Source organism: Akebia trifoliata, chromosome 3 (genome assembly GCF_017979445.1).
Source record: "Akebia trifoliata isolate Shusen 1 chromosome 3, ASM1797944v1, whole genome shotgun sequence".
Classification (NCBI taxonomy): Eukaryota; Viridiplantae; Streptophyta; class Magnoliopsida; order Ranunculales; family Lardizabalaceae; genus Akebia; species Akebia trifoliata.
In genome coordinates this window covers 12,376,578-12,520,756 of record NC_141377.1, presented here as the reverse complement: position 1 = coordinate 12,520,756, position 144,179 = coordinate 12,376,578, and the positions used below count along the sequence as shown (strand labels likewise).

At 35.2% G+C, this 144,179-nt stretch overlaps 1 protein-coding gene across 3 annotated transcripts; it reads right to left on the bottom strand.

The window, feature by feature from the left end:
- Positions 1-27,063: 27,063 nt before the first annotated feature.
- Positions 27,064-77,468, bottom strand: TGH (SWAP (Suppressor-of-White-APricot)/surp domain-containing protein). Of its 3 annotated transcripts, none has more exons than XM_086433930.1 (16): positions 77,227-77,468; positions 77,016-77,106; positions 76,839-76,933; positions 75,715-75,818; positions 67,896-67,957; positions 67,735-67,809; positions 59,418-59,569; positions 44,456-44,531; positions 44,308-44,391; positions 44,131-44,205; positions 33,413-33,557; positions 32,757-33,267; positions 32,343-32,630; positions 32,114-32,242; positions 30,352-30,570; positions 27,064-28,274 (listed from the first exon to the last, which is right to left on the bottom strand). In XM_086433930.1, the coding sequence occupies exons 1-16, from the start codon at positions 77,359-77,361 to the stop codon at positions 27,492-27,494; spliced, it is 3,024 nt and encodes a 1,007-aa protein (XP_086290056.1). In that variant the 5' UTR covers positions 77,362-77,468; the 3' UTR covers positions 27,064-27,491. The 3 variants fall into 3 exon arrangements, with proteins under 3 accessions (XP_086290056.1, XP_086290055.1, XP_086290057.1); XM_086433929.1 differs by having other exon boundaries at positions 44,131-44,208; positions 77,227-77,467; XM_086433931.1 differs by lacking the exons at positions 76,839-76,933; positions 77,016-77,106; positions 77,227-77,468 and having other exon boundaries at positions 44,131-44,208; positions 67,740-67,809; positions 75,715-75,790.
- Positions 77,469-144,179: the final 66,711 nt, after the last annotated feature.

Sequence of the window (144,179 nt, the reverse complement as noted above, 5' to 3'; positions counted from 1 at the left end):
TTTTTTTTTGTTTAACTCCTAACCCTTTCGAGAGTTCTTTTGTGAATTTGGATTTCGATGGAAGACAAATCATCGGACCCAATGTGCTTATCCCCATAATATTACAATAATCTTCATGAGTTTGACAAAGTATGATTGAACCAAAACGGAATACGTGGTAATTCGGGTCCTAGAAATTGGCCGCGGCACATAAAATGTTCCAATTGACAGTTACTGACTTGAGAGAGAATACGCTTTGAAGTTCATATACACAAAAATTGTACTTTTCGACAGTGGTGAACATATCTAAAGCTCTTTCCATCAACACTTGTACATCATCATGAGCCATCTAACCAAAAGAAACTAACTTTCATTATTGACACATTAATCCACATCTATATTTTGGTACGATCTTTAATGTGATTCAACCATTTTAATTTAAAGAAAGATCTGATCCATTGAATAGAATTGGTCAGAAAAAAAAATTCAGTTACCACATTCGGATCGATTCTATCCAATGGATTAAAAAAATATATCACCTCATTGACATTTAATTAAATCAATTAACTCAATCGGCTCGTATATTGATCCGAAAGATCAACTTACTAATTGGGCTAATGGGTTGGAAAATGATTTGGCCAACACAACTTTTCAATTACAATTATTGGGTTGAACCGATATTGCGGGTTCCATTTGAGCGGTGTGGATCGGTCCACCCACTTACCTTTTGGTTAGTTTTGAGAAAAGCAACCCGGGAGCACTTATGGTCGATTCGAGTCGTGGCCTAATAGGACCGCACCTAAGTTCTAGGCTTTCTATATGATTGAGGCTAGGTTAGGACAAAGCTTAAGTCACTTCAGCCCGAAATACCTATATATTATTCCAATTTTACTTAGTTAAGCAATACGTGGTGCTCTAGTTTGATATACCCGAAAGTACTGTACTGAAGTTGTAGCGTTTATAGGCGTCCCCTGTGTCTCGAAGGACCAGGTTAGCTTAAATCCGGCTACTGGATTTATAAGGACATGACATGATGCAAATATGCGTATGCATCTCGTGAATGCGTGCAAAACGACAAGTGCGCCCGGGACATTTTTCACAAATATCCAATCATTCAAATTAAATATATCCAATCATCAAACCAATCAACAGAGATAAATAATTGAATACATCTAATCACATGCCAATGAAAGAAAGGACCAAATCTAGCCGAATATAAGAGTATCATTGAGTCAACTGGGTTGACTCGAGGAAAAAGTCAACCTAAGGATAGTCTTGGATCGGGTCAAGTTTGATCCTAAATTCCCCAGTGGAGTCGCCACTAAAATCGCCTCGACCTCCGGTTATCCGCTAAATAGCGGATTAGGGGTCCGTTCTACGTATATAGAGAATTTTTAAAAGAATAGGGAGTCGCCACCTAGTTTAAGTCTAAGAACCAAAATTAACTCCAAATGTATATTAGTCAGTCCGTGGATCAGAGAGATAGGTAAGGGATCAAGTTACGGATTTCGGAAGGTGTTAGGCACCGAACCCGCCTGATCAAGATGATCAGTCTCTACTGCGATCCAAAAATATCCTACGGTCAACATTCAAAGACTAAAAGTCAAACTAAGGTCCAATCATCATCAAATTGCATCGGATTTACTAAACAAATCTTACGGTTAAAATAATTACATGATTTAATGAGGCATACATGACACTAAAAATTAATGGATCAATTCGATCATATTTTGAACAATACGAAATCGATTTCAATGTTGCGTAAATAAGATTAGTGAATTGGCTCATTGACAATATTTTATCAAAGAGATTCGATTTTTGAACCATTACGTGCATTAAATTCAGTGGGTTAACTCACAAATTTTGAGTTGCCACGTGTATTAAATCGGTGAGTTAACCACGTGCTTAATTTTAAAATAAAATTGATTCAAATTTTTAATGTCCTAAAAATCAGCGAGTCGACTCGTAATTTGTTAATCAAAAGAATCCTAATTTTTTGAATCGCTACGTGTATTAAATTGGTGATTTAATCCACGTGCCTAATTTTTAAAAAATTTGATTCGCATTCTCAATGTCTCCAAAATCAGCGAGTCGACTCGCAATTTGTTAACCAAAAGAATCCTAATTTTTTGGAATTGCCACGTGTATTAAATCGGTGATTTAACCCACGTGCCTAATTTTTAAAAAAATTCTATTCGAATTCTCAATGTCCCCAAAATCAGCGAGTCGACTGGCAATTTGTTAATCAAAAGAATCCTAATTTTTTGAATTGCCACGTATATTAAATCGATGATTTAACACAAGTGCCTAATTTTTTTAAAAATTCGATTCGAATTCTCAATGTCCCCAAAATCAGCGAGTCGACTCACGATTTGTTAACCAAAAGAATCCTAATTTTTTGGAATCGCCACGTGTATTAAATCGGTGATTTAACCCGCTTGCTTAATTTAAAAATAAAATCGATTCAAATCTTCAATGTCCCTAAAATCAATGAGTCGACTCGCAATTTGTTAATCAAAAGGATCTTGATTTTTTTTGGAAATCGTCACATACATTAAAATCAAAGAGTTGACTCATAATTTTTATCAAAGAAACTCGATTTTTTAAATGTCACGTGTATTAAAACCAACGAGTTGACTCAAATGCCCAATTTCATAGAATATTTCGATTTGGAATTTCCAATGCACACAAAAAATCAACGAGTCAACTTGTTGATTTTTATTGGAAAATTCGATTTAATTTTACATGTACACACAAAAAAAAAATTGAGTTGATTAATATCAACATTGATGAGTTGACCCAATAACCTCAAAAATCGACAAATCGACCGGATAAATATCAACAATGAGTCGGTCCACCATCTTGATATGAACAAGTTAACCAATCAATTTATCAACAAAATGTGCGAATCGATCCACTAATAATTCGAAATTGTAAAGATTGCCATAGTGCCATGCCTACCCTAAAAATCGGTGAATTGATTCAAAAAATTAAAAATTAAAAATTAAGAAAAAAAAAATTTTAATTTAAAAAAAAACATAAAATATATATAACCTCTATCCTACCAATAAGCAACATAAACAAAATAGAAAAATTACACAGACACTACATCCTTAATCCTACCCATATATGAAAAATAAATCGAGGAGAACATGAAAAGAGAGAAAAAATAAAAATAAAAATAAATGAAAATAAATAAGAACTAAAAAAAATAAACTTGCCTACGTGGGGATGACTCAGGTATGATCTCCAAAATTTGTGACTATTCGCTGTGGAAGATGAAGGTAGTGAAGAGGCTGCAACGGACCTTGAACTGACGAGGAGTGAGGCAATATCGTTATAGGAAGTAAAGAACGTGAAAAAGAAATGATAAGGGGCTGTTATAGGGCTATAGCAATGGCTGAACGTTGTTGTGTTGCAGGTTTAACGGAGGTGATGGAATGGATAGGGAGAGGCTGCATTGCAAGGGGCTGGGCAGTGAGTTAAAAAGATGACGTAAAACGTTTTAAGGGGCTGTATTAGGACATGTAATGAAGCTTCATAGAAGAGTTGAGGCGTTACAACAAGGTTAGGTGCGTTTGGGAATCAGCAATGTTGCAGGTTATGTAAAGAATAAGAAGTTGATGTTTTTTTTTTTTTTTTTTTTTTTTTTAAGAGATGAAGATGATAAGGAAAGGTAGAGATGCAAGGCTAAAAGATGATGGAATATTAGAGAAGGAAACGTGGAAATCAAAGACGTGAGAGAGAGAGATGAGTTGCTGATTTTTTTTTTCTAATGGCTCTAGTCAAAAAGAGCACCTTTAAATGGTAGAGTTGGATATTGAGGGGTATTTTGCTCTTTTGGCGATTTTTACAGATTTTTCTTGAACTTCTCTTTTTTCATCAATTTGGGTCTCGTTAGACTCGAAATCACATTCTGAGTGCAATGGAGGTACCTTCGAGATTTTTCGGAGGTCCGAGATATATGAGGGGTATTTTCGTCATTTTGATGATTTTTTAGAAATTTTTATAAATTTCTCTGTTTTCATCAATTTGGGTCCCGTTAGACTCAAAATCACGTTCTAGTGCAATGGAGGTACTGTCGAGACTTTTCGGACATCCAAAATTTATGAAAGGTATTTTCATCATTTTTGTGATTTTTACAGTTTTTTAGGGATTTCAACGTGAGGTTACTTTCAGTCACTGTGTGAGTATTTCTAAGTTCTAAAGTTAGATTTTTCTAGCGTAGCGAGGTCTCTAAATTATCGAATTGTGTAATGAACCTATGCATACGTGCTTGCTAAGTCAGGTGTAAGATGTAGCGATCCTAAGCGTGCGTAAATTTCTAGGTCGAGTAGTGACGAGCAGGGGGAATGAAAAGACTAGAAACGGAACGAATCAAGCAGCACTCACAAGCTTTCGAGTTCTTTTATATTCATCATTAGGAATCCACCACAATCGGGTGACGAATTGTCGAATTAGGCATATGCAATAATGGGGTGTCTACAGAATCCTGTATCATAATGGTAACTTCGGATTTTTTCGATTCATCTTGAAACTTCACGAATATTTCTTGTTACACGTAAATAACAATAATTAGTTCTGAAATACATAATTAAATTAAAAATAATATTATTATGGATAAACAATGAATTATATGCAATTAGAAGGTTTAATGTATGATTTATTGATAAAGTCTATGTAATCAGGGCTCTAGAAATGACTTTCTATACCTTGATCACACCCACAAACGTAGATTTTGCTAGTCCCGAGTAAAAATAAAATAAAAATTAAAGTACAGACCACTTTCATAGATTGCACGACTGTATTTAACGAATGCAGCAAGCCTTTAAACCTCTAGGTTACTTCTACTGGACGAGTTTGACTCGTGAGGGTTTGTAGTGAATAAACCCACAAAATTCTAACACTTTAAAAATATTAAAATCAAAGTCAAAGTATGTAAAGCGAACATAACGATATTTCATAAATCTGCCAAAGGTTCATACGTTTAAGGAAAGTTCTAGTTTTCATTCCTCGCTTTAGAAATTTTGAAGAGTAATTTGAGTGCTCGTACAATTTTTCTAATTTTTTTAAAGCAACCTTTTTTCAAAAACAAGATTTTACCTCTTAACTGCTAATGATGGTCGGTTTTACCTAAGTTCTAACTTGAAACTAAGCATATTGTCTACGATTGCGAGAGGTGTAGATGTTCACTTTAATATCTCTAAGGAGTTTTATCTGTGATATTCCAATTTACTCACGTTTTTACCATTGACGGCTTTCACCTTACTAAAAATACTTTATTTGGTCACATTAGACTCTTTTCTTTTTATACTTTTTCAGCTCAAGTATTTTTACTTTGATTTTATCTTTTTCAATCTTTCTGATTTTCTCTTTTCTCAACTTTTTCATACTTCAACATTTTTCTGATTTTATTTTTCAACTTTTGCACATATCACCATATTTTTATATTCTTTTTACAAAAAGCAAGTAGCCATTTTTAAGGAATCCAATCTAATCCTATGGTTGTTGTCTAAGTCATATTATCTCTAGTTTTGTTTTTCTTATAACCAACCAACCAAAGGACAAAGAAATCATAGTTCACTATTTGGTTTCCCCTGACACTCTAGATAAAGAATAAGGTCAACATTTGTTCCATAAAATCTTATTTTTGACCGATCAGAAGTGTCATGAATTTTTAAAATATTCTTTTGATTTTCTTGATAAGGAATACCAATAAGAACTTTTGATCAAAAATTAGGATATAAGCCTAAAATTTGAAACTCATATGTAAATAGTATATAAAAAGAGTTTGAAAAAAATATTTTGCAAGTGTTAAATATTTTTTATTTATTTTTTATTTTTTCTGAAAATATGAAACTAAACTAGCAATGAAATAAACATGAAACTAAATTACCAATGAAATACAATGCAATTGTGAGCTAACCTAAGACCCCTAAACCTAAATGACATATTGACTTCAATATGCAAGCAATAAGGAAAGAGAAAAAGATTAGATCACACCTGAAACGGAATGAGCATTAATGTGCAAGGTCTTGTTACAACTAATCTAAAAAGAGTGAAAGTTATAATAATGATAATTTTCGAAGTAGTTTTTGCCTAATAGAAATTCTACTTAAAATAGAAAAATAACCTAATTAAGAAATTAAAAATATCTAATCTAAAATTTGAACTCATCCTAATCTAAATATGAACTCTTAACGGTCATACACTTGCACATGTGATCTTCTTCTCAATATAGGTCAATATCTGTCTTTGTGGCTCAATCAACAATTGCTTACTAGTCTGTAGTCCTAGTAGTTCTAGTTGATTGATTTGGTTGAAAGTTGGCTTGAAAAAAATAATGAGAAATAAATTAGGGTTTGAAGGTTTTTAAGTAGAATTTTTCAGAAAAATAAATTTTCTTCCTTGGAAAATCTCTTGAAGTTTTCTACTCTTGTACTCCTTTTTGGTGAGTTCAAATTGAGAGAAAGAAAAAAGACTAAGGTCCTATGTGGAAATCTAAAATTAAAAAAAAATATCATAACTACATTATTCAAAAATAAGAACACATAGGTTGCCTCCAAGCAACGCTAAGTTTAACGTCTTCAGCCGGATCTATCAAAAGGTATGATTTCTAAGAATTTTTCTAACACCCAATTTTAAGGATACAACGACCAACTTCTCACCCCAGATGATAAGCAGGCAGATTTTGAGCATCGTTATGACAGAAGAAATTTTACATCCCTCATTTGTCCTCAATTTTAAGTGTCATCACATTTTTTAAACAGTTTTCGTCCATCAAATTTCCAAAAAGAATGGAAGTTGTAAGACATTGAGGGTCTTTACAATCTTACAAAATGATAAGTTGGATAGGATATGAAGTTGGATCGGTAGTGGTTGGAATTGGTGTGACTAATAAATTAGAGTTCATCATTGGTTCTTCCTGAATAATAGTTTCCTCTGATGGTGATTCAATTTTCTTAAACAAATGTGTACAATTAACTTACTCATTGGGAATTTGGAACACAACTTGACTCTGAGGGATTCTCTCATTGAAAACTGATCATTTTTTCTTTCTTCTAACGGCACAGTGAACGGACCTAGTTGGACTTCTATTATTTCTTCTATTTGAACTGTAAACACCCAAATTTGACCGGGCCCTCGACGCAAAATGCCCAAAAAGATAATAAAAAATTAATTAAGCCCTCAAAACCCATACCTCCAAAAGCCCCTATATTTTTTTCAATTAATGGCCTAAGGTTTCCCACATAGCCCATGGACCCCAATTCCTCACCACCTTTCTAAATTCTTCAACTCAATCCAACATAAGTCCAAACCCATTTTTATTCTACCCATTACCTAAGCCCATTCAACTTAACCCAAATCCATTCTTATTCAACCCCTCACCTAAGCCCACTCAACATAAGTCCAAACCCATTCTTATTCTACTCATTACCCAAGCCCATTCAACTCAAATCCATTCATATTCAACCCACAACCTCAGCCCAATCCAACACTATAACTACCCAACACTCTACCTAAGCCCAACTCATTACCCAAGTCGAGTTCTCAATCCAACCAAGCATCACAACCAATCACCACAATCATCAAAGTGGGACACGTGCCACCACCCCAACTCACCTCCCTCATCTCCAACCTATCCCATCACCTTTTCTCTAAACATCATCTACCCACACCCCTAACATATACCTTCCTCTAATCTACCCACATCAACCCATCACCTTTTCTCTAAAAAAATCTAATCTACCCACACCCCTAACCTATACCTCCCCCTAATATACCTTCATCATTCCTTACAAAACTCACATCTACAATTAAAGCCACACTCCTCCTCTCAAATCAAATACTAATACTCTCCCATCAATTCATTTCAACCATTCATTTTCACCCATTTTAACACATGGCATCATCTTTCACACCCTCCAAAAATATCATCAACCACCCTCTTACACCCCCCATTCTTTCAAATCCAAACACTACTCCCCAAACACTCAACCCATCCATCACTCTCTTACACCCAATCCTCACCATTTATTATCCTTCACCTAACACTCAACCCAAATGGGTTGAAAGATCCAATCCATTTGGATTGTAAAACAACCCATTTCACCTTCTTACACAAATACCCTCCAAACACTTCTAATTTACCCCTACCTTTCTCTTAAACCCCACACCATTCTATCATTCCTCCTTATTTCACCCTATCTTACCCTAAAAATAACTCTCAAACTCTATAAAATCCCATCATTCTCAACTCTCATTACCTAATGAAAATTTGAGAAAAATACTCTCTAAAAAAAACTATTTACTCACCTCACTACTCTCAACTCTCAAACTCTCAACTCTCAACTCTCAACTCACCTCCATTACCCTCAACTCTCAAATTCTCAACTCTCAACTCACTTGTATTACCCTCAACTCGCAACTCTCAACTCTCAACTTTATTTCAAGCAAATCCAAGAAGGTTAAAGAAATTCACCAAGAAAAATCAAAAAAAGTCAACAAAAGAACAAGGTGGGTTTGGACAAAAGAACACCCCCTCCAACTTCCTTCTTCTACTTATCCCTTTCTTCACACCTTCACACACTCCACCATGGTTTGAACCATCAAAGGGCCCCTTTTTCAATAAGGGTGCCCTTAATGGGTTGAACAACCATCAAAGCCCCTCATACTTGAGGGTACACATCGGATTTTTCGATTCCTTTTCTTATTTTACTTTTATTTTCAAGATAGAACGAGTTCGAGGATATCACCAATGGTGGATGGAGTATGGTGCTTAACACCTTCCCTACTCCATAAAATGGACCCCCTTACCTTGAATCAAAAGTTGGACTAAATGAGCCATATCCGTACGAGAGTCATCAAATGCCGAAAAACATGATTTTAAAAAAAAATACAATCCAGGTGACCATTCACACCCATTTCAAATATGAATGGTGGTGACTCTTAAATCCCCCAACGTGGATGATATGTTCAAAATTGAATAAATCACGTGTCCACATGAACTATACCTCATTGATTTGTGTTTCAACTTCCATTGAGATGGGGTTATCAATTATTAATGGACAATCATCAAAATTCTCAAACGAATGGAACTGGTCACTAAGGTTATTTTGAAAGAATAATGATTTTTTTTAAAAATTATTTGATCAATTGTCTCCAGGTAGATTATGGATTGATGTTGGATGGACTGTAATAGTTGGCTGATTTGTTATTGTTGATTTAGGAACTCAGTCATCATGGAATTTAATGAAGAATTTGGAAGAGAGGACAAATATGAATGAGTAGATGTTGACTCAGGCTTTGTAGCTCTATTATCGAAGAATTGTTCAGAATCATAGGATTGTTGGGAAATTATGGTTTGATTCATCCTCGAGGTGTCATAAATATAAAAATTCTCATGGTTACCTAAGTGATTACCCTGAGTGCACTTGTTCTGACTAGATAAGGTATCCGAGGAAAACCAATTATCTACATGGTATGGTTAGTCGAACAAACTAGGTGTAGGCAACCGATAAGAATTTTGAGAATTACAGACCATGGGTAGACTTGGAAAACACTTGATAGAATTACCATAATTGTTACATAGAACTCACAGGGTCCACAATTCTCTCCTAAACTCCATGATAATGTAAATCTACTTAAGGTTCTATATCTACTTTAATATACACTACATACTTGCACAAAAAATATGAAGAAATTCACACATGCTTTATGAGTTCCTATTAGACTAGACAGCTCATAACTGTTTCAAATGAATAGTTTAAGCCTCCAATTCAGCTATCTGAAATTGAAATCAGCCAATTTAATCCTTAGATAAGAGGTAGTGCACGATGCTGAAGAAAGGTACTCTTAAATCACCTCTTAATCTAGAATAGATGTAGTCTATCCCCCTAGTACAATAGGATATAGTAAGACAGGATTGCGCTTAGACACTAACTTCGATTAAGAAGTACAATTGCTGCAACTCAGGCTAGCTTTGCCTATTGAACTCGATAGGGCCTATGGTCAAGTCTAATCAGATTTTAATTAAATTGCGCTTGTGTGAATTAATTTCCTGATAGAACAAGAGATCGGTAATGAAATCTGATTCTTATCTTATTTGTGTCATCCTTATAAAGGTGCCCTTTTTACTAATGTGCAATTGGAACTGTGTAGTTAACTCACTTAAGTTCAATATAGAAATCCATTTGCGAGGGACGTGGGGGGGGGTCTTGAGTTTTACTTCTCATTCTAGATGGGCGTTGATCAAGTTGAGTCAACTTGGGCCACCAGACTCGATGTACAAACTCAAGGAGTCGAGACAGTTACGTCCCATTGTCGTCCTCCCTTAATTATATTACAATCTGAACCTTCTCGGAACAATTAAAATTAAATTCTAAAAATAAATTAAAATTTTCTAAAAAGAAAATCCTATTATAATTCTACTTTAAACAAAAATAAATTCATGTTTCTTTATCAAAGAATTAGATCCGGGTGATAGAATAAAATTTTCCAACCACATTACTCCTCTACGAATCCTTCGACTGGAAAAAAAAAGATAAATCAAAGTTAGTATTCTAGAAAAATTATATGTTTATTGAAATCCAAAAGTCTAAAAAAAAATTATGCAAAAATTTAAAGTTCTAATCTCGAGGTTTGATCGTAGTTCTATAGTTGACCCAGGCATCACGAATTTTTTTTGATGAAATTGGCCCAAGTTTTAGGGTTTTGTTCATTCTGACTCCAGTAATCTAGCAATATTTTTTTAGAATTTTTCTTTGATCGACAGAAAACCAAATCAGATTTTCGGATAAAAAAATATTTGATTATACCGAAGTCCCCGACAGTGGAGCCAATTTGTTTGAACTGTAGATAATGATAAAAATAAAGAAGAAAACAAAACATTGGCAAACAAGGGTCGAACCATAGAGACAACGTTAATCAAAAGTATTTTACTTTTAATCCAATTAAATTTTAACAAACGATTTAAAGATAGTTTGCAAGAGATGATTTATCTAAAATAAACTACTGAAATTAAAACTTAAAAATACAAGAGAGGGGAGTAGATCAATTGGATCCACCTTCACAAGTTTTATTAGTGAATTCTAGTTCTTTATTTATCTCGATCCATTAAACAAAGATAATGTTTGTGGATAAAAAAAATAAACAGTTAAAATCTAAACGATATCAAAATTATGCTATAATTTAGACCGAGATTATTAGGTAAACATTAACTGTTCTCGGTAAAACATGGTTCTTCTTGAACTTATCAAAGAAAGAATCATCAGAACTTTGAGAAACATTTAATGGTTAACCTAATAATAAAAAACTAACACTATCGCAATAAAGCTATGAAACAATTACAAGAACAATCAAAACACTGACAAATCTTGCTCCAACTTCCTCAATCGATCTAACGAAGATTTAGCCAACAAACATCGTAAGAACAATAAATAATAAAATAAAATAAAGTAAAAGAGAAGAAAGTGAAAGAAAGAAATATTTTTATTACTTCTTAACTTGAAACCGACAAAGCTTCCTTATAATTTTCGTAAAACTAAGAAAGAAAAATATAAAAATCTAAACTAAAAGAAGAAAAGTTGATCTCCAATGACATGAGAGATTCTTCCGGGGGATTGGAGATTTTTTACCCTTTAGTCTGGTCTCATATTTATAGAGAGACTAGATTAGGATTTCTTAGGTAATTAGGATTTCGAAAATATTTCGTGATGACAAAAATACCAAAGACCTACTTCAATACGAATGTCTTTCATTCGTCAAACTTCAGTACAAATTTTGAGGCTTGACTTTCTTCGTTAATCGCGTCGTCGCGGTTGACCATGGCACTGCGGTATAATCTCGGTCAATTGACTTGAATTTTGATCCATGGTCTTTTTTTGAATCCTAGATCATAATGGTAACTTTGGATTTTTTCGATTCATCTTGAAACTTCATGAATATTTTCTGCTACATGTAAATAACAATAATTAGTTCTGAAATACATAATTAAATTGAAAACAATAATAATTATGGATAAACAATGAATTATATGCAATTAGAAGGTTTAGTGTATGATTTACTAATAAAATCTATGTAATTAGGACTTTAGAAATGACTTTCTAGACCTTGAACATTCTTTTTGGACTATCCATATTATTTAAATATTACCTAGATCAAATAATTCGTCAGTGTATTTATGACCATGATCAGAAATATATTCTCGAGTTTTACCACAACCACGCATGTGGTGGTCACTTTAAAGGTAAGAAAACAGTAGCAAAAGTATTACAATGCGGTTTCTACTATCAACCATTATTTCATGGCGCCCACACCTTCGCTAAATCATGTGATCGATGCCAATGTTTAGGTAAGATTAATCGAAGGAATGAAATGCCCCAACAACTCATTTTAATCATCGAAATCTTCAATGTTTGGGGCATTGACTTCATAGGACCCTTCCTCATTTCTCACGAATTCCAATATATCCTAATCGTAGTCAACTACATGTCCAAATGGGTAGAAGCAACAGTATGTCGAACCAATGACCACAGAATCATCGTGAACTTTCTTAAAAATATCATATTTGCTTTTTTTAGTATTCTGAGGGCTATCATTAATAACAGTGGTTAACATTTCTACAATCAAGTTTTTGAAAATTTCATGTGTAAATACACCATTACTCACAAGGTCGACACTCTGTATCACCCTCAAATGAATGGATAAGTCAAAATATCCAATTACAAAGTTAAAATCATTCTTGAAAAAATAATAAATTCTTCACGAAAGGACTGGTCTTTGCGATTAACTGACGTTTTGTGGGCCTATCGTACAGTTTTCAAAACTTCAATCGGCATGTCTCCCTATTGTCTCATCTTTGGGAAATCCTGTCACCTTTCGATAGAACTCAAACACCATGCCTATTGTGCTATAAAACATCTCAATTTCGATCTTGCCAGTGTAGGAGAACACAGAAACTTCAACTCTCTGAGTTAGAAAATTTACGTAACGACGCATGTGATAGTGTTAAATTGTATAAGGATCGTACAAAAGCCTAGCATGACAAATACATTTAATGAAGTACTTCCAGTTAGGTCAGCGAATGTTGCTCTATAATTCTTGCCTCCACTTATTTCCTGAAAAATTAAAATCTAGATGGATAGGACCCTTTGTGGTCTATAAAATTCATCTACTTGGCAACATTGAGATTCTCAACCCTAAGGATGGCAGTATATTCCAAGTCAACGATCAACGGCTCAAGTTGTTTCTCTATCTCTCACCACAAGAAAGAGACGTTTTTTGTAAGGATCCTATGTACCAGGATTTGCCTTATGTCGTTGTCTAGCTGAAGATAATAAACTTAGCACTTTTCGGGAGGCAACCCTTGATTAGAAGGCATGCAATGTATTTTTACAGTCACGAAAAACCCATTCTTTCTCATTTTTTTTCTCAATTTGAACTCACCAATAAAGGTTAAAAAGGGTATAAATCTTGCAAAATTCCAGAAGAAAATTTTCTTAGAAATTTATTTTCTAACTTGAAATTTTTCGAGAAAAATTATTTTCTACGAATTTTCCAAAGTGAAAATTTTATTTCCTGGAAAATTGAGCACCCTCTTTTAAAAGAACAACCCTAATCCTTATCTCCTTTCATCTTCTTCTGCTAGCTTCCACCTTCATTTTTCTTCAATTTTCAAATGATCTCACTGACGAAAATCCAATCGTTAAAATCTCAATCCGATTGGCCCATTGGATTCCTCCAAGCAACACGACCCACCCATTTTCCCTACACCACCACTCCACTGCGTCACCTTACCCATTCCAGGCACCGCGATGCCTATGGGGCCCACATGCTCAACTTTTTGATAACTTCGTCCCCTCATCCTCTTCTTTTGATCCATGGCACCCAAAAGTCGATCCATCTTTCTTGAGGAGGTGTATTACGATATATTTGATACCCCTCAAGGATCGTGATTCTGTGACGAGTTGTTTGTCCATGGGTGGAGTCGCTTATTGTATAAAGGAGATAAGCAACTTAGCAATGAGTTAGTTCAAGAATTTTATGACTCATATGTCTCCGATGATTCATCCATTCCATTGATCATTGTCAACTTTAGAGGCATTACATGCATGATTAATGCCTCTGATCTCCATGCGATCTTGGGAATTATCCGATGAAAAATGGCATATGCAAGCCCAATTTTGGGTTCGACTCGGCCTATCCAATCAAGATATTTCCATCAAAGATGGTCGGTGTAGACATGAGAGATTCATATTCGAATCTCAATGCTACGTTATTTGGAGTTGCCACTATTCTTTTTTGAAAATAGGTGTGAATGGGCACCCAAATCAATTCTTTAGAAAAATCATTTTTATATCATTGTAGTGATTCTTATTAATGAAAAAGGTATGATCTACCTAAGATCTAGGTAATAAGATTCAATTAGAGAATGGGGAAGGTGTTAAGCACCCCATTCTCTCCACCTAAGGTGGTTGGTTACCTTTTAAGTTCGACCATATTTTGAAAAGACAACATAACAATAAGACGCATGAGATGCATGAAGTGGGTGTGTGCACATGGTGAATATGTTCCTCTTTGAAAGAGAGTTTAATGTTAGAGTTGACATGAGAAATATCCTATGGAGGAAGACATTCCATAGAGTCATCACATTTTACATGAGTTGAAAGGTTGGTGTAGACATGAGAAGTTCATATTTAAACATCCTTGCTATATTGTTTGGAGTCGACACTATTCTTTTTTGGAAATGGGTGTAAATGGACACCCGAAAGGATTTTAAAATTAGGTTTTGCCACTGTAGTGACTCTCATTTGCTGGAAAAGGCAAGGTCTACTTAAAATCTAGGTAAAGAGGTCCGGTTAGAGGATGGGAAAAGTGCTAGGCACCCCATCCTCTCCACCAAAAGTAGTTACCTTGCATGGCCATTCTTTTGAAAAGCTAAAAAAAATACATAGAAAATGCATGAAATGTATGCTAAGGTGGTGTGTGCATTGAGTGAAAATATCCCCTTAGAGAAGGGTTTTGATGTTAATGTGACATCGAAAACATCCTATGGAGAAAGATGACCCATGTAGTCCACATTATTTTTCATGAATATGAATGTTAGTTTAAACTTTTAGAGAGGCTCCATGATGGAGTTCCCTTGAGGCCACAATCTTTATGCATCTATGCATGGTTAGAAACTTAGTGTTTCACCCCATTAAGAGGGTGACACATATTTTATCATTGCCATGCATATGTGGGTGTGTGCATTGTGTACAACATGAAGTATGAAATTTAAGGTAAAGAGGGCTTCAACCCCCACCATTTCGATCAAACCTTAGTTCAATCTACCGGTGATGGGAGAGGGTGTGCATTACATCCTAAGACTTCTAAAAAGAATGAAAGTAGAGGGATAGAAGAAGAAAATGCAAATTTTAAAACAAATAAATTACATCTTAACCCCACATTGACCTTTGGTATTCTTAAATAAACTTGATCCTTAAGAAGTGAACTTGAGAGGTGAGTAAGATGGTTAAGAGTTGAATAAATTAAAATTTAGAAAATGAGAAAATGATTAGAGATTTTGGTAGAGTTTTAGGTTGAGAGAATGAATTATTCATAGAAAATGAGGGTATTTATAGGATTTTTTGAAAACTTTTGGGGATAAAGTGGTCCAACCCTAAAAGTAAAGAGAATTGATATGAGGTTTAAGTTATTTATTTTTGAATTTTTTATTTGTATGAGGGTAAAGGTGAGATTTGTGAAGAAACCTTAAAATCATTCTTTGATCTTTGATTTTTTAGTAAATAGAGATGAAAGACCAAAAAGTATTTTTGGGAGGGTGAGTAAGGGAGTGACATATATAAAGGTGAAGCGGTAAGTGAAAAAGTAGACCTTGGTTCATTTGTAAATAACTCATAAAACAAGGTTAGATGTATATTTTTTAAATGGATTAATGAAAGAGTTAGTAAGAGAATGACATGTGTAAATGTGAAGTAGTAGGTAAAAAGTAGACCTTGGTTCATTTGCAAATAACTCATAAAGCAATGGTGGAAATATATTTTTGAAATTGACTAATAATAAAGTTTCATGTATGTACTTGAAGATTCCCTCCTTTTAAATGTATGATTGAAAATTCTTTCAATTTTATGGATTATTACCAAAGACCAAATAACCTTTTTGATTTGATCATCTTTTTAGGAAAATGTATTCTTGGATTTTCACAATGGGGAGTTGACTTTCTAATTAGATTAAAACATTGGGTATTAGGAACTTATGAGAGGTCAAGAGGTGTCATCCTTAGAGGGGGCGTGAGAGAATGAGTTTGGTATTGAGCTTAGGGATAGACTTGGCTTATGGATAATGAGTTAGGAGAGATGGACTTGGTTTATGGATAATGAGTATTAAGGCTATGGACTTTGGTTAGGGTATAGACTTTATTTTAGACTTGAGTTAGGGTATGGGTAATGGATCGATTAATGGAGAATAGATATGGATTCGGATTGGATCATGTAAGTGGTAAGTAATTAGATTGGATTAGGGACAAGGTTGAGCATGCAAACTATATGACATGATACATGTATGAATGAAAATGATGTCAAACGGCAATGTGGGCCTGTTGAAGGGCTTAAGTTCTAAATTGAAATCAATTCGAGAAAGTTTGGTTTTCTTTAATGGGTTCGTGCAAATTGGTGTGTCTACCTTTATGAAAATCAATATCTTTGTTGGCGTTAGATTACGACCAATGTGTTCAAGACTCAACACTCCACAGAGATGTACACCAAACATTTCTACTTCATGCACGCCATCCAAAAACGTGACTAGACCTTTTGTGCATTTAATCTCCTTTTATAAATATTGGTCATCGTGATGACCAATTCCTGTCAATCGTTTGCACTACCCCACCTCGTTTGTCGAATTTTCCTACGACGAATGGATGTCATAATGGCTAGATTAATCACATGAGGTTCACTTGAACGTCTCCTACTCTTTAAGGGTAAAAGGGCTTTCAAGACCTCTGTGTAAGGTTTTTGGTCCCCGGACATCAATGAGGAGGAGCATAATGGCCCACAAAGGTATGGACCCCCATGAGAAAATTTTGACAAAAAGCAACTGAAAGAAGATTGTATTCTGAATCTAGATTTCGAGGACATTTCCTAACTTGATCAGATACCCTAAAAAAGGCACCACACTGCATTCGACAAAGTCTTCAAAGGACTGAAGAAGGTCAACCAACAATACCAAGATCTATAAGCTAGTCAACAACAGATATTGGCCTATATTAAGGAGCAGAAGGCTCGTACTAACGCATAAGCGGTTGAGAGTTCCGATTCTACGTAGAATGTAGTTTCATAGTTTAAGTTGTTTTTAAATTCAAGTTAGGATGCTTTTCCTTTCATAGGTAGTATTTCATTTTTCACAAATCCTTGTCGATTACATGTATGTTCATTCTATGCAAATCAATGTAACATCAATGTTTTTAATGCCAAAATCGATTCAGGTATGATCTAACCCTTATCTTTATTTCCTTACTACTTTCTTATTGAGGACAATACTTCGTTTAGGTTTAGGGATAGGGTTAGGTCACAATTACATTTTATTTCTAGTTTGTTTTCAGTTTATTACTAATTTACTTTCATGTTTTCAAAAAAAATCAAAAAAAAAATCAAAAATACTTAATACTTGCAAAATATTTTCTTCAAACTCCTTGTATGTAGAGTTTACATATGAATTTCAAATTTCAAGCTCATGTCTGAATTTTTTATCATAAGTTCTTTTTTGTTATTCCTCGCCTAGAAAATCAAAGGATTATTTTGAAAATTTATGACACTTTTGATTGATCAATAATAAGATTTTATGAAACAAGAGTTGACCATTTTCTCTGTCTAGAATGTTAGGGGACATCAAATCTAGTGAACTATTACTTCTTCGTCCTTTGGTTGGTTGGTTAGAAGAAAAATATAACTGGATTAGTGTGACTTGGTTATCAATCATAGGATTAGACTGGGTACCTTGAAAGGGTTACCTGCTTTATGAAAAAGAATATATAAAAAATGGTGAATTGTGAAAAAAATTGAAAAAAAATAAAAAAATAAAAATATGCGAAAAATACCAAAGTAAAACAAAAAAGGCTAAAATTAAAAAAAGTGCAAAAAAAAAAAATAGTCAAATGAGACCAAATAGTTCAGTAGGGTGAAAGTCGTCAAAGGTAAAAATGTGAGTAAGCTGGAATATCACAGACAAAGCCCTTTAGAGGTATTAAAGTGAACATCAACACCTCTCACAATCCCAGACAAGATACTAAGTTTCAAGTTAGATCTGAGGTAGAACCGACCATTCTTAGCAGTTAAAAAGTGACATCTTGTTCTTGAAAAGATATTTCTTTTAAAAGAAAAATAAAAAAATTTGCATAAGCACTCAAGTTACTCTTGAAGTATTTCAAAGTAAAGAATGAAAATTAGAACTTTGTTTAAACGTAAAGGACATGTGATTGATTTGTGAAATGTCGTCATGTTTACCTTACATCCATTTCGTATGATTTAGATATTTTTGTAAAGTATTGAAATTTTATGGGTATATTCACTACAAACCCTCACAAGCCAAACTCGTCCACTAGGAGTTAAAGGTTTAAAAGCTTGTTGTATCCGCTAATTGCAATCGTGTCACCTACAAAAGTAATTTGCAACTTACTTTTTATTTTTAATTTTGCTTAAGACTAGAAAAATTTAAGTTTCGGGGTGTGATCAGAGTCTAGAAAGAGATTTCTAGAGCCCTTATTGCATGAGTTTTACAAAAAAAATTGCATACTAAATCTCTTCATTAAACATAATGAATTGTTAGTCCATATTTCTCATAGATTTCCATTTGATAATGTATTTTGGAATTAATTACTTTTATTTTCATGTAACAAGAAAGATTGTTATTTTCCAAGAATCATTTAGAAGATTTGAAGTAGTCATTACGATCAAGGAATCGGGATTAGTTAACTGACTGGGCCTAGGTTGACCGAGTCGCTCAAATTGACTAGGGCAGCGCCATTAAAGTAGAGAATCTTACCTCGAAATGTGTGCTAAAAGCTGACGACTGAAAAAAATTCTTAATAGATTAGGGTTTATGACTTTTTGTAATCACTAAATGATTTTGAAATCCTAATCTTCATAGAAACCCTAATCTAGTCTCTCTATAAATAGGAGACTCGACCAAGAGTTAAAAGAATCTAGAGAATTAGAAGAATAGTAGCTAATTATTTTCTATTTTTGTTTTAGTTTTATTAAAAGATGAAGTTGTAATCGAAGAACCTTAACTGATTTTTGAAGCTCAAGAAGTAATAAAAATCTTTTTTTCTTCATCATTCTCTTCTCTTTTATATTATGTCTAGTTTATTTTCTTTTAATGTTCTTACAATAATCATCAACTAACTTCTCCATTAGATTAGTTGAAAAAGCCAGAGCAAGATTTTATCAGTGTTTTTAGTGTTTTCATAAATAAGTAGTGGAACGAACAGCTGGTAAACTAACACAAATCAGAGTATAGCGAAAACTAAACATCATCAATTAGGTACATCAAACCCAAAATCAATAAACAACCACCCAATAATAATTTTCCAAACTAACTTCTCAAAAATACATCATGTCCCACAATTTGAAATTTCAACACACCTACTAAACTATTAAGATAATCCTCAAGTTGATAAAGGCTTCAAATCAACAACATAACCTTTTACAAGGACCTCCTCGAATGACTCCTCATAGGTAGGTTCTTCAAAAGCTAAATGATTTGAAATAGGAAGGATAGGGTGAGTAACAGGAGAATGTTACTCAGCATGCTGAACGTTGTTCTAATAGCGAGTCATACATGCACGAATAAATATCTAAAGTTAAATAATGCAAGTTTTCACAATGTAACATACAATAAATGTCTAAACATACTCAGTAAACAGTTGTAATTGATTTCAATCTATCATTTAAAGTAACATATACAACTTTCAAATAGAAAACATCTATCAATATTACAAAATAAAAGAAAATACATAATACAAACACGACGGTGTAGTCGATAAGAGTGTAGAGGAACACATCGATATAACCTCCTCAACATGGTAATTTGATATTTCAAACTTCTAATCCAATGTGGAATCCCATTGTTAAAATCTACTTTTGTGACCGGTTGACATAATACAATTTTGGAACCATTTATCCGACTCAGACTGATCGTTGGCCAAAAGTCCAATACTAAGCTCACCTAACGATGAGGCCTACCATTTGACGACTACAGACTAACAATAATCACTAACTAGCACAGGAGACAACTCACATCGAAGTCTTTTAAGAGGCAATGCATGTGAATCCCGCCTACCTCTACACTATACATAGACCGCTTTTACACACAACATTTTCCAAAAATGAAGTAGGAGAAATTTCCAGATCTTATAAGTTGTAATATACTTTAATGCATCTCATACTACCGAAGAACATATGACATCTAGTGCTATCCTATATTGACTCGTCGATTTCGAAAATATAGCAACACATCACTCTTTCTAAGTTTCCTACAACTCTTGTCTCATAAACAAAATAATTTTCATTTTATAGTACATATTAATTTCCTTTTAGATCGAAAGTACAAGCAAGGTTCTGTAGTGTCCTCCAGTAACATCCATCCATCTTTCCATCAATTTATCAATTTATCAATCCATCAATATATCTACCTATCATTTCTTATGTGGCATGGCCACTGCGTAAGATTGGAGGCACTGTCCCATCAATCAATCGAGAACAATGGATGACGGTGGCACCGTCAGCAAACGGAATGCTCAGAATAGTTTCATCACTTTTCTAATTTTTTACTGAAAATTGACCAAAATCGAAACATAAACTATCAATTTGGTTCTCAAACATTATACAACTCATAAAAACTTAGGGCCCGTATGGGTACATGAGCCAAAAGTACTTAGAACATAAGTACTCTCAGAAGTATTTTTTGAAGTGCTGTATGGAGTAGGTGGATAATTGTTATGTGTTTGGACATAGGCTCTGAGAAATACTGTTAAAAGTACTTTTGATAGAGTTTTGTGTTTAAGAATTATTTCGGATTCTATTAAAATGATTAGAATGCCCTTATAAGCATCATTTACTATTTTTAACATTATAACTCAACAAATTATGCTCCAAAAGAAATAAAAGTAGTTACTATTTTTTATCCATAAAAATTTATATAAATACCCAAAAATTATAAAAAAGAGGAAGATATTGTAAGCAAATATATACAACCACTAAAAATATGAAAAAGCTTTCACCGCATCAATGGATAGTAAATTTGTGTGTAATTGTTCACATCATTCTCCCAAGAAGAAACTTTCAATCATGGTTGAAACCCTCATGGATAAATCATTGAGTGAACAATTAGGAGATTTAGAAATCTAAATCCAAATTCAAATGCTACACTAAAAGGCTACCACCATATCAATGATAGTAATATAATATTATTGCAATTACGTTTTTAAGGTATGCTTGTAATTTTCAAAATTTTATGTTTGTCCCAGATGCTACACTAAAAGGCTACCATCACGATGTGAAAAAAACACAAATTTGACAGTCTTGACGTCATAAAATTCAATGGACCAAGAGGTCGAATTGACGTCAAATTTTTCATTATCAAATTTTTTTTTTCAACAGGCCGACACTATCAAGTTAATGAGGATGGGAGATATTTGATAGCTCTAAGCCATCAAATCTGGGAACATCAAGAATTTCGATGATCTTAGACCATCAAAATTCAGTTTTTAAATTTTGTGAGCCTTGGCCCGTCAATTTTTTCTGTCGAATTTTCAAATTTTAAGAGGGTTATACTTGTCCTAATCACTTCATTTTTTACGATGTTTTGATGTTCCCTGCAAGAACAATTTTGAGAAGTATCTGTAGAGGTACTTCTTTGAAAAATATGATTTTAACTCCCCATAAAAGTTGTTTATCAAAGTACTTCTTAATCCAAACATATGCATAAGTGCTTCTGGCTCTTGCAGGAAGCCAAAAGCACTTGGAGAAGTCAATCCAAACAGGCCCTTAAATAACATTCAATGAATCAAAATTTATCGAGAAAAATATTATAAACACGATTCAATTCATTCAAACATGCATGAGTTTAATGAAACAATCAAATACATGGAAGAACAATCGAGATTTCTACGATCAAATGTATTTTTCTAAGAAAATCTTGTATAACTAGAGGATAGAAGGGAAGGCATCCTACTTGGATAGTTTTCAACGGTTGCTTAGAGGTGAAGAACAGTAAGGATGTCGAGGTTGGATAGTCTTGGATGCGAAATGATCAGTGGTTGCGAAGACCTTGATGATGGCACTATTTTTTCCTTCTACGATAGAGTACGAAGCTTACTCTAACTAGATGAAACCCCGAGTGGGGTGTGTTGAAATCCACTCACTAGTTCTTGATGGAGAATGGGGAAGAAAAATGAAAAACTATGATAAAAAACCTTAGAGATGTAGAGCTTGTCGACGTCGATAACTTACTTTTCTTTGTTGAGGCTCAACAATGACTCGTTCATCAAAGATCTTGAGGTGAAGAGGGTTGAAAACCTTGGTGGCTTGCTTAACTAGGTTTAGGTTTGTTTGGAGAGAAGAAATAAAATAAAAGAAACTTCAAGTTTCTTTTATAAAAACTAGAAGGGCAAAGTTGGTATTTCTCGTTTGTTTTTATTTTCAACGATAACTTGACTTCTCAGACTCAGAAATAGACGAATAAATACTTTATTCTTTATAATTTTTCAATGCTGACCTAATGGTGTGATCAGATTTGACTAATTCTTGCTTTAACAAAAATTGACATTTTTTATCCCACTCGACACGAAATTCAAGAATTTTTACATTTTTCCATCTAAACTCGAATTTGAACGTGCTTACAGTCTAAAGTATGTTTTTCAACCATTTTGAATCTAATGGAAAAGTTATATTTTGTTAAAAATGAACCTAAAAAAATCCGAGTATTTTACCTTAAGTCCATTAGAATTTTTCTCAAAATTTCAATATTTGGTTTCCTCAATATACGAATTAGAAACTCACGGTATTACAGTTTTTAAATCGTTTGTTAAAATTGAATTGGATTTAAAGTAGAAAGATTTCTAGATTAACGATTATCTCTATGGTTCAACCCTTGCTTGCCAAGGTTTTCTTTTGTTCTTATTTTATCATAATCTATAACTCAAACAAAAACTAATGGTGGAAAATCAAAATTGATGGTTGAAAGTTAAGATTAATGGTGAAAACCAAAAGTTGATGGTAGAAAATCAAGATTAATGATGAAAAACCAGAATTGATGATTGAAAATCAAGATTAATGGTATAAAAAAAAACTAGAATTGATGAATCTACTAAAGATCCAAATAAAAAAATATGTAAATTTTTTCTTATCTCTTCGATTCAATACAAATTCGACAAATCTGAAAGAAGTTCTTCCTTCATTTATTTCCCAAAAATCTTTGCAATCACAATTCTTACAAGTCTTTTGAGAGTTTTCCAAAGAAAATCTCTCTTCAATCTTGGATCTCCTATTTCCTTGTTCTCCAAGTTTCTCACTAATCTCTCTAAGTCTCTAATCTAACTTTTCTCTTTAATTTCCTCTCTTATTTCATCTCTTACCCCCCTTAAATGGAGACATCCCCTTATTTATTGAGTCATGGAAGGGGGGTGTTGCAAAGAAAAACAAGAAAATGCATAACCAAATTAAGTGACATGGGAAGTCTGACCTCTGATCTCTAAATAGCAATCAAAGATCGTTATTTTTTGTTTTGATCACTATATTGCGATCATGGGTCATTTTAACTCTCAACCTTGAAATTTCTTCAATTTTCTTCCCACTGTCATTTTTCAATTCTTCTAACCTTCAAATCTTCAATTCTTTGACTCTGCTCATAAGACTTTGATCATCTAAAACAGTATATGATTCTTAGACAAAAGACTTGAACTGTGGCCTGGGTTGTGAGCCCAATTTGATATATAACACAAACTTATTTTTATAAATTAGAAGCCATTGGCTTCATTTGGGTTTGATCAAACCTCCAACACCCTTGGAGCATTCTATACCCAAAGAAGACCCTAACCGTAGTTGAACTTACCTTCAGCCCTACCTACCTTCGTTTTTTTTATCCCTCTTCATCCTTCCATCTTCACCTTGCACACATTTTTTAAGCACACTCTTGGAGTAAGGAGAAAAAGAAGTGAAATCCAAGGACCTCAAGAGCTCAATAACATTATTGGAAGAACAATGGTTTGAGTGAGTCCTTGTATTTTATTTTTTAGTTCAAAACCTTCTTTGGAGTTTCTTGGTTTTACTTTTGTCAAAAATCAAGCAAGTACTAGAGTTTAAGACTCTTACTAAGTACCAAGGTTCTAAATTTCCTAAGCACAAAACTCAAATTTTGAATGACAAGTTGTCTCTCTCAAAAAGAAGTTTTGGGTTTAACCTAAGGAAAAATCTCGTGTAAGGTCAGAGGTGAACCAAAAACTTCATTCTTAGTGGAATACCAAGACCCTTGCAGAGGTGCTTTGGCAGTGCATGTAGGCAATTTGTCAAACCACTATAAATCTCATGCCTCTCCTTTTGATTTATGCTTCTACTCCAATTTGCACTTGAATGCCATGAATGGCATGCCTTAAATTTCACGTTCTAAATGTATTCAAATTCAGCATAGTTGTGAGACCTTATTGAATCAGGATTAGGTGAATAACTCTAGCTGAGTAGAACATCACACTTACCCACCTAGAGAACTTAGGATTTAAAAGAAAATTTTAAATAGTCATATACACCCTCCTCTATGACTAGACATGATACAAAGTATGCAATTTCAGATCCCCGAACCATAAGCGAAGACATGGTTACCACTTGTTCTTAAAAAAAAAGTAAGGTACTTACTCTATTAAAGAAGTGTCTTTCAACGATTTATCTCCTTCACTCTATCTGTCTTTAGGCAAGATGTTGAACGGAAGCACATAGCAACTAGGGCTGGCAAGGGGTCGGATGAAGCTATTTCCATATCCTTATCAAACTCTATATCTGGTTATCCATATCCGATTGTTTATCCACTTATTCTAAGAATATCCATATCCAATTATTTATCCACTTTCTTAAAGAATATCTATATCCAAATTTTACCCAAAGTTCTAGCAGATATCCAAGTCAGATATATATACCTTATTGTGAAGAGAATGGAAAAACCTTAATTTTAGGTCATACATATATTTTATTATGAATTTATCTTACCAAACTCAGATAAATGGATATTCGGTTAGATATGATGTATATCCATATCTAACCCTAAAAATGTTTAGATAAAAATAATTGTCGAATAAAAATTTTGTACCCATACCCAAATATCTCGGATAAGATGAGTCAGGTAAGTGGATAATATCCGACCCATTCGTAGAACGAGTGTATCATGTAGCGGATAGTAATAAAGCTTTCTAGAAGGAAAAATTCTTATCAAATTACCACACCGTATCGGTACCTTACGGCTTGTGTCTTTCGCTGCGCACTTAGGATTGAATTGATTTTTTTTTTTTTTTTTATAACCGAGGGAGTATCCCATCAACACTCTCAAGTAAGCGTGACAGACTAATCTCCCTTGGGGGCCCCGCATGACCAACCCCATACGAGTTTTAAGGGGACGAACCCAAACCCATTAAGTGCCACACATGGTGGTGGGAAGGGGATTCGAAGACAAGACCTGGGGAGCACACCCAGTCTTACCATCAAGCCCAACCCCGGTTGGTAACCAACTGAACGTTGGTTACCACAACAGGCCAATTCCTGTGAATGTGAAGCGTTACCACTTGAGGAGGAAGATCTTAATAAAAACAAGAACCATTGGGAATCAGTTTGCCAGGCAAGCTCAAGCAAGCTAGTGAACAAGCAGTCATCCTAGTTGCCGTGACAATATTTTTCGTGACCACAATGATCGATCATGAAAGAAACTATGAATTTGCTTGGTGGTTGATATATTTTTCGATCGAAATCTCACTTTCTTTGAATTTGTATACATATTTGTGCATCCTATAGTTAGTTTCCATTAAGATATTTCATCTTTCACTAAATCATCATCATGCAAGTTTCCGTCTTTCATTCTGTGACTTAAAATCACCTATTTTAGTTATGTATATAGTATTGATCCATGTCGATATGAATAGATGCATTGAGATAGTATGTGTTTCCTTCATAGAAATTATCTGTATGCTTGCACGTATCTCAATCAAACTTATGAGCGGAGAAAAAAAAAAAAAAAAACCTACGATCAGATCAAGATCATGCCCTAGTTGCGGTTTTGTGACCCCAGTCCCAGAAGTGACCATGTTGTGAAATCATTGGCCAAGATCACATAAACAGGTTCAAATTGCCATTTTTGTTTCTATACTTCCTGAAAGTTATTCTACTGCAATTGATAACACCGACGCTAATCCATCCAAGTTGATCTTGACACTAAGTACTAGTCAGATCCACCAAGAAATTAAATTGTTCGAACAGACAAGTTTTAATTTGTTTGATTTTAATTGGATGATTGTCATTCAGGACACACACCAACTTAAACAAGGAATTTGGCTGAATGATCCAACCCAACAATGTCAATTTTGCATTGTTGTATGAAGCCCGATCAATCAGATCTTTATCTAATAACTTTGAGAAGGGATTGCAATTAGAACCTATCTATATGATTTCTATACATCAAACTACGTTTATTGGTCAGATCATCTTAAAGCCCATTTGTATACGCAAACATTTTACTTTTGAAAGCTAAAACGTTATAAAATCTGTTTGAATTCATTTTAGAAAACTATTTTTAAAATGTAAAAATCCTAATTCTAATTTCTTAAAAAGTAAAATAAAACTACCTTCTACTTTCTAAAAGTTACATTCTTCCTAACTACTTTCTACTTTCTACTTTCTACCCAAACGGGCTCTTAATGTAACGTTGCTCTTATCTGATTCCATATCACTTACTTTGGTTCACAAACACATACAAGCATAAGCATGCGCATGCGCATGCACATGTGCCCACCAAAACCTCAGCGAGTTTAATTTGATGCTAGGAACACAGATGTAGATTGCTAGGATAGTATTTTGTTTTTTTAATAAGATCAACAAATGCATATCAAATAATTCAAGTAGAACACAATTCATAATGTACACAATAGCATTATCAAATCTCTGGATTGGAGCATTTATACCTTAGGCATAGAATTATGAACACAACTTTAGTATGCATATGGGGGACTCTCTTGTGATGCAAACAAAGCAGCATTTCTTCAATGGATTAGAACTGAAACCTGACGTATCACATGTTCTCACAGGAAAAGTACATCTTGAAGACTTTGTGCACAAATGTCCCGACAACTGACTATATTGGAGCCACCAAGCCATTAACCCAAATATGATGCTGTGAAAGCCAATAATCATTAGGGGATATCCCCATTGAAGTTGGGGGTGGACATTGCAACTCTGAAGAAATATGCCCTCAACTTTTATGCCTTAATGATACTTCCTGCGAGAATCTGATTTTGAAGAAACTAAATCCCTTCCTCGGTCCTTCGACTGCTTATTTGCTTTCCTATCTTCTGAGTGTTCCCTCTTGGAGCCATGACGTGAAGATTTACTAGGCGAGTCCTTGCCTCTGCTGCTGTGGGGTTTTGAGTGCTTTCTACTACGACCACTTTTTCCTCGAGACGAACTTTTCTTTCCCGCTTTCAGCCTTGAATTGTCTCGATATCCATGATCATCTTCAGAAGAGTCCGTGGTGTCTGATGCACTTTTCCTATTCCGGTGTCGTCTAGAATGTGTTCTACTCCTTTCATCTTCTGATGATGGACTACTACTCCGACTCTGGTGCCTTCGTGTGTGTCTTCTACTCCTTTCATCTTCTGACAATGATGCACTGCTGCTCAGACTGCGGTGGTATCGTATTGACTGCAATTTAGTCTTCTTATTTTCTGAAACCATCTTCTCGGATTCCAAAGGCTCATTTAAAAATTTTTGGGCAGATGAAGGTTTGTCGTTATCTGATGGGGTTTTAATATCTCCTGTGTTTGTGGTAGGAGTTTCCTTCTCATAAGCTGAGGTGTTGCCCTTGTTTACCAAGAGCAGTGGTTCTGGTGGAACCACTAGGCCAAGTTCTTTACCCAAGGACTCAAGAAAATCCCCTGCTATCAAACGGTTTAGAGTTGTTTTAGTTATTTCAGACTTCTTTTGTGGATCCTCCAACTGGTGAGAAGTAGATCCCTCTCCTTCATCATCTGAATCATCAGAGAATATTGCCTGCAATAGGAAAATTACATATTCATGAATGAAGCATGATATATATATATATATGAACCTCACCGATGCACATAAGAGTAACACATTTTAATAAAAGCATTCACATTCACCAAAAATGCATGCAAGATGACTGGCGTACATGTATTATTATCTACGTATGTTGGGTGCAACATGTGCATCAGTATTGAATAGAACGTGAAGTGTTAGATAATGATAGAAGTATAAAGTAATAAAAAGGTATGCCTATAGTTCATGGTGCTGTCAAGGGTGACATGTCTTGGGAATTCGGTTTCAGGAAAGCATTTAATAATTGAGAGATTGACTCACTTTCTAGACTCTCCTCTCTCTCCCTTGTTTCTATTCACCTAGATGAGGATGAATGCTGGTGGTGGGATGTTAGTAGGGATGGGGTCTTCTCAATTAGATCTTTCTCTCACTCTTTAGCTCGGGAATCTATCTCACCATTTCCCGTGGTTTGGAATATAGAGTCGAAAAGTTCCTTTGAGGATATGGTTCTTTATTGGTCAGATATGTGGAACGGAACCCTTATAGTGGACCATCTGTCCATCTCATTAATTGAGGTTTCATCCCTACAAATTTCTCTCTTTCCAACGTGGATGAGGAGCCTATGGATCATGTTTCAATTCATTGTGAGCTCACATAGAATATTTGTACCTATTCAACATCATCTGATACTTTATGAGATTGATTTGTCCCTTAACGAAGGGTTTGTAGCTTTGACTGCTCCCTTCTCAACTTCCAAAAGAATTTTACAGAGTTTAACTAACTTTGCCATATGTTGGAGCATTTGGAAGAAGTGGAATAGCTGCATTTTAAGAATCAGGAATACCACTCGCTTCAAGAAATCAACACTTGATTCTTGGGTTTTTTTCACCTAGTGTAAAATCCTTAAGAATTTCAAGAGTCTTTTTTAAAGATTTCTTGGGTAGATGGGATTGAGTGTGTAGTATCCCAGGCAAGTAGTAGGATTGGTTTTAGGGTTTGTGGTTTTTGGTTTTGGGTTGTGAGTGCGTTCTCCTCGTTGTAGCTTTGTTTGATTGGTCATCTCAACTAGCTTCTCTTTCGATAATTATATATAATTTTTGAAGATTTTATGATGCAAGACGGTATGGGAAGAATATGAAATAAGGGGGTTTAAGGAATCTGGTTCGGGATTTGGGTAAGGATTTGAGCTAAAATAGGGTTACCTCAAATGTTTAGGGTAAACACAAAGGTTTTGGTTATGGGTTTAACTGTAGCATTTTGCAATTATGATAAGGATCTAGGTTTATAGGGTAAAGGAAAGTGTAAAGGTTTGTATGATAAGGATTAAGGGTGAATAAAATGGAGAAAGGATTAAGGGTTGAGGAAAAGAGGTTTCGAGAAATCAAGATTCAAGAATTGAAAAATTCAAGATTAAAGAATTCCAACAAGATTCAAGAATTATAACAAAATTCAAGAAGGGTTTGAATGGGTTGATTTCTAACAAATAAACAAAAAGAAATGTAGAAAAAAGATGGATTGAAAAAGAAGAATAAAGACAAAAAATATGGTAAATTTACCTTGGAATCACCCCCAATGATTTCCATGGCATCAACAACATTTAAAACGAGAAAACAATTCTTTCTTTCTTTTTATTGCATTCTCCCTAAACATTATACTAAGACCATGGGCTAAAAAAACATGACAATAAAGCCCAAAAAAATAAAATAAAAGCCCAAAATAGAAAACTAAATAACCATAAAAAAATACTCTTCAAGTTTTGATGTCCCCATAGCAAAGACAATAATTTTTTAAAAAAATTCCTCGAGATTCGTAGTGAGATTAAATCCCAACCCCTCTTTATGAGGGGATAAAGAGAATAATTAACAAAACATTAGCACAGGAAAAAAAAAAAGAAGAAGAAGAGGGAAGGTAACTATATTCTCTCCTATGTCTGGAGAAAACATTTTCCCTACACTACATAAAATACTAATGTTGATCTAATAAGCATGTTGATATCTATCCTGATACGTCAATCAACCTCTAAAAATTGAATTTCCTTCAGAATATGTGAAATGAAGAAAGTAAAACATACCTTATACAGGTCAACAGGCCTTTCAACAGTTGTGCTGTTTGGCTCAATCCCAGTATCCGTGTTAATTATTTGTTCGGTGAGCTCTTGAGGTTCTGGTTGAGATGTGGGCAATGATTCTCTACTTGCAGCAACAGTCTCTTCAGCTTTTGTTGCTTTAACGAAATCTGATGTAAAGATGAGAGAATCCATCCGGCTCCTTGCTCTTCGCAATGGTGGTGGCTGCATATTGAAACAAACAAGCACAGAAGCATCTATAAGCCAAGTAAGAACATTGCATACAGCAGTTAGACTATGAAAGATGAGATTTTATACGCATTGATGGACGCTCAATTTTTAATTGAACGAGACAATCCAGAGAAGCTGATGATTATTCTCTTACTCTTCCCAATGACTACAACATCTTTTGTTGAATAGATGATTACTAATCATCACCAAGTCAGGATTCAGGAATAAGTCAGCAAGAGAAATTTTCAAAAAATTCAGTAAAATCAAGAAAAATATCAGAAAAAATTTGGGAAAGAAATCGAGCAAGTCTCAAGTTTCTGTAATTGTTTATACTAGGTGGTGTTCTCATATTATATAATCAAATCTCATATTAAACCACAATGATAAATCACCTAACCCCATATAGATATCATCTTGCATCCACAAGAAGTAACCACTAGTCCACAACACATACAAGGTTTACATTATTATAAATATAAAATATTCAATGTCATCCTCATTAGCTAATGCTTTATCAATAAAATGGTCACCATCATCTTCATCAAGGCCATCTTCACTTGCCAGTGCTTCAATTTTATATTGCATTTTAATCCGATTTAATAGCAAAGATCCTGATTTAATTGCAAAGTTCGTAAAAGTCAAGATTTATTGAAAAAGGTGTGATTAAATCGGTGAAGGAAAAAGTTACAATTTAATCATGGTTTTTCAATAAGTTAGAGAATTTGGTGACTGTGATGTTTAGTCATTAACGTCATGACAAAAAATCGTGATTTTCTGAAAAAGTTGTGATTAATTCACAAGTCTTTCAATTCGTCATTTATTCCTGACTTACTCAAGTCTTGAAAATTATAGTTATATATTATGTTTTTATATGCAATTTTGTTTAACATCATGTTTAATATGAAAAATATATTTTTATAATACGAATCTTTTATAATTTTGCTTAAGGTATGAAATACATACAATACAGGTAAAGCAACTCGCTTCTTCCAATAGGGGAAAGTTGAGATACGCTAAGCAACTCACTTGCTTCTGTGTTTCGTGCATTCAAGATACCAGCTTCTCACTCTAGCTACTCATAGAAGGGACATTCCAACCATCCACACGCCATCCTCCTGTGGGGGTGGGGGTGGGGGTGGGGTGGGGGGGGGAGTATGAATTGGAATAGGTCTTAATTCCTTCAAAAGGAATTGTGGCCTGTGCTCGATACACTATGAAGTGGAGAGCCATAGAGGACCTATCTGAGTGCTAGAGATGAACTCCCTCGTGTGACCATTTGAATGGGTCTACAGCATGTATTAAATGGGGTCTTATATCATAGAGATAGATTGTTTCCTCCCTCGCTTTCGCATTTCTGTATTTCCATAATTAATAATATATATTTTTTATTTTCTCAATTTTTGCTCTTTTTCCTTGATTTTTCCCCTTGCCCAACCCCCAACTTTGTGACAATGATTATTCATATTAGAATGACAAAACTGACTTCGACTATGAAGAAAATAGCATGTAAGAAAATGAATAAAGCTCATCATGGTACCTTCCCCATGTATGGATCAATAATATCAAAACGTTTGCATAGAATAGATGAAGGTTGCCATTGGTACTCTTCCCGCTTAGGGTACATTTTGTTCCTTATCTGTTCTTCAACTTGAGGAATTTTGGTTTGCTGCAAACACTCATTTTAGTGATCAACATGAATTCGATTTCTATGAACTTTCAAATCAATGTAACAAACAAGCGCAACTGTGAGGGGGCATATTACCTACCTCCATCCCACCAGATATAAACTGCATATTTGCAGTCAATGAGTTCTCCATAAAATGCTGGTTAGAAGAAAGCTTAGTTGATAAGCCCCATTGTCCTTTCTGGATTGCATCAGCAGCAGCCTCAAAATCCAATTTCTCACGAGCACGATCAGCTTCTGACATATTGTTATTTCCTCCAGAATCAGTAGAGCGAAGTCCTCCTTTGTATTTCTCCTTGAGAAACTGCTCAAACCTTTCTTGCTTTGCAGGATCATCTTTGTAAGGTTTCGCAGCTTCTAGGAATTCACTCTATAATCCAAACAAATAAAAATGTATATATTAATCTTAGCTTTCTATGACTATATAGCCCCACAAGAAAATAATAAAACTTCACTAAACTACAAAATTAGAATTAGTAGCAATTTATAGACTCACAAGAGCTGCAGGTTTCGTAAATGTATCTGAAAGATTGAACTGGAGCTGAATGACATCTGCAGAAGCAACAACAGATGAACTAGAAGAAGAATCCTTGGAGGTTCTTTCCAAGGGCCTTTCACCTAGAATCTTCCCACGGCTTTCTGCCGTCATCTTCTGCACAATTGGTGCCGATTTCATATCCAAGTGTTGCTTTGTCTGATCATCACTACGTTTTTGTTGTTCCTCCCACAGCTTTCTCACATAATACTCATGACCATCTCCTCCAGAAAGGAAACAAAATAGTGGATTTTCCTTATTCTTCTCCCTGGATAGATCTTCAAATAATTTACCACAACGAGCAACCAAAGTCGCAAATCCCTCAATCAACAGTCTTAGATTGTTCCCCTCTGGAGGAGGAACCTCAGGAGGAGGTGGGCCACTACTAAGCTTGTTTCCAATCTCAATCTCAAGAGGAGCAAGGAATTTGTGATGGGGCTCAAAATCACTTGAAATAACTGGAGGATCGAATCTGAAACATTTTGAAAATTAGTATGTGAACAATATTTAAAGAAAAAAAAAAGATAGATGATGTGACATAGCAAACGCCGTAAACTGGTTCTGGACCAAAAAATAATTCAATTTGGGCCCATGATACAACTACTACCACCAATTACCTTTCCAACTGGTAATCAGAATTTGATGCAAGTTTAAAACCAGGCAGAACACCTTGTTCATTTTTCCCCAACTTCTGCTTATTGTTGTCCATGCAAATTCTTGAAGGCTCTTCGATTTCTTGAACACTCTCTTCAAAATCAAAACCTGACCAAAAAGCAGTCTTAGGAGAGGTAAAACTAGTTCATCTAACTGGAGACAAAAGGATTTCCCCTAATACTGGGAAGGGTCCAGATTAATAACTGATAGAATTCTTCAACACCCACAAGTGAGAAAGTCACAATAATATTTCAACAAAGTAGCATTTTGCACTTGTAGCCCTCCAACATAAGTAGCTATAAGTGGAATCTCATAAACAATTTTTTTATATATATAAGTTAAAATTATATTAGAAATAAAGGGGACATGATTGGCCCTCAAGATACAAAACTTATCAAAAAAAGAAAAAAGGGAAAAAAACCATATGGGAAACTACGTATCTCCCAAATTACAAAGAAAAGCCACTTGAACTCTTTACAAGTCTTTCCCCAGAAAAATAGCAACCCCAACACATTAAAACTGAGCTCGTCAAAAGATATTTCCTTTCCTTCAGATATCTGACTATTCCTTTCCTTCCAAAGTCCCAAAGAAAAGGCAAAGGACAAGAGGCTCCACAGAATTTGCTTTGAACGTCTTAAAGGAGAACCCCAAAAAATCCACAGATCAACAAGGTCATTGATTGTTCATGGCAGACAACCATCCATACCAAAAAGGCTGAGATAATAAGACCACAAACGATGCGCCAAAACACAATGTAGAAGAAGATGATCCATTGTCTTTGCATCCTCGCACACAAAACACAACAATTTGGCGTCTGTAAACCTCTTCGAATACGTTGGTCCATGGTTGTTAGCCTCCCAACGATGCTTGATACACAAACACAGAAATTTTTTAAGGAACCATTGTACCCCAAATCACTGAGGCGGGAAAGGTGCACATTGAGGCCGATAACTCAACCATATACATGGAATGCACAGAAAAACCTCCATATCTCGTACCTTCCCAAAAACCAACAGTCTTCTATCCCAAAATCAGCAATACCCGCATCAACTATCTCTAAAGCCATTCTACACTATTCAATTCTCAATCATTAATCTCTCTCCTAAAACCAAAATCTCACGCCCTCTCCAAATCATCACCCACCAAGAAGAGTCAGCAGTCATCCATTTTTTTACCGAAACCTCAAAAAGGTCCCTCAAGGGAGTATCTTCACACCATTTATTGTAATGACCTAAAAATCTTAATATGTATCTCGAGGAAAGAATTTTAAGTTTTTACGTTGATTCAAAAGTATGAATCTTTAATTTTTAATATTTGAGAAAAATTAACTTCACCAATAGATTCAAAAGGGTTGAGAAACATACTTTAGCCTATAAACATGACTTAATCAGAAATCAATCGAAAAAGTTACTAAATCCTCGAATTTTGCATCAAGTAAATACCAAATTGGTAACGACACTTTAGAGATATAATTTGAGGAATCCGATCATACCATTAGATTCGTATCGAAAAATAACCCGAAATAAAGTATAAGATTATCTAAATCGACATTCGGGAAAAACAACTCCCGAAATGACGCTTATGTCCCACTTAAATTATAAATATCTAAATTCTATTAGAAAAATCTGATTTTTTTCTTATTCTTCTCTCCAAACAAAATCCATCCATTTTTCCTCAAAATTTACAACTCAGATCTACGTCGAACTAGAACGATTCAAGCTTTCCCGCAAGAAGGAAAGTCATGCACGTCGACAAGGACTACACGTGGACGCAAAGAAATTCGATTTTCGTCGAAAGAAAAATTTAGAGATTGGCCAGAGGAGATCTTAAATTCCGTTCAACCGTCGAATATAGCCCGATGTAGGTTGCCTTCCCTTCTACCTTCTAATCATGCAATAATTTCATAGAAAATCCATACGAACTTTGATAGATCGATTATTTCATCACATTTATACATATTTGAACGTATTGGATCATGTTTGCATGGTTATTTTTTATTTATTTTAGTTCATTTGATTTAATTGATGTATTTTATGCATTTTATGAGTAGTATAAGGTTTGTATCGATTTTTGTTAAGTTTCGACAAAAAAATCAGCAATTCGGAAATAAATAAATAAATCCAAATGTTGAGTTTAGTTCCAATTTTTATTTGTGTTGCTTCCATATAATATGTATACCCATTTCCTACTTTTATTTCATTAAAAACATTGAAGTAATTTTTAATTACTTTAAGTTCTTTAATAAAGTTAAGGTTTTACCCCCATTTCGAAACATTGGGAATGGTTTTAAGATCCAAATCTCATCATATCAAAATGTGATTTTTGGTTTCAAAAACAAAACGTAAAATTCAACGTTTTCTCCCGATTTTCAAAACACGATACTTAAGAGTTCCTTTGAATTGAGTAAGAAAAATTTTTATGGTGTTTCTCATATTGTCGAGGCAATTTCGATAACTTTGAAAATTCATTTTTTTTAACACTTAGCCAAATTTTCAAGATCTCTAGTTTTTTATGTCTTATGGTTTTATAGTGTTTTCTGAGTCCTTCGATTCAATCAAATCCATCAAATGGAATTGGTTGATGCTTTATGAGTTTCGAATTACTTTAAAAGTGAAATTACTTTGATAGATATGTAAGAAATTAGATGATAGATTGATCGATTTGATTGATGAATGAATAAAGAAAACGTATGTTCTCGACTGATTGATGGGACAGTGCCTCCAGTTCTGTGTAGTGGCCATACCACATAAAACGTCATAGATAGATAAAAGGATGAGATGGTTGATGGATGGAAATGACAAATGATTGTCACTGGAGGGTACTACCAGACTTTCTTTGTATTTTCGATTAAAAAAAAATGATATACTATATACAAAATAAACTATTTTGTTTATCAGAAAAGATTCGTAGAAAACCCATAAAGAGTGACGCGTTGTTGTGTATCCGAAATAGGCGAGTCAAGCTAGGATAACGCTAGATGTCATATGCTCTTCGGTAGTATGGGATACCTTAGAACATATTACAGCTTATGAGATCCGGGAATTTCTCCTACTTATTTCATGGGAAACGTTGTATGTAAATGCGGTCTCTGTATAGTGTAGAGGTAGGCGGTGTTCACATGCATTGCCTCTTGATAGGCTTCGACGCGAGGGGTCTCTTGGGCTAATTAGTGATCACTGTTAGTTTGTAGTAGTCAAACGGTTGACCACACCGTTAGTTGAACTCAGTATTGGGTTCTTAGTCAACGGTCAGTCTGAGCCGGATAAATGATCATCCAACTGTGGTATGCTAGACCGACCTCAAAATCATATTATAACGTTGGGATTCCATGTCGGATTGGAAGTCTAGAATAACGAATTGCCATAACCGAGGCGATTATGTCAACGTGTTCCTCTGCTCTCTTATCAACTACACCGCCGTTTTCTTATTATGTATCTTTTCCTTATTTTGTGATGTTTGATAGATGTTTTTATTTGAAAGATGCATAGGTCACTCCAAATAATAAAAATGATAGATTAAAATTATTATAACTGTTTATTGAATATACTTAAACATTTATTGTATGTTACATTATGAAAAACTTGCATTATTTAACTGTTCAAATGATTACTCGTGCATGTATGACTCGTTGTTAGAACAGCGCTCATCCTGCTGAGTAACATTCCCCTGTTACTCACCCTATCCTTCCCCTTACAGATTATTCAGCTATTGAGGAGCCGTTCTTTGAAGAGTCCTTTGAGGAGGTCCCTGAGGAGGACCAGAATGATGTCTTGCCACCGCCGTGTCTTTGAGGATTAGTAGAGGATCCTAGCGATTTTTGCTTGTAGATAAAAACTATGTTAGTTTAGAAATTATTTTGAAATTTAATGTATTATGAAATTGAGGATTTTGATGATATCAGTGTTTGGCGGTTGTTTCCATTTACTCTAGACTCTTGTTTAGATGTTAGTCAAATATTTGTTCCGCTGCGTATATTTTCTTTTCCGAAAGTATTATTGTTTGTGAATGTTCTATCAGGTTGTGTGGTTGGTTACCTCACACCTCAAGATTCTGACTGATGAATCATAGGGATTCGTGTTGGGATTTTGGGGCGTGTCATTTATCTTCCCAAAAGCAAACCATATTTCCCCTCCCTGCATTAAATTTTAACTTTCTTTCGAAAGATGGTAAACGACACAATATTCCTTTCCAAACCACACATTCATACGTCCCTTTGGCTTTGTTTGTTCCCCAACCCGAACTTATTAGCCACCACCTCTCTCCACAAATTACCCTCCTCCTCACCAAATATCCACAACCACTTAGATAGTAATGCAGAATTCATCGTAACAAACTTTGTAGGCCCAAACCCCTTTTAAGTTTAGGCAAGCAGATCTTCCAACTCACCAAATGAAACTTTATTTTGTTCTCCTTATCCAAAAGAAATCACTACAAATCTTATCTATTTTTAGTTCCTAACTACAGGGGATAGAGTAGGGGTGTACATTTTACCCAAAAACCTGTTACCTGAACCAAAAAAGTAAACTGAACCCGATTAGGTTTAAACCAAACCGAAACCGAGAAGATTCGGTTCGAGTCTAGGTTGACCCCTCCAAAATCGGACCGAACCCGTTATATGGAACAAAAACCAAAATGAAAACCAAGTAATTATAATATGTTTATTTTTATAAGTTTTAGCACAAATGCTAACTTGGCGAGTTGGTGAGACGTGGTGGCTCTGCCACATCCTTGGTTCAACTCCCTTATAATGCACTTTTGAATTTCGGTTCACCCGAACCTGAAAATACCCGAAACGTTTGGTTCGATTTTGACCTTTGGAACTTGAACACAAACCTAACCCAAGATTTCCGAGTTGGTCTCGATTTTAGACAAACCCAGACCGAACCCGAAAATTTGGTTCGATCCGATTTGAGTTTACCCAAATGTACATCCCTAGGATAGAAAATAAAGACAAGAAATAGTTGGGAATACTAGCTAGGGTGCTCTTGATTAACGTCAACTTCCCCCTTTAGATAAGTACCATGCTTTCCAAGTACTTAACCTTCTGCCCATTATTTCCAAAATTGGATCCCATATCTCCTAACTTCTAGAACCCACACCAAGAGGGTGACCAAGATAGGAGATAGGTAAAAATCCCACCTTAAACCCTACTACGCCGCAAACACATCGACCCCATGCGAACACAAACTCCAATCACCATAATCTTATTGAGATTTACTAGGATACGAGAAACTGCCTCAAAACACCCAAGAACGCTACTAAGGAACACAACTATGAAATCAAATAGTCTAAAAAAATGAACATATGTTCCCGAACAGTAAATGGGATATAAGATGCCTTTAACTACCAACTTTGAAACCCGACAAGCTCCTATTGAGCATCGATTTTGAGGTCATTCTACTAAGAGCTTCCATTACCACAAAGAACAAGTAAGGTAATAACGGATCACCTTGTCTTAAACCTCTTGAACTCTTAAAATACCCTTTTGGAGCCGCATTCACCAAAAGTAGAAAAGGAAGGAGAAGTACATTTCATCACCCATTTGATCCATAAAGTACCAAACCCCATCCCTTGAAGCATATACTCAAGGAAAGACCAATTGAAATGGTCGTAAGCTTTTTCAAGATCTATCTTACAACCAAGTCCCAGCTCATTAAGTTTTCTTCTTAAATCAACGCACTTATTTGCAATGAAAACACCATTCAAGATTTGTCGCCCTGCCACAAAAGCCCCCCGAAACGGACCAATAACACAATGAATCACCTTTTTCAATCTTGATGCTAGTAATTTGGACTATATCTTATCAATTGACCCAATTAACTAATCGGTTGAAAATCTGAAATATAAACTGCACCTTTCTTCTTTAGAATCAAAGCCACAAAGGTACAATTGGAACCATGGTCAAGAAAGCCTTCTCTAAAGATTTCCTCTACAACTGCTACTAGATTAACCTTGATAATATCACAACAACATTTAAAAAGAGCCGTAGAAAAGCCATCTAGCCCATGTGCCTCATCGTTCACCATGCCCTTAATTATGAAAAACATTTCCTCCTCAAACAGACTTTCTAACCAAGCTCGTTGATCCGTTGATATGCACTCAAACTGTAAATTATTTAGCAAGGGCTGCCTCAGGAAATTTGTGTACAAATCCCTATAGAACTCTACAACTCCATTAGCCATGTCAGAATCACCCATTTTCCACTCACCACAGATCTTCAACTTTGAAATATAGTTCACCCTATTGTGGTAATTGGTCATTCTATGGAAAAATCGTGTGTTGTTGTCTCCCTCTTTTAACCACTTAACCCTTTATTTCTACTTCCACGACAACTCACTCATTGCTACCACCTTCTGAAATTCCACCCTCAAATCTTCTCTTTTCCCCCCTACCCTCCCTATCCAACTCCCTAACTCCTCTTTTCTATCTAGGTCATTAATTTCCCCCAATAGCATCTTCAATTTATCATCCACAGAGCCAAAAACTTTTTTATTCCACTTCTTTAAATTCTCCTTAAAAGCTTTAAGCTTGCTCCTAAACACCACTCCCAGTCTTCCAAAAGACAACTTGTACCACCAATTCTTTATCATTTCTTTAAATTTAGATGCAACAACCACACATTCTCAAGCCGAAACGGAATTGGATAACTTCAAACTTCACCCACAATCAAAGAAATAAGGCAATGATCAGAAGTTGGGTTTAGCACCACTTCTTGGACTGTTTCACTTCTTTAAATTCTCCTTAAAAGCTTTAAGCTTGCTCCTAAACACCACTCCCAGTCTTCCAAAAGACAACTCATCCCACCACTTCTTTATCATTTCTTTAAATTTGGATGCAACAAGCACACATTCTCAAGCCGAAACGGCATTGGCTTACTTCAATTTTCACCCACAATCAAAGAAATAGGGCAAATGATCAAAAGTTGGGTTTAGCACCACTTCTTGGACTATTCTTCTAAACCTTTCCTCCCAACATGGAGAAACCAAAAACCAATCCAACTTGTTAAATATTGGGCTCTCTTGCCGATTTGACTAGTAAAATGGCCACCACTCAATGGTATATCGATCAAACCAATCGAATTCACTCTCTCCATAACAAGACATCCACAAAGAAATACGGGAGCCTCCCAACTTTTCAAAATAGAAATGAATGACATTAAGGGTATGTTTGATTACACAAGTAAAATAGGGTGGAAAAGGACATTTTCCTGTATTTGATTGCATTTTTCCATGGAAAGTCATTTTCCACCCACATCCAAAAGTCTGACAAACTTGATTTCACTTTCCCATCCATACAAAATCCATCTCTATTTTCCATTCCCAAATTAAACCTTAACTCATCTTTTCTTCTTCCCCACCACCACCATCATCACCACTAACACCATCACACTCAACCTCACCAACGCTGCCATCGGCGGCCACTCTCTCTCTCTCTCTCTCTCTCTCTCTTCTTCCTCTTCTTCTTCCCTCACCTCCGCCACCACCATGTACTCCCCTCTTCTCCCTCATCTTCTTCTTCCTCCTCTCTCCCTTCCCCTTCCCCTTCCTCTTCCTCTTCTTCTCTTTTTTTCCCTCTTATTTTTCTAAAATAACATCAAACAATAGATTCAAGTTTCTCATCCTAATCATTTTTCCACGATCATTTTTCCATGGATTTTTATTTTTCATGCAATCAAACACATCCTAAAGTCTCCACCCAAACACCAAGGCAACTCCCAACAAAAATTCTTATATGGTATAACATACAAACCTAAAGTCTATATTAAAAATATGGTTCAGGGGTAAAATCCTAAGAACTAAGAGTAATGAAGAATCTCTATGTCAAGCAAAACAAACTAGAAACTTCAATCTAGGTTTGAGATTGATGGAAATCAATCGGAAACACTAAAATTAAGAACCAATACCGGATTCTTATGCTCAAAATAAATACAAAAAAAACAAAGAAAGGGAAGAAAAATCTCTTCTTTTTCTTTTATTAATCAATCTTCAAAAAAATTAACTATTAAATATGTTTATTGGAGCTCCTTCATAACAACTTATAAACCTTCTAAAATACTAAAAAGTAACTTCCTAATCTATCTATAATATATTACTAGCATTCTAATCCTATTAGAACTCAATTTGGACATCTAAAAGGACATCTAATTATAACCTAGAGAATAAAAACAAATTTTAAAAAAGAACAGAAACATAAAACAAATTAAAAACTAACTAGGAAAATAAACTTTCTAAAATTGAAATAGAAATTAACTAGGACTACTTAAGCAACTTAAAAAATAGAAACTCAATAAAAGAAAGAGTCCTAAGAGAAGTTGGATTAGGTCTTGAGGATTGGTCAAAGATTGGATTGATTTGACCCAGTCAAACCGAGTAGACTCGATCAAACAGATTTGACTCAGTCCATGTCACCAATTTCTTTCTTCGACGCTTCTTAACTCAATCATAGGCATTGAGATAAGTGTCAACAAGCCTATCTACATCAAAAACTGACATCCTCCAACTCTTCCCAAAATTGAGACCAATCACCATAACGAGAAGGACCATACACCCCAATAAACACTCACCAGAAATCATCCCCCACTAGCCTACAAAGGACTGAGATGGAGAAAGGTCCAATAAGATCTTCTTCCACTTCAATGTACTTCTTATTCCACATAACGATAATACCTCCAAACGCGCCAATGGATGGAAGAAAACTCCACCTCTTTTCTATAATCCCCCATAACTCTCTACTAATCGTATCATTCACCACTTCCAATTTAGATTCTTGTAAGACCACTATCTGCAGCACTTCAAACCAGATCAAAGCCTTTACAGCCGACCTCTTCAATCTGTCATTAAGACCACTAACATTCCATGGGAGAATTTTAGCATACATTGTTCACCAAAAGTCTTTGTCCCTTCCTCGAATAAGTGGACATTAATGGAAACTCCTCCAAGTCTCTATGCAGCTCTCGGACCTCCCTAGTCCATCTAGCCTTTTTCTTATCCATACTACAAGAGTCAACCTCGACAAGTTCCTCAGTGGTTGTTCTCGAAACTTCAACATTGTGATCAATCGTTCTGTCTCCAATCGTCCTCTAAAGGACTTTGTGCTTTCTGGGCGTCAACTGAAACATGACCTATAACTCTCCGTAAGCTACCTTACCTCCTTACTATTCTTAAAAGCAACATTTACGAATACCAGAATCTTTTCACCAGCTTTTTCCAACGACAAACCAACTGTTAACCCTGCCTGTATCATATTTGAAGGAAACCGATTCGCTAGCTCCTGAAAATTGGGTTGTAGAGGCCTTCCCATTGACAGAAAAGTAGCTTCTTGTTGAAAAATAGCATTCTCCATCTCCCCGTCACCTAAGTCCTGAGAATCTGGTATCAAAGTTATAAACGCCGTTGATCTTGAGTCCTTCGAAACACGTAAGACTCATAGGTGACATAACTTTCTGATCTTCAGTCAAAAGAAGTCTAGGGCTAGGATTTAGAGATAGCCAATGAAAGATATCCCACTGCCCTCCCTGACCAAGGTCAAAAAAAGAAATTTGCAGTTCCACTCCCCAACAAATACCCAATAAACCTATCACCCCTGTCAAAGAACCATAACCCACCTAAAAAGGCCAGTGAAGCAACCTTCGACTGTAAGTAGCTTGATCTCGAATAGCAACTAACATCAAAGAACATAAAAAATCAAAAAGCCTTCATTGAAGATGAGTGGAGGAGGAGAAGGAAATACCCCAAGGCTTCTCTCAAGCACAAAAGCTTCTGATCTGAAAACCCCTTTCACTAGCAAAGTCTATCTCCTGGAGAGCTTAGACGACTTAAAATCTGAAACGGACTTTGACACCCAAAGTTCAAATTTGGGAAACAAAAGCCAAAACCCTCTTCAAATCCAAGCCCATCAAGACAAAGCCCAGTCTGTGACTCAAGCCCTACCTCTTCTTCAACCAAACCGTATGTCCTTGGCAGCCCATCACTCTCTATGAGTGAAGGCCACTGACTTTAAACCCTAAAAGAGTTTCTTTATGCCAGAAAGCAGTATAAAATGCTTAGTTTTTCAAGGTGTCCAGCATTTTCAACATGTAATACATAATTGCTGGCTAGTGCTTTTTATTTTATTTTTTTCTCAAGAATCTGCCCACTTGTAAAATTCCCAATATAAAAGTTCAAATCATGCCACTTCAAAAAACTTCCAAGTTCTAATCAACCATCAATTATTTTCCTATGCTTAGAAAGCTGGCTTGAGCAACTTGATTCAAACTAGAAAGGACTCACAGACTTAGAATTGAATCATCATATGGGAAGTCCGATGACATCATATAAAGCAGTCTATCTTCTCCTTAATTGCTTTTTTTGTTTTTTTTATGTTCAGTTGTATCCTTAGCTGATCCTCGACTACATTTTTAATATATTCCTTTGATTATTAAAAAAATAAAAAATCTTTTTTAGGCAGGTCTGCTTGGCCTCCTATCTTTGACTCTTCTTTTTAGCTTCTAACAAAATTTTATGCATCAATCGAGAATTCGAGATTCCTCAATGAAATAAGCATATACGATCACTAAATGGCACAGTAGCCTTCAAGAAAAAACTGTAAATGCTATATAATATTAAAATATATATATATATATATATATATAATTACCATTAGAAGATTTGAAATTGCTAATTCCAAACATGGTGATACTAACCAGAAGCATAGATATCCTCATCTTCAGCGTCAAGTTCTTCTAGTGCTCCAATTCCAAAACCAGGAGCAACTTTTCCTGCTGATGAAGCAATGGGAGAGATAAGATCAGTTTTGGTAATCTTTATTTTTTTTTATGGGAAGAAATGTACAACAGATCTAACATTATACGAGATCTTACGGTTAGCAAAAAGATTCTCTCTCATTGACATAGCTCTTCTATTTCCTGGTTCACGGTTTCCAGATACACGCAATCTTTTCCTTTCTAAAAAACAGAGCCAAATATTAACATTCAGTATTATTCAGTAGATTTACTCAAAAGATCTTACCTCTGAACTCAGGGGCATGCTTGAAAGGATCAAAACCTAAACCATGCAGATCCTGCTTTGGGTTGAGTACAAAGACCTGAAAAAATAAAAGAAAGAAGACACAGAATCCTCTTATTCAGAGACCAAAGTAGAAACATTTTGAAGTTCAATTAAAATGATGTGAAAGTGAAATAACCAAAACAAACTAGTAAATATCTGAGACTGAAGCATTGTGCATTATTGGTAAAGATCAACAAGAACGATGGAAAAATGAGAGCAAGCAGACAAACAGTACGCAAATATTGACACTAAAATCACTCCTGAAAAGAATTGAACAGGAAATTGTAACTCAAATCATAAAATCATGTTTCAAAGCATAAAAAAACCTCCAACCACACTTCCTTACCCACCTCGGTACAGTAAAAACCCTTTTTTTTTAAAATAACTGAAATGTTATTAGATGAAAAAGAAATAAGAATAAAGGAAAGAAGCTTCCTAAAGTGATACAATCAAAAACCAATTTAACAGGGTCTACGAACTCCTCTCCCTTGAGACCACAAAATTCCTTCTTGATCACAGTCAGTCAATAGGCATCTAATGGATGTCAAAAACATGGTTGTTACTGCCTACTAGAAAGAATAGGGTTCCATGAAGGTGCCAAGTGCCAATTTGGAGAGGTGGTAAAATCAGTGAGTGGTAATACAACAGTTATGAAGTCAAAGCCCCGTCTTCGCCTTCTCATCTGCTGAAAGAGAAACACTAGGGTTCCAACTTAGAGGAATACATGAAAGTATAGTAGGGAATAATATAACACTGTATTAGTAAGAGTGACCAAATTTGATTAATGCACGGCGCAAATCAAGTCATCGGTAATGGGTTACAATGGAAATTTTATAATTATTTAGGTTTCCAATTGTTTGGGTCTAGGTTTATTTTTATATTTCTCGTTGGAGTTCTTTTTTATTCATAACATTCATCATTAGAGGAAAATTATAACAAAGAGTTCTTTAATAATATCAAATCTTAATCCTATAATAACTTAAACCCTAGTTCCAAATAACTCAAATCCTAATCTTACAATAACTTAAATTCTAACCTAATTAAAATAACATAAAAGGACCAAAATACCCCTATTGGGCCTATAACATGTTCTAATAATAAAAATAAGTTTCCCATCTTATTCAAATGATGGCCCAAACATCAATAATAAAATAAATAAACAAATAAAGCCCAATTGGTACATAAAAAAAATAAAAAATAAAAACAATACTAATAAAACATCAAAAAACCTTGTTAAACACCAAACTAAGCTATATTGGACTCAACGTAACCAAAATCATCCATCCAAAGTGCTAATGATCTCCTCTGGTAAACTCTGTATGGCTTCACGATGACCTCATCAACTCCTCTATGGTGAAAGAATTCACCTCTAGAGAAATAAAACTCATGTAATACTCCACAAAATTAGGATCAACTCTCTGCAACTTGGTTCCTGTAATCCACGTACAATATGGCTTTGGTCTGTCCTTCCACTTAACAATAAATTTTTTATATCCCCTATGCCTAGTAGAAACCACTAGATGTCTTTCCCAATAGGTAATTTGGGTGCATGGCGTAAAGCTTGTAGGAATTGATGATGAGAATGCCAATGCTCTTGGTTAGGATCAAGGATGTATTAGATGGTTGTCTCGTAGGCTCAGGGTGATTGTCATAAAGTGGTTCACTGGGTGATACTACTAGACCTCAATAGAGAACAAGATCCTCCACTATGAAAACTTGACTAATACCCATGTCTAAAGGAAGCACCAAGGCATACACATTAGAACCCACTTTTTTAATATTTTTAAGGGCCCAACACTACGGGCTACAACTTTTTCACAACTTCCTGAGAGAATACTTAGGCCTAATACAAACTATCACATAATTACATGCTAGGAACTCCTTAAGCATGTGGTGTGAAGCAACACACATTTTATGCTTATCATTATTTTTAGCAATCCTTTTCCTGATCTCGGTATGCAATGTGCAAATGATCTCATTGACTCGCATGACCTATTAGACTCTATGGATATTGTTAGTCCGTGCAAACAGACAACTAATGCAGGACGATGAGGAGAGATAAGACAATGAAATTTGATTTTGGAAAAATAGGAGATTTAGAGAAATCTAGTTGGGTATAGGGTAGATTTGGTTTAGGAGATTATCGTAAAAAAATGATAGAGAATGATAATTTCTCATTGAATTAGAATAATTGGTACACAGAAATATATAGACTACTCTAGGGAGAAAAATAGGAAACTAATCTACCCAAATCAGAAAATATTCCTATCATTACAAATCCCATGATTCAAGGGATCAGCATAATTTCCTAACTAAATATACACCCTAATTTCTTTCCTGACAATTAGTCTATGACAACTATACAAGTCAACCATGACAACTGTATAATTCAACAGAGATAAATGAAGTAAGGGTTAAAGAATGTGGGGAAGGACTAACGGTAAAATAAAATAAGATTTGTAGGCTTCAAGAATCAAGCATCAAGCATGGAATTTCAAGCATCAAGAATCAAGAAAACTTAGTTCATGAATCGGTTTCTTGAAAGGATTAAAGGTTTCTTGATCTCTCATAAATAATAATAAATAAAAAATAGAAAAGATGGACTGAAGAAGAGATAGAGGATAAGAAGACAATTAAAGAAAGAAAAAATATATATATTTACCTTTGAATCACCCAATGATTTTCATGGCATCAACCATGTTGAATGCACCAACATTCAAAATAAAATAGAAACTTCTTGTTTATTCCATTCATTCTCTATAAATAAACCCTAATACAATCTATATATAAAGAAAATCAAACAAAAGTCCTAATAAAACTAAAATATCTAATTTTCGTAACTTTCTCTATTCTAATTTTCAAACCCTAATAAACTTAAATAAAGAACAAAGTAAAGTTACTAAACTACCCCTGAATATTATATTAAGATCATGAGCCAATAAAACATAAAAACATAAAATTAAAGTCCTAAAACAAAAATCTAAATAAAAGCTAAAATCTACTATTCAAGATTTGATGTCCCCGTCAATTCTCCTTGACTGGGAAAATTTCGTCACTAGGGTATAAAATTGTAGTAATTCTCATCATCGGTTGAAGAAAACTCGTTCTCGGGTTTTAAAGTACTTGAGAATGATCATTAAAATTTTTTGTTAATCCCTTTTGGCGAATATTCATCCTCGTATCTTGATGTTGTGTTGAACCATTAACTTCAAATTAAAATCTTCTATCTTGGCAAAGTCTTCATTGAACCTGTTTGATATGATTAAGTCAGTTTGAGGTAATGATGGAACAACTGCATCATGAACAAAAACTGTAGATGTTGTCTCCAAAAGATCTTTCTTAGGCTCTTCTAACGTATTTTCTACTTCATGATCTTCTTCAAGATCCAATAATGATGTCTCACACTCCTCAATCTCAATCTCAATCTCGCTTAAATCAGGCTCATAGATTTTTTCCTCGACTTCTTCATTACCCCTGTTTAAACACTTCGATTTAAAGTGTCCAAAATGATTGCACTTGGAACACAAATTTTGTTGTCTGATTGCATGTGCTCTTCGCTTTCCTTTAAAATACGATGATGAACAATGCAAAAATATGCTCAAGAATGACACGATCGACATAATTCTAACAACATATTTTTCAACTCCTCTAAGAACATCTCTGTTGAGTCCGTCTTCCATCAACACGATCTACTGATTTTTTTTTTTTTTTTTGCCTGGACCTAGGCTCTAATACCAATTTGATGCAGGACGATGAGGGGAGAAAAGAAAATGAAATTTGATTTTAGAAAAACTGGGGATTTTACAAAATCTGGTTGGGTAGAGGGTAGATTTGAATTAGGAAATTAATGAAGTATGGGTTAAAAAAAAAGTGGGGAAGTACTAATGGTAAAATAAAATAGGATTTGTAGGTTTCAAGAATCAAGAATCAATAAAACTTAGTTTATGGATTGGTTTCTTGAAAGGATTAAGGGTTTCTTGACCTTTTACAAATAATAATAAATAAAAAAATAGAAAAGATAGATTGAAGAAGAGATAGAGGATAAGAAAACAATAAAAGAAAAAAAAATGATATTTACCTTATAATCACCCCAAGGATTTCTTGGCATCAACCATGTTGAATGCACCAACATTCAAAAGAAAACAGAAATTTCTTGTTTATTCCATTCATTCTCTGTAAATAAACCCTAATTCAATCTATGTATAAAGAAAATCAAACAAGAGTCCTAAGAGAACTAAAATACCTAATTTTTCATAAGTTTCTCTCTCCTAATTTTCAAACCCTAATAAACTTAAATAAAAGACAAAACAAAGTTATTAAACTGCCCCTAAATATTATACTAAGACCATAGGCCAATATAACATGAAAATAAGCCCCAAAAACATAAAATTAAAGTCCTAAAACAGAAATCTAAATTGTAGAAAAATTGAATTTATTGAGAATTCTTGGATGATCATTACAAATGCCCCAATAGTGGTATTTATAGACCAACTATCCTATTACAAGAATAATCTAGAACTTCAAGAATATTCTAGAATAATAAACCAACTATCCTATTGTAGAACATTACAAGAATATTCTAGAAAGTTAAGAGTAATCAAGAATAATCAAGAAGAATATCCTATTTTCTTGATTCTATGAGATCAAATTTCCGGATTCTTCTACACTCCCCCTCAAGTTGGTGCATAGATGTCAATCATGCCCAACTTGTTTATCAGATGTTCAAAGTTAGGTCTAGCAAGCCCCTTAGTCAAGATGTCGGCTGTTTGCTGACTAGAAGACACAAACGGCAAGCAAACAGTTCCAGCTTCAATTTTTTCCTTAATGAAATGTCGATCAATCTCAATGTGCTTCGTCCTATCATGCTGGACAGGATTGTGAGCAATACTTATTGCAGCCTTGTTGTCGCAGTACAGCTTCAGAGGAAGTTCCACAGTCATCTTGAGTTCTTCAAGGATTCTGTATATCCACAATACCTCACAGATCCCTTGAGCCATTGCTCTAAACTCAGCCTCTGCGCTACTTCTGGCAACAACATTTTGCTTCTTGCTTCGCCAGGTAACCAAGTTTCCCCACAAAAAGGTGCAATACCTTGAAGTAGATCTCCTGTCATTCACTGAACCTGCCCAATCTGCATCAGTAAATACCTCAACACTCCTTTGATTTGTCTTTTTGAAAAACAGACCTTTTCCAGGAGTAGACTTTAAATATCTCAAAATTCGGTAGACCGCCTCGAGGTGTTCTTCATAAGGTGCGTGCATAAATTGACTAACAACACTGACAGAGAAGGCAATATCCGGTCGAGTATGAGATAAATAGATTAGTTTTCCAACCAATCTCTGGTATCTACCAGTATCAACAGGAACACTTCCCTCTTCCCAAAGCTTTACATTGGGATCCATGGGAGTCTCAGCCGGTCTGCAACCACTTAACCCGGTTTCCTTCAAAAGATCAAGAATATACTTTCGTTGAGAGACAACGATTCCTTTCCTTGAACGAGCAACTTCCATGCCAAGGAAATATCTTAGTGTTCCCAAATCCTTGATTTCGAATTCTAAAGCAAGGCTCTTCTTTAATCTCTTTATTTCGATCACATCATCACCTGTGAGAATAATATCATCAACATAAACTATTAGCACAGCAACCTTTCCTTCATGAGAAAACTTGAAAAACAAGGTATGATCAGCTTGTCCTTGAGAATATCCTTGTTTTTTGACAGACTGTGTGAACTTCTCAAACCAAGCCCTTGGAGACTGTTTGAGACCATACAGGGACTTTTTTAGTTTGCATATTCTTGAGCCAAACTTCTCCTCAAAGCCCGGCGGACTATCCATGTACACTTCTTCCTCCAAGTCACCATTGAGGAAGGCATTCTTCACATCTAGTTGTTGCAAGGGCTAGTCCAGATTAGCAGCAATAGATAAAAGTACTCTCACCGTGTTTAATTTTGCTACAGGAGCAAAAGTCTCAGAATAATCAATGCCATATGTCTGGGTGAATCCCTTTGCCACCAACCTAGCCTTGTATCTTTCCACTGAACCATCAGAGTTGTACTTCACAGTGAAGACCCATTTACAACCCACAGTGGTCTTCCCAGCTGGCAATGCCTCAACACTCCAAGTATTGTTCTTCTCAAGAGCTTTCATCTCTTCAAGTACTGCTTCCTTCCACTTTGGAACCTTTAGAACCTCCTGTACACTATTAGGAATTTCTACACTGGACAATTGAGAGGTAAAAGCAGCAAGAGATGATGACAATTTCGAATATGATACAAATTTAGACAGTGGATGACTAGTATAAGATCTAACCCCTTTACGAAGAGCTATAGGAATGTCTAAATCAGAAGGCTTAGACTGACTGCTGGAAAGAGAAAGAGAATTATCTATAACAAACTCAGATTGTTGATTCGTCCTTGGTTCAGAATCATGGCTGTGCTGTAGAGTCAATTCATCTTTCCTTTTCTTATGATTCTTCTTCAAGTAAACAATCCCTTTCCAAGTTCGGTCACCATCCTTGAATCTATTATCATGTTGTGACATTATAGTAGGTTGTTCCTTATTTTCGGTTTCCAAAATTTGTTGTTCAGAATTCTGATTTTTAAATTGTTTTTCAAATGTAGGTCTAGACTCAAGGGAAAAACATCACTCATAATAGGAGGATTTTCAAGGAATGAATCTTGGCCATTTACTGTAGGTGCAGAGATACTAGACTCAGATTCTTGCAAGAGAAACACATCATCTGAGAGAAAAACATTGCCCGAGTTAAATGAATCTTCCTTAAAAATCTCCCCCTGAAGATGAATATCCTTAAAATATGGTTGTTTTTCAAAAAATGTAACATCCATTGTGACAAAACATTTTTTCGATATCGGGTCAAAACATTTATAGCCTTTCTGAGTTGGGGAGTAACCAATGAAGACACATTTTATAGCTCTGGGCTCAAGTTTTCCAATTTTTCGATGTTCATGAACAAAAACCGTACAACCAAATATTTTTAGAGGTAGATCAGCAGAAAGTCTAGTAGTTGGAAAACAATTTGTGAAAACTTGGAAAGGAGTTCGAAATTGTAAAACTTTGGAGGCATTCTGTTTATTAAGTACACAGCAGTTAAAACAGCCTCTCCCCATAGATACTTGGGAACTTTAGTTGTAAAAAGTAATGCACGAGCCACCTCCAACAGATGTTTATTTTTTCTTTCTGCAACACCATTCTGTTGGGGTGTATCGATGCAAGAACTGTGATGAATTATTCCTTTTTCAAGAAAAAAATTTCCCAAGGTCGTGTTAAAATACTCTTTCCCATTATCACTCCTGAAAACTTGTATGTTAGTTTGAAATTGAGTCTGCACCATATTGTAAAAATTTTTAAAAACGCGTTCGGCCTCTGATTTTTCTTTCAATAAATACACCCAGCAGAGTCGAGTATGATCATCCGTAAATGTGATGAACCATCTCTTGCTAGAAGGTGTACTTATCTTATTAGGACCCCAAACATCACTGTGAATAATAGTGAAAGGTTTTGATGGTTTATATGGTTGTGAAGGAAAAGATGTACGGTGGTGTTTTGCAAATTCACATATTTCACAATGAAACATAGATGGATCTTTATTGCCAAACAACTTAGGAAATAAATGTTTTAAATATTGAAACTTGGATGACCTAATCTTAAATGCCATAACATAATATTATTATTGGAAACAGAAATAGATTCAAAGCAGGAACTTATTTGTTGAGATTGCCGCTTTGATTCAGATCCATCATCAAGGAAGTAGAGTCCTCCACTCTGTTTAGCACTGCCAATCATCCTCCCCGAGGTCAAATCCTGGAACACACAATGAGTTGGAAAAAATTAGTTTGACAATTTTGATCACGGGCTAGCTTGCTGACAGACAAAAGATTACAGGAAAGTTTGGGAACGTGAAGAACATCGTGAAGAGTGAGTGATGGAGATGCTATAATAGAACCTTTTCCTGCAATGGCTGAAAGAGAGCCATCTGCAATCTTAATTTTCTGATTACCTGCACAAGGATTATACGAAGAAAAAAGATTTGACAACCCTGTCATATGATCGGTTGCACCTGAATCGATGATCCAGGTGCGATCAGGGTTGACACCAATGAGAGCTTTTTTCAGGTAATTACCTTTTTGAGCCAAAGAACAAGTAGGATTTTTCTGAGACTCGAGAATCTTGTACAGTTGGTCTATCTGCTTCTTGGTGAAAGGAAACGAATTTGAAGAAGACTGCTGCTCTTGATCCGAGACACTGGCCTGAAGTGCACGCCCCGTTCCACCAGACTTCTTCTTCCAGTTTGATTTGCTTGCCATGATTTTCCAACAGGTTTCCCGTGTGTGCCACGGACGTTTGCAGTGATCGCACCACGGCCGTTCAGAACGCTTACCATCCTTCTTCACCTCCTCCTGAAAATCTCGAGTTACAAGGGCAGAACTTTCTACTTCCAAGTTAGTAGTACTAGGAACCGATTTGTGGTTAAGCATCACACTCTGCCGTGCTTTTTCTCTCCGAACATCTAAGAAGGCCTCACGAATTGTTGGCAGAGGAGTTTTCCCTAAAATTCGGCCCCGCACCTCGTCTAATTCTTTGTTAAGTCCTGCTAAGAACATAAATACACGATCATTCTCCTGTCGTTTCATGAACCGGACACTATCATTCGCACACTCCCAGACATCATCATAACAGAGGTCTAACTCCTGCCACAATGTCATCAACTCGTTGTAGTAGGAGGTTACATCTCGGTCACCCTGTTTCGCGTGCCAAAGTTTGGATTTTAAACCAAAAATCTGCGAAGAATTTTCTAGATCGGAATACGTATCCCTGACTGCTTCCCAAACATCTTTGGCCGTCGGCAGGAACATGAAGGGCTTGCCAATTGCGGGTTCCATTGAGTTCACTAACCACGCAATAATCAAAGAATTTTCTGATTTCCAGGTCTTGAGAGTCGAATCTACATCGGCAGGTTTTGTCACTTCTCCTGTCAGATATCCAAGCTTCCCCTTGCCTTCCAAAATCAAACGAACGATTTGCGACCATTCCGTGTAGTTTTTTCCATTTAGACAGTGGATATTTAATTGGAACGAATTCGTGGACCCTTCTGAACCACTAAATGAGATGGAGGAGTTCAGGTTCGAACTTGTGGTGCTTTCCCCTGACACCACTGAGTCCTTACTAGTCGCACCGGTTAAAGCCGTCTTCCACGGATTTTGACCCGCCATAGGTAATCCCTAGATCAGAACCTAGTGCTCTGATACCATGTAGAAAAATTGAATTTATTGAGAATTCTTGGATGATCATTACAAATGCCCCAATAGTGGTATTTATAGACCAACTATCCTATTACAAGAATAATCTAGAACTTCAAGAATATTCTAGAATAATAAACCAACTATCCTATTGTAGAACATTACAAGAATATTCTAGAAAGTTAAGAGTAATCAAGAATAATCAAGAAGAATATCCTATTTTCTTGATTCTATGAGATCAAATTTCCGGATTCTTCTACATAAATAAAAACTAAAATCTACTCTTCAAGATTTTATGTTCCCATCAATTCTCCTTGACTAAGAAGATTTCGTCATTGGAAAAATAAAATTGTAGTAATTCTCATCATCGGTTGCGTTCTGCATTAAAAACCTCCTCAAAAACAATTTTAACAATCCTAAAAAAATTGGAGGTCTTGGAAATTGCATCTGAATTTCATGCATGGGAGGCTTTCCTAGTAAATCGTCAGGAAACAAATTCTGAAATTCCCCAGCATAGACTTCACAGCTCATGAAATTTCTAAGATAAACTATCTTTAATTGGTGATGGGAAAGGCTTTCAAATTTTAACATTTACAATCGCTCGCTTGACTTGGGTGGGGAGGATTTAACTTGACATTTTTGGCTTCATAAATGAATGAGCACATATTCGATCTACCAGATAGTGTCACGTCTCTATCATATAGCCAAGATCTACCCAAAATGATGTGATCCATAACAATGTTGTTAAATAGCATATGCGACTATGTGCGATCAGCACATGCTATAAGAAAAAAAAAATTGCAAAAAAATATGCCATCACACAAATCGCATATGCCATTGCTTACATCGCATACTTCGTATTTGCCATCACACACAAACATGCCATTGCATATTGGCAAATAACATAATTTGGGTATACGACTATAGCATATGCGACCGTATTTAACAACACTAATCCATAATCATAGGCACAACATCGCAACTCAAGGTATTTTTAAATAAGAAAAGTTGTATTGGAACAAGACACCTCAGGGCAATAGAGGTTGGTGGTGTATCTACCAACGCAACTCAATGTGGTTCAGGATGATATAATGGCGTCGATCCTAGATGGAAGATAATACTCAACGAGATCATGTTCGTGCAACTCCCATCATCAATGATCATCTAACAACTCTTTTCACCCTCTTTAATTTGGGTTAGGGTACACTCATCAACTGTGAATTTCAACATTTCATTTGTACCCTCAATAGACTCATTTATGACATGTTTAAAATGTTGTGAGGTATTTCTAACACAATTTATACATTCTTCCTTACCCTCACACTCTTCATCACTAAGACTATCATGAGGCTCATAGATCTCTTCTTCATATTCATCCTCACTGCTCGGATTTCGAGCTCATAATTTCTTCCTCAAATTCTTCTAGTTCTTTCTCTTTTGTGCCTTCAATTGACAAGTTTGGGCACTCAATAGTACAATGTCCAAATCTTTGGCATTTGGAGTATTCGACTCGTGATCGCCGCTCTTCATGTTGACTCTCAAGGAGCTTTAACCTATCCTTACTTAATCTAGCCTTATTGGTTGTCTAAGTGCAATTCAGAGTGGCACTCAAGGCTGCAAGAGCTTGAGCTATGGGATGCATGGCAAACTGATCACTCATACCTAGGGTTGGCAATGGCTCGGTTCGGTATCGGATCAATACCAACCCACTACCGGTCCGAAACTTTTGTGATGTGTTCCATATCCAATCGGATCAATGAATTTTTACACCGAATCTGATACAGTTAGATATTCAATCAATTTGATCCAACTATACTTTTCTTCCTCAAAATCAAAACTTAAATTTCCACATTCTTCCACAAATCAAATCCTAAATTTTCAAACAGATGAAGCAGGGTCTTGATGGGTTTCACATGTAGATGGAAAGATTGGTGTAGTAGAGACAGGGACAGGGAGAAAATGATGGAGGTTGGAAAGGTTGGATTTTAAGGTAAAAAATATTAGGGTTTGAGTAGATAGATAGAGAGTGAAAGAAGTATACCTGGAGGACGATGTGTTTTCAATTGGGGCCATAGAGATTGAACTTAAACCACCTACTCAATTGATTGACGGGCATAGCTTTTGTAGCTGTTTTATATGCCTGAAGTCGTGTAAACCAGAAATAAATTAACAAATATGAAGCAAGACCTACTCCCTCCCATCCATTGAAGAAGATAACCTAGGGTTTGGGAAAGCTTCTAACCCTTGTCCATCGTTGAAGATGATGGAATTTAAAGAGAAATAAATGTATATTTTTAAGGAAAGAGAGTAACTTTTTTTTAATAAATGAGGATAAAATAGTTTGCCATGTTGTCAATAATAAATGTTTTTGGACTCTACACTCTGTCAATAATAAATGTCTCTAGAGTTTTGGACTCTCCACTTCTATTTATATTAAATAAAGAAGTGGGTCGGATTTTAATTGGTTTGGGATGAGGTGAATCTGAAAGCAATCTGAAATTTACATCAGATCTTAAAAATCAATCAAAATCCGATCCGAAAGCCCTTATTTCTTTATCTGAATCCATCTTTTTCAAATCGGATAAAATTCAGTTCATTGCCAGCCCTACTCATACCAATAAGTGTAGACACGTTCTAAAGAACCCTAAATGGCCTAATGTATTAATGCAATGCCAAGCAACTAATATGAATAATATTCTAAATGCAAACAAATAAAACCCTGAGCTAGACATAAGCTCTGATACCAAATCGCTGCACGATGAAGTAAACAATTCTAATATGATGATGGGAGGTCAAAAAATTAATTTTTGAAATAATAAGGATATTATGATCTGAACTACAACAAACTAGAAACACCTAACAAATAATCAATGAATAGCTTTAGATCCAGTGTAATCCTACAATGCTGCTCTCCAATAATAAATTAAGGGATCCTAAAGAAAGTTAGAACTTCCAACTAGCCTAGGGTATTAATCTAGTATCAAGGGGCGGCTTCTACAACCTAATCAAGGATGGTCAAAGTCAAAAGATCAAATGACTATGTATCAATTTTGATTATATTGGACAGCAAGGTACATTTCAGTGTTTGTTAAGAAAAAATTCCAACAATATCTACAATTAAAATAAAAGAAATAAGACATAGGACTGATGTACTAGGGGTTTAGGTTTATGGGATGATGTTGGGGTAAGTTTTGAAAGGTTTAGGAGTGATAGATAAGGATCTATGGGATAAAGTGACAAGTATTCAGTTTCATCAAGGAACATTTATCCATGGTGTTGAGTGCATAGTGTTGAGTGCAAGGTGGTCCCCCTAAAAGATTATCATATCATGTTGGGACGAGATTGGATCTCACATGTACAAGTTACCTCTGATGCAGAAAACAATATTTTGTGTCACTATCTACTTGAGGCATCACCATGGAGGTCAACGCATGTGGAACCATCAATAAAAGAGTAGATTGACAAATGGGAAAACGCGAAATCAATTTCAAAAGATCGTGTGCCGACAATTCTAGTTACAACACAAAAACAAGCGCATAAAGTGGATAGCACATCAAAGGAGCCTAAGATAGATCTTTTGGAGACATTTACAATACTTGTTAACGATGGAGTTGTACCATCACTATCTTATTCATCTTAGACAGGTACAATAGATGCTTTGCTAAAATAGAAAATCGCAATTTGAAGTTCATAATTCAATGCAACATCAGGACAAAAGGACAAGCCTTCACCAAGGGGACGAATCAAAGATTGTTTTAATCATTATCAAGAATTTCAAAACTCAAGGGCGAATTTTCTCCAACCAGAAGAGAATAGTGGGGGATGCAAATCAAGCCAAGAGTAACAGAAACCAATGAAAATATTGTAATTATTTAGGTTTCCACTTGTTTGGGCCTAGATTTATTTTTATCATTTTTAATTTGGTTGGGGTTATTTTAGATCAGTTATTTTTTAATTCTGAGTTGTCTTTAGGTTATTTTAAGGGCTTGGATCAAGTCTAGGTACTATTCACATCATTTTTCTTTAGGCCTTTTTTTATGGGTCAAAACTTATCATATTCGATGTTGTCAAATGCGGTCGCATATTCGCATATGTTATTTTCAAAGTCAAAATCGCATAAGCTACAGTCACATACCCCAAATTATGTTATCTACCAATATGCGATGGCATATGCGGTTTGCACGATGGCATATTTTTCTCCATTTTTTTTCAAAAAAAGAAAATGCTTGCAGCTTATGCCACTGCATATGCAATGTACAAAATTGCATATGCGAACAGCATGTGCTAGTCGCATATGCTATTTAATAACATCGGTCGTATTAGGTTGGTTTTTGTGTCATCTGAAAGGCTATCCAATTGCCTACCCAATTAGCCCAACATTTAGCGATTTTGATGAGTTAGAGAGAGTTATGGCCAAAATACTAATAGGGTATTAAGTTTATCTGGGATTGGCTTTTCAAAGTCAAAAGTGTCAATGTTTAAGTCACATTAGGATTATGATTTAAGTCTAATATGAGAGAACCTATATATATGGCATTTATAATTAATTTTTAAATTTTACGAAATAAAAGAAATTTTACTTTTCTACTAAGATTTCTCCATTGATTGGATCATGGTGTGAGACCAAGGTATCATCAATCTTCTTCTATTTTATCTTCTCATCTTCTCCTTTGTTCAATTTTTTATTTCAGCCCTAACCCCAACCAAATACCCTAAATCTTCCCCAAACCATAAGTGCAAAATTTTGGATTTATTCTTTCAACATATAGGCATTTGTGATTTCGGGAACCTTTTTCTTAAAAATCCTTTTTATAATTTTTCTTCTTCACCACCAAATAGCCTTTCCACCACTGTTTTCAAAGTAGAACAAGCTTAGAATCGAACAAATCTAGGTTGTGCTGCATCATTGATTCAATCTTTTTTTTTAAAGTTGCCTCAATTGTTGTTCCAACATGCATCAAGCACACCAATCACAGCTCCATAAGCAAAAAACAAAAATAGCTGGATTCCAAGTGGCACAGTATTGAATGGGTTAGTAATCAAATAAAACAAAAACCAAAACTATCTATTAGTCCTCACTAGCTCATCCTTCATAACAAGGCGCACCAAAAGGTTAATAGAAATATGATATAAATGACGATATTTGTGGTTTGATCAATTTGAAGTTGATCCAAATGTTAAAAGATAAATAAGTTGAAGGATGCTAGACATTGTAGAAAACTAGAAAACTACTTCAAACACTAAATATCTGAAAAATAAAACAAAGTTTGGATGCTAACTTCATGATTCAATTATTAGGTCATTATCATCAACATCAAAGCCTTATCCCAAAAAATTTGAGTCAATCATTGGATAAATTTGCCAAACAATTTATTGAGAACAGCAGCGGTCTACATGGGCAAAATTGTGCAACAAATCCATAAGCATCTCAGAGCAGGCACCAAGAGTACAAAAGACTACAGGACAGATGCTTTAATTCAGCAATACTGTCTTGAAACCCCAGATCAAAATAATATTAAGCAACATTATATGTCCCCTTAGGAAACAAAATTTCAATAATGTTTAATAGTTTAACATGCGGAAGTTAATGCATAGAAGGATTTAGAGGTCAAAAGTGATTGAAAAAACCAAAGAAAATTCGACTTCAATTCAGAAGGAACCACTCACAGGTGTGCTTTGAGAGGCAATTACTTCATCACCAATGGACAATTCAAGAACACTTTCTGGTTCACTCTTATTAGGCTCAAGCTGAGCAACTGCTACTTTTGCATCATCAGAAGAAAATGCTAGGAATGCTTTTCTAGCTTCTCTACGTGCATCTGCCAAAAAATGACAAGGATTTGAAGTGAGATGCCTTGAACTCAGCGATATGGTTTGTATGTGTTAGTGCAGTCCTGCTATATGTCAATAGGTCACTAGTAACGAGGCAGCGTTGGCATTTCGGTTTTATTAGCAACATTTTGAGATAACATATGTACCGTGCATCTGTCACTTGTTTTTCTCCGCCTGTCACTTTCTTTCTCTTGGATTCTTCTTCTTCCTCCTTATTTTTCACTAAATATATTGAAACCCTGGTTTATTACAAGGTATCAGATTAAGAAACCAAGGGTTTCTTTTCCTAAATTCTTTTTCTTTTTTCCATTTTGGAAAACAAGGGTTTTTCCATTTTCTCCTTAAGTGGCGGGTTTTTCCCGTTTGTAAACCTAATTTTTCTTGGATTGCCACAATCTCAGGGTTATTTGCATATCTAAATGCAAAGTATTTGTGTACTTGTATGGATAATTCACTGTTTGTGATATATAAGTACTTTCCATGGTATTGTGTATCCCCTGCCAAGTTGCCACCCCTGCTTTATAAAGTGCTACCATTATTTTTAGTTTGTTATTCCCTTTCACAATCTCAAAATTAAAATATAATGGAGGTAATTGATTCTAAGTATAGAACATTGTCTCCACATGATGTCTTGGGTGGCCCAATCACAACCATAAGTTAAATAGCACAAATTGCCTACAATGGCCCACCAATATGCATTCGTCTCTTTACCAACTCGATGTGAAGAATGTCTTTCTTCATGAAGACTTACATGAGGGGTGTATATGGAGCAACCACCTAAGATTGTTTCTCAAGGGGATTCCTTGAAGGTTTGTAGATATTTAAAAAAAAGATTGGGGTTGAAACAATCACCACGAGAATTTATAAGTTCAGCAAAATAGATGTATCATATGTGCTTCATTCAAGTCAAGCAGATAATTCATCAGCTTAACTGTGGGCACATTGTGTTGGTAGTATGCGTGATGTTGCTGATATTGGCAGTGACAGCAAAGGTCTGAGGACTAAAAGAAGCATTTGAATAAACACTTTCATATCAAATACATTGGATCACTTCAATGCTTTCTAAGGATTAAAACCACAAGAATGGTCTTGTAAGTTCAGTAAAGAGACGTATCATATGTGCTTCATTGAAGTCAAGAGGATCATTTAACTTTCATTCATCAGCTAAACTGTGGGCATATTTGTGTTAGTAGTATGTGTGGATGATGTTGTTGATATTGGTAATGACAACAAAGGAATTGAGGACTTGAAGAAACATTTGAATGAACATCTTTATACCAAAGACATTGGTTTTGGACAGCTTAGATACCTTCTAAGCATCAAATTGGAAAATACCAAGTTAGGAATTCATTTCCTCAACAAAAATATGTATCATGAGACTGAACTACTAGGGGATAAGTCAAACTATACTCCCTTGGATCCCAACCTCAATTTGGTCATTGGCAGAGTTGATTCAAGTAGGTATTTATTTATTTTTTTATGGGTAGGATTCAAGTAGGTATTAACATCCTAGATTTATGGGTAAAGTTATTTAGCCTGCAAACAATCGACCGGACATTGCCTATGTAGTAAGCCTAGCCAATTAATGTAGTCTCCTCATGTGTAACAAATGGATGTTGTAGAGTATTTGAGATCTGGATGTACGATCCTAACTGTGAAATATTGTACAAGTCAAATGCCCAAGGGTGGAAGGTTACTTTGATAGTACTGGTTGGGACAGATATCCATCAGATAGGTGATCCCTATTGGTTATTGTGCCCCTGTCGGGGGTAACCTCATTACATAGAAAAAAGGATACATAGAGTGCATTGGCCAAATCTAGACAAGTAGAATATATAGCAATGGCTTGCACCACATGTGAACTTATTTGGTTTAAAGTTGAAACCTCTTCTAGAGGAGATGGGGTGCAACGTAGATGAGATTATGAGTTATGAGATTGTATTGTGAATACCAAGCTTCTTCATAACCATCCATCAAGTATTTCTCGAGATGACAAAGCATACTGAAGTGGGTTGTCACGTTATCGAACAAGATTGTCAACAATGATTTTTTCACTCAATATGTCAAGTCCATGAATCAATTTGTTGATATGTTCACTAAGATAATGGGACATAGTCAGTTGTTATATACATATATACAAGGTTGAAGGTGCCACCTCAGCGAATAGGTAAAGTCTGTTCGAGGTAATACCACAGACCTCGGATCAAAAACTTATTTTGTTCCCAGTTACACCTATCAAAAGGAAAAAAGGGATTATATATGAGGACGAGAGATTATATATATGAGGACGATGGTATTGTAATGTTATGTTATGGCATTATGAAGGTGGGATCAAATTGCAAGAAGTGGGTGAGGTTTAGAGTGTGTAAGGGGATAGCATCAGGTTCTGGGAGGACTGGTAATGTGGGGATGCAACGCTTTGTGTTCGTTTTCCTCGTCTTTATAATCTCTCCTTGAAAAAAAGATTACCCCGTGCTGCTTTTCAGAATCTCGAAGGAAACGGGTCTGGTTGAGACCTGGTTTTTAGGAGGGATTTCAATGATTGGGAACTTCAAGATTTACTAGATTTAACGATTCAGCTTGATCATACTCAGTGAGTGACTACGGAAGACAATGCGAGAGTGTGGATACGAACAAAAGGTTTAAATTTTTTTGTTCGCTCGTTCGCCGCAGGTATGATCTGTAATGACCTGAAATCCTAAAATGTATCTCGAGGAAAGAATTTAGATCCGTGCATTGATTTAAAAGTTATCAAATCCTCGAGTTTCGCATTTGATATTTTCCCAATAGGTAAACGACACCTTAGAGACGTAATTTGAGGAAACCGATCATACATTAGATTCGTGTCGAAAAATCACCCAAAATAGAGTATAAGTTTGTCCAATTTGGCATTCGGGAAAAACAATTCCCAAAATGACAAGTATGTCCCAACTTAAGTGATATAAATATCTAAATTCTATTAGAAAAATCAGATTTTTCTTATTCTTCTCTCCAAACAAATCTCAACCCTTTTCTTTTAATATTTGAAACTCAGATCTACACTAAACGAGAACGATCCGAGCTTAGGCGCAAAGGAAAGTTGTTCCTCTCGCCAAGATTATACGCGGGACGCAAAGAAATCCGATTTTCGCCGGAAAAAAATTTTGGAGATTGGCCGGAGGCGATTTTAAAGTCCATTCAACCGTTGAAATAGCTTGAAGTAGGTTGCCTTGCCTTCCTTTCTACCTTCTAGTTATGCGATAATTTCATAGAAAATCCATATGATTGTTGATAAATCGATTATTTCATTAAGTTTATACATATTTGAATAATTTAAATCATGTTAGCATGTTTATTTATGATTGATTTTAGTTCATTTGATTTAATATAATCATTTTATAGTTAATATGATATTTGGATCGATTTTGATCGAGTTTCAACGAAAAAATCAGCAATTCGGAAAAGTATCCGAATGTTGAGTTTGGTTCTAATTTGTTTTGTGTTGCTTCCATATAGTATGTATACCCATTTCCTACATTTATTTCATTAAAAACAATTACGTATTATTTTAAGTTCTTTAATAAATAAATAAATAGTTCATTTTCAATTTCGACTTTGAAAAAATATTTTTTCAACACTTAGTTAAATTTGCATAGATTTCCAGCTTTTATGTCTTATGTTTTATCTTCGTTTTCGAGTCTTTCTACTCAACCAAAACCATCGAATGGAATTGGTTGATGCTCTATGGATTTCGAATTTCTTTAAAAGTAAAATTACTTTGATAGATATGTAGGAAATTAGATGATAGATTGATCGATTTAATCGATGGATGGATAGAGAGAACGTATGTTCTCGACTGATTGATGGGACAGTGCCTCCAGTTCTACGTAGCATGCCACGTAAAACGTGATAGATAGATAGAGGGATGAGATGGTTGATGGATGGATATGACAGATAACTGTCACTGGAGGGCACTCCAGATTTTGTTTGTATTTTCGATTAAAAGAAATGATATATTATATACAAAATAATTATTTTGTTTACCAGTAAAGATTTGTAGAAAACCCATAAAGAGTGACGCGTTGCTATGTATCCGGAAGCGGCGAGTCAATCTAGGATAACACTAGATGTCATATGCTCTTCGGTAGTATGGGATACCTTAGAGCATATTACAGCTTATGAAATCCGGGAATTTCTCCTACTTATTTCCTGGGAAACGTTGTGTGTAAAGGCGGTCTCTGTATAGTGTAGAGCTAGGCGGGGTTCACATGCATTGCATGCATTGCCTCTTGATAGGCTTCGACGCGAGGGGTCTCCTGGGCTAGTTAGTGATCACTATTAGTCTGTAGTCGTCAAACGGTCGACCTCACCGTTAGTTGAACTCAGTATTGGGTTCTTGGTCAACGGCCAGTCTGAGCCGGATAAATGGTCATCCAACCGTGGTATGCTAGACCGGCCACAAAATCAGATTATAACGATGGGATTCCACATCGGAGGTTAAGTTTGGAATATCGTATTGCCATAGCCGAGGCGGTTATATCGGCGTGTTCCTCTGCTCTCTTATCGATTACACCACCGCCGTGTTCTTATTATGTATCTTTTTCTTATTTTGTAATGATTGATAGGTGTTTTCATTTAAAGATATGCATATGTTACTTTAAATGATTGAAAATGATAGATTGAAAGTTATTATAACTGTTTATGAGTATAGCTTAGACATTTATCGTATGTTACATTATGAAAAACTTGCATTATTTATGTTCTGATGATTACTCGTGCATGTATGACTCGCTGTTAAAACGGCGTTCATCCTGCTGAGTAACATTCCCCTGTTACTCACCCTATCCTTCCCCTTTCAGATTATTCAACTTTTGAAGAACCGTTCTTTGAAAAGTCTTTTGAGGAGGTCCTTGAGGAGGATCAGATTGATGTCTTGCCGCCGCCATGTCTTTGAGGATTAGTAGAGGATCTTAGCGGTTTTTGGTTGTAGATAAGAAACATGGTAGTTTAGAAATTTTTGTAACCTGATGAATTATGAGATTAAAGATCTTGACTTATATCAGTGTTTGTCGATTTCTTCTGTTTACTCTAGACTCTCGTATAGATGTTAGTTAAATGTTTATTCCGCTGCGTATATTTTCCTTTCATAAGTATTATTATTTATGAATGTTCTGTCAGATTGTGTGATTGATTACCTCACACCTCGAGATTCTAACCGATGAATCATAGGGATTCGTGTTGGGATTTCGGGGCGTGACATGATCACTCCTACCAATCCTTCTATGCAATTTCCCTTCAAACTCATTTAAGGTTCGAAAGCTCCCTCAAAAGTGCGGTATTTCATTTGGCTAGCAACCCTTAACAAGCTACCACCCTCGATCATTTAATTAATCGAGGATTTGTAACTCCAAATTATTGTTATCTTTGTAATTCGAATGGTGAGTGTGGACCACATTTTGATACATTGTCATATATCTTATTCCATTTGGTCCCACTTCCTCGGACTATTCAAAGTTTTCAATGTCTTCACAAATTCAATGTTATCCTACTCCAAAGTTGGGATTGTTCCTTGCTCATGGGGAGAAAGAAAATTCTTTGGAGGCTTCTTCCCTTCACTATTACTTGGGGGTTATGGTGGGAAAGAAATAGGAGAATCTTTAAAGGGGCAACTTCTTCGAATCACGATTTCATTTTGAGTGTCTTGGGTTTGTTGTTTTTTGGTGCAAGTTATGTCCAGAGGTTAAGGGTGTATTTTTTGAGGACTTCATGTTTAGATGGGACTCTCTTTGTAATCTTTAGATTGTTTTGCGGTTGGTCATCTTGACAGCTGGTTGTCTTTGCTCTTCTCTTAATAAATTTACAATTATCAAATATTATATATATAATATATATATATATATATATATAAATACATAGGGTCAGATTCAAGGGACATATGAGAAAACATATGTAAAACAATGTAACATTTATATATATATAAGGATAGAGGATGAGATGACCTCCAAAGCGAGCGAGGCAAACTGCTTACTTTCCAAACGCAGTCCCATTTGAAGAGGAAATACTCAGAATAAAAATACCTCTAAACTCTCTAAATAGATGACACCAAAAAAAAAAAAAAAATCCAAAATTTGAATAATGACCTCCTGCAGATACTGCTCATTCCCTTCAAAATGCCTATCATCCCTCTCCTTTTAGAGGACCCAATAAACTGCAAAGGGAATAAGCTTCTATAAAATCCTCTCTATCAACAATGGCTGCAGCCCTCAAGCTATGGAATAACTAAAGCACAAAGCTAGGAAAACATGACAAAGTATGTAAAAGAGAGAGAAAATGCACCCACATCTTAGGAGCGAAATCACAATGAATTAGAAGATGATCCACAAATTCACCACTGGACTTGCACATAAACAAAATTCTACAATCGTAATGCCCCTATTTGTTATGTAGTCTCAAATTAAGAGTTTATCAAAGTCACAATCCAAAGGAAGAGAGCCATTTTGGAGGGAATTTTAGAGGCCCACATCATAGAAGTAAAAAAAGTGGATCATTATAGGAAAAGTGGATCATTAAGAGTTTATCAAAGTCACAATCCAAAGGAAGAGAGCCATTTTGGAGGGAATTTTAGAGGCCCATATCATAAAAGTAGAAAAAGTGGATCATTATACCTCTTGAGGTACAGTAAATGGATTTGATGAAAAACTTACCATCCCAATTGCATGCCCAAATTCTTCGAACCTCTGCCAAATAAGTGTTGAGATTGGAAGATATAAGGTTGACGAGGTTAGCCACTTCCTGAATCTCCCAATCAATGAAACTTCTAAACCTAGTGAAAATGAGGTGTTTTCGGTAAAGTCCTTTTGTGCAATTGCTAGCACACAAGCTTGTAGCTATCAAAAGTGAAGGTGTGGGGTCCAAAGGTCCCACCTAGAGTAGCTTTCTTCATTTGGGCAGCTTCTTTGGGAAAAATCTTGACGATGGACAATGTAACGAAGAGAGCTATTATCTCGGTAAATTTTTGTGGTTTATGCAAGGTGGACAGGGAGTTGGTGAACCATGTTTTTTTACATTGTAAGGTGGCTAGAGAACTTGGTCCTACTTCTTGAGCCTTTTCGGTGTTGTTTGGTGCCATTCGTGTCAATTCCGGGATTTGGTAGAGTGTTTGCTAGCCATTGGGGTGGGTTTCTCAGCTTTCAAAAGAAATCTGTGGTGCATTACACCTTTTGCAATTTATTGGGGGATTTTGAAGGAGAGGAACCTCAGGCTTTTTGAGGGGTAGAAATCCTCGGTGCAAGATATCATTCTTTCCATTATGGATTCTATCTTCCTCCAGAGCAAAATCTTTTAAGGAATTAAAAGGGGTCTTCTTTGAAAATTTTGTAACAAAGTGAGAGTGAGCATGTAGTATTGTTGTGTGGTTGGGTTTTGTTTCTCTTTTCTTTTCTCTTTTTCATTCTAGAATGGTTATCTCAACCATACCTTTCTCTTTTCTTTAATAAATATCTTTGACTTATCAGGAAAAAAAAAAGCGAGAGAGAGAGAATGACTGGAAGCAAACAATTTTTAGTGTCCACCAATGTCTGTATTGGTTCCACCAAAGGATATAACCAACCAGTCTGGACACATATGGACCTTCTTGCAATTCCCTCAGGGTCATGACATGGAGAACCATCCAGGGGCAATGAATGATTGAAGCAGCAGATTGTCTCCAATCAAATACCAAAAAGCAAGCAAACATACATGCAGACCCATGATCAGGCAGGATCCAAGCCACTACCATTTTCATGATACGTCGTCGTCCATGCAATACAACACCAATTAAAGCAAGCTATATCAAAATCCTAACACAGACATTTTCATGATACCACCAAAATCATATAAAACAACATGCAGCCCCAACAAATTTCAGGCCTAGCCCATACTTGAGAGAATGTGGGTTGAGTTTTTTTTTTATTTTTCTTTTTTCTGGCGGCGTGTGGGGAGTGATATACCAACAATTAGAGGACATGGTGCTAGCCTCCTAGGGAAGAGTCGCACTCAAAGATAAAACCGAGAGATGGTATTCTTCAATGCGTATGGCATGCAAAAAAACAGAACCTAAATTGCATACAATATATTACATAACACTCGTATAAAATGTAGGATGACTCATTCAAAATAGTACACAAAAGCATACCATACAATGAATTAGTATGTGAATCGCTAATTGAATGACCATGCCGCCAACCCATCTTCTGCAGCAATTTTACACCTATTCAACAGTAAGAGGGAGCCAGTTACATATTTAACAACTATATAGTAACAGAAAGCTGTGCTCATAAATAAATAAGAACAAACCGATAGAACTTGTGGCAGGAAGAACTATTTCATCGGGAACAGGTCCAGGGATAGCAGATGGTCTGCAATACACAGATCAATTCCATTAAAAAAAAATGCTTTCACTATGTAGCCTACAGGATGTTAAATGATAATCAATCAAGAAAAAAATAGATGTTATAAAAAATGGAACAGAGGCTTAACGGGATATAAAAGATTTAAGCCAGCAAAGTTGCAAAGAATTAGCCACTCAAACATTGGTAAGGTACCTCGAGCTTAGTGAAAAGTCCATATAGACCTCTACAGCCATTGGCCAATGCAGAGTTTAATATGAATTAAATAATCAAGAATACATAACATCCATTGTTCCTGTATCAACTGATATGTTGATTTAAGAATAATATATATATATATATTATAAATCACAACTGTAGGGCCCATGGTGCTACAGTTTTATGGGGGATAAATCTTCGTAAAACACAACTATGGCTCTCGCAGTGCTACAGTTTTGTAAGAGTTAAACCTTGAGACAAACAAGTGGAGTCCACACAATTCTATCAAACCAAACTATTTGAACCCCCGCCCACCCTCCACTCTCTAATTTCATTTTCCCACCCACCTTCTCATCAACTGTAGAATGAACTCTCCCTCTCACAATCTCTCCCACCCATTGAGGACAAAGTTAAAAACAAGACGCAGGCATCTCTCTCTCCCCTCTCGATTTAAAGGTGAGTCTATTTCTCTCTCTTTCACTCGATTTTGTGTTACGGGTTCATGAAAGAGAGTTGTTTTTTAAAACCCTAGACTCCCTCTCTCTCATAGTTCTATTTTCTAAAGGGTTTTAGTCGTCATCAACCTCCAGAGCTACATCAAGGTAAAACCCTAGATTATCCCTCTCCTTCTCAAGATTCTTTTTTCTAAAATGTTTTAGTTGCCTTCAACCTCCAAATCTTTTGTGACGAAGGACTCAACTACAGGAGAGGGACCTTTGGTTGGTTTCATAGACTGAAAGGAGGTTTCTGTTGAAATTCTAGGATTTTTGTTTTCAGGAATTGATTATTTTGTTTGATTTATTTGGTTTGCAAAAATGGACCAAGGGTATGATTGAAACCTAGTTTAATATGGACTAGGGCTATGCCAAGGTCAAAGTAACGTAATTGAGTAGGTAAAATAAATGATCAAGGGAAGAAGGCAGCCAAGTTTCCTTTTACATGGACCAAGTTCAGGGATTTCTTGCAATAACTCTGCTTTATTGCCTTCAAAATTTTCCTTAATTGCTATGTAATTATTTGATTCAGTAAATAGTTCATAATTTATCCAATGATCAACTATTTTTAATCATAATTTTTCAATATTGGTGTCTAATATGAACTGAAATTGAAATAAGTAGTAGTTGTTGGCAAACATGTTAGTGCATAGTTTCTTTCAAATTTCATAAACCACAACAATTTCCCAATTCCCGATTCAATCCAGGATAAATGACCTTGGTCTTGGAACTACTAAATTAGATAATGTAATTGAAACCTTGAATATAATAGGTTTCAATTTCCAAATTTATCCAGTGATCAACTATTTTTAATCATAATTTTTTCAGTATTGATGTCTAATTTGAACTAAAATTGAAATAAGTAGTTGTTGTTGGTGGCAAACATGTAGTGTGGAGTTTCCTACTAATTTCTAATACCACAACAATTTCTCAATTCCCAATTCCATATTCAATCCAGAAATAAATTATCATGGTCTTGGAACTACTGAATTAGATAATGGAATCGAAACGTTGAATACAGTAGGTTTCAATTTTGAGTATTTCGATATTAATTTGCAGGCCTCTAGAGTATGAGATTGTTTCTCCACCAAGGTGATATTCCATATTTTTTGCAATTTTCATGTACTGGGATGAGTTTAAACACATCTAATTAATGAGAGCCTTAAGGAACCCTAATGTACAGTACAAATAGACGTAAGATCTTTACATCTCTGGAAGTTGTCAAAGATACGTTGGTTTCATTATTTCCAAACATGCCAAATACATGTTTTATAGCTTAATTTACTAAACTTACCCAAGAAATTTTCTTCATCTTCAATGGAGCTAATATTTGTTTTGCCTAAATGATGGAACGCCATATCCAGTTGACATAACAACATAGCAAAAGAGTATCACACACCGTGGTTGTTTTATGGTTGTCACTTCTGCTGTTCGTGTTTCCTTAATAAAGATTGCTGTGCTTCTCTAGATTGTTTGACTGATACAAACTGTTAGGTTGGAGAGTTGCCTTAAACAAATAGTCAAATAGGTTCCGTTCTATGCTCATTGAAGATTAAAATTGCTTACTTTGTTTCACAGTATCTCTCTGAGAGTTGAAAATTTGAGATGTCAAGCAAAAGAGTATGATCCCAAACAGGATAATGGCAAGAGAAACTGAAATAGACATAATGTAGGTAGACAAATTGTAATGGAATAAGTGTTTAGTCTTTTCTAATTAATTTTAACCTTCGTTTTTTGCTTATCATTATACCTCAGATTGTAACGATGCATTTGAAACATCCTTGATAAGATTTTCTGTTCTTTTCTTCATGAAATCCTTCTGACTTAAATAATATTTATGTTGTTGGTTGCGGTTTTGAGTGTAATTGAACCACTTTAGTCATTTGATCTTTTTCTCTTTACTTGCAAAACAATTCTTGGTTTCATCCAAAAATTGTCTTCTCATCTGTATTTTTTTAATTTGCAAAAGACCTGTGCTATATGCTTGGGCACCAAGCCATGGCCATCCCATCTTCACCACAAAATGCGCACATGCCATCCATTTCCAATGCATCGCTTCAAACGTAAAGCATTGCAACAGAATATGCCCAGTTCCAATGCATCACTCTCGTAATTTTGTTAATTTCATTCTTTCTTTTTAAGTCTGTTTGGCTAAAATCCCTTCACCAAACTAATCAAGAATCTCTCAAGTGACATTCATTTTTATAGTGGGCATAAAATTTGATGTCCCTCAAGTAAAATTGGGACACGTGCTAAAGTAACACATGGGAGTAGATCGGTTCATCTATTTGAGGCGATCATGTTACAATTGATTGATGAGCCAAAACCAATGGGATTGTCTACGAACCTGGGGCTTCATCATGGAAAGGACAAGCTAGAAAGTGGTACAAGCTGAATTGGGCCCCCCTTATGAAGCCCAAGTCAATACCCATGATAAATATGAGACCATCTTTTCACATCTAGCACGCGTAGGGTATCGGATGGAGGAGCAATCCATTGGCACCTCTGGCATAGCTCTCTCCCAATGAAATGTAACATCAAGCTTTTATTCCAGACCATGTAGTAGCAAACCATTTTTTTATAGGTAAATGAGAAATATTATTATTGAAAGATTCTAGAGGCCAAGGAGGCCACCCATTACAGAAAAGCCACTGAAAAAGTGAAAATCAAAAACTACAAAAAATTACAAATGACTCATGCTTTCCATAAAAGATCTCACTTAAACATAAAATACTCAAAAAAAAAGGCTCCTCTAAATAGCTAGGATGAAAAAATATCCTGAAGAAGAATTCATATCACACGTTGTTGTAACTCAATTGAACATGGTTTTTTAAATCAACATCAGATCGCAAGGAATCAAAAAGGGTTGATCGAGTGAGGATTCATAGTTCTCTTCTCCTAATTTGCAGCAGTCCTTCAGACATATTCAACAAGGCTATATGGTAAAGGATCGAAGGGGCATGCTTGGCATCGAATACAAGTCTCAATCCATGTCAAGTTTCTTCATCAAGCATTTCCCCCCTTTATCTTGGGCATCAAAATTTTCTCAGGATTGCTCACTTTCTCAAGTAGTTTAAGTGGTTTCTCTCCTTCTGAATTTGATTCTTTTTACCAAAGGAATGAGGATTGCAACCTTATTCCCATGGTGCTTACATCCAAATTCTATCCTTAACCTGCTATCGTATTTTAACCTCTCAGTCCAATATCTTTGTGTTATTGATTGGTCTTTCTGTTCATCCTAGCTATTTTGAAAGTATTATCCTCTTATTTCCAAGCTATTAATATCTAATTCTAAGTCTATAGACAAAAAGTTTGTCCTCTATGATGGGGACCCTAAGGTTCTGCCCAATTTGGTCAAGAAGGTTAATCTCCGTCCTCAGGAAAAGGATTCCAAATTTGGGGCCTTCGTTTGTGCTACAACGCAAGCTGAAGGATTTGCTAATCAGTGTGGTTTGCTGGGAGCGATGCAGACACACACAGACAGGACTTACTAGGGATGACTTAATAAAATTGACCGAGTGGCTCTTAGAAAGCATCATTGATGCGGGTTTTTCTTTGTCTGAAAAATATGGTGAGCCAGTTATTCTATTTAGGACCACTAACAAAAGGAGATCAGTATCTGCTTCAAGAGAAAAGTATTCCACAGTCAGGGGTCGGGGCTGACAGGTCTTGCAAGGATATCATAAGCTGCCCACAAGATGCCCTCTGTTCAATATTCTACCCCCCCCCCCCCCCCCCCTCTTCCAATCCCACAACTCAATGAAAACCCGACACTTTAAAGTAATCTTTGTATATCATACTACCACTATAAGTCCTTGGAAAACCTCTAAGAAAATCCTACAATGTCCCTCCCTCCAAATCAACATATGATTATTAAGAAACAAAATATTTAACCAAAACATTACTTTTAACATGTTCCCAATCAACCATTCCACATGTTAATAAGCACAATGATAGAAAATATAAAGATAAACCAAAACAAAAAATTCTAACATTTTTGTTTTTGATAAGTTAAAATTTTATTTGAAAAGAAGGGGACAAGATGTCTCAAGTTACAAACTAATCAAAAGAGGAAAAAGAGCACAAAAACCAGAAAAGAAAAGCAACAAATCTCTCAAATTACAAACAAGATATCATCGAACTACAAAATCTTCAAAGAAAATCCCCTTAAACTCTTTAAAAGCCTTTCTCTAGAAAAAGAACAGCCCCAACCCATCAAACTTGAGATATTCATAAGATAACTCCTTTCCTTCAAAACTCCGATGATTCCTTTCCTTCCATATACCCCAACAAATAGCAAAAGGCAAAAGACTCCATAGGATTTGCTTTGAACGACAAAAATTGATGCCCCAAAACAGCCACAAATCAAAAAGTTTGCAGATTGTTTGTGGTAAGCAACCCTCCAACCCAAAGAGACCAAGGTAATGAGACCACAACCGATACGCCATTCCACAATGCAAAAGGAGATGATCTATTGTCTCTTCATTTCTCATACACAATACACAACAATTTAGCGTTTGAAAACCTCTTTTGATAAGTTGATTCAGAGTGGTTAATCTACCCAAAGATGCTTGCCACAAAACAAAACAAAAATCAACATTTTTTAGGAAACCTTGTACCCCAAATCATGCCAGCGGGAAAGAAGTTGAAATCGGTAATTCAGCCATATACATTGAGCGCATGAAAAAGCCTCCCTCTCTTGTTATAACCTCCAATCATCATTCTCAACATGAGTTGTGCCCACATCAACGAGCTCCAAAAGACGTTCCACGCTCCTCAATTCCCAATCATTGTAGTCTCTCCTAAAGCCAAAATCTCATGCTCTTTCCAGACCATCACCAACCAAAAAGTTATCTATAGTCATACCCTTTTTGCCCAACACCGCAAAGAGATCCGGAAAGAGTTCCTTCAACAAAATGTCTCCACACCATCTATCTTCTCAAAAGCAAGTCTTGCTTCCCCTTCCCACCTTAAACTTCACCTTCTTACAGAACAAGGGAAAGCCACAAAGAATGCCTTTCCAAACCCCACACCCATAATCCCTTTTTGCTTCTTTTGTTTCCTAATCCAACTCTTGCAACCCGAATTTATTAGCCACCACCTCTCTCCACAAGCTACCCTTCTCCTCATCAAATCTCCACAACAATTTATACAATAAAGCAAAATTCATCGTGGCAAAACTTCGGAGCCTCAGAACCCATTTAACTTTCGGCAAACAAATTTTCCTCCAACCCACCATATGGTACTTTCTATTATTCTCCTTATCATGCCAGAAAAAAATCCTTACAAATCTTATTCATCTTAACTTCCACGCTACAAGGGATAGAGAAAAGAGACAGGAAATAGTCGAAAATGTACTCTTAATTAACATCAGTTTACCCCCTTTAGATAAGTATGTAGCTTTCCATGTACTCAACCTTCTACCCATCCTCTCCAAAACCAGATCCCAAATCTCTTTGCTTCTAGAATTTGCACCAAGTGGTAATCTAAGATATATGGTAGGCAAGCAGCCCACCTTAAACCACATTGACGCCGCCAACACATCAACCCCAAGTGTAGCACAAACCCCCCTCACCATACTCTTGTTTAGATTGATAGCGATGACAGACGATACCTCAAAACGCCCAAGAATACTACTAAGTAATCTCAATTGTGATGCCTACAAATCAAGAAAAATGCGTGTGTCATCTGCAAACTGGAAGTGTGATAAAAGGTGCCCTTGACTCCCTCTCGACTTAGAAACCCAACAAACTACCATTATGAACTGCTTTCAAGATCATTCTGCAAAACGTTTCCATTACCACCAAGAACAAATAAGTTGATAACGGATCCCCTTGTCTTAGACCTCTCGAACTCTTGAAATACCCTTCTAGAAAGTAACACATTTCATCACCCATTTGATCCATAAATTGCCAAACCTCATCCTACAAAAGATATACTCAAGACCTCGTGTTTTCACCTCATCTTTCTCAATCCAGAAGTTTCACGAAAGCATTGAAGCCAATTTGTTTAGAAAAGGAAAAATAATGAAGAGAATGATGATGTCCATAGCAATCAAGCTAGGTGGTTGAATCGAAGGTGTGCTTTTAGAGTGATATGTGATTGGCATATCCCAATCAAATCAAAAGGAAAATTTTATAAATGACATAAGACTTACTATATTTTATGGAGCTGAATGTTGAGAACTATATATATATTGTGACAAGGTGTCCCCGCCATCTTTAGAAGGGGGACTAATCCCTGTGAATGCACCCAGCTACCACAAACGGGAGTAAAATCAAGAAACAATATGTGCATGGATTCAAGAAAGTGAAAGCATAACCCTAACAGGTGATAAACTAAGAGAAAGTTGATTGAGATGGTTTCATCATGTGCAACAAAGGCTGATTACAATCCCAGATAGAAGGAATGCAAGTTGAAGGTTCTAAAAGAGAGTGAAGAGGACCAAAACAAACATCGATTGAGGTAAAGAGACTTGTATGAAGATACTAGAATAACATAATGCATGGCTTTACGCAAAATTGAATGGGGGAGCAAAATTCATTCAACCAACCCAAATTTTTGGGTAAGTTTACGATAATGAAAGTCTTTTATACCCACTCGATATCACCAAATATGAGAGCCATTGGTCAAAAAAAATTCTTATTGCCCTTATAACCCAAGGCAAAAGCCCATGCACATGGATGCACTTCTAGATCCAAGATACTAAAAATAAGTTATAACTTGAAATCTCTCAATATATAATGTTATTAAGTTATTGTGCTCTCGAATGGTAATAAAACTGGGTGTTTCTAGACCAATAGACCCTCCAAATCTAATTGGAAACTATGAATCCATACATTCCACTACCAAAGAATATAAATCTTGGGAAAGACAGAAAAATCATCAACAGATGATTGATAAATTTGAAACTTCAAAATCTTGTAATACTATAAATTCTACCATGTGGGTAAGAAGTGCTTTGCTGAATAATTAGTAATGGTAAGTGATAAATCAAAAAGATAAATAACCTAAATACGAAATATGCTGCTGATATTAACAAAGAAAAAAAATAATAAAAAAGTGGGAGAAAACCTCTTATGTTGTTCTTCCTCAACTTGTTTTCGAGCAAGTTCCGCAGCTGTAAATCCAAATGTATCAAACTTCAAAGACGTTCCCAGGGAATGGCCCTCCATTTCCTAAAGGTTGAAAAGGACATAAAAAAAAAACCGACAAATGTGGAGTGAGAATCCTAATATTCAGTAAGGGTAAAATGTATTGGAAAACATTCAGACCACCATATAAATGATTTTTTATTGAGCAATCATTATTTTGATGACGAGCAATCATTGTTGATAAGAGGAAAAACTATGATACGAAATCCCCATGCAGAAAAGATCTAGGTACAATTGATCTTGAAAATTCTTTGGCACTACATTAAGTATGCTCATATCAAATGGCATGTATGCAAAAAAAAAAAAAAAAAAAAGATAATCTCAATGGCTAACAAATATACATCTGAAATAGCAATAAGATAATTATGGGTAGGAACTGAGTACATCAAGCTTATAAATGAAGCAAAAGCAAGAAATAGATATCAATAGAAGAGAGCGAAAGAAATAAAACATGGAAAACGAAAACAAAAAAGAAAAGGACTGGAGAAGTAAGTAGTAACCTATAGATATGCATGGGAATGAATTGTTGTTGTTGTGGGACCCTAGGATAAATTATGTCAATTTACAACACACTCATTTCCTGAAATATTCTCTTAGGAATCATTTTAACATGTTACACGTAATTCCAAATTGTTCCTACAATCAAATCCAACGCATGCTATACCAAGTCTAATTCAGACGCCTAACCACAAGTGAAGGTCCACTCAAACAATGTCAATTACTACTTCTTATTTTTAGTTTGTGCTAAGCAAGCAAAGATGGTCAGTAGTCAACATGGAGGTGGTTTCATGGGATCAACACTCCACATTCCTTCACCATTCTCCTTTTTCTTTTTCTTTTTCTTTTTCTTTTTTTTTTTTTTTTTTTTTTTTTTTGGAGAAGCATATACATCTTCTTACAAGAAATGCATACAAGGATGTCTAAACCACCAATATTTTTTATTTTTATTTTAATATTGGGTACTGCCCAATACATATTAATCCATTTATTTCTAAACTTAATAGGACAATAATAAATATCCAAGAGAGAGAGAACAGTGCATACTGCTTTCTCATCATCATCTAAGAAGTTAAGAATATTCTGCTCTTTTACTTCAGCTCTCTTCTTTCGTGATGATGTAAACGCCTGTGGAGTCCATCCTGCAGATGCATTCAACTTTCTATAACTTCAGCCACAAAAAACAATTTATTTAATTAAAAATAAAATAAGGCAAACACATACCCTCTTTTGAGCCAACTGTATTGTAAAAACCAGCAGAGAATCCTCCTGTAAATGCTCCATGAAATCTCTGCCGTCCTTCCTCATCTCTAACCTAAAAGATTCAAATACCAAATAAATAAAGTAATTAAGAACTCGGAATCTCAAATTCATCGAGATCTTAAGTTTTCAGCTATTATGAACATGAGAAAATTTCAATAAATAAAAAATCCACCTCTTGCTTCCATGGCGGAAGGCTTCTCATTTGGCCGGCAGCCTCTGCTACTGATTTTTTCTTCCGACTCGTCATCTCCTCTTCCCGCTGTATTGGGGTTCCGTAGAATACGAAATCTTCTTCGTCCGAATCCATTTTTTAATGGTGAAATTGAACTGCAACACAGAAACAGAGAGAGAGAGAGAGAGAGAGGGGTCTCCAGAGACGTATTTAGTTCGGAGAATAAAAATGAAGGGAAACCCTTGCGCTCTTAGTTGTGCAGAGGAAGCATGGTTTAAAACTCGGTAAATTCCGGGTTGAATCGGTCATCATTCATGAATCAGGACTCAGAAAATTGAAGACCCCCGCATCGTTTAAAACTCTGTCAATTCCGGGTTGAATCGGTTGGGTCAAACGATTTCATAAATAAAATGAGCGGTATTTTTTGCAAAACTCGGCCGAGTCCATTTGTTCATATCATGGTTTTTAAACTCGATATCGCGTCCCATCTTGTCTCGTACAACTCCAATACTGAGTTGACAATGATTTTTAACCATTTAAAAATTCTAAAAAAAATTCAAAAATGATTCCTATTAAAAAATGAACCCAAAAAAAATATATAATTAAAAAAAATCGATTCAGAGGTGAAAGAATAGAGGGTTGAGGCTTTAACTCGTTTTTCTCAGTTAACTCGGCGAGATTGTCAAAATCTCATCCGATACATCCCATTTAACTTGTGAATTAATCATTTTCTACGCTGTCTCCTTTGTATCGTCCGAGATATTGGAAAATGTCGTCTGAGATGACTCGCTTATCTCACAATATGCGGTCTGTAGGCACCAAAATTTTGAGGAAGCATTTACAAATTTTGTAAATAAAAAAAATGAAGTCCCTCAAGATATAAATGGATTTCGCATTTAAATTGGGGGTCCATTAATTGGGATGAGCCTCATATGGATTGGGTCTAGGTTTTTGAAGATAAAGCTCATGATCCAGCAAATCCAAGTGATCCATATTAAATATTGAACCTTATACCTAAATAAATGAGTTTGGCCCAATAATGATTCATAAAATCCTTAAAATTGGATTTAGACAAATTTAACCTTTTAAACAAATCAATTAAACTTCTTTAAATTGGGGGTATAATTGGAAAGTTAAATTACCTTTAAGTCTATAAATACAAAAGCCTCTCTCATTGAGAGGGGATCGGGATCACTTTTTCTCAAAAGACAGAAGCTCTCCCTCTAAAGAAGAAGAAACTCTCAAGCCCTCCTCCAGAGACAAAGCAAGGTTCTTCAGAGATCCGGACTCTAACTAAAGAGAAGATCAAGCATAAAACCCTTCTCCAGAAGCCAAAAAAAATTCTCAATCGATAAAGCACGAAACTTGGAAAGAAAAAGATCTACAGAAACCTCTAAAGAAGATCAATCACAAAACAAAGACATTGTCAAAGCATCATTCTCAACCGATAAAGCGCGAAGCTCGGAGAGAAGAAAAGTAACATACATCATCTTCATCTATTTTGTATTTGACTATTAATTAGAGGAAACACAGAGATCTGTATCTACTTTTTATCAAAAATCAATAAAATCATTTGCGATCATATTTCACAAATCTCGAGGTAGATCTGTTGAAATTTATTGTCGATAAATTTCTGGTACTCCCGGTGGGACCCTCTCAACCTCTCATCTTTCAGTCAACTATAAAAGATAAACCAAAGTATCGATGCAATCCCGCAACGTCAACACTGTCACATCAGCTACTGCTGATTGAAAGCGCCCTCGATCCGCGGGGTGCACGGATCCGCTTTTGACCCTTGAGGTTTGGGAATCGCCACCTAGTTATTATAGTCTAGGAACCAAACTGACTCTAACATGGTGAAAGCGCCCTCGATCCGCAGGGTGCGCGGATCCGCTTTTGACCCTTGAGGTTTGGGAGTCGCCACCTAGTTATTGTGGTCTAGGAACCAAACTGACTCTAACATGGATAAAAAGAACTAATCTACCATAAAAAATCTGAATTCGGGGATCAAGTTACGGGGTTGGAAGGTGTTAGGCACCAACCCCGCCCGGCCAAAGCCGGTCTCTACTAACTTCCCAAGTAAATTACATTGCTAAAACCTAGATAAAAATAAATATAAAAAAATACATACCTTTCCGATAGCAAGGATTTTGCTCCCTCAGATCTGACAAAAAATATTTCTTGTACTGTACTCCTTTGCTTCGTTCTGTCTCCGGATTTGACTTCGGATCTCCTAGATCAAGGTATCTCTTTGTTTCTGAATCTGAACTCTTCAAGTTTGTTGCGGATTTAGGGGTGTTTTTTGAGGGATTTTAGGGGTTTTCTAGACTAAAATTGAAGGGGGGATGTTAAGTAAGGAGTTGGGGCTCCAAAACTAGGGTTTATGGGAGGCTAGGGGAGCTTCTAGACCTACTTCTCTTAGGGTTTATGATTTGATACGAAAATAGGGTGTGAGCACCTCTATTTATAGATGTTTTTAGGGGTTGATTTGGATAGAGTTAGTGTTTAATTAGAGATCTTTTAATTAGAGTTGTGTTTTAGTTAGAATTATTTTAGGTAGAATTGTGTTTTAATTAGAATTGTTTTAGGTAAAATTATTTTTTAGTTAGAACTCTATTAGATTGAGTTATTATTTAATTAGAACTCTATTATGACTTTTGGTCTTATTTGATTGACTTTTAATGTTTTGACTTTAGTCTTAATTGATTGACTTTTAATATCTTGATTTTAGTCTTGCTTAATTGACTTTAATTTTGACTTTAGTCTCACTTGATTGACTTTAATACCTTGACCTTAGTCTTGCTTGATTGACTTTTAATTTTGGGAGAACCCCCCTCTAAAATATCTTTAATTCTTTGGACCCCCAAATGGAGGGGTCCTTAAAGAAATATCTCATGAACCCTCAACAATTTTGCGTGAGAGTCCGATTAATCGATTTTTTAGGTTCAAAATTTTAAATTAATTTCATTAATGTTTCACTTTAATTATTTAATATTTTATTTATTAATTTCGAATTTTTTAATTATGAAAATTATGAAATTACTGTTTTGCCCCCGGAGAGGACTTTTCACGTTTTAAGTCAGTTTTTAATGTTATAGGATGTTTTAGAATCGATTTTTCGTAAGAAATTCAATGGAAATATTAGTTTGTGTCGTTTATGAAATTTTTTGTGTAAAATAGTTGTGAACTTTATGAGGGGTATTTTCGTAATTTTATCGAATTCTGTGAAAATTGGCTAAACGATTTATTTGATTTCGATTTATTATTTTATGTGTTTGAATGGATTTTCCTAAGCGTAACGTAGGCTCTAGGGTTATTTTGAGGTTAGGGGTATTTTGGTAATTTGGTCAATTTTTAGTGATTTTTATCGTGAAGCTTCTTTTTGTTTGCAAGATGATGATTTCTATGTTTCTGAGGTCGTATTTTCCTAGCGTAGCGTGGTTTCTAAGGTTTTGTCAGTTTGAGATACCTCATCCGGATTTCTGAAATATATCGGGTAACAAAATAAAGCAATGGAATACACACCCATCATTGGGAATCATTGCGATCGGGTTGACGAGTTGATTAATCAGGTGGATGCAAAAATGGGGTGTCTACACATGGATAAAAAAAACTAATCTACCATAAAAAATCTGAATTCGGGGATCATATTACGGGGTTGGAAGGTGTTAGGCACCAACCCCGTCCGGCCAAAGCCGGTCTCTACTAACTTCCCAAATATATCACATTGCTAAAACCTAGATAAAAATAAATAAAAATAAAAATTTACCTTTCCGATGACAAGGACTTGGTTCCCTCAGATCTGACAAAAGAGTTCCTTGTACCGTACTCCCTTGCTTCGTTCTGTCTCTTGATTTGACTTCTGATCTCCTAGATCAAGGTATCTCCTTGTTTCTGAATCTGAACTCTTCAAGTTTGTTGCGAATTTAGGGGTGTTTTTGGAGGGCTTTTAAGTGTTTTCTAGACTAAAATTGAAGGAGGGATGTTAGGTAAGGAGTTGGGGCTCCAAAACCAAGGTTTATGGGAGGCTAGGGGGGCTTTTAGACCTACTTTTTTTAGGGTTTATGATTTGATACGAAAATAGGGTGTGAGCACCTCTATTTATAGAATTTTTTTAAGGTTGATTTGGATAGAGTTAGTGTTTAATTAGAGATCTTTTAATTAGAGTTGTGTTTTAGTTAAAATTGTTTTAGGTAGAATTGTGTTTTAATTAGAATTGTTTTAGGTAGAATTGTTTTTAAGTTAGAACTCTATTAGATAGAGTTATTATTTAATTAGAATTCTATTATGACTTTTGGTCTTATTTGATTGACTTTTAATGTTTTGACTTTAGTCTTAATTGATTGACTTTTAATATTTTGACTTTAGTCTTGCTTAATTGACTTTAATTTTGACTTTAGTCTCACTTGATTGACTTTAATACTTTGAATTCAGTCTTGCTTGATTTACTTTTAATTTTTGGAGAACCCCCCTCCATTATTTCTTTCATTCTTTGGACCCCCAAATGGAGGGGTCCTTAAAGAAATATCCCACGAACCCTCAACAATTTTGCCTGAGAGTCCGATTAATCGATTTTTTAGGTTCAAAATTTTAAATTAATTTCATTAATGTTTCACTTTAATTATTTAATATTTTATTTATTAATTTCGAATTTTTTAATTATGAAAATTGTGAAATTACCGTTTTGCCTCCGGAGAGGACTTTTCACGTTTTAAGTCGGTTTTTAATGTTCTAGGATGTTTTAGAATCGATTTTTCGTAAGGAATTCAATGGAAATATTAGTTTTTATTATTTATGAAATTTTTTTGTGTGAAATGGTCGTGAACTTTGTGAGGGGCATTTTCGTAATTTTGTCAAATTCTGTTAAAATTGGTGAAATGATTTATTTGGTTCCGATTTGTTATTTTATGTGTTCGAGAGAGTTTTCCTAAGCGTAACGTAGGCTCTAAGGTTGTTTTGAGGTTAGGGGTATTTTGGTAATTTGGTAATTTTTTAGTGATTTTTATCGTGAAGTTTCTTTTTGGTCTGCAAGATGATGATTTCAATGTTTCTGGGGTTGTATTTTCCTAGCGTAGCGTGGTTTGTAAGGTTTTGTCAATTCGAGATACCTCATCCGGATTTCTGAAACACATCTGGTAACAAAATAAAGCAACGGAATACACATCCATTATTGGGAATCATTGCAATCGGATTGACGAGTTGATTAATCAGGCGAGTGCAAAAATGGGGTGTCTACACTGATAAAGGTAAGAAAATTAGTTCTTCAAACCTTGAATCTGCCCAAGTTATCAGTCGCGATCATCATATAACGCGAACAATGACGAATACTAGTGGATCCAAGCTAGTGGAGCCTCTTCGGCATCACTCCAAGAAACGTATCACGAAAATGACACTTACAACGAAGTCATTGTGGGCAGACGTTGTAGAAGATGACTTGTCAGATTCTAGATTTGATTCAAAATCAAGCGAGGGATCGTCTAGATCTCTATCGGTCATTTCTCCGTCACAAACTCACACCTCTATTAAAGCAGTGATGACAGCTGGAACGCTAACAATGGAGGAACAAGTTGCTCAGATGGCAGACACCATCAACAAATTAACAAAGGCAATGGAGGACAAAGACATCCAAATTGCAACTCTTGTTAGTCGTTTGGAGCATAAAGATAAGGAAAATGAATCAAGTGTTTGACATTCGCATCCTCCAGGATTCACTCCTGAAGCGTATAAGGCTCCACGTGAAGAAGAACGAGAAGAATATGCTGGCTCACGTAAAGTTACGCGAGACCCACCACAAGGGTCTGTTGCCTCACTCTCCGTTTAACAGCTGCAAGCAATGATTACTAACACCATTCGTGCTCAGTATGGGGGCATGCCACAGTCTTCATTGGTTTATTCCAAACCCTACATTCAACGCATCGAACAAATGCGTCTTCCAGCGGGATATCAGTCGCTAAAATTCCAACAATTCGAAGGAAAAGACAATTCAAAGTAACATATTGCCCATGTCATCGAAACTTGCAACAACGTCGGTACATTCGGTGACTTCATGGTGAAACAATTCGTTCGATCCCTTCGCGGCAATGCGTTCAATTGGTACATTGACTTAGAACCCAACTCAATAGATAGTTGGGATCAACTTGAAAGAGTGTTCCACGGTGACTTCTATAGCACTAGAAGAACAGTGAGTATGGTAGAGCTCGCTGCCGTCAAACAAAGGAAAGATGAATCAGTTATTGAATACATAGAGCGCTGGAGAAATCTTTCCCTCAACTACATGGATCGACTTTCTCAATCTTTTGTTATTGAGATGTGTGTTCAAGGGATGCACGGGCAACTCTTTTACATCTTAAAAGGAATTAAGCCACATACTTTCGAAGAGCTAACTACTCGAACCCACAACATGGAGCAGAGTATAGCTGTACATCAGACTCCACGACCAAACGAGCCTCGAAGACAGGAAAAGAAGGATGGCAAGTCCTTCAAAACTAAATAAGTCTTGTCTACCACTACCAGCAAACCTGTCAAGATTACAGGTAATAGAAAAGAAGATCAACCACGAGCTGATTCAACACAAGAAAAAGGAAAAGCCTGGAAAATTCTCAGAGAGCTTGAGGCAAAAGAGTACCATTTTCCTGATGCTGACGTATTGGGCATGTTCGAAGAGCTGCTGAAATTGAAGCTCATTGAACTTCTAGTGCCCAAACGACCCAATGAAGCAGGTCGCGACAATGATCCGAAATATTGTCACTATCATATAATGATTAGTCACTCGATTGAAAAATACTTTGTCTTCAAAGAGAAGATTATGGATTTTGCACGTCAAGGAAAAATTGAACTTGATTGTGTTGAAAATATTGCTACTTCCAACATGACCTCTATCACTTTTGGATCTTTTCATCCAATACTTTTGGCAAATCAGTATGCTATGCAGACTCCATCTCTTTAGAACACCAAAGTTTTACCTAAACCATCACAACTCATATCCGTACATTCTAATGTTAAAAAGGCCCATCCCACGCTGGAAGCAAGGCCAAATCAAAGAAAAATCATCACATTTCCCACTCCACCTTAACAAGGATAACAATCTTAATCAACTTCAAATTAAAAGTCAAATATCTCAGAGTCTGCTTCAGTTGATGATGAAGGATGGACAGTTGTCACTCGTCGAAAAAGACTCCCTATATATGTGCCAACTCCTTCTATTTCGAAGTCAAAGAGAAAGAGAAGAAAGTCAAAATCAAGTACAAGGTCAAAGAAATGAAAGAGAGCAATAAAGAAGAAGGCTTTCTGAGTTCCACTCGCAGACCCTGAAGACATCCTTCAACAACCTCCCCATGTGTCGGTTACTCTTCTAGAATTCTTACCCAAGAAACTCTTAAAGGAAGTCTACATGGTTTCATGTCATCAAGTGGAAGCGGAAGTGCTAGAAGATGATATGGATGATAGGTCCAAAGAACATCCTATTACTTCTAGTGATGGAGATCAGCGACTTAAGAAAGACAATAGCACCTCGAAAACAGAAGATTCGCAAGTCAACTTGGATTTCTCTAGTGAACTCCAAAAAGTTCCACATACTTCAAAGCAGAGCTCAGTTGAATCAAAGCAGGAAGTTTAACCTGACATAGATCCACAACAAGACAGTATGTGCATGGCCACAATTACCTTCACTGATGAGGATCTCCAATTGGGGTCTCGACTTCACAATAGGCCTCTTTACGTCACAGGTTATGTGAGAGAGAATAAAGTTCAAAGAATCCTCTTAGATTGTGGTTCTGCGGTCAACATCATGCCAATTCGTACTATGAAACAAGTTGGGATCTCATCGGATTCACTTACTCGCAGTAAGTTGATGATCCAAGACTTCAACTTAGGTGGTTAAAAAGCTATCGATATGATAAGAGTCAAGCTCTCCATCGTAGAGTTAGAGTCAACAGCGCTCTTTCATGTGATTGATTATAAAACTTCATATCACTTGCTTCTCGGTCAACCGTGACTACATGAAATTGGAGTAGTTCCATCCACGTTACATCAATGCTTCAAGTATTACCAAGATGGTGTGTAAAAACGTGTAGCAGTCGAAGAGCAACCGTTTGATAAGGCAGAAGCATATTTTGTCGATGCCAAATTTTATTTTGGAGGTGACATCATTCAAGAAACATTTCCAATTTCGATACCTCCATCTAGTAAGCAAAAATTTGACAGAGGAAAGCATACTATGAATCATGCCGGGAAGATTTCTCCTAGTCCTCTGCCTCAGAAAGTGTAGACACCCCATTTTTACAATAGCCTGATTAATCAAATCGTCAACCCGATCGCAACAGTTCCCAATGATGGATGTTTATTCCAATGCCTTATTTTGTTACTAGATATGTTTCAGAAATCCGGATGAGGTATCTCAAACTAACAAAACTGCAGAAACCATACTACGCTAGGAAAATATAACCCCAAAAACATAGAAATCATCATCTTGCAGACAAAAACAAACTTTACAATAAAAATCACTAAAAAATAATCAAATTATCAAAATAACCCTAACCTCAAAACATTCCTAGAGCCTACATTATACTTAAGAAAACTCATTCAAATAAATAAAATAACAAATCAAAATCAAATAAATCATTTCGCCAATTTTCACAAAATTTGACAAAATTACGAAAATACCCCTCATAAAGTTCATGATCATTTCGCACAAAAAACTTCATAAATGATAAAAAACCAACATTCTTATTGAATTCCTTACGAAAAATCGATTTCAAAATATCTGTGACCATTGAAAAATGACTTCAAACGTAAAAAGTCCTCTCCGAGGGTAAAACGATAATTTTACAATTTTAATAATTAAAATTTTTAAAATTAATAAATAAAATATTAAATAATGTAAAGTAAAATATTAATAAAATTAATTTAAAATTGTGAACCAAAAAATCGATCAATCAGGCTCTCAGGCAAAATTGTTGATGGTTGCCCAAATATTTATTAAAGTACCCCTCCATCTGAGGGTCCAAAGAATTAAAAATATATTAAAGGGGGTTTCTCCAAAGTCTTAAAGTCAATCAAGTAAGACTAAAGCCAAGATCTTAAAATCAATCAAGTAAAATTAAAGTTAAGATATTAAAGTCAATCAAGTAAGACTAAAGTCAAAATCTTAAAGTCAATCAAGTGAGACTACAAGTCAAAATCCTAATAAAATTCTAAGTAAATAATATCTCTATTTAATAGAATTCTAACTAAATAATAACTCTCTCTAAAAGAATTCTAATTAAATAATAACTCTCTCTAAAAGAATTATAATTAAACATTAACTCTATCTAAAAGACACTTAAAAAAATCTATAAATAGGGGTTCCTACAACCTATTTTCGTATCAAAAAATAAACCCTTGAAAAAATAGGTCAAAATCTCCCCTAGTCTCCCATAAACCTTAATTTTGAAGCCCGAGCTCCTTACCTAACGTCCATACCCCAACTTTAGTTCAAAAAACACCCAAAAATTCTTCTAAAATACTTGAGAATCTATAAAAAAAAATAGAAAACTCACAGATCCAAGAAGAAGATACCTCAACTTGGAGATCAGAAATCAGATCCGGCAACAGAACGAAATGAGGAATACTATACAAAGAGTTGTTCTATCAGATTTGAGGGAACAAAATCGTTGCATTCGAAAAAGGTAATTATTTTCATTTTTTTATTATTTAGGTCTTGTTAGCAATGTAGTTTTATTTGAAAATTAGTAGAGACCGGCATTTGCTGGGCGGGGTTGGTGCCTAGCACCTTCCAACCCCATAACATGATCCCCACACTTAATATCTTTTGTAGATTAGTTGTTTTATCAATTTCGAGTCAATGTTCGGTTCCTAGACCGTAATAACTAGGTGGTGACTCCCAAACCTCAAAGGTCAAAAGCGGATCCGCGCACCCTGCGGATCGAGGGCGCTTTCAGTGGCGACTCCACTGGGAATATTTAAAGATCACACTTGAAAAGCTCCAAGTATGGGAAGCATTGCCAATAGGACTTAGTCTTTTAATTATTTTATTTTATTTTTAGTTATTTGTTTATTTGTTTATTTTTTATTTTTTTTATCATTCTTTTTTACTCAATTATTGAGTACTGGTTTAGATGTTGAATATTTTGTTTTGGCATTTTTTTATGGATCATCTAGGGTCATTCGGAATGACCTTAAAATCATGCAGGATTTCAAGAAGGTAATGGTCTAAAATAATGGTTGTTGACTCATTTCTATTTGGATTATTTTGGATTTGTATTATCCTTTATTAATACCATTTGGTTCAATTTTGGATATTTTGGATTTTGCATATAATTTTTCTTTTTGGTTCAATCGAGGGTCATTTAGAATGACTCAAAATAATGAAAGATTCAAAGTGACATATGAATGGAAGATGGAATGATGGTAGTTGAGATGAGAGTCGTGAATTTTTTTTTTTTTTTAGAAATTTTTTGGATGAGAATGTTTAGCACGTTACTATGAATATGTGGCGAGTTATGAAGATAAATTATTTTTAAGTGATGTGCTAAGAAATAAGAAAATTTGTTTTTTTAAAGTTGTTTATGATGAGGAGAGAATTCCAATATATATATATATATATCTATATATATAAATCACAAAAAAAAAATAAAATTTATGAGTGGTGTGCCATTCGTAGAAAATGAATTTTTTTTTTTTTTTATCTTCGTCTCATATAATTATTTGTGAGTGATGGGCTAAGAAATAAAAAAATTTATTTTTTTAATGTTGTTCGAGATGAGGACAGGAATTCAAGAAAAAATAATAAAAAAATTATTTTTTCATATGGTGTGCCATTAGCAAATAAAACGTTTTTCTATCTTTTATCTCCTTTAATAGAAAAAAAATGAAAAAACAGCAAAACAGAGAGAGAGAAACGTCTCTACCCCATTCATCTCTCTCTCTCTCTCTCTCTCTCTCTCTCTTTCTCAATCTTGATTTCTAGTATTTTCTATCGTTTAAGCGTTTGGTTAATGAAACAGAGGAGGCTCAAGAATAAAATCAAGTCTGTCGTTGTCGTGTTTGATTTTTTCCTGATGGCAAAATTGAGTACTTGAATAATCACAATGTAGAAGCTTTGGATAATTACAAGGTGGATACCAGCAGGTTAGTCGTTCGTTTGCCATAGACTTGGATTTGGATAAAACCAAAAACGGGGTTGTGAGTGGTGTTGCTGCCAGCAACATAAAAAAAATAGAAAATTATAAATAAGTTGCATTGACCGACTGTGTTGAACAGTTATCTGACTCGATCGATGACTTATGTAAAACTCTGTCCGAGTTAAAACGTCTAAATAGCAGAATGTTCCGATGGCAGATGAGTAACGTTGAGACTTGGGTCAGCACTGCTTTGACCATCGAGGACACGTGTCTTGATGGATTTCAAAACCTTGATTGGAAGGTGAAGCTAGATGTTAAGAAGAAGATCATGCATGTAGGCCAGGTTACGAGTAACGTGTTGTATCTTATCAATCATCTTGAAGAGACACGTGGAAGGGCAATGTTCATCTTTGAAGATAGCGGTTGTAATTGGTTTTGGTTTTTAAATAAATATATGATATCTGTGTGTATGCTGTATTTGCTGTTAATGATATGTGTGATAAAAATGTATCTTGGGACTTTTTCTAAGGTACAATGATGTCACACACTGATTGTCCAGCATACTAAGAAATATAGGTTTCCTATATACATATATAAAAGAATTTCCTATTCTTTTAAAGAAAAAAAATCAATTTCTTAAAAAAAATAAAAATAAAAAATAAAAAATTAAAATAAAATCACTATTTACCTTCACAACTATCATTCTATCATCAATTCTTGGAAATCCTGAATTGTCTTCGATCACCCAAAGTAATCCTTGATTGGACCATAGAGAAAGAGTTATTATATTTTCGATTAAAAAAAAAATCATGGGCCTTGTTAAATTTTGTGTGCCATAATGTTTGCTTATGATTGTTTTTTTTTTTTTTGTTTATTGATTGGATCCTCAAGTGGCCTATGATTGTTTATTTTTGCGTGCCATAATGTTTGCCTATTCGATGTGCCATAATCCTAATTGTTATATGATACGCATGCCTTGATCTTAATTTGATGTGATGGAATTTGTATTGTTTTGATTAAAATATGTGATATCCGTATTTGTGTGATATGATCAGGCCCATAGGCCCATTTGTTTGAAAAACGCCCCGGGCACACCCCACCCTGCATTACACACACCACAAGCACGTTTACTATTTTGCACACTTGCATATCCCAATATAGCCAACGTGGCACTAGTGAGTGACCTGGTCTCTTCGGAGATGCGACGTCATTCATGAAAACCAAAACTCCAATCACGTACCTTAGGGTATATCAAACTGGGACATCAGTACCGTCTGATCAGGTGACTCTGAAAGGTATATCGATGCACTCAGGTTGGAGTGACCTGAGCCTTTGACCTATTGTAAGCCGTACAGTCACATGTCTCTGTTGCCAACGTAGTACTAGTATGTGGTCGGTCCCCTCGTGGGATGCCAAACCATTTATGAAAACTACAACTCTTGACTCGTACATATAGGCATATCAAAGATGATCCAAGTACATCAGTTGCACTTCTTAATCAAAACCAGTGCCTAAGCGAAATCCTGCTCTGATGTATTACGGTACTAGGAGGATAGACTACGTCTATTCTAGAAAAGAGGTGATTTAAGAGTGTCTTTGCTCAAGCATCGCGTGCCACCTCTGATCTGGCTGGCTGCTTTTGGCTTCAGAGAAGTGAGTTAAAGTTTTAGATTATCACCTATACGGTATATCAAACCAAGTCGCCACGTACCGTTTGATTGAGTACGCTCAAGAGGTATATAGGTGTACTTGGGCAAGGGTGGCCAAATAAATATCATTGCACGTAGTGAACCTAGAGTCTAGGAGCCTTCCTATAAGTCACGATCCGAACTGACTACGGGTGTTCCCGGGTTGCTCTATTTAATCCAACCCAAAGGTAAATAGGTGGACCGGTCCACACCACTCCAATCAAACCCGCAATATCGGTCCAACCCAATAAACTTAATTGATGAGACATACTGGTCAATATCAAGTTAAATCAATTATGCCAATTGGTAAATAGATCTTATGGATCAATATATGGATCGGTTGAACTAATTGGCTTAAAAATATTGGATGAAATGATGCAAGTGAAATATTTAGATCCATTGGGTCGAACCGGCCCAAACTCAAATGGGAACATAGTCCCAATCACCTTGCATCAGCCAATTTAATTCAATGGACTGAATATTTCATACTTAACAAAATCAATAAATCATTTTCATGTAATATTTCTTGATCGAAATATTTCATTGGTTAGAGATTTTGAATCTAAGGGTTAACTTAACCCATGCTATCAAGAGAAACCTTTATTTGTTAAAAGTCTACTCTAGGGTCCGTAACTAGTAATCTACCTTTGATGGGGTTTTCAGGGTTATCATTGCATATATATATATCCCAAACTCAAGCGTCCACCTCCTAGTTAGAGTCATAAGTCCAGTCGGTTAGAACGAACGTTAGTACTAAATCAACATGCAGAAATGGCTTCAGAATCTGAACTCATAGAGATCCGTAAGATCTTCGTAGCCTTTGCCAATGATATCAACAGTATAAGAAGCAAAGTAGAAGTATTAACACAGACCTCGGAATCAATGGGCAATCCCCTAGATGACCCAAAAGGAAAGAAGGTAGAAGAGAAACGTCCACGTGAAGTCTTCGAACTCGACAGAGACAAAGAGTATGTTGATGAGAATCCAGTGTTAGCCAACAGAATGTCTCAACTAGATTCAGTTCTGAAGAATATAAATGGTATCGATGAAATCGCAGTAGCTATTGAAGCTCTAAACCGCATCCCTATAATTCATTTGCCAGAGAAGTTTGTAATGCCTGAAATGGACAAGTTCAGTGGGGTAGGTTGTGCAAAAACGCATCTTAAGGTATATGTTACTAACATGCGCACTATGGGGCTCAGCGATGAACATATGACATTGCTATTTCAACGAACTCTATCCGGGTCAGCTTTGCGATGGTTGATGTCTCAAGACCTAATTATAGTAGGTACATGGAAGAACATGTCAAAAGCTTTCTGGCGTCAGTATAAATACAGTATCGAGATTGGGACTTCAAGAAGGGATTTGGAGGCAACGAAATAGAAAAATGGGGAGACATTCAATGACTTCATCGATCGTTGGAGGGCCAAGGTTGCACAAATGTGGGATTGGCCTTCAAGGAAAGAACAAGTGGCTATTGTAACACCCCGTATTTTTAACTCGTATCTCGAGAAAATCAAATAGTATTTATTTGAAGAATATTTTAAAAAGGAAACTTAGAGTCAAGTACTCGGATTATGCTATGTTCGTTTTTATTGAAGATCGACTTCGCCATTAGTTTCAAAACGATCGAAATATATACCTTAGCCTATAAGCAAGTTTGAAATCAAGTTCGGGTGAAAAAGTTAACAAATCCTCGAATTTCGCATCGAGTGGGACCCATACAGAAAATTTTCGTTAGAGGGAGAATCAGGAAAATTCGACATTTCCATTAGATTCGTAGTGAAAAATTATTCAAAATGGAATACTCGTTTGTCATTTTTCGAGTCCGGATAGTCAAGTTACGGTCGAAACTAGAAATAATAAGGAAATTACAAGTATGCCCTCGCCTTTGTTATAAAAGAAAATTTATTTTCTTTTAAATCACTTTCTTTCTTCTCCAAGGCATCCAAAGCTCAGATTTTCCCAAAAAAAAACCTAGGGTTCTCCTCTATTCTCCTCAAGATCCGTTAAGAATGAATGACCGTTGAACTTCGACGAAGAAGACAAAGTTGTCGGCTACAACGATAGCTACAACCTCACCCTCCTTGTTAACCCATTCTCATTTTTTTTCCCCATCCTCCATCAAAACCCAGCCGTGTGGGTCGAGTGAATCCTAACACATCCTCATCGAGGGTTCCATCGAGTAAGAGTTAGGCCCCCATTCATTGTAGAAGCAAAGGAGTGCCGTCATCAAAGGGGATTGCAAATCCTAGCTCACTTTGCATCAAACTCAACTCAACACCAACTCCTTCACCACCAACTTTGATCCTTTTACGAGTTCATTGCTTTCGGCGTCCACAAATAAGTAGGGGACTTTCAATTCCTATTGGTAACTTTAAATTTCTCAATGTGCATTTAGGGTTTTGAAACAAAACTTATTATTTGCATTTAAATCGTAGAAATTGGTATTTGATTCCAAATTCATGGTAGAAGTAGGTGTTTTATTTATGTTTTATTGAATTTTGATAACAAAATCGTGGGTGGGTTGAATGATTCGAATAACGGAAGAAGAATCCGAAACATGGATCGAAAACTCGAAGGTTCGAGTAAGGTTCAGGCTGTAGGTGGGAAAGGTCGGTGCCACCGGCACCTACCGAAGGCATCCTGTCGGTCCCACCGACAGAATGTTGCTTCTGCCACCGACGAAATCAAGAAACAACCGAAAACTTTGTTCTGTCGGCAGGACCGTCGGTTCCACCGACACCTGTCGATGTGTATTCTGTCGGTTCCACCGACAGCATATTGATTCTGCCACCGACAGCCACCGATAGACATAGTTTTGATCAGAACAGTGTTCTGACTCTTGACTTGACCTCCTCACACCTTATACACTATTTCTCACCCTTCATTTCATTAAAAACATTTAAGTAAATGTCCTCTTTAATTTTTACTTTCCATTTACTTTAAGTTCTTTAATGAAATTAAGGTTTACCCCCCATTTCGGAACAATGGGAATGGTTTTAAGATCCAAATCTCAAAGGATCAAAATCCGAATTTTGGTTTAAAGAACAAAACGTAATTTTCAACGTTTTCGACAAGTTTTCAAAATGAAATAACTTTCACGTTTCTTTGAATTAGATTACAAAAACTATATGGTGTCGAATCTCATGATCGAGACTTTCATTTCGAAAAACCCGTTTTCAATTTCGAGAACTTTGAAAAATTGAGTTTCTGACACTTAGTCAAATTTTCACCAGCTTTCTCTATTTTTAACGGCCTTGGTCCCGAGCATCGCTGGGACTTTGTTTTTAAATAAATTTTGAGGATTTTTAATGGAAAGACCAAAAGAATGACTTTGAAATATTGAAAATGGATGGTCGATGTGAAAAGATGAAAAGTGAGAATGTCGAGAGAATGGGAAAAGGGAATGAACGGTAAAATGTCAGAATCACACCCGAGGGGTGATGTCTACATTTTACATTGTATGTTGTGTGTAGGTTGGTGAAAGGATATCCAGGTTATTAATGAAAGGGTTGCATATTTATTTCCGATTATGTTAGCGCGTGCGCTGAGTACTGTTGTTTATTTTAGGCCGGGTGGCCACAGTTGCATGGTAGGAACTGGATATCCATTCTCAACCCTGTTCTGTTATTTTCTCTTTTGTTTTAAATGAAAAATCATATATGTACGTAGCTATTTTGTGAGCTGTTAAAGGGTTTGTGAATGCCTGAAGGGATAGTGTGTCACATCATCCGGAGGGGTACACTATCCTGGGATGTACGATAGGGACCACCAAACTCATACGTGGTATGGGACGCGTATGAGAGTGGAGTCACAACTGGAATCCGGGTTCATTCCTTACTTATCTTTACCAGTGAACGTGTATTGTAAAGGTGGTCGTATACGAGTGGAGTGTCATTTGGGAATCACATGCACGCCTGATAGGCATAGACGAAGATGATTAGTCAGTGATCACTAACAATCTAGTAGTAGTCGAACGTTCTGACACATCGAAAAGAGACCCATTGCTTACGGTCACGTCAAACGGCCAGCCTGAGCCGGATAAATGGTCACCCGTGTGGTAAGTGCAGCGACCGGCCACAAAATCAGGAACTAAAAGCCAGATTTATGTTGTAACATCATGTCCCGACTGGGAGCGATCCAGTCGTGAATCCCAACGCTCAAATTCCATTACTCCACCACTTGTATTATGTATCTGCTGTTATATTTCGAACTATAAACTGAAAAGCATATTTATTATTTTAATGTTGCCAACTGTATTTGCATAAAATGGAATTTGTATAATGAGTATGGATGATAGATGTTATGTGTTACTCTTAAATTGTTTAGTTGCTCATCCTTGGCTATATGTACCAGTTAAATCGTAGTTTCTATTGTAAAACCTGTATATTTTGAAATAACGCAGTATGATTATTCGATCACGTTAGGGGAGGTTATTAGTAGGAATTGTTTGTGGACCTACTGGGTAACCATTGTTACTCACCCTTTCCTTCCATTTTTTTAGTTGCAGAGCCTTCAGTTGGCGCAGCGGGTGCTGAGCTATTAGCCGAGGAACACCTGGTCGGTCAGATCGACGACCAGAGTTCGTTGCCCGGTGAGCAACACGACTACTTCTACTAGGAGTCTGTTCATCCTAGGAAGTGTACATAGTATTTTGGGACCGAGTGCTAGGTCTATGTTAGAGTGAGGATAGACTTTGTAATCCTGTATAACTTTATACCTTTTTGCGCAACTCTGATCTTGCTTATTTTGTTGTTCATAAAATCTATTGTCTTTCGTTCATTAGTCATTGTGGATTCGTTGCTTTATACATGATTGTTTGGTATTGTTTATCAGGTTTGAGGTCCGTGAAACGCTAACATAAACAGAGGAGACCATGCCGAAATTTCGAGGCGCCACCAAGTGCCTCGAGGCAGTATTGGGATTTGTGTTAGCGTTTGACGGGGCGCTACAGCTATTATCTTAAAAAACCTCTCGTAAGGGTATGCCCGACATCTAGTCTCCCAATACCTTTCTACATTCGAGTCTTTATTGCAAGCTGGTAGTCAATTGGAAGATACTTTCGCTTCCGGAATCCTTTCCAATCCTTCTAACAACAAGCTCAAAAAGCCTTTCACCAATTTCAAGTCTAGTGCTGATCACGCCTATGTAGCCAATACGTCTACTACACCCGTCCAATTTACTATCTTGCTTAGTAACCAAGTTAACCCTAGTCAACCTCGACCACGTAGGAAATTCACCAATCTTGGTATGCCTTTGAGCATTGTCTTTCAGAAATTATTAAGTAAAGGGTTCACCTCGACCTTTATCAAATCCACTCCCCACTTCTCACAATCCCAACTTATTTTGTGAGTTCACTAAAATCCCGGTCATCTTACTGATTATTACTATCCCTGCCCCTGAGCAGCCAAATGTTACTACCAACCTTCTACCCACTTACCAACCTCCTCAGACTTTGAACATGGTATCCAATACTCAACTCTCATTTGACCCAATCATTTTCATCCACTCAGTTAATCATAAACCTCCTAGCTCCCCTCTTACTAGAGTGACGGCCCCTAATGAGGTTTTCGCCACCAAATGCAGTCTTGGCCAAGAGAGAAGAAGTAAGTCTGAAGAATGCAAAGAATCTGAAGAAGAAGATTTAGTCCAACCGCTTGGAAATAGTTTCTCGAGTTTTCAATTTGTAATCAAGCCCGTTGTGGGTAATTGTCTCTAGTTGTTTATAAATCTTGAGTTTAGTTCTTTCTATCAATTCAGTAATCAAGTCTGTCTTTTTATTTCTTATTTTGTTCTAGTCAAGTTAGTTTGTCGAGTCTGCAATGGTGTCAGTCGTCCCATCTGAATTTAATTGAATAAAAGAAATTTCTGAATACCTCGAGCGCATTAACGATTTAATTAATAAACTGGCTTCAAGGAGAAATTCCTCTAATAAGGAACCCTCTCCTGAATGAGAAGATAAATGTTTTGCTCGACTTCTAATCAAGAAAGTATTGACCTCAGAACAAAAAATAATTGCTAAGAAATTCATATTAGAATTAACTTATCCCAAGAGGAGCACAAAGAGATGATTAATTTATTCAGAAAATTCAAAAGACTTGCTTACATGATCCTATGAGGATATGTTGGTTAAATTTGGAGTGTTGTTCAACATGAAATATATACTCATCCTGTGAGAACACCACATGTACAAACAAGAATAGACTCACATAGTCAAAGGAGAGATTACGAAATGTATCAGTGCTGGACTTTTAAAAGGTTTACTATTTTCAGATCGATAGAACAGTTGAAGCAGCCAGTAAAAATCTCAAGAAAATCATTGTGAAAATGTGTCAATCACACATCACACCGAGATTGGCCAGAGAAGTTACCATTCGCGCTATGGACATATTACACTTCAATACAATCTTCCACTAGAGTCACTCCAGTGTATGATATAGAAGCAATCTTACCGGTTAAAATGGAAAACCCTATATCTCAAGGTCTTGATGGAAGTCAATTATTAGAATCAGATTGGGTCTGTCAATGGAGAGGAGTCACTTGCATGTTTGACAAGAAAGTCAAAGTTCATCACTTACAAGTCAAGGATCTAACCATCAGACAAAAAAAAAAATTGAGCACTCTTCCTTGATCATAGGAAGAAGTTTGAACTCAATTGGAAAGATTCAATCATTAAAGAAAGACTATCTGAAAAAACTGTCAGACTTCAAGATCATAATGGAATCGAATTACCAGAACCAACCAACCTTGACCAGATCAAGCGGTACTACATTTAAGGAAGCCATCTTCGACCGAATTAATTTTTCTACAACCTAGTTCAATATCTTCTTTCTCAGCCTTTTGCAGCCTTTTTCAAAAAATAAAAAAGAAATGACTTTTTCTTTCTCAGCCAGATCACCCAACGTAGGGTTGGGAAAATTCGAACTACGTTTTGGTCTGATCCCAAAATTCTAGGGTACGTAGGCAACCTTAGAAGTTACTTCAGGCCCAACCACATCAAAATAAAAAAATAAATTTCCCAACAAAGAAAAAATCTAAAAAGAAAAAAAATTCAAAATTAAAAAAAATATCATCCAAAATGGGAAAAAAATTTAAGGAAAAAAAAACAATTTAAAAGGAAATGCCACACAATGGGCATTTGGGTTTTTAAGCCTCAAAATTCCTTTCCTTTTATGCCCAGTCCTAAGCCTACCCATAAAAGTACTCCTAGGTACTGTGCGAAAAAGTCAAGGAATGTAGTAAAGCATGATCAGACAGTAACTCCAGAAGTTCAAAATGGAAGAAAAAGAAAAATAAAGCCTGCTAGGTAGAAAACCCAAAGGGGAAACTTAGGAAAAAATTAGGGCATGCTCCAAAGGTTGAAAATCTGAAAGAACGACCTTGGCAACAATCAGAGCAAAGAAAAGAGAAAAAATTGTAAGTTAGCTAGATCGAAAATCTAAAAAGGTGATTTAAGCAAAAGTTAAAGTATGCTCGCTAGATTGAAAACCTGAAAAGGCAATATAGGCAAAACTTAAAGCAACAAAAAAATAAAAGAAAATCTCCGTTGAGTTGAGAAGCTGAAAAGGCGGTCCGAGCCGAAACATCAAAAGTCCGAATGATCAAGTTTCAATACCCAGTTTGAAGTAAATTTAGACTCAGTGGATACGAGTATTTCGTCTATGATTGATCTGAAGAGTTTCATATCCCTAAATGAACCGACGGGGAAAAAGAACAAATTCTATGATGAATTCCAGAATGAAATATATTGTTTCAATTTCTTTGAGCCTGACTCAAAATCTTCAATATAAAAGTCAAAATTAAAAGTTAAACCTTTATTACACTTGCGGTAATTAAGGATTTCAAACTTTCATAACCAGGGCACTTCATTTTTCTAAAGAGTACAGTTTCCCCCCTTATACTAGGGGCATTTGTTTTCAAATTATGTTCAATTATCCCCAGCGCAATGTTCCCTGTCAAACTAGGGGCATTTTGGTTATGAAACCTGGTCATTTTCAACCCCAAAGTATAAGGTTAACTTTGAATTAAAGGTTACCCTCTTGATAGTAATTTTGAAAACTCCAAAGATTTAAAGCGAGTTAAAATGTTTATCGGACCTTCATAAAATCCAAATTTTTATTAAAAAATAAATCAAATATGGTGTAAATCCCCCATTTATTTCCAAAAAGCTTAGTTCATTACTCTTTCACTCCGAGTAGATAGAGTAGAACTTCCAAAAAAAAAAAAAATTAGGTCATTACTCTTTCACCCTGGGTTGGTAGAGTAGGACTTCCAAAAAAATTAGTTTATTACTCTTTCACTCCGAGTAGGTAGAGTAGAACTTCCTAAGAAATTAGTTCATTACTCTTTCACTCCGAGTAGGTAGAGTAGAACTTCCCAAGAAATTAGTTCATTACTCTTTCACTCCGAGTAGGTAGAGTAGAACTTCCCAAAAAAATTAGTTCATTATTCTTTCACCCCGAGTAGGTAGAGTAGAACTTCCCAAAAAAATTAGTTCATTACTCTTTCACCCCGAGCAAGTAGAGTAGAACTTCAAAAAAAAATAAAATTAGTTCATTACTTTTTCACCCCGAGTATGTAGAGTAGAACTCCTAGAAAATTAGTCCATTACTCTTTCACCTCGAGTAGGTAGAGTAGGATTTTTTTTTAAATTGGTCCATTACTCTTTCACCTCGAGTAGGTAGAGTAGGACTCAAAAAAAAATTTCATCAACTCTTTCACCCAGGGTAGGTAGAGTAAGACATTCAAATTTTGCTTAGATTATGCTCACTTTTGCTCAGTTTATGCTTAAATTTTACTCAGATTATGCTCAGTTTTTTCTTAATTTTTACTCAGTTTCACACAGTACACACACTCACACTTGCACTTGTTAGTCAGGAAGAATTCTCTAAAATTCAAGGATCCGACACCGTCAGTGAGAGTTTGTGCTCAAGGACCTGACATTTTTTAGTTAGGGGAAAGTTTTACCCTCAAGGATCCGAACGCCCCGACGAATTGCTAAATCAGGCTGCAAAATGAACTGTCACTAGCTTTGGCATTCGGTTATCGCACTATCTATCAAAATAGATATGCTAACTAGTTTGCTTCAACCCTCTGCCAAAGAGGGGCATCTGTAGAGACCCCATTTTTGCGTTCGTCTGATTAATCAACTCGTCAACCCGATCGCAACGGTTCCCACTGATGATGTTTATTACAATGCCTTATTTTGTTATCAGACATATTTCAGAAATCCGGAATAGATATCTCATACTAACAAAATTGTAGAAACCACACTACGCTAGGAAAATATAATCCCAAAAACAAAAACAAACTTTACGATAAAAATCATTAAAAAATGATCAAATTACCAAAATAACCCTAACCTCAAAACATTCCTAGAGCCTACATTATGCTTAGGAAAATCCATTCAAATAAATAAAATAACAAATCAAAATAAAATAAATCATTTCACCAATTTTCACAAAATTCGACAAAATTATGAAAATACCCCTCATAAAGTTCATGACCAATTCTCACAAAAAACTTCATAAATGATAAAAACTAACATTTTCATTGAATTTCTTACGAAAAATCGATTCCAAAACATCCTGGACCATTGAAAAATGACTTAAAACATAAAAAGTCCTCTCCGAGGGTAAAACGGTAATTTTACAATTTTAATAATTAAATTTTTTAAAATTAATAAATAAAATATTAAATAATGTAAAGTGAAACATTAATAAAATTAATTTAAAATTTTGAACCAAAAAAATCGATCAATCAGGCTCTCAGGCAAAATTGTTGATGGTTGCCCAAATATTTATTAAAGGACCCCTCCATCTGGGGGCCTAAAGAATTAAATATATAATAAAGGGGGTTTCTCCAAAATCTTAAAGTCAATCAAGTAAGATTAAAGCCAAGATCTTAAAATCAATGAAGTAAGAATAAAGTCAAGATATTAAAGTCAATCAAGTAAGACTAAAGTCAAAATCTTAAAGTCAATCAAGTGAGACTAAAAGTCAAAACCCTAATAGAATTCTAACTAAATAATAACTCTCTCTAAAAGAATTCTAATTAAATAATAACTCTCTCTAAAAGAATTCTAATTAAACATTAACTCTATCTAAAAGACACTTAAAAAAATCTATAAATAGGAATCCCTACAACCTATTTTCGTATCAAAAAATAAATCCTAGAAAAAGTAGGTCAAAAATCTCCCCTAGCCTCCCATAAACCTTAATTTTGAAGCCCTAACTTCTTACTTAACATTCATACCCCAACTTTAGTTCAAAAAACACCAAAAACCCTTCTAAATACCTCAGAATCTATAAAAAAAAATAAAAAACTCACAGATCCAAGAAGAAGATACCTCAATTTGGAGATCAGAAATCAGATCCGACAATTGAACGAATTGATGAATACTGTATAAGGAGTTGTTCTATCAGATCTGAGGGAACAAAACCGTTGCATTCGGAAAAGATAACTATTTTTTTTTTTTTTTATTATTTATGTCTTGTTAGCAATGTAGTTTTATTTGGGAATTAGTAGAGATCGACATTTGCCGTGCGGGGTTGGTGCCTAATACATTTGAACCCCATAACGTGATCCCCTAGACTTAATATCTTTTGTAGATTAGTTGTTTTATCCGTTTCGAGTCAATGTTCGATTCCTAAACTATAATAACTAGGTGGCGACTCCCAAACCTCAAAGGTCAAAAACGGATCCGTGCACCCTGCGGATCGAGGGCACTTTCAGAAAGAATAAGTAAAGAAGCAAGAACTAGAAACTCAATAGACCAAGGTAAGTCAATCAATGGTGGACGCGTCATCTACAATTGTGTCGCCAACCCCAATGCTTTGTTACGTGCCGCAATCGCAATAGAAGCCGAAACAATCACCTTTCGAAGAGATTTCTTCAAAGACCAATCCTTCTATCTCTAAAGTTGAATTGGAGATACTGAAAGAAGAGTTAACCCTTCCGGTTACACCTCTCCAGAAATCTTACATAGTAAAGACACCCGTGAAAAATGTTATTTCAGCTACGTCAATCACGAAAAGTCATGGAGACAATCTCGCAAAAATAGACTCCAAAAATTGGTTCGGTCATAAGACTTCAAAGTTATTCGAGATTGTCGATTATGGGAAAGGTGAATCTGTGCGATTGGGTAAACTATCATGAACTGATCAAATTCATGGCTTAACCGCAAGACAAGTCAAACTTGTTCGAGCTTGAGAAAAAGTTTCATTCACGCGAGTAGGGCTAAGGTATACACCAGAGGCTCCAATCAAAATTTCTAAGATGAAGACGACCTCTTCACAACATACTACAGTAGAAGTCATCGATGAGTCTATTAAAGAAGCACCAGTTCTATTCACATCGGTCTTTGATCGAATTGGTAGCCATTTTTTGACCACGTTGGTATTTGACCGATTGGGTGCTTTAGATGATTATCATAATGTACAAGTTCATTAACTTTGTGCATCAGCATTGTCTAGACTCGATCAAAATGTTGGAGTAAAAATACGAAGGAAATCACGACGCTGACCTAAGCAAAGAAATAAACATGTCGAGCATAAAGATAGTAGAGGCTTGCATAGCACTATTCCATCTCGCATGAAACGACAAACAACTTTAGAAGTTTCGATATCAAATGCGTTAGTTGTAAAGCGACGTACCATTGTTTTTACAAATCAAAAGAGCGACAGTCAAGCTTCAACTACAGGGATAGACAATTCTGAAGATATTGTTTATGTAAATCACATTAAAATTGAGGAATTTCCTGAAGAAGATTCTACGTCGTCAGATGAAGAACTCAAAAATGCTCTATCGATTTTTGAAGAAGGCGGACAAGCCACTGTCAACGACTTAAAAGAAATAAATCTTTGGACAATTGAAGAACCGCGACCCACGTTCGTCAGCACCCTTCTAAACTAGAATGAAGAAGCTAAGTATTTCAAGTTGCTACATGAATACAAAGATATCTTTTCTTGGACTTACAAAGAAATGCCATGATTTGACCCGAAGATCGTTGTTCATCAGCTCACAGTCAAACACGAAGTTCACCGAATAAAACAGGTATAACGTTTTTTTAAACCAAAATTGGTACCACAAATTGATTGAAGCTAGCTTCATCCGAGAAATAAAATATCCAACCTGGATTTCCAACATAGTTCCAGTAAGAAAGAAGAATGGACAGATTCGAGTATGTGTCGATTTTCGTGACTTGAATAATGCATGTCCAAAAGACGATTTTCCACTCCCAATCATATAACTTATGGTGGACGCGACTACAGGACATGAAGCTTTGTCTTTCATAGATGGATCTTCTAGTTACAATCAAATTCGAATGTCACCAAAAGACGAGAAGTTTACAGCCTTTCGTATCCCAAAAGGTATAAATTATTACAAAGTTATATATCTTGGACTTAAGAATGCTGGTGTCACTTACCAACGAGCTATGCAGAAAATCTTTGATGACATGCTACATGACAATGTGGAATGTTATGTTGATGACTTGATAGTAAAGTCCAAGAAAAGAGAAGACCACTTACAACATTTACATGATACTTTCGACAGATTACGACGATATCAGCTCAAGATGAATCCATTGAAATGTGCTTTTGAAATTACCTCAGGTAAGTTTTTGGGATTCGTGGTTCAGCATCGTGGTATTGAAATCGATCGAAATAAGATTGAAGTCATTCAAAAGATGGCAGCACCAAAGAATATTCATGAACTCAAAAGTCTACAAGACCGGCTTGCTTACATTCGTAGATTCATTTCAAACTTAATTGGGCGTTGTCATCCCTTTAGTTGATTGATGAAGAAAGATACATCATTTGAATGGGATGAAGCTTATGAGAATGCTCTGAAAAGTATCAAGGAGTATCTTCTCAAGCCTCTTGTTCTATCTGCACCAATTCCCGAGAAACCACTGATTTTCTATATTAGTGCGCAAGAAATGTCACTGGGAGCATTGTTGGTTCAAGAAAATGACGAAGGAAAAAAATGTGCATTCTGCCACTTGGGTCGAACTCTTGTAGGAGCAGAAGTAAATTATTCACCCATCGAGAAGACATTTTTAGCATTCATCTTTGCTACAAAGAAATTACGGTATTACATGTTATCACACACAATCCAACTCAGTGCATGAGCCGATCCGCTCAAATACATCATGACAAGACCAGTTTTGTTAGAAAGACTAGCCAAATGGGCCCTTCTCTTATCAGAATTCGAGATTATTTACATCCCTCAAAAGGTTATAAAAGGGCAAGCATTAGCTGACTTTCCTGCTGATTATACTATTCCAGTTGAATGGGGCAAGCATGTGCTTCCAACTTGGATAATGTTCTTTGATAGCGCAGCTAGAAAAAATGGAGTGGGGGCAGGTGTAATTTTTATCACCCCACAAAATGAGGTATTACCTTTCTCGTTTGCTTTGACAAAACTATGTTCAAACAATGTTGCAGAATACCAATCTCTAATCATTGGTTTAGATCTCAGGTTAGAGATGAAGCTACACCAACTCTATGTGTAAGGGGACTCACAATTTGTCATTAACCAACTCTCAACAGAGTATGATGTTAAAAAACATGAGTTAGTGCCTTATCACCACTATGCTATACAACTTATAAGTCAGTTTGAAGACGTCGTCATCAGGCATATACCGAGAGCTGAAAATAAACAAGCTGACGGTTTAGCTAGTCTTGCTGCAAGTTTGACTATGCTAAAGGGAGAGACAATAAGTATCTCTATCTATCATAGGTTGGTACTATCTCCTTTGATAGATGAAAATTACAAGTCGCACAAATCAAACATCGTCGAAATAGTCGAAGTCAAAGATTGGAGACAGTCACTTATTAACTATCTACAGCATAGGAAGCTGTCAGACGATCTAAAGCACAAAGTTGAAATACGTCGTAGGACACCTCGATTTTTGTATTTCAACGATAAGTTATATCGTCGTTTTTTCGACGACATCTTAATGAGATGTCTCGGAGATGATGAAATCAGAGATGTTGTAAAAAAAGCACACTTCGGAGTGTGTGATTCACATCAGTCAGGGCTGAAACTCCATCATAATCTGAAAAGGATGGGATTCTACTGGCCTACTGTGGTAAAAGATTCTTTAGATTATGCTAAAAGGTGTAAAGCTTACCAATTTCATGGGGATTACATTCATCAACCACCAAAGTCATTGTATTCTACAATCGCATCTTGGCTCTTTGATGGGTGGGGACTTGATGTTGTTGGACCACTCCCAAAATCTTTAAAACAACATCTTTATATCTTTACCGCAACAGATTACTTTTTTAAGTAGGCTGAAGCAGTTCCCCTTCGAGAGGTCAAGAAAGAAATGGTAGTTGACTTTATCAAAAATAATATCGTCTTCCATTATGGCATTCCACTATATATCATGACAGATAATGAGAAATCTTTTAGTAATACGGTGATAGATCAATTATGCATGAAGTTTAACATTAAGCAGAGATGTTCTACAATGTACAACGCTGCAGCAAATGGACTCGCTGAAACCTTCAACAAAACTCTTTGTAAGCTTCTTGAGAAGGTTGTTTTAAAATAAAAAAAAGATTGGCATGAACGAATTGGGGAAGCACTATAGGCATACAGAACCTCATACCGCACCCCCACACAAGCCACACCTTATTCATTGGTTTATAGAGTTGAAGCTATTCTCCCTTTGGAATGTCAGATCCCTTCCCTAAAGATTGCAATCCAAGAAGGTCTAACTTGTAACAAAAATGGCAAATTACGTCTAGCTAAACTCGATACATTAGACGAAAAGAGATTGAAAGCACAATAACGATTAGAGTGTTACCAAGCTCGTCTATCATGTGCATTCAATAAGATAGTTCGACCACGTTCCTTTCAAGTTGGTGATCTAGTCCTAGCCATACAACGATCAATCATCCTTTCACACCGTTCTGGAAAAAAGTTTGATCCAAAATGGGATGGACCTCATGCAGTGACAGAAATATACACTAATTGTGCATACCTCCTTGTAACACCAAAACGATTACGTCTTGGTCCAATTAATGACAAATTCCTCAAAAGATACTATGCTTAGAAGAATGATGCTCCCCAGCACGAGCATAAATTGTTTGATTTTGCTCCCCAGCACGAGCCTGAAATATTTGATTTTGCTCCCCAGCACGAGCCTATACTATTTGATTTTGCTCTCTAGCACGAGCTTAAACTGTTTGACAATTCTCTCTAACACGAGCCTAAACTATTTGACAATGCTCATTATCGTACGAGTTTAAACTACATGATACTCTTGACTTGCATGAGTTAAAACTGTGAACGATCCAAAAAAAAAAAAAGAATTTGAGTTCGCTAGATTGAAAATCCGAGAGGACGATCTAGGCAAAACTTAAAGTATTATCCATTTGAACTACGTTATGGTTTGATCCCATTTTTGGGTACATAGGCAACCTGTAAAATTACTTTAGGTTCAAACATATAAAAATAATAATAATATACTTGTATAAGGAAATAAGGGAATTTTATTAATTTCAAATGAAATAAATAATGTTATAATTTCCTAAGTCCTATACAGTGAAAAAAATAAATAAATAAAAGCTCAATATAAAGAAGTCAGGTTCCAAAACTTCTTCTTCAAAGAATCTCTCTCTGCTTCGCAAGCGACTACTTCATCATCATCAATGATTGGAGCATTAGATAAGCGAGTGCACTCTACTTCAACAGTAAGTAGAGCCTCCCCCTCTTCTTGAACTTGGGTACTAAGAGACTCTTCAGAAGCAACAACTTGTGGTAGCAGTTCTCTAATATGAGTCAACTCGATTTCTAACTCAGCTTTTCGCTTAATCAGTTCAACCATTTTCTTCTTAGCTTCAGTAAGTTGTGTACGTAAACTATCCACTGATTGACGTTTTAGTTGAGCTTCCTGATCTAAGACAGATAGCTTAATATCCCTATCACCAGCTGACAAAGATGATAAAGCCTTCTCTCGTTTTGAAAGATACGCTTCTACTCCAGCTATAAGCGATTCGAAAAAATTCGCAAAAGGCATAAGATCAGTTCTGAAAGCATCTTTAAGAGAAGAGATGATGGCAGGCATATGAAGTGATTACCATTCTCTTAGGTTCGAAAAGTAAAAATTGAGCATCAACTCAACTCTAGATCGAAGGAATTCATCACGACCTCTATGTAATGCTTGTTGAACGCATAAGTCGATGTCACTATCATGCAAGGAAGCTTGTAGAGTTTGGGTAGAAATAGTAAGTGTAGACACCTTAATTTTGAAATCGCCAGATTAATCAATTCGTTAACCCGATCGCAACGATTCTCAATGATGGATGATTATTTCAATGCTCTATTTTGTTACCAGATGTGTTTCAGAAATTTGGATAAGGTATTTTAAACTAACAAAACTGTAGAAACCACGCTACGCTAGGAAAATATAATTTCAAAAACATAGAAATCATCATCTTGCAGACAAAAAGAAATTTCACGATAAAAATGATCAAATTACCAAAATACCCCTAACCTCAAAATATCCCTAAAGCCTACATTACGCGTAAGAAAACCCTTTCAAATACATAAAACAACAAATCAAAATCAAATAAATCATTTCGCCAATTTTCACAAAATTTGATAAAATTACGAAAATGCCCCTCATAAAGTTCACGACCATTTCGCACAAAAAATTTCATAAATGACACAAACCAATATTTCCATTGAATTCCTTACGAAAAATCGATTTCAAAACATCCTAGAACATTGAAAAATGACTTAAAACGCAAAAGTTCTCTCCGAGGGCAAAACGATAATTTTACTATTTTAATAATTAAAAATTCTAAAATTTATAATTAAAATATTAATTAATGTAAAGTGAAATTCTAATTAAAATTAAAGTCAATCAAGTAAGATTCAAGTCAAAATCTTAAAATTAAAGTCAATCAAGTAAGACTCAAGTCAAAATCCTAAAGTCAAGTCAATCAAGTGAGACTAAAATTCAAAACCCAAAAACAATTTTAATTAAACTATAACTCTATTTAAAATAATTCTAATTAAACTATAACTCTATTTAAAACAATTCTAATTAAACACTAACTCTATCAAAATAAACATTTAAAAAATCTATAAATAGGCTACCACCTATTTTCGTATGAAAAAATAAATCCTGAGGAAAGTAGGTCAAAAAGCTCCCCTAACCTCCCATAAACCTTGATTTTGAAGTCCTAACTCCTTACCTAACATCCTTTAGCTAAAAAAACACCTAGAAGCTCTTCAAAAATACCAAGAAATAAAAAAAAAATCAGAAAATTAAGATCTAAGGAGAATGTACCTCGTCTTGGAGATTTGAAGCGAATCCGACAACAGAACGAAGCGAGGAGTGCTGTACAAGGAGCTGTTCTATCAAATCTGAGGGAACAAAACCGTTGTGTTTGTAAAAGTAAACATATTTATTTTTTTATTTTTAATTATGTAGGTCTTTTTAGTAATGTAATTTTATTTGGGAATTAGTAGAGACCGGCATTTGCCGGATGGTGTTGGTGCCTAACACCTTCCAATCCCGTAATGTGATTCCCAGACTCAGTATTTTTTTGTAGTAGATTAGTTATTTTTTTATCCGTTTCGAGTCGATGTTCGGTTCCTAGACCGCAATAACTAGGTGACGACTCCCAAACCTCAAAGGTCAAAAGCGGATCCGCGCACCTCGCGGATCGAGGGCGCTTTCAGTAAGCATTCCACGCGACTTTGGAGCAATCACAGATGAATCAACCTACTTATTAGAAGTAGGTAACTCCAATGCAATAGGAGTTGTATGTGTAGTTGAAGTTGATGGAGTGCCACGAGAATTTTGACGAGAACATGAAGAAACCTTGCCCCCATCACTCTTTGAGGGGTCTTCAGTATCAACTAATTTAGAAATCCCCTACTAAAATGACTGACATTCCAAACATCTCTCATACCCGAGAAGGCAGGGAGGATTACAAAATCCTCTGAGGCGAACAAATCGGCAATGTAGTGTATATTGGTTGATGATTTTGCGATAACGATTAAATCACAAATATATATATATATAAAAGAAACGTGAAATTTCCAACAAAGAAAAAGTGTGTAAAATTACCTCTCCTAATAAACACATCATTCTCAGCTTCAGCTTCTTACTTATCCAGAGTTACATTAGTATCTCAAGGCTCAGTCTGAACAACAGGCTTCAAAGAATCCATGGGACTTAATCTATGAACAACTTGTTCTACATCTACCCCAAGAATGTTGGCTTGCTCCATTTGAGTAGTTGCTGGAGTCGATAATATTTTTTTGAAACGCAATTTTAATTTAGGCTCTGCAATAACATTCTGTGTTTCATCAATTCGCGTGTGTTCTATTCTTCTTTTTAGAGAAGGTTTTTGCGTGCCAAACAAAGTACGACATGTCTCACGATCTTCAACTCATTTTCTTTCATCAAAATTAAGGTTCAGAACGGAGACGCTATCCTCAAGAAGGCGGATATTAAGGGCATCCAAGTGAGGCATTACGTCTTAAACCCACTAATCCTTATAGCTCTTATCAAATTGCTGACTCATGTCTTGTACTTTTGGAGGAATAAAAAAGTTGACTCAACTCTTGGTCTGAGTCAGAGACAACCATAAACTGTATAACTCTATCACGTCCACATATCTTATAAAAAGAATCGGAGTTCTAGGGATACGTTGACGAAAGTCTTGTTGACGAGCAAACCTGTGAGGACTATACATTTCCACCCCACAAACATTACCACATCGAAACACGACAAATCCAGGACAATAGCTTATCATGAAAGCTTGAATCTTAGAAGGGTCATCACCATTATCAGTCCGTATCCTTCTATGACCTTTTGACGGTCAAACTTCCTCAGGATGCCATTTAAAATCACTAGAACTCATGGTGATGATTAAATCCCTTGCATCTTTAGTACTATATTCCCAATAAAAGTACAAGTTGTATGAACCAAATACGGAGGTCCAAAGTCAACATCAAGATCACCAAACACCCCCTAAGGAAAATAGAGTCCAACCCACCCAAACAAGTAATGAAGGGGACAATAACTCCTGGAAGCACCTACAACTATCTGTATTTTCATATCCCAATAGGTCTGAGTTAGACCTTTGTATAAACAACACAGAAGTGGAGGTACCAAGCTGAATGTAGTACCTAGGACCATCAATACTACTACCTTGAAAGTATCTGGACGAATAACATCACTATCCTCGTAAGAGAGAACAAAACGACATAACCACAATGAGATATATGCAGCTATCATTGCTTCATCTTCAACATTCTGATTTACAGGAAAATCGAGTCTGATAAATGAATTTTTTCCCTCTTTACGACCCCCCTTAGCTAAAGTAACCCGAGAAGAAAAGGGTCTTCGTAATTTTGTTCTGGGATGCTGACGACCACGATGATCAAAGTAAAATGATTTTACCTGCTCTTTATTGTCTACCGTCAAACGAGAATTAGAAAGCCGTTCAGCTTTGGTGTACTAGAAATCAAGCCATTTACTATGGCTAACACAATCACTCCCCTTTTCAAAAATCAATAAAGCATACGTTTTGAACAAATACTGGCAAGAAAAAGGAAGTCTTGAAACACCGTTGCAACCCATGAGTTCATCAAAGCTAGGCACCACTTCTTCATAATACTCACCCGTGATAGAAAGCCCAAAAATCTTCTGCATTTCCCATAAAGAAATGCCAACTTCCCTACGACCCGTCACAAAAGTATTAGTCTCGGGACACAAAAACTCACATAAAGCTCGATACATGTTGTTAGGACGACTGTACTCTTTACTAGCTGTAAATATAGCTTCACCAAGGGAAGCTGTCGACTTTTTCTCTGTAGTTTATGGCTCACATCCAAGCTCCAGTCCCAAAAATCACTGAGATATCGAATGTCGCCTCGAGGTTCAATATCTGAACCCCATCAAGTAAAACGTTGCATGATTTTCTGCGTCAAAATGGCCTGTGGACAATTGTGAGTTTGGTCATGATGTGGAGGATGACATAAGGATGGTTGACGCTCCATATCAATCTCATCTTCAGGGAGTAAGTCAGCGGTTGGAGGATATTCACTTAAAGCTTCATATCAAGTGATGTGTCCTTTTCTATAGCTTGCGCTTTCAAAGGACTAGTCATCGGTATGTGCACAACAAGCTTCAGCTCTACAGATGAAATGTTTTCTCTTCTTGAATGATCGGTTATCATAACATGGGGAAAACAAAGCCATTTTCCTTTCTGAGAAGGATCTGCAGGATCATTTACCCAACTTTCACATGGCAAGCTCCGTTTGGAACGATTCTTGTTCTTTGGACCTTTAGAAAGAATGTCCCTCGCCATCTCGGCGAAATTAAAAAAAAAAGAAAAAGGGAACTAAACACACATTTTCAAAAAAAAAAAAAAACATATCTCATTAAGTACGAGGGTCACATTGATTAGAAATATGTAAGTGTATGAATAAAAAAAAAGTCATCATGCTCAATAATGCTTTGGCGCTAGAATTTGACCAATTGATTCTACAAATAATTCGTCGTATGGTTCTTTTAACCAGTTGACGTTGTCCACTCCTAAGTACTACTAATGAACAGTCACTTTAGAGATTGACCGACTAGCTGGACAAATAGGTCGTCACATGGTTCTGCTGCGTATACAAATCTGGAGTCTCGTGATTCTTTTAGCCAGTTAACGTTTGTCAGTCAGTTGGCGTTATCACCTTCTAAGCACTATTGATGAACAGTTGTGCTAGAGATTGGCCAACTAGCTGGACAAATAATTCATCGCATGGTTCTTCTGCGTATACAAATCTTGTGTCCCGTGATTCTACAAGCCAGTTGATGTTTGTCAGCCAGTTGACGTCATCACCTCTTAAGCACTATTGATGAACAGCTGCGCTAGAGATTGGCCAATTAGCTGGGCAAATAGTTCGTCGCATGGTTCTTCTGCGAATACAAATCTTGTTTCCCGTGATTCTGCAAGCCAATTGATGTTTGTCAACTAGTTGACGTCGTCACCTCTTAAGCATTACTGATGAACAGCTACGCTAGAGATTGGCCAACCAGCTGGACAAATAGTTCATCGCATGGTTCTTCTGCGTATACAAATCTGGTGTCCCGTGACTCTGCAAGCCAGTTATCATTTGTCAGCTAGTTGACGTCGTCACCTTTTAAGCACTACTGATGAATCTGCGCTAGAGATTGGCCAACTAGCTGGACAAATAGTTCGTCGCATGGTTCTTTTATGTATATAAATCTTGCGTCCTATGATTTTGTAAGTCAGTTGACGTTTGTCATCCAGTTGATGTCGTCACCTCTTACGCATTATTGATGAACAGTTGGGCTAGAGACTGGCCAACTAACTGGACAAATAATTCATCGCATGGTTCTTTTGTGTATACAAATCTTGTGTCCCGTGATTCTGTAAGCCAGTTGACGTCGTCACCTTTTAAGCACTACTGATGAACAACTGTGCTAGAGATTGGCCAACTAGCTGGACAAATAGTTCGTCGCATGGTTCTTTTGTGTATACAAATCTTGCGTCCCGTGATTCTACAGGTCAGTTGACGTTTGTCAGCCAGTTGGCGTTGTCACCTCCTAAGCACTACTGATGAACAGCTATGCTAGAGATTGGCCAACTAGCTGGACAAATAGTTCGTCGCATGGTTCTTCTACGTGTACATCGTTTATCACGCAATATTTTTAACAAGTCAACATTGTCTACCACTAAGCAGATTAACAAATAGATGCTCCAGAAATTGGCTAACAAGGGTTATAAATTTTTGATTTGTAATTCTTGCTACAATTCCTATAAAAAGAGGGATATGCGAAGATGATAAAGTTAAAAAAAAAGGGAAGGAATGACTAAGGTCCATACCTTCCTGTGGTTTCAAAGCTGTAGTCGGGCTGCAATTGATTCAAAAGAATCAGATCGTTGTATCAATATTATTGATAGTCTTAGATCTGTAAGAAAAGAAAAAGAGAAATTTTAATATTAATTCATCCACAAGTTCTGAAAAAAAAGGGCAAGTCCCAATGAGAAAAAGAGACAAAGTAACCAAAGTTGAAATCAATTCAAGAAAGGTATTATATATACTCAAGACCTCTATTCATATCGTTCAACACACCTTTAAAAAAAAGGGGGTTTGTTATACTTTAGTGGAAATTACTGAGTCATAGGTGGCTAGACGATGTTTTCATTGAATTAAAAAAAAACTTTAGAGATCGGCAAAGAAAACACCTGTAGAATCAAATTTCGTGTTAAATTAATCAATATTATTTGATTTGAATTCATCAATCAGCAAAAAAAATTTCTTCTCCTTCAATTATGATGATGCAGGCAATGAATCAAACTCATTTGAGTCCAAAAAAGACCACTTCCTCCAAAATCTACATGGAAATTTTTTTTTTGTTGAAGAAACCTGATGGGTTGGTGACCTCAACAAGACCCCCAATTCTATTAGGGTCGTGGGTCTATAAAGATTTTGATATATTGGCAATCCATTTCCAAAGTTAAGGTTCGATGTTTAATAATGAGTTCCTTTTCAAAAGTCTGAAAATTTTTGGTATATCAATGAAGTAATCATGAGCAAACCAAAAGTGGATAACATGATTAAAATTTAGAATTTTGTGCACGTGTTCATATGGGTCATATGGCAGCAGAAACAACATAGAATAAAATTCAAATCTCAAAATAGAAGGGGCTGCTCTTGATGGTATAAAGACGTTGGCGAAAAAATGCATGGAAAAACATTGGTAGCCCCTGTTGGTTCAACAATGCATGGACACCTAAGACTATTCCAATGGAGGTGCCCCCACCATACAAAGCACTAACATGCGATGCGAAGAATCTAATTTTTGAATAGGGCATGGAAGTAAAAAAAAAGGGGGGGCTGAAATTTTTTTTTTCTGATTTGCTAACAGTGAATATAAAAAAAAGAGAAAAAGCCCAAATCTTGTTATAAGATTATAAATTGATGAAAGGAAGCTTCGACTTTTAGATCGATCTTCAAACACATGTAAGAGATGAAGTTGATCGACAACGAAAAAAGAAATAAGAAGATAAAAATGAAACGTGGTAGCAAAAGGACCTACCTACAGATGTTTCTTCCTCCAAATCTGAAAATAATAAAAAAATAATAAAAAAATAAAAAATTTCAGCAAAAGAAAAAATAGGCAAATCGATGTTGAAACCATGAAATCTAAGAGAAGGTTTTCATGGGTTTTTGATCTCTCTCTCTTTCGCTCTATGTGTGTGTTTGAAGGATGTGAGTTTCAATGTCTTTGATTCTCAAACGAAGAACTCAAAAACAAAAATCAAGATGTTTGATGTTAAAGATCTGGTTATTAATTCCTGACGTGGAGGTTGCAGCCCCTGTTATGGGCAAAAAAGAAATAAAAAAATTTTAAAGAAGAAGTGGAGGGTACCTGTGAGCATGTAGTAGTCCAAGAATCGATGTATTGCTGCAAACCCCTTCAAGAATCAGCCATTAACAACAAAAGGATCGAAAGAGATTCGTTTAACCGGTTAGATCGATCTGTAGAAGAAGAAGTCCTTCTTGGACACAGTTGTGGGGGGCAGAGACGTGAAGAAAAAGAGGAAAAAAGAAGGTTTGAGAGAGAGGAGACGATGACAATCGTTGTTACTCACCAAAGAGCAAGAGAGAGCCTCGATTCGTCGAACTCTCAAGAACGTGCCACACCAAGGAAGAGATTTGGATTTTAATTTGGATATAACTTATATCGGCACCCCAATGTTTTACTTCTTAAACTCCAACTTTATATTGACACCATAAATATTAATTGTTAAGCCTCAAAGGGTTTACACAAAGCCGTTAAAAAAAATCTAATTTATGCGTTTGATGGCAGAGAGAAGGAGTAGAAGGGAAGAAGTGCGTTTGGTATACTCGAAGAAGAAATAAAAATAAATAAATAAATAAAGAAGATGAAGAAGAGAAGTATACCCGAAGGTGGCTGTGCTTGGGACGTGTTCTGGCTCCAACAAGTAGAAAGATGAAGGAACTCCTCAATTCTTTAGAAATCCCTCTGTTTCTTCAAAAAAAAAAAAAATTCTTTCTGCTAAATCGTGGAAAAAGGAACTAATCCACAGCGCGACTGCTCTCCCTTGAATTCCATATTGTGTTTGCGTTAAACTAAATCTTATCTGGGTGGAGTCCTTCTTGAACCTACAATTCGTATTTGAGTTGAAATAGAACTCTTCTTGTGGTGATGAAGTGATACAATTATTTCGGTACTTCAGAACAATCGGCTAATGGTGAAACTGTCACTCTTTGAAATAGTTTATAAGAAAATCTCTCGTCAGGGGAAGTTGCTGTTGTAATCGTGTGAACAAAGAATTGGTCGTGTGATATTTGAATTGGAGTAAACCCACTAGTGGATTGTTAAAGTAAGACATTTGTTTCAAATTTCAATACTCCAGCACGTGAAAATTTGCTTGTGGGCTTAACTTCCCAAAGGCAAAAGGCAAATTTCAAATCTAACCCTACTTAAATTCTTTTTAAATATTAAAATGGTTTTGGAAAGTTGAATATGAAAAAATGGTATTTGATTCCATGTATATCACCTATATCAAACTTTGAATGTTTGAACCAATCAAATTTTTTGGGTTTAGCAAGTTCCACTGACTGTTGTTTTGAACTTAAGTCAAACATCAGCCATTTATGAATTAAGACTCAGTCCTTATAAGCCTTTCAATCTTGATAAGGTTTTGGAAGGTGGGGGTTATTGTTAAAAAAAATGGATTGGATTCTACGTATTTCGCCCACATCTAAGCTTAAGCTTTTGTGAACCAATCAAATATTCACTTTGGGTTCGATGCCACTATACATTGGAAAGGGTCCTCTTTGATAATGTTCTTAATCCTTGAGTTAAAACCCACGTGGGAGAAACCTGAAGAAAAGTGATACATTCAAGTAAATGTTGAAAGGTGAAACTAAATTTTGACATATGGTAAGTGGATACATTTATGAAACTCAAGTTTTCATCAAACAACAAAGCCATTCGATCTACGTCAAAAATACGAATTAGTAAGAAGGTTATTCTACGCTAAAACATTCTCACTCCTTACAAAATGATCAAAGAAACATAGTCGTTAGCTGCGCATCTGACAATGCATCTTTCAGGGGGCATTTGTAGGCACCAAAATTTTGAGGAGATCTTTACAAATTTTGTAAATAAAACAAATGAAGTCCCTCAAGATATAAATGGATTTCGCATTTAAATTGGTGGTCCATTAATCGAGACGAGCCTCATATGGATTGGGTCTAGGTTTTTGCAGATAAAGCCCATGATCCAGCAAATCCAAGTGATCCATATTAAATATTGAGCCTTATACCTAAATAAATGAGTTTGGCCCAATAATGATACATAAAATCCTTAAAATTGGATTTGGACAAATGTAGCCTTTTAAATAAATCAATTAAACCTCTTTAAGTTAGGGGTATAATTGAAAAGTTAAATTACCTTTAAGTCTATAAATACAAGAGCCTCTTTCATTGAGAGGGGATCGGGATCACTTTCTCTCAAAAGACAGAAGTTCTCCCTTTAGAGAAGAAAAAGCTCTCAAGCCCTCCTCTAGAGACAAAGCAAGGTTCTTCAGAGATCCGGACTCCGACTAAAGATAAGATCAAGCATAAAACCCTTTTTCGGAAGTCAAATTTTTTTTTCAACCGATAAACTGCAAAGTTCGGAGAAAAGAAGATCTACAGAAGTCTCTACAGAAGATCAATCACAAAGCAAAGACATCATCAAAGCATCATTCTCAGTCGATAAAGCGCGAAGCTCAAAGAGAAGAAAAGTAACATACATCATCTTCATCTATTTTGTATTTGACTGTTAATCAGAGGAAACATTGAGATCTGTATCTACTTTTCATTAAAAATCAATAAAATCATTTGCGATCATATTTCACAAATCTCAAGGTAGATCTGCTGAAATTTATTGTCGACATGGTTGTTTCACAATACTTTGTTAGTTGGTCTCATTCAACTCTGATACTGAGTTAACTCGAGTGATACGTCTCAGTCTCAGACGAGTTTAAAAACCATGGTTCAGATGGTTTCTGATTTTTCGATGTGTTTTTATAGAGAACTTCTATTGGTGCATCAACTCTTGCTTACAACGCTTCAATAGAAAAAAAGATGGGACCGATTAGTTGCACACCACCAACCTTAAATTTTTTTTATAACGACTCTTTTAACTTGATGATTGCACTTCAATATGTAATCATTTAGAATTTAAAGCTTATTCATCCTCCTACAACTTTGTATTCTCCGCTCGTACTCTACTTTGCTTGTGATTTCTTCTCATGCTCAATTTTTCTCGTATTCTCTGCTCATGATCTACTTTGTTCATGATTTATATTCGTGCTTTATTTTTCTCGTGATTGATTTTGCTTGTATTCTGTTTGGAACCAAAGTATATCATACAAATGATTTTGAAACAATAAAAACCTGGAGGGGTTAGCTCAATGGTAATTTTGGATTGGTAAGGGATTAATGCATGTAGGTCATGAATTCAATACTCAGCATGAGCATTAATTCCTCAGGGGTCACCTGCAAGGGCATACCCTCACTTACCTGGTGCTTGTGATGTGTAGACGTTACATATGCCCCTAAGACTAGTTCTTGGACAAGACCATGATCTATGGATTGGGCAAAGCCTAGATAAAGGGGTCGATCCATTTTCGTTCCCCCTCCAGATGGACCGCTGGAATATTTCTACTTTTTCTTTCTTTTGTTAACTAAGGGACATTTTGAAGAGTTCTTGATTGATCTTGCCCCACTACAAGGATCAAATCTCCCAAGTGGTAAGATGGTTAGATCTATTTTGAATTTTATCTCTTTAATTCCCAGATTTGATACAAAACTAAGAATTACACCTTAATTAAATCTAAAATAGAGTTTTAGATTCAGTTAAGGACCTTTCTAACAGTAAAAGATCAAAGTTTATGGTTGGAAATTAAGCCTAAAGGTGAAAACTATAATTGACGATCAAAAATCAAAATCAATGGTGAAAACAAGATTTAATGGTGCAAAATTAAAAATTTGTGATAAAAGATTAGAATTAATGGCAAAAAATAAGAATCAAAGATGAAATATCAAAATTAATGAAATTCTTGACGATTTAGAACAAAGAAAATCATAAATCTAATTTTACTTTTTGGTTTGATTGAATCCCAACATATTTGCATGAATTACTTCTTTTGATTCATTCAAAATGATCCAATATTTACAAAAGTCTTCTGTGATTATTGAGGGAAATCTCTCAAGATCTGAAACTCTCTCTCTAAATCTTTATTTTCTCTTTAATTTTGTCTATCTTCCTTTCTTTTTTCCAAATTGAGACACCTCCCTATTTATAAAGTCATAAAGGGAGACTTACAAAGAAAAATGAGAAATCAAGAAAATGCTTAACTAAAATAAATAATGGAAAAAAATTGACTTATGATCATTATAAAACGATCAAAGATTGCTTTTTTGGCTCTAATCGCTACATAACAATCAGGGGTTATTTTGATTGCCAACCTTCAAATATCTTATAAGGAGAACTAGAGAAAATGCTGAATGTACATGTGATGAGTTGTAGACACCTCATTTTATCACTCGTTTGGTTTATCAACACGTCACCCTAATCGTTGTGGATTCCTAATGACGAGTAAAGAAATTTTGAGAATATAGAAGCTTGTGCAACGCTTTCTTGATCAGTTCCCAAAATTCATCATCCTAATCCTCCAATCTCTTTATGTAATGTTTCCAATCATGAATAAACATCTCGATATGTGAGATATCTATAATGTTTTGTTGGCAAGATGAGTAACATGGAATATACTCAATAGTAAACTCACATTTCAAATTAATAATCCTAGTATGAATTAATAAACAAGTGAATTTATTACAAGCTATACGTGTTTTTAAATAAGTAACCAAAATGAATAAAACTAAAAACATATTAATCTTTAATAAAGTAGTAATGAAATATCTTTAATCTCATAATAAAGTAAAATAAATATAAACATGTTATAAGAATATCAATACTAATGGTGTATTTAATAAGAATGACGAGATACATGACTAATACAAAAATATCGATTATTTTATCGATGCTCTAGTATTTAATTAATGTATAACTCACTATTAGTTCCTAATTTTAAGGTCAGTCTGACAATTTATCATAATTGGATGACCTTGTTTTCTGGTTTAGGTTGGCCATTGATCCCTATTATAGACTAACAAGCCAACTTCATTGTACCTTTATGGTATGCATGTGTTTTCAATTAATCTAGTTATCTACAAATTATCTTTACATTATAATTTGTTGTTTTCAAATAAAGATAAGATACAAATTTTCTAAATGATAGGTACAAGGAAATGCTCAAGTGATATCCCATACTATTGGAAAGAATATCAAACCCTTATTATTCTAAATTAATTGGTTATTTTTTTAACGAACTACCGATTAATCGTATAGGCATTCATTACCCCTTGAATGGATAACAAAAATAATAATCATGGTAAGATTTCTCAAATAGTATATTTTATTTGTCAAATTCTCTTTCTAGAAAATCTTTATTTTAGATCGATAATATTAAGATTTATTTTTAATATATATTTTTTAAAACTTAATAGAAAAGTAGATCAACATAATTGACTTGATTCATTAATATTTGTAATAAATTTTAATGACATTACATAAATGAAGTACTTTAGGATATTTATTGGTGAGGTGATCCACGATTTCATGGTAGGAATATTATGGTTTAAACTATTGGCCTTTGTTAGGTATCTTAGGACCCTAAAAACTTGATATTCAGTAAAACCTCCTCTAGTGTCACTGTGAACGGCATGAAGACCATGTCTCTCCTTTAATGCTTGTTTTTGACTAAGTACTTTTTTGCTATCTTTCTTGACCAATCATTCTTTCCTTTCTATTCATTCTCCCTTGAAAACCATCTTGCTTTTTGGGGGCCTCTTACTAATCATCAACGACGTAAATTTTTTATACTTAATTGGTCGAATTCGCTATCCTTACTTCCTCTAGTTTTATTTTTATTGGTTTGGACATAAAGATCTTCCAACATCAATGGTGGGTTATTCACCAAAGACGTATGCATATGAGTTCTTTCAAGTGTTCCAGTCTAAAATACAATGACAACTATCTTTTCATCCAAGTCTTCTACCTTAAGAACCTCAACTTTAAACCTTGCCACATAGTTTTTAATAGACTTTCATTCCTTCTACTTTATGTTGAATAACACTTACACAACCACTTCCTTCATGGTGTGGATGTAATGAGTTACAAAGACATCTTCGAGGTCATCAAAAGCTTAACTTCCCTTGCTCCTAATTTGAAAAACGTAGTCAAAATTACATTTTTTAGATTGGAAGGGAACACTTTACACATGAGCCCATCGAATCCTAACCCATTCTATAGAGAAATTTGTTGCTTGAAATGCATGACATGCTCAACTAGGTCAAAGGTCCCATCAAAATGTCAAATTTTGGGTGATGAAATCTTTTGGGGATCTCGAATCTCAAAATCTATTTTGTGAAGGGGGTGGTTTCTATTGTCTAAGGAACTCTGGCAACATTGCCAACAATTCTTCCTTTTTCCATCATCTTTCTCTTTCTTTCTTCATCATCTCTAACATGGCTTCACAGTGATAAATTATTGGCTCTGAAAGGCCATCACCTACTCGTCCCCAGTTAAACCTCTACGCAACAAACACATGCCTTTATTCCGTGTGTCTCAATTTCCTTCCTTGGTGGTGGAAAATCATGTGAGACACTAGCTCGTGAGTTTTCGTCCCTCTAATTCACTTTCCTGACCAATTTCTCATTCTTAATGTGTTGCATCTCCATCTCATTTTCTTTTTATTCCATTATTTCCTGCATCTCTTTCTTTCTTCATCATTTCTAGCATGGCTTATAGGGATAAATTGTTGGCCCTGATGAAAGCGTCCTTGATCTGCGGGGTGCGCGGATCCGTTTTTGACCTTTGAGGTTTGGGAGTCGCTACCTAGTTATTTCGGTTTAGGAACTGAATATTAACTCTAAAAAGCAAAAGAAACTAATCTACGAAAAATAAGAAATTAAGTCCGGGGATCACGTTATGGAGTTAGAAGGTGTTAGGCATCAATCTCGTCTCAGCAAATGCCGATCTCTACTAATTTCCAAATAAAATTACATTGCTAAAAAGACCTAATCAATAAAAAAAAAATTTAATCTTTACCTTTATGAAGACAACGGTCTTATTCCCTCAGATCTGGTAGAATAGTTCTTCGTACAGTACTCCTCGCTTCGTTCTGTCACCTGATTCGTTTCGGATCTCCAAAATAAATTATCTTATTATGAATTTTTCTATTTTTTTATGAATTTCTAGGATGTTTAGGAAGGGTTTCTAGGTATTTTTTGAGCTAAAGTTGGGGTATGGATGTTAGGTAAGGAGTTGGGGCTTCAAAATTAAGGTTTATGGGAGGTTAGGGGAGCTTTTTAATCTTCTTCTCTTAGGGTTTATTTTTTGATACGAAAATAAGTTATAGAGACCCCTATTTATAAATTTTTTTAAGTGTTTTTTAGATAGAGTTAGTGTTTAATTATAATTTTTTTAGAGAGAGTTATTGTTTATTTAGAATTGTTTTAAATAGAGTTATTATTTAATTAGAATTATTTTAAATAGAGTTATTATTTAATTAGAATTTTATTAGGATTTTGACTTTAGTCTCACTTGATTGACTTTAAGATTTTGACTTTAGTCTTACTTGATTGACTTTATGTCTTATTTGATTGACTTTAAGATTTTGACTTTAGTCTTACTTGATTAACTTTAATTTTAATTAGGATTTCACTTTACATTAATTAATGTTTTAATTATTAATTTTAAAATTTTTAATTATTAAAATTGTAAAATTACCGTTTTGCCTTCGGAGAGGACTTTTTGCGTTTTAAGTCGATTTTGATGTTCCAAGATATTTTGGAATCGATTTTTCGTAAGAAATTTGATGGGATTATCGATTTGTATCATTTATAAAAAAATTTGTACGAAATGGTCGTGAACTTTATGAGGGGTATTTTCATAATTTGATCATTTTCTAGTGATTTTTATCGTGAAGCTTCTTTTTGTCTGTAAGATGATGATTTTTATGTTTTTGGGGTTATATTTTCCTTGCGTAGCATGGTTTCTACAGTTCTATTAGTTTGAGATACCTCATCTGAATTTCTGAAACATATCTAGTAACAAATAAAGCATTGGAATAATCATCCATCATTGGGAACTGTTGCAATCGAATTAACGAGTTGATTAATCAAATGAGTGCAAAAATGGGGTGTCTACACCTGAAAGGCCATCACCTGCTCGCCCCCAGTTAGACCTCTATGCACCAAACACATGCCTTTATTTCGTGTGTCACAATTTCTTTCCTTGGTTGTGGAGAATCATGTAAAATACTAGCTTGTGAGTTTGTCATCTTGATTTATCCTCTTAACCAATATCTCATTCTTAATGTGTTGCATCCTCATCTTTTTTTTATTTTATTCCATTATTTCCTGCATCTATCATAATGTAGTATGGATGTCCAATTGGGGTGCTAGGTTTTTTTTCTATCCATCATTCACTCTATTGGAAGAGGTAGATCTCCTGGTTGCTGTGAGTTCTCTTTCCTATGTGAAGTTGTGGTGTTCCTTGATAGGAGTGCTATGAAACCTTGCTTAGTTATTTAATTCTTTCCTCAATTATTTTTCTTATTCCCCTAGGTGAGTGTTGTTTTATTATTGAATAAACCTAACTATTGCATTTTATTGCAAAAAAAACCCTTGGAGTTCTAACAACTCCACGGAACCTTACTTTAATAAAGTTTGTTACCCACCAACCTTACTTAAACAAGTTTATTTCTCAACAAACCATGTAGTGGGGATCCACATCATAAATTCAAATTGATGTGGTCAATTTATTACTTAACAAATATATCTTGGAATGGAGGCTACCTGCACCAATTTCTAGCATCCAAAAACACGATTTGAGATCACATGGTTATAAAGTACATGTAACACCCCGTGTTTTTAATTTGCATCTCGAGGAGATTATATAGTATTTATTCAAAGCATATTCTAAAAAGATAATTTAGAGTAAATTACTTGGATTATGCTATGTTCATTTTTATTGGAAATCGACTTCGCCATTAGTTTCAAAACTATCGAAACATATAGTTTAGCTTGTAAGTAAGTTTAAATCCAAGTTCGGGTGAAAAAGTTAACAAATCCTCGAATTTCGCGTTAAGTGAGATCCAAAATAGTAAAGTTTCATTAAAATGAGAATCAGGAATATTCGACCACACCATTAGGACCGCAATGAAAAATTATTCAAAATGGTGTATTTGTTTGTCCTTTTTCGAGTCCGAATAGTTAAGTTATGATCGAAACTAGAAATGAGGAAAAATTACAAGTATGCCCTCAGCTTTGCTATAAAAGAAAAATCTGATTTTCTTTTATCTCATTTCATTTCTCTTATTTTCTAAAGAACCCAAACATCAGCCATTTTCTCAAACCTAGGGTTTCTTCTCTTCACCTCAAGATTCATTGAGAAGGAATGACCGTTGAAGCCCGACGAAGAAGACAAAGTTGTAGGCTACGACGATAGCTACAACCTCACCCTCCTTGTTAACCCATTTCCATCATTTTTCCCCATCCTCCATCAAAACCCAGCCATGTGGTTCGAGTGAATCTTAACACATCTTCACCGAGGGTTCCATCGAGTGAGAGTTAGGTCCACCATTCATTGTGGAAGCAAAGGAGTGCCGTCGTCAAAGGGGTTGCAAACCTTAGCTCACTTTGCATCAAACACAGCTCAACACCAACTCTTTCACCACCAACTTTGATCCTTGTATGAGTTCATCGCCTTTGGCGTCTACAAACAAGTAGGGGACTTTCAATTCCTATTGGTAACTTTAGATTTCTCAAATGTGCATTTAGGGTTTTGAAACAAAACTTATTGTTTGCATTTAAATGGTAGAAATTGGTGTTTGATTTCAAATTCATGGTAGAAGTAGGTGTTTTGATTATGTTTTATCGAATTTTGATAACAAAATCGTGGGTGGGTCGAATGGTTCGAAGAATGGAAGAAGAAATAAAAAAGGGGATCGAAAACTCGAAGGTTTGAGTGAGGTTCAGGATGTCGGCAGGAAGGGTCGGTGCCACCGGCACCTGCTAAAGGCATTCTGTCGGTCCCACCGACAGAATGGAGCTTCTGCCACCGACGAAATCAAGAAGCCGTCAAAAATTTTGTTCTGTCGACAGGACCGTCGGTCCCACCGACATCTACCGATGTGTATTCTGTCGGTTCCACCGACAGCATCTTGATTCTGCCGTCGACAGCCACCGACAGACACAGTTCTCTTCAGAACTGGGTTCTGACTCTTGCCTTGACCTCCCCATTGCCTATACATGATTTCTCATCCTTCATTTCATTAAAAACATTTAAGTAAATGTCATCTTTAATTTTTACTTTCCATTTACATTAATTTCTTTAATGAAATTAAAGTTTTACCCCCCATTTCGGAACAATGGAAATGGTTTCGAGATTCGAATCTCAAAGGATTAAAATCTGAATTTTGGTTTCAAGAACAAAACGTAATTTTCGACGTTTTCGGCAAGTTTTCAAAATGTAATAACTATTGCATTACTTTGAATTAGATTACAAAAATTATATGGTTGTGAATCTTGTGATCGAGACCTTCATTTCGAAAGATCCGTTTTCAATTTTGAAAACTTTGAAAAATTGAGTTTTCAACACTTAGCCAAATTTTCACTAGCTTTTACTACTTTGACCAGCTTAGGTACCGTGCATTGCTGGGACCTTGTTTTGAATAAACTTTGATGATTTTCAATGGAAATATCAAAAGAATGACTTTGAAAGATTAAAAATAGATGGTTGATTTGGAAAGATGAAAAAAATGAGAATGTCGAGAGAATGGGAAAATGGATGAATTAGTAAAATGTTAGAGTCACACCCAAGGGGTGACGTCTGCATTTTACATTGTATGTTGTATGTAGGTTGGTGAAAGGATATCCAGGTTATTAATGACAGGATTGCATGTTTATTTCCGATTATGTTAGTGCGTGCGCTGAGTACTGTTTATTTTTAGGCCGGGTGGCCACAGTTGCATGGTAGGAACTGGATATCCCTTCTCAACCCTGTTCTGTTAATTTCTCTTTTGTTTTAAAAGAAAAATCATATATATACATAGCTATTTTGTGAGCTGTTAAAGGGTTTGTGAATGCCTGAAGGGATAGTGCGTCACATCATCCGGAGGGTGCACTATCCTGGGATGTACGGTAGGGACCACCAAACTCATACGTGGTATGGGACGCGTATGAGAGTGGAATCACAACTGGAATCCGGGTCCATTCCTTTCTTATCTTTACCAGTGAACGTGTATTGTAAAGGTGGTCGTATACGAGTGGAGTGTATTTTGGGAATCACATGCACGCCTGATAGGCATAGACGAAGATGATTGGTCAGTGATCACTAACAATCTAGTAGTAGTCGAACGTTCTGACACATCGAAAAGAGACCCATTGCTTACGGTCACGTCAAACGACCAGCCTGAGCCGGATAAATGGTCACCCGTGTGGTAAGCACAGCGACCGGTCACAAAATCAGGAACTAAAAGCCAGATTTATATTGTAACATCATGTCCCGACTGGGAGCGATCTAGTCGTGAATCCCAACGCTCAAATTCCATTACTCCACCACTTGTATTATGTTTCTGTTGTTATATTTCGAACTATAAACTGAAAAACATGTTTATTATTTTAATGTTGCCAACTGTATTTGCATAAAATGGAAATTGTATAATGAGTATGGATGATTGATGCTATGTGTTACTTTTAAACTGTTTAGTTGCTCATCCCTGGCTATATGTACCAGTTAACCGTAGTTTCAATTGTAAAACTTGCGTGTTTTGAAATAATGCAGTATGATTATTCGATCACGTTAGGTGAGGTTATTAGTAGGAATTGTTTGTGGACCTATTGGGTAACCATTGTTACTCACCCTTTCCTTCATTCTTTTTTTTTAGTTGCAGAGCCTGTGCTTGGGGTGGCGAGTGTTGAGCCATCCGTTGAGGAGCATCTGGTTGGTCAGATTGACGACCAGTGTCCCTTACCCGTGAGCGTCATGACTACTTCTACTAGGAGTCTGTTCGTCCTAGGAGAGGTCTATGTTTTAGGCCGAGTGATAGGGCTATGTTAGAGTGAGGGTAAATGTTGTAATCCTGTATAACTCTATTCTTTTTGCGCAACTCTGACCTTACATTTTGTTGTTCATAAAACCTTCCATCTTTCGTTTCTCATTTTATTGTAGATGTGTTGGTATATACAAGATTTGTTTGGTTATGGTTTTTATCAGGTTTGAGTTCCGTGGAACGCTAACATAAACAGAGTAGACCATGCTGAAATTTTGAGGCGATCTTGAGATTTGTGTTAGCGTTTGGTGGGGCGTTACAATACAAAATTCTAGGAACTTTGAAAAAATAATTTCAAAAAAAAAAAATATATATATTTTCACTGTTGAATTTTAGGAGTTCGATACCCATCTATTCTCAACACCTTTGATCAAGCTTAAAGAGGGTTACCTTTTGAATTTATTTCTATTGAACATGAGTTATTCCATGAAATCTAGAAAATTGTGGCTTTTGATTGCTAACTTGATAAACCTCGTTGGCCCAATGACCTTTAGTAAGATTTGAAGATTTACTAAATGTTGGAATAATGAATGGTAAATTAGAATTTGGGTTTGTCTCAAAATATGAGTTCATACCAACAATCACATGGGTAGTCAATAAACCTATTTATAGTATTCACGCGTAGAAACATTTGTTAAGAGTTGCAATACATTTTCTAGGAATTAAGTATCTCTTCAAAGATGTGTATTAAATGTATATTTACCAAAATTCATGTACATCTTTAAATATGTATATTAAATGTACATTTTCCAAAAGTTATGTACCTTTCCAACAGTCATGTCTTTTCATGAATAGGTGTTCAACTGTCTTGTTTATTATATTTAAGCTGTGTTTGTCCTTCAAAATATTGCATCTAAGGCGTGGGTTAAGATTCACAATCCATAAAAATCATGTTTGTTAACAAATAAAAAGATAATAAAAGTGATTAGCGTAACTTACATGTAGATTAGCGCAAGTTAAAAATTGGGAAAGAGGAATCCCACCAAAAGACCGGGATTCCTCTTTCTTAGTTTTCATAAACTCCTATTCTGGGTAGAAAAAATCTTTTCAATCGATCTCGACTGATTATCTTCAATTTTTGGTGTCTAACACGTTGCTTGTTATTCAGATTATTGGATTATATTTTATCTCACAAATATATGATTCATGTTAGTCAAAAAATTAGTCGAAAAGGCTTCAAACAAGGTAAGTAACCAATCGATCTTCTTTATTTTTTATTTTTAATTCTATGTGAATAAAATTAAACTTTTCCAACTTAAGCCTCAACTTCTCCATCTTCTCCCTTTTTATTTTCTTCGAACAATCGTCCATAACAAAATCAATTTATCATAATTATTATATATAAAAAATGAACCAGTTTGAGAGATAATCGAAATGGATAAATAAATTGGAAGAGAGAGGGAACAAATAAAACTTCAATGTAGATATTTTTCTTTACTCTTTTTTCCTCGTTGAACATCCTACCTTTGTTATCGCTAAAATATCAAGGAATCCTTTGATTTCCTTTCAAGAGATCTCACCACCATTAATCGTTTAAAACTATTTTTTTTCTTTTCTTTCTTCTCAAGTTATTGAGGATGACTAGTTACTACAATTGTAAATCATTAAAATAGAATTGAAAAATATCTATGACAAAGTAGAATGTAGAGTGGAAGTTATTTATGACAAAGTAGAATGTAGAGTGGAAGCTATCTATAACAAAGTGATGATTTACTATTTTAATTTTTTTTGTCCTTTAGTTATTTTTGTCTTTTAGTGGTAGAGTTTTATTAAAGAATATGATTAAATTAGAGGGTAGTGTATAGATTACTAGTCTATACCTACAAATACTATTACAAGAGTATTATTAGAATATGTTATTTTTTATGATATAGGTCATGTAGTTAATGCTACAAGGTGATGATGATGAAGGTAGAATGGCTATGTCAGGTCTTCTCTCTTGAGAAAAGAGAAAAATCCGATATCTTTTTATAATAAGAAAATTTCTTTTATTTAAATAAGAAAAATGTGATTAACTATTTTAAATTTTTTGTTCTCTAGCTATTTTGTCTTTTAGTCGTAAAACTTTAATGAAAAATGTGAAGTTACTTGTTTATTTTAAGTCCCACATTGATTAATGTGGATTTTTGGTACATGAGTTGGCCCCAAGTTTTTAAGTCCTTATAACCTTAGTTATTTTTGTCTTTTACATGGGTTGGCCCATAAAATATGTGATTGCTTCTACTTGTTATCTTTTTTTAATTTCTGATTTGGTTTCATTAATCTCTTTTTCTAACGATGATTCATTGATCTTATTTTTTTTTATAAATAATTTATTTTTTCTACTCTAATTATTAATCCTCTATTAATCACGATTGATTTGTTTTCTCTTTATGTACTAATGGCGATAATGTGTAGTACGTGATCATAGATGCTAAATTGTTATAAGTGGTTGATATAATTTTTTTTTAAAATAGAAAAATGGATAAAGATTATTTTAATAGTCAAATCTCCATTAATAATCAACAATTAAGGACTAACTGGACACTACCGATGGATCGATGTTTTATAAAGCTCATAATAAATCAAGTGCATGATGAACAACTACTCGATAGTCAATTTAGTAAAAGTACTTGGAAGAAGATGGTAAAATATTTTAACGTGAAATTTAGACCTTATTATAATAGGGAAGTTTTGAAAAATCGTAACAAGATTTTAAAGAAGAATTACAATGCTATAAAAAATTTACTCAATCAAAATAGATTTGGGTGGGATGATGCAAAAGAAATGGTACATCAGATGATAGAGTTTAGGATGATTATATTAAGGTGCACATTTTATTTACTTAAAGTATATAGAGTTTTCATAAAAAAATTCACATTATGTAAGTAGTTGATCTCTATTATATGCAGGCACACCCGGAGATGAGAATTTAGAGTACTAAGAGTATGGCTTGCTACAATGAGTTGTGCATAATATTTAGTGATAGTGGTGCTATTGAAAAGTATGATATACCACTCCAAGATATAGACATCAATAATGATGATGCAAGAGTACATTATGGTAAGGGTTTGGGATGTGAGCAATATTCAAATCTAAGTCATGAAAATGAAGATGCGATTGATGATATACAAGATACTATAAATTTGGATGAAGATATTGATCCATCAAATCAATGTAAAAAATCATCGATAAACAACACTATCAAGTTTTCGTGTAATAAATAAGTAATGAAGGAGTACTAGAAAGGGTATGATAGATGTTATTAATGAGGTGACTATTTCTATTACATTACTAGCAAATAAGAAATGCGAAAATCAAAGTTTTTCAACAGAAAAACAAGTAATTGCTAACTTGAAACTGTGCCAGATATTGATTGAGTTACATTCTTATAAACTTTGGAGCTTTTAGAAGATGATAAAAAAAATTAAGATTTTTATTGAGTTGAGAGCTAAAAGGCGAAGGGAGTGGTTGTTGTGGAAATTTCATAAATCAATTGAATGAATGTGTTGCATAGAACATCTTTTGGTGAAAAATTAATGTTTGGTTATTTAATTTGATGAGATTTTTTTTTATCTATAAATTAATATGTTATGATTTTATATTTATTCTAATGTTATTTTTTGACATATGAAGTTGGTGAAAAAAACCTTCAACTATCATGATCGTATATGATGATGAAGATGTTATAGTATCAGCTATAACTGTTACTACAACTTTATTACCACAATTACATAGTTAAAACATCTTATCGTGATTCAAAACTTATTGGTGCTATGTACATAAATGAAGTACTTAATGGTTATGATATACGTTGCTAAGAACATTTTCGTATGGAAAAACATATATTTTTAAAATTATGTGATATTCTAGAAATGAAAGACTTACTCCATCATACTAATGGAATAAAGATAGAGGAACTAGTGATGTTCATGCTTGTAGTTGGTCATAATCAATGATATCGAATACTTCAAGAGAGATTTCAACATTTAGGTGAAATGATAAGTCGACATGTTAATAATGTATTGAATGCAATTGTGGCACTAACTGAAGATTATTTTAAGCTTTTGGGATCTAATATTCCTGAAGAGATTTTAGAAGATTCGAGATTTCATCCATATTTTAAGGTATAAATTTTTTTATCAATTTTTATTATAATTACGATTATACATTTTTACAAATATTTAGTTACAGGATTGTATTAGAGTAATAGATGAAACACATATTCAAACATTAATTCCTATTGATGAACAAGTTCCTTTTTGTAATAAAAAATCAATGATTACCCAAAATATTTTGGTGGCATGCTCATTTGACTTACATTTTCAATATGTTCTTGTTGGTTGGGAAGGCTCTGATACAGATTCACGTGTATTAAATTCAGCACTTACAAGGCCTACCAACAAACTTCATCTACCTGAAAGTATAATGTACATTTTACTTTTATTTAAACTATTAGATTCTATATACCATTAATATTTTTTTTGTGATATAGGTAAATATTATCTTGTAGATGTAAATTATGCTAACATGTCGGGGTTTATTGCTTCTTATCGTAGCATTCGCTATCACTTGAAAGAATTTGGTGGTCTTCGTCCCGAAATTTTTAAGAAATATTCAATCTTCAACATTCATCATTACGAAATATTACCGAACGTATTATTGGGATACTAAAAAGGCGTTTCTCTATTTTGAAAATAGCACCATCATACCTATTTGAAACACAAGTGAAAATAATTATAGCTTATTGTATTCTATATAATCATATATGGAGGGAAAAGAGCAATGACTTAATTTTTGAAATTGAAGGATTGGAAAGACAACAAGAAATTGACCTAGAAACTCATCAAGCTCAAACTCAAGGTCAAAAGTTCTTAATAGAAGGAGACAACGACAAGATGTTGAAAGTTTTCGAAGATCAATTGTAGCGGCAATGTGGAGTGATTTTAAAAAAGCATGATGATAAAATATTTCTTACTTTTAGTTAGAATATTATTTTTTATTTTAAGATTTTATTTTGTGATATATATTTTGATGTTAATAGTTAATATTAAATTTGAATTTGAAAATTTTAGTACACCAAAATAAACTCGTACCAGTGTCAAACAAACAATATGAATTTTAAACCTATATCAAGATTAGTTTTAAACAAAAACATAAAAGCTAATTTCGCACATGATTTACCACTACAAGGTTAGAGAAAATCCAATTTAGGATATGTAAAATAATTTTTGTCACGACTAAAGAGGGACTTCTTGTCTATGTTTCATTGCATTTTTTTCATAATTTTTCTTGATCATTCTTCATACTAATTTCATTAAAAGAGAGTGCAAATCATAGTTGTTTTGTTGTTCTTGTTAGTTGAAGTGCTACTATTTCAAAAAAGAGATCGTTATATCCTAGGAGACAGTCACCAAAGACTGTGAGCACCAATGCAGAGTGAATATTGTCTTAAGGACATAGAGTCAAACTCTAGTCTCGATTTCATTTATTTATTTTTTTCGTATACATCACTGTAAGTGTTTTTGAATTTTATTTTAATTCAGTTTCCAGTGGATATGGTTTACTTGCTTCTCCAACAAGAGAAAGTCTACTATTATATTCAGTAAAAATAACAATCTTAAGACAATATTTTTTAGAGCATATTTTATAAGTATGACTATTACATCAGTTATAAAATTCTATCATTATTCCAACCCATGTTTGTTATGGGGGAGAAACCCAAGAAATTCAATGAGATTGAGTTTAAGAGATGATAACAGAAATATTGTTCTATCTCACTACATTGAATCTTGTGAGGTTTTTACTTGAGGAAGCCCCTACTTCAAAAGAAAACGAAATTGATAGTCAAGTAGTGCCTGTCGTGGATGCATGGAAACATTTTGATTTTTATGTAAAAATTATATCCTCAATGGATTAGACAACGCATTATATAATGTGTATAGCTAAATCAAAACTTCTAAAGAGGTATGAGAGTCTTTGGATAAAAAATATAAAATAGAAGACGCTGGCATGAAAAAATTCATAGTAAATCATTTTCTTGATTTTAAAATGCTTTATTCAAAGATTGTCATAAGTCAAGCCTAAAAATTACAACTCATTTTGCATGAGATACATGCAAAAAATATGGTGCTTAGTGAATAATTCAAAGTGCTACAATAATTGAAAAATTACCACCAACTTGAAAAGACTTTAACAATTATTTAAAGTACAAATATAAAGAGATGGGACTCGAAGACTTGATTGTGAAATTGAGAATAGAAGAAGATAACCGTACTTCTAAAAAAAATAGGAAATATTTCTATGGAATCCAAAACAAACATAGTTGAGGCAGGATAAAAAAATCAACAAAAAGATAAAGCATTCTAATTAAAGTCAAAGGAAAATGCTATGTGTGTCATAAGAAAGGTCACCGTGCCAAGGATTGCTGTTTGAATAAGAGACAAGAAAACTTAAAAAATAATAAAAAACCAAATGCATATGATTGAGGAAGAAAGTCTAATAACTAAAATTTCTGACATAAAGCTTTCAACCGTAGTATCTAAAGTAAATTTGGTAAGCAACCTTAAAGAATGGTACATGAATACTGAAACTATTTGCCATTGTATACTCAAGATACGATAAAAAATCATTCATTTTATATTCATTAGTTATGCGCATAATTGTAAAATCCTGAATTTCTGATTCGTATCTCGAGGAAAAATAAATAGTGAAATTTTAAGAAAATCTTGAAAGTGGGACTTAGGGGTAAAACTTTAGGATGTTTCTGATAATTTTTAATGGAATCTGACATCACCATTGAATTCAAAATGATTGAAAAACATACTTTAGCCTATAAGAACGCTCAAATGCGAGTCCAAATATAAAAGTTGCAAAATCCTCGATTATTGGGTTGAACCAGGCTAAAATAGTAACTTTTTACTAGAGCAAGAATTATTAAGATCTGATTACACCATTAGATTCATAACCAAAAAATTATTAAATATGGACTATTTATATGTCATTTTTGGAGATCAAGAATTCGAATTATCGTCAAAAATGAAAACGATGTCAAGTTTAGGGGTCACCTCAGGCTAAAAATGTAAATTTTTGTTGGAGATAGAATTTATAGAAATTGACCATACCATTAGACCTAGAACAAAAAATTAGGCTAAATAGAGTATTCATTTGTCAGTTTTGGAGTCCGGACGGTCAAGTTATCGTCGATCGAAACAATAGACGAAATACCGATTTCATCCCAAATTTTATATAAATAAATTTTTTTTAATATTTTTTAATTCCTTGTCATCCCAACCCGTCTAAAACTAGCCAATGAAATACGAATTTTTTTCAAATTCTTCCGATCTTTTACCTCAGATCTCTCGCAAATGGTTCGCCGTTGACGACCAACGCAGAAGGGAGAAATGTCCACAGCTGTGTTCCCTACAAAACTCACCCAACCTCTTTCCATTTCACTTTCTTTTTCATCAAATATCGTTAAAAATCAGTCGTATTTATATACGAAAATTTCAAAATTTTGACCTCGGATTTCATTTGTTTCGGGGTCAAACCGTCTTCCAACGTAGAAGGGAGAAACGTTCGTAGTCTCGACATCTATAAAACCCACCCAACCTTTTTTCGTTTCACCTTCTATTTCACCTCATATCGTCCAAAATCAACCGTATTTTTATACGGAGATTTCGTAACTTCGACATCGAATTTCATCCATTTCGGGGTCAAACCGTTCTCCGTCGCAGAAGGAAAAAATGACGACCACATCAAGATCTTAGAAATTACTAGGTCGGTTTCGAAAATCAGCATCTTTGAAGTTTGATCTGTCTCGATTTCTGTGCCGATCGCCTCAATTTCCGCGCATACGCTTCGATCCTTTCGCCTAGAGATTGTAAGGAACTTTCAATTTCTATTAGTAATCGTAGATTGTGAAAATTGCATTTAGGATTTTATCAAAAAAAATTTGATGTATTTTCAAAATATAGAATTCTTTTGTTATTTCAACATTCACGCTAGAAATTGCATGTTTGATATGTTTAATTGTATTTTTTTAATAAATTATATATGGGTAGGGTATTTTAACGGGTTATTTTCATTAATTGGGTTTTGTGTACTGCTCGGACCCCGTTTTGATATAAAATTTGTATTCTTTTTCATTATTATTGATAAAAATAAATTCTATAGTTGGAAAATGTGATTTAATATTCAATGAACTCATATTGAGTTGATGAATATCAGAAAATGGATATTTTATTAAAAAGATTGAAAAGTGTAAAAATCGAAAAAAGGGAAAAAGGGTATGAAACGGTAAAATGTCAGAGTCACACCCGAGAGGTGATGTCTGTATTTTACGTTGTTGTGTTGTGTGTAGGTTGGTGAACATATATCCAGGAATAATGTTACTGGTTGCATGTTTATTTACTTTCTGTTAGCGCAAGGCGCTGTTTACTTTTCCGTTCTGTTATTTATGTTAGGCTGATTGGCCACACTTGCATGGTAGGAACTGGATATCCATTCTCAACTCTGTTCTGTTAATTTTTTTTTTTTATTTTAAATGAAAAATCATATATATACGTAGTTATTTTGTGAACTGTTAAAGGGATTGTGAATGCCTGAAGGGATAGTACGTCACATCATCCGGAGGGGTGTACTATCCTGGGATGTACGGTAGGGATCACCAAGCTCATACGTGGTATGGGATGCGTATAAGAGTGGAGTCACAACTGGAATCTGGGTTATTCCTCTCTATCTTTACTAGTGAACTTGTAATGTAAAGGTGGTCGTATACGAATGGTTTGTATATTTGGGAATCACATGCACGCTTGATAGGCATAGACGAAGATGATTAGTTAGTGATCACTAACAATTTATAGTAGTCGAACGTTCTGACACATCGAAAAGAGACCCATTGCTTACGGTCACATCAAACGGCCAGCCTGAGCCGGATAAATGGTCAACCAAGTGTGGTAAGTGCAGCGATCGGCCACAAAATCAGGAACTAAAACTAGAGAAGAATTGTAACATCATGTCCTGACTGTGAGCAATCCAGTCGTGAATCCCAGCTCTCTAATTCCAATACTCCACCATTCTGTATTATGTATCTGTTATCTTATTTTGATATATAAAATGAAATGCATGTTTAATGTTTCCATTTGATTAATTAGATTTGTATAAAAAAAGAATGTTATAGTGAGTACTGTTGATTGATGTAATGTCAGTTTTAAAATGTTTAGTTGCTCATTCCTGACTATATGTACCAGTTTAATCGTAGTTTCTTTTGTAAAATTTTACAGATTTTAAAATGATTTAGTATGCTTATTCATTCATGTTAGAAGAGGTTATTGGCAGAAATTGTGTTCTTCCATACTGGATAACCATTGTTACTCACCCTTTCCTTCTCTATTTTTTTAGTTTCAGATCTGGAGCTTAGCGAAGCAGGTGTAGAACACGAGTGAGGACTATCTAGTAGGTCAGATAGACGATCAGAGTCCGTTCTCTGGTAAGTATTGAGGCTATACTCCCCTAGTGGTGTCGATTTATCCAAGAATATTATAGATGTTGTTCTGAGCGTTAGGATTTTTGTTAGAGTGAAGAATCTCTGTATAATCCAGTATATAAACTTCTTCTTCCGTACTCTGATCTATCGTATGTTATTAGAAGTATATAGGCTTCCGTTAGTATTATATTTTGTTTGTTTATGTGTAGGATTGTATGTCGTTTATCAGGTGCATGTTGAACGCCTTGGAATGCTAATATAAACAGAGGAGACCATGCCGAAATGTCGAGGTGCCACCTAGTACCTCGAGATCTGACATGGGGATTTGTGTTAGCATTTGGCGGGGCGCCACAATAATAATAGTATATATTGATTCTTTGTGCACAAATCTGACATTCATGTTAATACCATTATTGAGTCAATGAATACTTCATTTTTTTAGGATATTTTTCCTTATAAAAATATATACAAAAAATAAGTTCTCATAAAATAACTCATGATAATGCAAGTAGTAGTTCTAAAGGAAATATGGACAAAAAAATCTATAGAAAATGAGAATAAACCTAGAAACAATAAGAGAATTAAGTAATTAAGTCATTTTGACATACTTTTCTAACTTATTTATTAGAAAATGAGTCTCAAAGTTATAAAGAAACAATGTCAACTCCTGAAGCTCCATTTTATAAAGAGACTATTAATAATCAAGTTGAATCCATTTTACAAAATAACACATGGGCATTGGTAGATCTTCCACTAGGTAATAAGCTTTTAAGTTACAAATGGATATTCAAAAGGAAATTGAAACATGATGGAACAATTGATAAGTATAAGACTAAATTACTAGCAAATGATTTTAAACAAAAAAGAAGGTCTAGACTTATTTGATACATATTCATCAGTTACCAAGATAACATCTATTATAAAGTTAATAGCAATTGTTACATTGCATAAACTTGAAATTCATCAAATGGATGTTAAAACAACTTTCTTAAATGACAAATTAGATAAAGAAATCTATATAGAACAACCCAAAGGGTTTATCGTTCTTGGACAAGAAAAAAAGGGTGTGCAGACTTATTAAGTCTCTTTATAGATTGAAGATAACACCGAAGCAATGACATATAAAATTTGAAAATATAATGTTGTCAAATGACTTAAAGATCAATGAATATGATAAATGCGTGTATATGCAAAAAAGCACACAAAATGACTGCAATTGTGTGTCTCTATGTGAATGATATACTTATTATAGATAGCAATAATAACATCATTAAAATTATCAAAAAATACTTATCAAAATTTTTGATATAGAAGACTTAGGTGTAGTAGATGTTATATTAGGAATAAAGATTTCTAAAACGTCCAATGAACTAATATTATCTTAATCACACCATATTGAGAAAATATTATAAAAATTTAATAAATATGAAAATAGTCTAGTAAAGACACATGTAAATGTAAATTTAAATCTGACTAAAAATACTAGTCAAGGTATATCTCAGACACAATATGCTCGTATCATAAGTAGTTTAATACATGTCATGAACTGCACACGTCCTAACATAACATACTTAGTTAATAAACTGAATATATTTACAAGTAATCCAGGAAAAGATCATTGGACGGTAATAATTAGGGTTCTTAGATATCTAACGATCCATCTCTCAATACATTCATCTCAAAACGTTACTAATGACTGGCATCCCCGTCCAACTGGAATGTAATCACCATCACCCACTGATATCTTGGGCACTACATGATACTCAAAATCTTTCAGGTATTTAAAACCCACTCATTGACCTCAACCGGATCGAAAAAAAATCTCAAATTATTGGTAGACGTAATCATTGAAAATTCTACAACCACATCCTTGGATTTACCTGTCCTTTGGACTAAAAAATTCTCTCATTCTTCAAAGGCACGACTTGTGGTAGTGGTCCATCATTTCTTGGATTTAGTGGTGCGCCTTGCAATCGTGGTAAGTCTTGTACCATTTCTCACTTCCGATCGCTAGTCTTATCTGTTTGGGATGGCATGAGTACGTTATCAATTTTATTAAAATCTGGTGGCCTTATTTTTTCCTGGATTAGCTTGTTTAGCATCTTTTTGAGCCACGCATCCTTAATCGGTTGACGTCGACCCGAACATTGCTCTTCTTTATGTTCTAATTTGTCACATTCGTAATATATCACAACTTTTTCTTTCGATCGATTTAGTAGTATATGTTATTGTTTTTTATAAAATTATTTCATCCATTGAATTGGTATGTCTATAATCTCACTTTTCACATATAGTTATTTTTTCTTACGAATTTGCTAGTTTCATAATTGTTTGTCTATTATTACATACTAATTGCTTTCTTTCCATTTGGTTTCGAGGTGGTGGTGGTTGTATTATTCATATTTCTTCTCTAAACTTGTCATGAGACTCAGCCACATGTCTGATGAATAACATTAGTTGTGATATTGGGTCAAATATCTAATCCAGAATCTGTCTTGTCTCTATTGCGTTTCGACCTCTGCCTCGTCCACTCTTCTCACTTGTGTTTATCCGTTACAAGGCACTTATCAAAATAAGGCTGAAACTGCTTTTACGTAACTATGAATTAGTACCGTAGTTTGGAATTTAGTAATGAACTCCATTTCCATTACTAACAGAACAAACCTAGAATCCTATCCTAGGCTTACTATGCTCTATGGACTTCTAGACACGGAAGACCTCATAATTCCAATACGGAACTACTAATGAGCTCGGATACCGAATTCCTAGTGACACTATGATTATCGTTATAATATCTGTGGTATTAGCTAACTCTTCAAAATATAGCAGACCAGTATCCCATACGGATATAATACTATGCTCTGATACCATCTGTGGCGCCCTGCCAAAAGCTAACACAAATCCCTATGTCAGATCTCGAGGTACTAGGTGGCACCTCAAAATTTCGGCATGGTCTCCTCTGTTTATGTTAGTATTCCAAGGCGTTCAACCTGCACCTGATAAACGACATACAATCCTGCATATAAATAAACAAAATATAATACTAGCAGAAGCCTATATACGTCTAATAATGTACGATACATCAGAGTGCGGAAGAAGAAAATTTATATACAGGATTATACAGAGATTCCTTACTCTAACAAAATTCCTAATACTCAAAACCAAAATCTATATTACTTTTAGACGAATTGACACCACTAAGGGTAATAACCCCAGTACTCACCAGGTAATGGACTCTGGTTGTATATCTGACCCACTAGATGGTCTTCACTCGCTGGTTCTACGCCTGTCTCACCAACTGCAGGCTCTGAAGCTAAAAAAATAGGAAGGAATGGGTGAGTAACAATCGTTACCTAGTAAGGAAATAAACAATTTCTACTAATAACCCCTCCTAACATGAACGAATAAACATACTGAATCATTTTAAAATATATAAAATTTTACAGAAGAAACTATGATTAACTGGTACATATAGCCAGGGATTATAACTAAACATTTTAAAACTCACATTACATCGATCTGCAGTAATCACTATAACATTATATTTTTATACAAATCTAATTGATGAAATGGAAACATTAAACATGCATTTTAGTTTATATATCAAAATAAGGTAACATATACATAATACACAATGGTGGAGTATTGGAATTAGAGAGTTGTGACAATATGTTACAATTCTTCTATGGCTTTTAGTTCCTGATTTTGAAGCCGGTCGCTGCACTTATAACGCTTGGTTGACCATTTATCCGGCTCAGGTTGGCCGTTTGACATGATCGTAAGCAATGGGCCTCTTTTCGATATGTCAGAACGTTCGACTAATATAGATTGTTAGTGATCACTGACTAATCATCTTCGTCTATGCCTATCAGGTGTGTATGTGATTCCCAAATATACAAACCATTCGTATACGACTACTTTTACAGTACAAGTTCACGAGTAAAGATAGAGAGGAATAAACCCGGATTTCAGTTGTGACTTCACTCTCATACGCGTCCCATACCACGTATGAGCTTGGTGGTCCCTACCGTACATCCCAGGATAGTACACCACTCCGAATGATATGACGTACTATCCCTTCAGGCATTCACAGACTCTTTAACAGCTCACAAAATAGCTACATATATATATATATATATATATATATATATATATATATTATTTCTTTTATTTGAAAATCAATAAGAAATTTATTTGGAAAACAAATAAGACATTAACATTACAGGGTTGAGAATTGATATCTAATTTCCTACCATGCACTGTGGCCAGCCGACCTAAAATAAATAACGGAATGAAAACGTAAACAAGGCCTTGCGCTAACAGAAAGTAAATAAACATGCAACTAGTAACATTATCCTTGGATATCCATTCACCAACCTACACACAACACAACAATGTAAAATGTAGACATCACCCCTCGGGTGTGACTCTACATTTTACCGTTTCATACCATTTTTTTTTCGATTTTTACCGTTTTAATCTTTCAAACAAAATATCCACTTTTTGATATTCATCAACTCAATATGAGTTCATTGAATATTAAATCATTTTTTCAACTATGAAATTCATTTTTATCAATAACATTGAAAAAGTATAAAACTTAAATCAAAATGTAGTCCGAGCGATGCACAGGACCCAACTGACGGAAATAACCTAGTGAGATATCTTATCCACGTATATTTTGTTATAAAATATAGTTAAACATATCAAACATGAAAGTTCTGGCGTGAATTTGAAATAATCAATTGAATTCTATATTTTTGGAAATTCACCACAAATTTTTAATAAAATCATAAATGCAATTTTCATAATCTACGATTATTAATAGAAATTGAGAGTTCCTTACTATCTGTAGGTGACATAATTGAAATATGTGTACGAAAATCGAGGTGAACGGTGTAAAAATCAGGATGGATCGGATTTTGAAGTGGTTGATTTTTGAATCTGACCCTATAGTTTTGAAGATCTCGATGTCGTCGTCCTTTCTCCCTTCTACGACGGAAAACGATTTGATCCCGAACTAGACGAAATTCGAGGTCGAAATTTCGAACTCCCTTATATATATATGACTGATTTTTAACGATACGGGGTGAAATAGAAGATGAAAAGAAGTGTAACACCCCGAATTTTCAACTCGTATCTCGAAGAAGTCAAAGGGTGATATTTTGAGGAAAATACTGAAAAAGAAAATTAGAGTAAAACACTCGGATATGGTTCCGATCATTTCTAACGAAATCAACTCCGTCATTAGGTTCAAAATGATTGAAATATATACTTTATCCTGTAAGGAAGTTCGAATTCGAGTTCAGATGAAAAAATTATAAAATCCTCGAATTTCGCGTTAAGTGGGATTTAAAATAGTAAATTTTTGATAAAGGAAGAATCAAAAAAATTCAACCATATCATGAGGTCCGCAACAAAAAATTATTCGAAATGGAGTACTCATATGTCAATTTTCGAGTTCGAATGGTCAAGATTTTATTAAAAATGTAAACGAAGGAAAAATACAAAAATACCCTCAACTTTTATTATAAAAAGAATCAAATCATTTCTTTTACTTACTTTCTACTCTCCAACTCACAAAAAATCAGCCCATTCTCCAAACCTAGGGTTTCAACCCTTCCCATCAAGATCTATCGCAAGCGAGTCCGAGTTGAACCTCGACGAAGAAGGCAAAGTCGTCGGCGTTGTCGAGCTCCACGTGCTCACCCCATTTAACCTCCATTTCCTTTTCGTTCTCTTGATCTCCCAAAAAAATTAACAAGTGGGTTTGTTTATAACCACTTAGAGCCTCATCCAAATTGTAGGAGAGTCGTTGTTTGTCATTAGAAAGGGGAAGAACACTTCCATCGAGGGTTTTGCAACCAAACCGATTCGTTTGGCATTCAAGTTCCACCAAATTCGATGTTCCGGACCGTCACTCCTTCATTTCCAAGCTAACTTATCGTGTCTAACAACCACAAGATTAAGGGACTCTCGATTCTTATTAATAACCGTAGATTTTGAAAAATTACATTTAGGGATGTTTCGAAACTTTTGTATGTTTTAAATTTATAGAATGTCGCTTAATTTACTTCAAATTCATGCTAGAAATAGTTATGTTTGATGTGTTTTATCGTAGTTTAAATATTTAATTCGTGGGTGGGTTATTAGAATAGAAAACGAGTGAAAAACTCGAAGAAATGATGAAAGAAATGAAAAAAAATCGAAGCTTTCAGCGTTCTGACGGTGCCACCGTGTGTCGCCGCCGTGCACTATTCACGGTTCTACCGTGAAAATCAAAAAGTGCCCGAAATTTTTTTTTGGATTGTTTTTTTTCGATTCCTTATGCTTTTAATATGCCAAATCGACTACTTATGACCCCCGTAACTCCTTCAAACAAAGCAGAAAAAAAAATAAATAAATTTTCATCACGATGGGAATGTTTTAAGTATTCGTGTGATATCTTTGGCATTTCTTTGAATTAGGTTACAAAATTACATGTCTTTTCTTATATTATCGAGGGCCTTCATTTAAAAAAATTTATTTTTAATTTCGACAACTTTGAAAAATCGAGTTTGCAACACTTAGCCAAATTTTCATCGATTTTCCCAATTTTGGCAGTTTGCCTTCGTATATTTATTGGGACCCCGTTTTAACAAAAATTGGATAGTTTTCGATCGAATGATAAAAGTGATTTTGCAAGCTTGAAAAAGAAATACTTTGTTCGAAAAGTCGAGAAGTAAAAACACGGTAGAATGGGAAAATGATGAATTGGTAAAATGTCAGAATCATACCGAGGGGTGATGTCTGCATTTTACGTTGTATGTTGCATGTTTATTTAAATTTATGTTGGCGCAGAGGCTTCGAGTACTGTTGTTTATTTTAGGCCGGGTGGCCACAGTTGCATGGTAGGAACTGTATATCCATTCTCAACCCTGTTCTGTTAATTTCTCTTTTATTTTAAATGAAAAATAATATATATATGTAGCTATTTTGTGAGCTGTTAAAGGGTCTGTGAATGCCTGAAGGGATAGTGCGTCACATCATTCGGAGGGATGTACTATCCTGGGATGTACGGTAGGGACCACCAAGCTCATAAGTGGTGTGGGACGCGTATGAAAGTAGAGTCACAACTGGAATCCGGGTCCATTTCTTTCTTATCTTTACCAGTGAACGTGTATTGTAAATGTGGTCAAATACGAGTGGAGTGTTATTTTGGGAATCACATGCACGCCTGATAGGCATAGACGAAGATGATTAGTCAGTGATCACTAACAATCTAGTAGTAGTCGAACGTTCTGACACATCGAAAAGAGACCCATTGCTTACGGTCACGTCAAACGGCTCGCCTGAGCCAGATAAATAGTCCCGCAAGCGTGGTAAATAGCGACCAGTCACAAAATCAGGAACTACGATGTTATTGAGGAATATCATGTCCCGACTGGGAGCAATCTAGTCGTGAATCCCAATTCTTTAATTTCAATACTCCACCAATTGTACTATGTATCTATTGTTATATTTCGAAGTATAAATTGAAAAACATGTCTACTATTTCGATGTTGTTAACTATATTTGCATAAGATGAAAAATGTATAGTGAGTACCGATGATTGATGTGATGTTAACTTTTAAACTGTTTAACTGCTCATCCCTAGTTATATGTACCAGTTAATCATATTTTCTCTTGTAAAACGTTGCATATGTTAAACTGTTCAACATGCTTACTTGACCATGTTTAGGGGAGGTTATTAGTAGGAATTGGTTGTGGACTTACTGGGTAACCAACGTTACTCACCCTTTCCTTCCTATTTTTTTTTAGTTTCAACAGTTGCAGTTACCGAGACAGGCGCAGAGTCGTTAAGTGAGGAGTATCTGATCGGTCAGATCGACGATCAGAGTCTATTGCTTGGTGAGCACTAGGGCTACACCACTTAGTGATGTCAGTTTCGTCCAAGATGTATGTAGATTTTGGAGTGAGTGTTAGGTTTGTATGAGAGTAAGAGTACTTTGGAAATCTTGTATATATTTAAACTTCTGCACTCTGATATACTCTTGTATTAGATATTTTCAGTCTTCCGCTGTTATTTTCGTGGTACCTTTCTATATGGTTAGAATTTGTGATATATTAGATTACGATGTTTTCGAGTTCCGTGGAACACTAACATAAACAGAGAGAGCCATGCCCAAATTTCGAGGTGCCACCTAGTACCTTGGGATTTGTGTTAGTGTTTGGCTAGACGTCACATGAAGAGATCTTGGGTGGGTTTTGTAGATGTCGAGGCTGCAGACATTTCTCCCTTCTACGTCGGACCTCGACGGCGAGCCGTTTGTCGTGAATCTGAGGTTGAAAAATCGAGGGAAAATCAAAATTAAAAAAAAAAACGTTGGCTAGTTTGGACGGGTTGGGGAAGATGAATAGTGAAAAAAATTAAAAAAATTATTTATATAAAGTCTTGGGACGAAATCGGTATTTTGGTTCTTATTTCGATCAATGATAACTTGACCGTTCGGACTCCAAAATTGATACATGGATACTTTATTTTATTTAATTTTTCATTTCGAATTTAATGGTATGGTCAATTTCTACAAATTTTATCTCTAACAAAAATTTACATTTTTACCCTGAGGTGACCCCTAAAATTAACGTCATTTTCGTTTTTGACGATAATTCGACTTTCTGTACTCCAGAAATGACAAATAAATAGTCCATGTTCAATAATTTTTCATTACGAATTCAATGGTATAATCAAATCTTAATAATTTTTTACTCTAGCAAAAATTTACTATTTTAGCTTAGCCCGATTCGGTAATTGAAGATTTTGTAACTTTTATGTTCGGACTCGCATTTAAGCGTGTGCTTACAGGTTAAAGTATGTTTTTTCGATTATTTTGAATCCAATGGTGAGGTCGGATTTCATTAAAAATGATTAGAAACATCCTAAAATTTTACCCCTAAATCCCACTTTCAAGATTTTCTCAAAATTTCACTATTTATTTTTCCTCAAGATACGAATAAGAAATTTACGGTTTTACAAGGATAAATAAAATATAAGATTATACAACAACTCCTCATTCTAACAAAAATCCTAAAACTCTACCAAAAGCTATAATACAACCTAGACTAACTGACGTCACTAGGGGTTATAGTCCCAATACTCACCAGGTAACGAATTATGGTCGTCCATTTGATCCACCAGATAGTTCCCATTCATAGGTTCTACGCTCGTCTCATCAACTGCAGAACAGATTCTAAAACTATAAAAAGGAAAAAAAATAGTAAGTTACAATGGTTACCTAGTAAGAAAGTAAACAATTTCTGCCAATAATTTTTCCTAACACAAACAAATAAGCATACTGAATTATTTCAATACATATAAAATTTTATAGAATAAATTACGATTAATTGGTACATATAATGAGGGATGAGCAATTAAACA

Excerpts from the sequence above, each read along its gene's own strand:
- TGH (XM_086433929.1), bottom strand. The coding sequence starts at position 77,361 with ATGGATTCGGACGAAGAAGATTTCGTATTCTACGGAACCCCAATACAG. Across the intron at positions 76,934-77,015 it reads TACAGTTGGCTCAAAAGAGG|GATGGACTCCACAGGCGTTT; the intron begins GTATGTGTTTGC and ends ATGCATCTGCAG. Across the intron at positions 59,570-67,734 it reads ACATACTAATTCATTGTATG|ATGCACGTAGAGAAGCTAGA; the intron begins GTATGCTTTTGT and ends ATTTTTTGGCAG.